The sequence below is a fragment of the Aotus nancymaae genome, unplaced genomic scaffold (genome assembly GCF_030222135.1).
Source record: "Aotus nancymaae isolate 86718 unplaced genomic scaffold, 86718_ANA_hifiasm-v0.15.2.pri h1tg000003l, whole genome shotgun sequence".
NCBI lineage: Eukaryota > Metazoa > Chordata > Mammalia > Primates > Aotidae > Aotus > Aotus nancymaae.
In genome coordinates this window covers 50,459,543-50,603,721 of record NW_026988414.1, presented here as the reverse complement: position 1 = coordinate 50,603,721, position 144,179 = coordinate 50,459,543, and the positions used below count along the sequence as shown (strand labels likewise).

General features: G+C 37.2%; 6 protein-coding genes, 1 non-coding gene and 1 pseudogene across 7 annotated transcripts; 2 read left to right on the top strand and 6 right to left on the bottom strand.

Moving 5' to 3' along the window:
* Window positions 1-2,150: 2,150 nt before the first annotated feature.
* Window positions 2,151-3,071, bottom strand: LOC105715625 (interferon alpha-5-like). The gene has a single exon (XM_012450032.2). It carries the CDS (start codon window positions 3,069-3,071, stop codon window positions 2,502-2,504), a length of 570 nt encoding a protein of 189 aa, XP_012305455.2. The 3' UTR covers window positions 2,151-2,501.
* A 13,033-nt stretch (window positions 3,072-16,104) lies between these two features.
* LOC105715626 (interferon alpha-8-like) lies at window positions 16,105-16,683 on the bottom strand. Its single transcript, XM_012450033.2, has one exon. It carries the CDS (start codon window positions 16,681-16,683, stop codon window positions 16,120-16,122), a length of 564 nt encoding a protein of 187 aa, XP_012305456.2. The 3' UTR covers window positions 16,105-16,119.
* Window positions 16,684-44,858: 28,175 nt separating this feature from the next.
* On the bottom strand, window positions 44,859-45,022 carry LOC135277464 (U1 spliceosomal RNA). The gene has a single exon (XR_010345068.1). It is a non-coding gene; the product is annotated as a U1 spliceosomal RNA (small nuclear RNA).
* A 5,189-nt stretch (window positions 45,023-50,211) lies between these two features.
* On the bottom strand, window positions 50,212-54,430 carry KLHL9 (kelch like family member 9). The gene has a single exon (XM_012450004.3). The coding sequence runs from the start codon at window positions 53,899-53,901 to the stop codon at window positions 52,048-52,050; it is 1,854 nt and encodes a 617-aa protein (XP_012305427.1). The 5' UTR covers window positions 53,902-54,430; the 3' UTR covers window positions 50,212-52,047.
* A 128-nt stretch (window positions 54,431-54,558) lies between these two features.
* Window positions 54,559-103,900, top strand: LOC105715585 (interferon omega-1-like; annotated as a pseudogene).
* On the bottom strand, window positions 81,089-81,966 carry LOC105715584 (interferon alpha-1/13). Its single transcript, XM_012450006.2, has one exon. It carries the CDS (start codon window positions 81,895-81,897, stop codon window positions 81,328-81,330), a length of 570 nt encoding a protein of 189 aa, XP_012305429.1. The 5' UTR covers window positions 81,898-81,966; the 3' UTR covers window positions 81,089-81,327.
* LOC105715583 (interferon alpha-2-like) lies at window positions 96,546-97,693 on the bottom strand. Its single transcript, XM_012450005.2, has one exon. It carries the CDS (start codon window positions 97,622-97,624, stop codon window positions 97,055-97,057), a length of 570 nt encoding a protein of 189 aa, XP_012305428.2. The 5' UTR covers window positions 97,625-97,693; the 3' UTR covers window positions 96,546-97,054.
* A 21,293-nt stretch (window positions 103,901-125,193) lies between the features above and the next one.
* Window positions 125,194-125,757, top strand: LOC105715629 (interferon alpha-8-like). Its single transcript, XM_012450034.2, has one exon. It carries the CDS (start codon window positions 125,194-125,196, stop codon window positions 125,755-125,757), a length of 564 nt encoding a protein of 187 aa, XP_012305457.2.
* The last annotated feature ends 18,422 nt before the right edge of the window (window positions 125,758-144,179 follow it).

Genomic DNA, 144,179 nt, shown 5'->3' with positions numbered 1-144,179 from the left:
AAGGAATGTGCCAGGTGCTGGAATCAGTTAACCATCATCACGTGTATTCTGCACTTCAATCTAGACGCTGTTTCTCTGGCTGAATACAGGACTTTGAAAAGAGGTAAGACAAATTTTCAGCCTCTCTAGAATTCATGACAGAATTCTGTTTTTTCTTTAGGCTGTCTCTCTTGCAGGTCAGTTACTGAACAGTAGGACACAGTTCTTGTGAACTTTGTAGAAAGATAATATTCTCATTTATAACTGTGTGAAGAAAAAAAGGAAAATACTTGCCATATGTTAAATCCTTACTCTATAGAGGATACTATGCAAACTGCTTTAAACTGCATGTGTTCATTTAAGAATCACAACAACTGTATAAATATTTTAATGCTTTCTATTTTTAAGAAAACTGAGGTTCCAAGATATTAAGTGGATTTTTTCAACATCACACATACATGCAGAGTGGAATTTCAATGTAAAATTTTTTATTGTTATTTACAACTAATGTGTACGCTTTGAATTGGGGATTTTTGTAATAATTTTACCTCACTTTTGACTTCTGGATTATACACAACTCTCTCCTGCTCTCTGGATATCCTTGCTTCATGTTGTATTTTCAGCTGGTTTTGACCAATCTTTTTTTGTTACCTTAAAGCATTGAGAAGGAGAGTTGTTTATCCAGTTTTGTATTTTATTTTATGAAGGAAGTTTCTCAGGTTTTACTGACATTTAACATAGTATTAATCAAAATAATAATTATTGTCACTTTATATGTTATAATTTAATATTGTAAAATATTAAGCATATTAACACAGCTTGTCAGTGCATGAAGTCAATCTGCAGACATATATATTTTCAAATGGATAAACTATGCAGGTAAAAGATAATCCACTTTTTTTTTCAGGTCTAACCTTATTTCTTCCCTTTATTTTAAAGGCAAACCTCTCACAACTATTTCTTATCTACCTTGTCACAGGTTTCTCTTCTTTGATTCGCTCTTCCACCTACTGCGATACAGTTTGTACTGATTAATTCTAATCCAGCTCTCACTAAGATCTCCACTGCCACCTAATTTCCTGATGTAGTGGACAATGCTAATCAATATTTCTGCTAAGTCCGTTGATTGTTCTTCTAAACACATTTATTTTCAAAACACACGTGTATCACCATTCTATCTTTTCCTTCACTAATGTTAAGTTTTTCACCTTTGCTTCCTTTGTGTCTCTTATATCCCCTCCCTTTAAAGGTGGAAGGTCTGCAGAATCAAGTTTAAGCTCTTTTTCCCTCTACACTCTGTCCCCATATGATTGCCTCTAATTTTGGGATTTTCATTGCCAGTTATGAACTTCCAGGCATTGTAGTTCTTGAAAATCATAAACTCAGACTGGAAATCAACATTTGCAATTACATGTTTAAAAGTCAATTTATAGAAAATATCACTGCTTTTATTTTTATTTCTGGACCTGCCTAAATCTACCCTCTGCTGGGAAGAATTCATTGTTATTTTTTCTATCTCACATTATAGCATTTAACATAACTGATATGAATTGAGCATGATTATTGTTGTTAAGTTTCTTTCCTGACAAAAATCAAAAATACAAGAGAGAGCAGGAAGCGTATTTGTTTTGTTCACTTATTACTATTATTTTTTTTGTGATGAAGTTTTGCTCTTGTGACCCAGGCTGGAGTGCAATGAGTGATCTTGGCTCACTGCAACCTCCGCCTCCCGGGTTCAAGCGATTCTCCTGCCTCAGCCTCCCAAGTAGCTGGGATTACAGGCATGTGCCATCACGCATGGCTAATTTTGTATTTTTAGTAAATATAGGGTTTCTCCATGTTGTCAGGCTGGTCTTGAACTCCCACCCTCAGGTGGGAGAAAAAAGAATGAAAAGAGTTACAGTTACAGTCTGTGGTGAGCAGGCTGTTCAATCTGCCTGCCTCGGACTTCCAAAGTGCTGGGATTATAGGCATGAAACACCACACCCAGACTGTTTTGTTCACTTTTATATCCTGAGGACAACATACAACATACAACCTGGTATAAAAAGATCTATTTTGACTTATAACTAATAATAGGTAACTGAATTGTATCATCTATTTTTTAATCAGGTTAAATAATCAGGCTTGGAGTTTCATTTTAAAGAATAAACAAATACAAGGAGTTTTCGATAGTAAAAATTTAATGAAAAAAGCAAAATAATATATTGACTAAATACAAAGAACATATATGGTTATATTAACCACAAAGTAAAAATACATAATATATGAAAAGAAAATTTTAAATATTATAAATAGTTAAATAAATATTTAGATAAATAGATCCATCTGTGTGGTCATGTGTAAGAGACTGGTGCCTGCAGAGCTGAACATGATATTGCTTAACACTCCTGAAAACATTTGAAAATTTTGATCAACTCATGTCATGGATGTAGTAAACATGAGAAATGGCAGAATTCATGAAAGTGTGAGATGATGTATTAGTCATGGAAATGATAATCATTTCTATGTTGAATCAGTTTTCATTCCTTCCTTCTTAATCTTTCTTGCAAGTTGGTCAATAAAGAGAAGGATCTCATGATTTCTGCTCTGACAACCTCCCAGGCACAAGGGCTGTGTGTCTTCTCTGTCAGATAGAGAGTGATTCTTTGGAAGTATTTCCTCACAGCCAGGATGGAGTCCGCATTCATCAGGGGAGTCTCTTCCACTCCAATCCTCTGCATCACACAGGCTTCCAAGTCATTCAGCTGCTCATAAAGTTCAGTGTAAAATTTATCTAAATGGGTTGCATCCCAAGTAGCGGATGAGTCCTTTGTGTTAAAGAGGTTGAAGGTCTGCTGGATCATCTCATGGAGGACGAAGATAGCTTGAGCCTTCTGGAAATGGTCACCATCAAACACCTCTTGAGGGAAAACAAAGTCCTGTCTGTCCTTCAGGCAAGAGAAAGGAGAGATTCTCCTCATTCGTGCCAGGAGTATCAAGGCCCTCCTGTTACTCAGGCTGTGGGCCTGAGGCAGATCACAGCACAGAGAGCAGATGGACTTGCAGCTGAGCACCACTAGGGTCATCAGTAAAGTAAAGGGCAAGGCCATTGAGGATGTTTCAGAGGCTACTGGACTGGTTGAGATGAGCGACTCTGAACCTTGGACTTTAGAGTCTCTGAAGACCTTACTTTGTGTATAGCCTTAAATAGGGACACACGAATTTCCATTCTCTGAACACGAATTTCCACTCTCTTACTTTCTATTTCTGTTTTTGCTTTCCTCAACCACTTTCTTTTTTCATTATTACCTCCTTGTCCCCTTCCTCATGTCTTTTTAGAAATTTCTCTGTAATTCAAAGCCCCACTAATATTTAATAACATGGATATATTATATATCTGCTGATGTTCTATATACACATGTTTATATATAAGCAGTATAAAGTTTAATGTTTTTATTCAATGGAGGGTTAAGAATGACCAAACTAACATTTTAAGCTAAGTTAGTCAAATTTAAAATCCATGGATATTTAACTTAACTTCATAGCTAAATTTTTTAAAGTGAATTTTATGTAATCAACTTAAATAAATTGTAATGTGTCAAATTACACAACCAAATTAACAAGTTATAAAAATACATAATAATACCTAATAAAATACTTAAAAGTCATTCAAAACTGCTAAAGACTGTTTAAATTATTTTTTAATATTAACTGTTAATGCACTTAACTTTTTGCTTCATAGGGGGAAAATTTTCACTAGCTGCTAGATATTCATCCAGATATTATCAAAATTGTTCTCTTTTCAGTGCTGAAACAATTAATGATATTTTGAACAACATTAGTATAATTAAATAATATAATATGAAGTATTCTTATTTGATTCTCAAAGCCCACAACACATTCAGAAGTGCTAAGGATCAAACATAAGCAACATCCACGATACGGCAAATGACAACACATATTGTATGTAGTGGACACCTCTCATGATACGGCTTTAACATCTAGCAAACCTTGGAAAGTTCTCCAATCACAGCTCCTATTTGCCATACGTTTGCAGTGCTGACCTTTTTTTTTTTTTTTTTTTTTAATTGTACTTTAAGTCCTGGGTTACATGTGCAGATCTTGCAGGATCATTGCATAGGTACACACATGCCATGGTGGTTTTCTGTCTCCATACCCCCGTCACCTACATCAGGCATTTCTCCCAATGTTATCCCTCCCCAACCTCCCCAGCCCCTGCTATCCCTCCCCTAGATCCCCACCCCCCAACAGAACCCAGTGTGTGATGTTCTCCTCCCTGGTTTTTATTATTCACACTATTTTTACCTTTTTACTCAAGTCTAATAATACACATAATGTTTCAGAACTATTAACCAGAACTTCTGTGAGAAACAGTTCTACTAACTAGCATACAGTGTTTGTATGCTATCTAAGGCTAAACAGAGTATTTCTCACTTTCAGAGTGGTTATGTCATACATCAATTACATTAATTTGTCATAATCTATATTCAATTTTGATTCCTACTGCCAATGTGGTTGAGTTTTTTAAATTTACATACAGGAAAATTCACACCTTTTGGTCCATAGTGCCATGGGTTTTAACAAATGGACAGAATTATAGTTCATTTATTTTTGCGTCAAGTTTTCTCGTAACTTTAAAGTTGAACAAAAAATTTTTACCAATATATACTGTGAAAATTGCCTTGATATATAGAATCTGTTGTTGCAAATAACAGGATCTCATTCTTTTTTACGGCTTAATAGTACTCCATTGTATATATGTACTACTCTGTATATTTGAGATAGCAGCCATTTATTAGACATGTCCTTGAAAATATATTTCTCCTAATATGTGGCTTTTCATAGTCACTTGACAGAGTCTTTTGAAAAGTAGTTTTTAATTTTAATGAAATCCAGTTTATTTTTTTCTCTAATAAATCACGGATTATGTCTTTGTTGTTTTATCTAAAGTCATTGCGAAACACAAGGTCATCTAGATTTTGGCTTTTCTTAACATATTTATGATAAAGATAACTGGCTCCTGTATTTTACTCTGACAACAACTTAGGCACATTCATTGTATTCTTTTCTTTTTATTTTCTTTCCTTTTCCTTTTCCTTTTCCTTTTCTGATGGAGGCTTGCTCTGTCACCCAGGCTGGAGTGCAGTGGTGGGATCTCAGCTCACTGAAACTTCTACCTCCCAGGTTCAAGCTGTTCTCCTGCCTCAGCCTCCCAAGTAGCTAGGACCTCAGGTGTGCACCACTACACATGGCTTTTTTTTTTTTTTTTTTTTTTTTGTATCTTTTTTGGAGACAGGATTTCACTGTTTGTCAGGCTGGTCTTGAACTCCTGATCTCAAATGATCTGTCTGCCTCAGCCCCACAAAGTGCTGGGATTACAGACACTCAGTGTGGCTGAGCAATGGCACCCAGCCTTATTGTATTCCTTTTCTTTTAGATAGAGACTGATTCCTTGAAGTACCTCTTCACAGCCATTAGGAAATATTCACTTAACTCAGAGATTTCTTCTACTTTTTTCTTCAGATGTCAACAGGTCTTCAGGTCTTTCTGCTACTGCTGATGTGCAAGGAGGAATTTCAACCAAATGTCTCATTCAGAGCAGCCAAGGGGTCCTCTGTGTTGAAGTGATTAAACATTTGCTACAGCACCTCAAGGAGGAAAGCAATGGCCTTAGCCTTCTGGAACTGGCTCCATCCAGCTGCTCCCAGTAAGTACAAAGTCATTTCTGTTCATTAGACAGGAGGAAAGAAAGTCTCCTCATTGTCTCTGAAGCATTAAGATTCCCCTACTGATCAGACCTTGGCTCTTTGGTGGTTCACAGCCATTAATGCTGTAGGGAGGCCTAAGAACATCACTAGAACCATTGTTATAAAGATGGAGGAGGCCACTGAAAATCTTGTAGATGCTACTGGCCTGGCTACATGTGTAGTTGCGTGAATCTTGGTCCTCAAGCTCTCTGAAGATCTTTCACCATGTTTCCCTTTTACATCAGGAACACAATAGTTTTCACTTCTGGAAGCCCTGCACCTAGGAGTGTCCAGGATTGTAGTAGAGGTGACGCTCTCTTTTCACTCTTTTTTTACTAGGTATAATGACTCTTTCAGTTGGTGCCAATATTTGTACGGCGAATACTAGTTACTTGCAGGTATAATGGGTGTGGGAATTTAAATTCCAAAACCAACATTATTTTCATCTTTTCATGGCACCATCTCACTCAAAAGTAAGTGTCATGCCTCTAGTGACACCCTATGTTCTCAAGTGACAAAGTATAACTTGATCAATATGCACACAGCCATGTGTTCTGACCTCCAACTCTCCCTAACTCAACCCCCTTTGGCAGGGCATGTGCTACTTCTGGCAGTAAGATATTCCTGTATTGGGTGGTTTCAAGTGCCCTCAAAATATGCCGCTAGGTTTCTTCCCACTACCTAAGCACTACCTCAGTCTACTAAGTACAAGTATAATTGAGCAAGTACTGAGATATAACCTTATATCTTCCTGATACGGGTATCAAATAGTTTGCAGATGACTATCAAACAAATATTTTCTTCATTCTTATGCTCTCATTACCAGATATGCAATACAAATCACAATTTATACAAATCACAAATGATTTATACAAATCACCCATGGCATTTTTCATTAAATCTAGACTCATATACTCAATTGTTAGTGAGATTTCTACACTTACATTGTTTTCCAGTCACCTTAGAAAGAATATCTACTATTTTTTTTCAACATGATTCATAGCTGAAAGTTTTGTTATGTACACATTATTGCCATTTAGTTCTTTTTGTAGTATTTATTTTAAAAATTTTCATTTTTAACCTTTATTTTAGGTTTGGGAATACATGTGAAGGTTTGCTACGTAGGTAAACACATGTCACGGGTGTTTGTTGTATATATTATTTCATCACTCAGTTATTAAGTCCAGCACCCAATAGTTATATTTTCTGCTCCTCTCCCTCTTCCCAACCTGAAGTAGGACCCAAGTGTCTATTGTTTCCTTCTTTGTGTTCATAAGTTCTAGTCTTTTATCTTCCACTTACAAGTGAGAACATGCAGTATTTGGTTTACTGTTCCTCTATTAGTTGGCTAAGGATAACACTCACCAGCTCCATCCATGTTCCCACAAAAGACATAATCTAATTCTTTTCTATGACTGCATAGTATTCCATGGTGCATATGTACCACATTTTCTTTATCCAGTTTGTCACTGATGGACATTTAGGTTGATTCCATGTCTCTGCTATTGTAAATAGTGCTGCAATGAGCATTCACATGTTATGTCTCTATGGTAGAATGATTTATATTCCTTTGGGTATATTCCCAGGAATGGAATTCCTCAGTTGAATGGTAGTTCTGCTTTTAGCTCTTTAAGGAATTGCCACACTGCTTTCCACAATGGTTGAACTAATTTACATTCCCACCAACAGTGTATAATTGTTCCCTTTTCTCCTCAACCTCACTGGCATTTATTTTTGACTTTTTATTAATAGCCATTCTGATTGGTATCAGATGGTATCTCATTGTGTTTTAATTTGAATTTCTCTAATGATCGGTGATATTGAGCTTTTTTTGTCATGAAAATGAAAGAAGAGAAGTGATTTTCCACTTACACAATCACAAAGTGTAAGTTCGCAAAATTTAATGCATTGGAGTTGGGAACTAGGGGCTCTGGCAGAGGGGATGAATGAAGGCCAATGTTAAGACACACAAAGGCAAGAAAATGGCTCATCTTCAGGGTACTCAGGGGAGAGCAACTCCTGAATCCACGAACTTCCCTCAGCTTTGCAAGACCTGCCATCTGACTATTCTGTCAATTAATCCACATTTTTTTTGTATTTAACTATTGTATATATTTTAAAATTTTTAATTGACACATAATATTTGTACATATTCATAGGGTACATATGTGATTTTGGTACATGCATAAGATATTTAATGATCAATTAAGAATGTTTGTGATGTATGTCACCTTTAGTATTTATCATTAACTTTGTTGGGACCATTTCGTATCTTCTCTTCTAGTTATTTAAATAAACATAATACATTATGTTAATGTTAACAACTCTGCTATTGAACATTGGAACTTATTCCTTCCATCCAATTGTGTGTCCACATGTGGCCAACTCTGAGGAGAAAAGGGAGGAATGACACCAACCACCTCCCAAGGGACAGGCAACCAGACTCCATTTGGTGTAACACCAACCCTCTTTGGCAGGATGTTGGATATTAGCCTTGCCCAAGTATTCTACCTAGTTAATAAATCCACTCAGACAATGAAATGATTGCTTTTAGATACCTAGAATTAAAAAACAGGGCATTAGATAAGCCAAGAAAAAAATAGTCATGGGGGTTTATTGTATATATTATTTCATCACTCAGGTTTAATTAAGCCCAGCACCCAATAGTTATATTTTCTGCTCCTCTCTCTTCTCCCACCTCCCAACCTGAAGTATACCCAAGTATCTATTGTTTCCTTCTTTGTGTTCATAAATTCTAGTCATTTATCTCCCACTTATAAGCAAGAACATGCAGTTAATACATTATATAATACATTATAAGATATTTAATGATCAAGTCAGAGTATTTGTGACCTACATCACCTTTGATATTTATCATTAATTTTGTTGCTCTTAATGTAACATTGAGTTTTACAGCAAGCATAGTAGGGACCATCCAATGTTCTAAGGTCTGGGACACTACAGTCCTAGCACTAGGTACTAAGCTGCTCCGCCAGCCTGTTGGTGAATCTGATGTAGGCTACTTGGATAGCATCTCTGGACCTACCCTGGGAAAGGGGAGCTCATTTCCCTGAAGTGAGTTCCAGATCGAGCAGCATTCATCAGAAGCTGACTAAAGAACCTTGACTCTTAAGGGAACATTGGTGGTAGTCTGGCAGTACTCCACATGAGTCTGTGGTGGTAGTGGCCACAAGGTGAGGCTCCTCAATCATTGGAAAGGGAAGAGAATATATGGAAGGACTGTGTCTTGTGATTTGAGTGCCAGCTCAGCCGCAGTAGAAAACCAGGTAGACTACTCAGGTTTCTGACTCTAGTCCCTTGCTTCCAGATGGCATCCCTGGACCCATTCAGGGCTGGGGGAAACTTGCCACCCTGATGGGCAGGACATAGACCTGGCTTTGCAACCTGCTAACTGTGGATTCCTGGGGCAGTAGCCAGTGAGTGGTTACAACAGGCCTTGGGTGAGACCCAGTGCTGTGTTGGCTTTAGGTCTGGCAGAGCACAGTCATAGTGGTATTGGCCACAGAGGTTCTTGTGTCACACTACTTCAGCTTCAGGTGGCTTAGAAAAGAGAGAGAGAGAGAGAGAAAGAGAGAGAGAGACTCCATTTTTTTGGGAGAAAGTAAAGAAAAAACACAAGAGTCTGTGCCTGGTAATCCAGAATTTCTGGATCTTACCCAAGACCACCAAGATATCACAGTACCCCCATGAGTCATCAAGAACTACAGTGTAACTGGGCTTGGAGGGCCCTTAAAGCAGATACAGCTTAGATCACAACACTCACGTTTTCTTAATGTTCCAAAAGCCTTCCCAGGAAGGAGGGGTACAAACAAGCCCCACTATGAAGACTACAATAAATACCTAATTCTTCAATGCCCACAGTTGAACATCTACAAGTAGCAAAATAATCCTGGAAAACACGACCTCACCAAATGAACTAAATACTGCATCAGGGGCCAATCCTGGAGAAACAGAGATACACGAATTTTCAGACAGAGAATTCAAAATACCTGTCTTGAGAAAACTCAAAGAAATTCAAGATAAACCAGAGAAGAAAATCAGAATTCTATCAGAATAATTTAATGAAGATATTGAAATAATTAAAAACAATCAAGCAGAAGTTCTGGAGCTGAAAAATGCAATTGGAATGCTAAAGTATGCATCAGAGTCTTTTAATAGCAGAACAGATCAAACAGAAGAAGGAAAGTGAACTTGAAGACAAGATATTTGAAAATACACAGAGAAGAGAAAAGAAAAAGAATAAAAACAATGAAGCAAACCTACAGCATCTAGAAAATAGCCTCAAAAGGGCAAAGCTGTGAGTTACTGGCCTTCAAGAGGAGGTAGAGAAAGGGATGGGGTAGAAAGTATATTCAAAGGGATACTAACAGAGGACTTCTGAAAACTAGAGAAGCATATCAATATCCAAATACAAGCAGATTTAACTCAAAGAAGACTATGTCAAGGCATTTAGAATCAAACTCGCAAAGAGCAAGAGTAAAGAAAAGATTCTAAAGGCAGCCACTGAAAAGAAACAAATAACATGCACTGGAGCTCCAATACATCTGGCAGTGGACTTTTCAGGGGAAGCCTTACAGGACAGGAGATAAATATGACATAAAAAAAAATCTTTCACCCTAGAATATTTTTTTCTGGTGAAAATACCCTCCAACATGAAGGAGAAATGAAAACTTTCCCAGATAAACAAAAGCTGGGGAATTTAAAGAACTCCTGGGCTGTCCTACAAGAATTGCTAAAGAAGTATTTCAATCAGAAGGAAAACAACATTAATGAGCAATAAGTAATCACCTGAAGATACAAAACTTACTGGTAATAGTAAGTACACAAAATGTTGCAAAGCAGGAGGATGGAGCTAAAGTGTAGTATTTTTATTAGTTTTCTTTTTGCTTGAGTGTTTGTTTATGCAACCAGTGTTAAGGTGTTATCAGCTTAAAATTATGGGTTATAATATAGTATTTGCAAGTCTCATAGTAATCTCAAACAAAAAAATGTACAATGAATACCAAAAAAAAAAAAAAGAAACAATAATATCACTAGAAAAAAATCATCTTCACTAAAGTCAGGAAGGAAAGAAAAAAAGAAAGAGAAGATCACAAAACAACCAGAAAACAACAAAACAGCTGGAATAAATCCTTACTTATCAATGGTAGCACTAAATGTAAATGTATTCAGCTCTCCAATCAAAATATTATACACAGAGTAGCTGAATGAATTTTAAAAATCTAGACCAATTGATCTGTTTCCTAGAAGAAACACAACTCACCTATAATATCCCCAATAAGAACACACAATTGAAAACATCAATTCGATTTTTGTTTTCTTTCTTTTTTCTTTTTTCTAAGATGGGGTTTTGCATTTGTCGCCCAGGCTGGAGTGCAATGGTGTGATCTCAGCTGACTGCAACCACCACCTCCCAGGTTCAAGTGATTCTCCTGCCTCAACCTCCCAAATAGCTGGAATTACATGCATGTGCCACCATGCCCGGCTAATTTTTGTATTTTTAGTGCAGACGGGGTTTCACCATGCTGGTCAGGTGGTGTTGAACTCCTGACCTCCAGTTATCCGTCCGCCTCGGCCTCCCAAAGTGCTAGGATTACAGGCGTGAGCCACTGCTCCCAGCCAATTTGATTTTTCAAAACAATTTTTGCATTAACGTTCAGATTTCCCAGAGAACCTGGGGACATCCCAATTCTAGTTCATTCTTATAAAATTTTTTTAAAAAACCGTCTGTTTCCTAAGATCAATAATGATACCTAAATATGATAAAGTAAATGAGCTGTACAGTTGTTCTACACAGCATGCAAGACACCAGATCTCTTTCTCATTTCCTTTTTCATAGAAAGCAAAAGTTTTGCTTTGTATATCACAATATATGAGGACCAAAAAAATGTATATCTAAATGTGATAAAAATGTAAGAATTGAAGTTAATATCCCACTGGATGAAAAAAACTAACAAAATATAACAGATATTCAGCCCAGGTTAGATGGACATTAAGAGGCGGAGAAAAACAAGCAAAATGGTGGAAGAGATAGATGTAGATCAAAGGTAACAAATGGGCATGAGTGCAAAGAGAAGTAATCATTACCGGTCTAGGGAGCCACTTTCAGCTTTGGTGAATTTAGGCTTAATAGAGAGTTGAGGGAGACAAAGCAAACTCAAGACGTTGTACACTAGAAAATTATTTAACATATTAAATAGGGCCCTCTAAGAGAGAAGCAATCTAAATGTTGGGTCTCTAACCTGAGGCAGAGATTTCAGAGGTTTTTGCCAAATTGAAACCCCACTCTGCTACCTAAGTAATGAACACCTGGACAAGTCACACACAATTTCTGATAAACTACCTGAATTACAATTCTGAGCAGATTACCTCAATATGTGTCAATTCTAGCCATATAAAAAGTCCACAGGTGAAAGTTGGCAATTATTCATTGAGGCCTCTGAAATTTCTTGTGCCAGTGTTCCCTTTAACTACCAAGTCAGGTGGGATTGATGCCAGCTTCATTGTCATTCAGTGTAAGAGTGAGAATTTTCTCCTGATACAAAGTCAAGGGATAGAATCTTAGAATAGGAAGTAATTTGTAAAACTAAGAACTTACTCTTAAGAAAGAGCTCATATACCTTCAAACAGGAGATGTTTTTCCTGAATTTCCTTGCAGTTCAACACCCAGATTGGCAGGCACTCCTGCCTTCTAGCTGGACACAGAACATGGAGGGAGGGAGGAGTCAGGAGGCCTTGAGAGGCTGAGCAGGCTGGAGGCAAGGGACACATTCTGACCCTTTCTCTCTCCACATAGCTGCCCATTGCCCAAAGGACATGTCCTGCCTGACCTAGGAGTATTTTCCCTCTCTATGATGCAAAAGCTAAGGAAATGGGTTTCTTCCAATATCAAGAACAGTTCTTTCTGAGAAAGAGCCCTTTTTACCTAGGAAGAAAAATCTCCTGCAAGGGACACACTTCTGCATAAACAGAACAGCCTGCTCCCAACAAACCTGGCTGCTGTCTTGGGCCATCATGGCCAGTAGGTGGCTGCCTGCCCCGTTAATGTTGTAGTAGGCCCCAAGTAAAATCTTCCATTTTTCCCTCTTTTCCTACAGCTAGTTATATCACTGTAACAGGGGCATTCCTTTGTTTTCAGAAGTATTCAACAAAAGAAAAGAAAAAGAGCTTTTTATATAAGAGTTTCCAGAAAAACTAAAACTTACACTCACCTTTTACCTTTAATTGCTGGCTTTGTACTCTTAAAGGGAAACTGATGAACAAAACCTGCAAGGGAACAGAAACCAGCTGTATGAAGAGGCAGAGAAGGTTGAGGAGTGAGGAAGAGTGCACAGTAGAGATTTCTAAAGGAAGACAAAGGAAACTAAATGATATGGGAGTGAAAAATGGGATCCAGAAAAACGGGGGCTGGTGGGGAGGAGGGAAGTATGTCAGATAACAGAACTGAAAAATTAGTGCTACGTACAGGTCTATTTCACTTCAGTTTAGGAGACTAACTTTTCTTCCAGATATTTCTACAAGCTGCATTTTCCTGACTGAATATATAAACCAGATTTTTCTCCCATCTTAAGGGTGACTATTTTTCAGCATTCTCTGGAACACTTTCCAGAATGGCATGTTTTAGACTCATATTTTTGTAGGTAGTTACTGAGGGGTGGGGGCAGAGTTAGTTCTCTACTCTGATATTTATATGTGTGCAAAGATAATAAAATGATTAACTGTATTTTAAACCTCCAGTGAGAAATGCTTTTAAGTGTTTTTAAATGTCTAACATTCACAACTATAAATATTTTCTGCCCTATATTTACCTACAAAGACTGAGGCTCAGAGAAATTAAGTGAATTTCCTTAGATCACACAGAATTACTGTCAGAATCTAATGTGTAATTCTATATTACATATTATGGGCAGTGTTAAAAGTTTCATATATTAGATTGCTGTTGAGATTTTTAAAAAGCTTGGATTCCAAAATTAAACAGATGTCTTGCTCCTTGGTCTTCTTTTAGTTGTTGCATGCTATTGTATTTTGGGGGGACAGCTTTACTATTTTTTGCCTTAGATAGTGGAGAAAACTTCATTGATCCAGTTTTACTCTTCTGTCTTATAAGGAAACTTTCCCTAAATATTCCATTTATGCAATTTGGTTATTTGTGCATCCTGAAGAACCTTTGATTTTCATGAAATTAATGTTCTACATAGCAGATGAAATATAAATTTAATTAGGAAGAATACATTAATAATGCAAAACAATAGAAGAAGAAGATTTCTTGGCCTAACTTTCCCTATTAGAAAATGAAATTAATTTATAATAGTAATACTAAAAACAATGTGATATAGGGGAAAATAAGATTAGCAAACTTTTAAAGCATATTATCTTTGAAATTATATTATCTTCAGTAATTATATTTAGGATAAAAGATATAGCTGATGTACATGGTAGAAAGAAGTTTTCAATAAATGATTTTAAAACAATAAAGGCAGAAATCCAATGAAAAATGTCATATTAGAAACACGAATAAAATCTTGATGGAATGAAGAACTGACAGTAATATTAAATTTTAAATAAGTAAGAGAATTCTTGGTGTATAATTATATGCTCATAAGAAATAGTTCAATTTTTAAAATGGTGGTTATTTTTAAATGTACACAAATTTCTAACTTTGTCCTATGAAACAGGATATAGCTACAGAGACTTTGATGGCAAGTTAATGAAATAAAGCATGGTGTCAGGATTTTCTCACTTAAAGAATTCTTGTCATATCTAGCACTAAGAAATTAAGATGGATTATAAAGCTGCAGCAAAACTGCAGTAAACCAGTGTGACAACAATGCAAGTTAAGTAACAACTTATAAGGCCAGTACTTCCAGGTGTCATTATGTTATCATCATTAATTAATTTGGTGAAGGATTGAATTAGTTATCTTTTATTCCCTAACAAATTAACATAAGCTAGGCAGCTTACTGATATTCAAAGTAGTATTAATTAAAGCAATAATAAATTATAATTGTATATATTATGATCAAAAATATATTACATATATTAATATGGTTTGCTAGTACATCAGTTACATGAAATGTATCCAGAAAAATATATTGAGAAAAGGAAATACTATGGACAGAAAATATAACTCACATTCTTTTCTTTCTTACATTCTATTTTTTTTGCCCCCTTCAGAGTCACTAACTTCTCTTATTTATACTTCTACCTGCTACAATATGGTTTGTTCTGACTTATTTGACCATAACAACTCTCATAAGTTTGCCAATGCCATCTATTTTCCCAAGGGAGTCGACAGTTACAACTTACACCTACTGTGAATCTACTAATTCCTCTTTTCAGAACATTAATTTTCTTAAATCAACTTTTTTCCCTAGTATTTTCACCTGTTGTCCTAATGTGTGGCCTTTCCATCTGTTTCCTTTGTGGCTCTTCTCTTTCCTTTCTTAACTGTGGGATGTCCTTAGAATCATATTTAAGTCATTTTCTCCCTCTACACTCTCTCCACACATGAGCTCCTTCATTTCTGGGCTTTCAGTTACCACATATGAACTTCCAGCAATTGCATCCCTTATAAATCACAAACTCTTATATCCAAATGGCAGTGCACATTTGTGCTTAGATGTCTACCAGTCAGCATATAGAGGATATTTCTGGGTTTATTTTTACTTCCTCACATGCCTTGGTCTACCTTGTGGGGAGAGAAATTCATTGGTTATTCCTTCTCATTATAGCATTTGACATAACTGATATTAAGTATCATTAATGTTTTTAGGTTTCTTTCCCTACAAAAAACAGATATACGAGAGAGCAGGAATTGTATTTGTTATGTTCACCTAGCTATCTTGAGGGCAATATACAACCTAATTTAGACAAATTTAATTTTTACTTATACTTTGAATGTAATAAGGATGGATAAAGGAATTGTACCATCCATTCTTTAATCAGTTTTTACAACCAGGGTTGGAGTTCAATTTTAAAGCATAAATAAGAATATTTAATAGTAAAAATTTAATAAACAAGGCAAAATAATAAATATAAAGAACATAATTTGGTTACACAATTCACAATGTAAAAGTTCACATGATATAATATGAACAAAACAAATTTAACTCATATAAATAGTGAAATAAATAAATATTTAAATAAATAGATGAATAGATCCATCAGTATGGCCATCTGTAAGGGACTAGTTCCCATACAGCTCAACAGGATGTCGCTTAACACTCCTGAACACACTTGACACATTTGATTCAACTCATGGCATGGTTATAGCAGAAACAAGAGTCTTTGAAGTGGCACAACTTGTGGAAGTGTCAGCTCCTGTATTAGTCTATAAGAATCATTTCCACGTTGCACCAAGTCTCATACCTTACTCTTCAATCTTTTTTGCAAGTTGATTGATAAAGAGGAAGGATCTCATGATTTCTGCTCTGACAACCTCCCAGGCACAAGGGCTGTGTGTCTTCTCTGTCAGATATAGAGCGATTCTTTGGAAGTATTTCCTCACAGCCAGAATGGAGTCCTCGTACATCAGGGGAGTCTCTGTCACCCCTACCTTCTGCATCACACAGGCTTCCAGATCATTCAGCTGCTGGTAAAGTTCAGTGTAGAGTTTTTCTAGGAGGCTCTCATCCCAAGCAGCAGATGAGTCCTTTGTGCTGAAGAGGTTGAAGGTCTGCTGGATCATCTCATGGAGGACAAAAATGGCTTGAGCCTTCTGGAGCTGGCTGCCATCAAACTCCTTCTGGGGGAATCCAAAATCATGTCTGTCCTTCAGGCAGGAGAAAGGAGAGATTCTTCTCATTTGTGCCAGGAACACCAAGGCCCTCCTGTTACCCAAGCTGTGGTTCTGAGGCACATCACAGCCCAGAGAGCTGAATGACTTGTAGCTGAGCACCACAAGGGCCACCAGTAAATATGAGGGCAAGACCATGATAGATGTTGCAGATGCTGCTGAGCTGGTTCAGATGGATGACCCTTAACTCTGGCTCTAGGATCTCTGAAGACTTTGGTTTGTACACAGCCTTATATATAGGGAACATACTAATTTCCATTTTCTGAACGCAACTGCATTTTTTTTCTACTTCTTTTTTTTTTTTTTTTTGCTTCCCTTTATGTACTCTCTATATGGGCTTAGGGAAGTGTTTCTCAGTTTCTCAACCAGTTTTCTTTTCAATACTGCATTCCCTTTCTCAACCTCGAGAGGCCTGTTTGATTTCTTTTTCTAACTAAATCCCTCCTGATAATTTATAACACAGATATATTATGTGTATATATGGATGTGCTATATTTCTATCCATGCTTCATGTACAAAATGAAGTGGACAGTTTATGCAATGCAGCATTAAGAATGAGTAAGAAAAATTTTATGCTAAAAGTTAAATTTAATATTGACATTTAACTTTATAAAAATTATTTGCTGAGTGACTTCACTTAATATAAATATTAATTATATTTATATTAATATAATGAATCAAGTGAAAGATATAAAGTTATAATATATAAAAATATATATGCCAATATAGTAAAGATACTTATGTAAACTATGTAATATCAATATAATAAAAATACTTAAAAATCTTGAAAAACTGTTCAGGGGCTATTTAAAATTAAATTATTCCTATAATATTTAATTTGTTTACTTAACTTTTAGTTTTGCTTCATGTAGAAAATAATTTTTACCTTCACTAACTGCTAGATTTTCATCCAGGTATAGTCAACATGTTTTTTTCAGCAGTTGCTATAAGTACTGATGTTTGGAATACTTTTATACAATTTAATAGTAAAATACAAAGCATTTGTATAAAAGCATATAATACATTTGAAAGCAGTGAGGATCAAACATAAGTTACATACCCAGGACAGTCAGTGGCAGCCTATTCATATGCCAATGGAGACCACATCACAGAGTATGACTCTGAGATTGAGCACATAGTGGAGAGAAAGTCCACCAATGACAACCATCTATTTCACATTGGTTTGTAGAACTGATCTCACATACACTTTTCGTATCTTCTATGAACTCTGTCAATGATTTTCATGTGATACAAAAGAAAACCAAGTGAAAGAAAATAAATACTAAAGGATAAGGTTTTGTTAGAGTTCGGTATTCAGGGGCCATAAATGAATGTACTGTCTACAGTTTGTTCACATCACAAGAACTAAGGTTTGTACCCTTAGGAGCAATATGATCCCCAATAAAAATACACAATTGAGAAAACATCAATTTGATTTTTCAAAACAATTTTTGCATTAATGTTCATGTTTCCCAAAGAAGCTGGGGACATCCCAACTCTAGTTCATTCTTATATAATAAAAAAAGCCATCTGCTTCCTAAGGTCAATAATAATATCTAAATATGATAAAGTAAATTAGGTGTACCATTGTTTACATAGCATGCAAGACAGCAAATGTCTTTCCCATTTCCTTTTTCACTGAAAGCAAAAATTATTGCTTTTTGTCTCCCAATAAATGAGGACAAAAAGAAAACAACAAAACAACTGTGTATCTAAATTTGATTAAAGGTAGGAATGGAAGTAATATCCCACTGGAGAAAAAAACAAGAAAATATAGTTTAGATATTCAGCACAGGTTAGATGAACATTAATGAGTTGGGGAGAGCAGAAGCAAAATGGTGGAAGAGATGTAGATCAAAGGTAGCAAATGGACATGAGCTCAATGAAAAGTAATCATTACTGGTCCAGGGGGGTGTTTGCAGCTTTAATGAATTCAGCCTTACTAGACAGTTGAGGGTGATGAACTAAATATAAGACTAGGAAGGCAAATTTGTGAGAGCACAATATCCTTGCTGTAGAATGGAAAGTATAATTGTCTCAAGTTCTCTACTAGTAGTTAGATAAACTCCAAAGATCAATATTTTTCATGTTATTTGTTGTGATGGTTAAGACTGAGTGTCAACTTGATTGAATTGAAGGATGCAAAGTATTGTTCCTAGGTGTGTCTGTGAAAGTATTGCCAAAGGAGATTAAAATTTGTGCCACTGGACTGTGAGAGGCAGACCCACTGTCAATCATGGTGGGCACCATTTAATCAGCTGCCAGCATGGCTAGAATGAAGCAGACAGGAGGATGGCAGAGGAGACTTGCTGGGTCTTCTGGCCTTCATCTTTCTCCCGTGATGGATGCTATCTGCTCTCGAAATCATACTCCAAGTTCTTCAGCTTTTGAACTCTTGGACTTAGACCAGTGATTTGGGGCTCTCAGGCCTTTGGCCACAGACTGAAGGCTGCACTGTTGACTTCCCTACTTTTGAGGTTCTAGGACTCAGGCTGATCTACCACTGGTTTCCTTGCCCTCCAACTTGCAGACGGCCTATGGTAGGACTTTACCTTGTGGTCACTTCAGTCAATTCTCCTTATTAAACTCCCTCTCACGTACAAACATATTCTCCTGTTAACTCTGTCCCTCTAGAGAGCCTTGACAAATACATCTCTCTAACAAGAAGCCAGAGAATAGATGCTTTCAAAGGAAACTTCTCTCAACTTAATAAAAAGGATAATAATGATAACATTAATAAGGAAAATAAAAAGTTGCTAAATTGTATCATGTTTCTTGTCTATCAGATATTGTTCTTAGCACTTACAAAAACAATTTTCACTTCGTCCAATGAGAAATACCCTCATTTTTCATGTTTATTGAACACCTACTATGTACCCACCCCTATTTAGTGGCTAGAGACATCAGTGACCAAAGCAGTGATAGGTTGTACTACTGTCCTCTTTTACAAAAGAAAAACACAGCAGCACAGGGAGCTATTGAGTTGTGGAGCCACAATAGGAACCCAAAACATCTGACTCTAAATCTTCAGTTCTTTTTTTTTTTTTTGAGACGGAGTTTCGCTCTTGTTACCCAGGCTGGAGTGCAATGGCGCGATCTCAGCTCACTACAACCTCCGCCTCCTGGGTTCAAGCAATTCTCCTGCCTCAGCCTCCTGAGTAACTGGGACTAGAGGCATGCACCACCAAACTCGGCTAATTTTTTATATGTTTAGTAGAGACAGGGTTTCACCATGTTGACCAGGATGGTCTCAATCTTTTGACCTCGTGATCCACCCGCCTCGGCCTCCCAAAGTGCTGGGATTATAGGAATCTTCAGTTCTTACATGCTTTCTGGGAATATTTCTGACCATGAGAACCAAAACTGTTTTCTAGACTCTGAACAATGTTTTCTTAGTACAGTCCTACATAAAGAATGGCATGGTCTTTTTTTCAGTTCCTTCACTCTCTCTTTCCTTGAAAAGTCCTATTTGTTCACACCTGATTTGTTACATTATGATAAAGATGAGCCCCAAGTTAATTACATGTTATATATTAGTGTTGTTTTCTTGAGAACATATACTCATAAACAACTTGAATGTAATTACAAAACTCTTTGTTCACTCTATAGTATATTCAAAGGCAACTCTGTGAAACCCTACATATTCCTGTCGTTTTATTCAAATATCTATAAAATTTTACGTTTCTATGTGTTTACCTCAAGTCTAAGCCTAAGACATGACATGCTAGAGACATGAGCTAAACCAGAACTAAACCAATACAATAATTCTCAGAGCTCAGAGACCACATCTAGAAGGACACACTAAAGGGATTAAAGGTGGGAATGGAAGCACTTCTGGAGAAATGAGGAGAGTCCAGTGCATTAGAGGAGGAGAACTGAGATGCCAAAATTTCTGAGTCACCTGACTTACCAGCTGGTTGATGTATTTTATGTTTCAGGCCAGCAGAATTTGCTGCTGAGTTAATTTTACCCACTTGCTTTGAGAAACTGGGCAAACGTGATGGGCGATATGTGGAGAGAACTAAAGAAAAGTGGTTGGAAAAAAGAATGTGCTTGCATAGGTGGAAAGAAATTTGGCAAAAATGGGCATAGAATTGGAGCAAACTATACCTTTGGCCTTCTATTTTTTTAGATGTGTCTTAAATAATGTGATAATTATGTAGCCTTATCTAGTGATCTTTTTTTTAGATTCTCCTCACACACAAGAATATAGGCGAATAATCATTTGCTTCTTGTTATCTCCATTCATTTTCCAAGCGAGAATGGGATCCATTTCTGTTTGATTTCCAAAATTTGGCATTTAATATTCAAAGGGCTACTTTAGTTGGAAAACCAAGACTTTGGATTTTGAGTCCTTGGTCAGATGTTTTTGCCTGATTGTATTCTTTATGTATCGTTAGAATTGTCTCTTTTAGCTATCAGAGATGTTGCATTTAGTGAACTGACCTATTTTCTCCTTAGAGTATCTTACCAGGGGTCCATGAGGTACTTATGGGCAGAGACATCATCTTATCCTACCTCATTCCTTGGCATCTTAGCCCAGTCCTTATAGTTTTAGGAGGTCAGTCAATATTTGTAAAAAAGAGTAATCATTATAATACTAGTGGAAATAATAATAGCAGTACATACTAGATTTGTGATTTGAAAGAAAAATAAATCAAAAGATAATTTGTGAATTTTTCAAGGTTCTTCATAAAAAGTTATCATTGAAAATTATGTGGAGTATTCAAAAAAGACCAACTATGATTGTAGGATCACTTTCAATTATGCATTTTTAATAATTAGAACATCTCAATGAGAAATAAGAACCTGGTTAAACTGGAAGACTCACTGTCTGCTTTTCTTTCAGTGGTCTTCAAGTACCTGCAGAGATATCTATCATAGTTTCTTTTTCTCCTCAGACAATAAGAAAACAATTTCAATTTTACAATGTGTTCCATGGCATTATTCCCATACTCTTAGCCTTTTTTCAACTTCATTCAGTGCCTTTGGGAATCAACCAAAATACTTCTTTCAAAAAATCAGTGATGCCGTGAACTAATGGATGACATCTGTGTCATCTCTCCTGAGTTTGAATTGTGGAATCAGACTTTGGAACAAATTTTTTAATAAAGTATGTGAGCAAAAACATTGTTTTTTTTTTGCTCTGAAAATATAAAAATGAAGATTCATCTTATTCAAAGAACTCACCTTCTCTTCCCTCTAGTTACCTGTTTGGACACCCTTTCACAACTTCTTTGCATTGTGGTATTCTATGAGAATAAATCCAGGCCAAGTTAATTTGGTTGGAAGGGATTTTTGCCCTGTAATGTCTTGGCCTGTGAAAATATCCCCGTGTGATGTACCACACAGTTTAACCTTTCCAATTGACTAAAACAGACTCGAGCACCACAGTCACATTTGGGATTATACGATGGAGATGGCAAAGCCACAGAATAGAAGGTAATTAGGTCCCTGAGTTATGGTTTGGAGAATGGCCAACCAAAGTCATCTGAGCAGGAAGTCCTGGATTGAGCTCTTATGGAAAGGAAAGGTGAATTTGCATATTGTTCTAACTACTAATAGTTTTCTATTTATCTGTTACAGCAGCTAGCATCAACTTAACTGACAAATGTCTTTTAAAATACTATCCTGAAGGAGCCTTTCCATAAAAAAATTAAATGTTAAACTTCGGAAACAGCAAATACCCCTCAAAGATTTAAGGAGTAGCTAGGATAGACACAGAACACTGGTCCTGGCTGACTTCTTCTCTTTAAATGGTAGATATGGAACTATCTTCAGCAAATCAGTTTCTTAATAACTGAACTCTGTCTTATTCACTATATTATCATCAGCACCAAGCTTAGTATAATCATGTAAGAAATAATTTTCACTGAAACAATTTCTCTGATTTTCTCTTTCTACTAGATGGCACTCATGAGTGACCATGCTATTTTGCTTCATCATGACCGTATTTGCTAGAATTACAATAGACAGTGGCTAATATTTCCATTCTACTCTTACTCAGCATCAATAATACCTACTGAGTTTATTGCTAAAACTCCTGGATATCTATTTCTTTACAGCTTATATGGCTCTGGGGAGGAAGTTGCAAGAGCAGTATAACTTTCAGCTTTTGCCTGGCACGCTATTAGACTCACAAGTATGATTTAATCTCTAAATTGCCCTCTACTTTGTCATAATAGGAAAACCTACCCTGGTGTCATACACAGAGCTATTTATCTAAACCCATATTCTCCCTGATTCATACAGCTCACAGCAATCAGACAAGACATACCATACTATCTTTTTAGGGTTATTGGCCCTTTGTCCCCCATATCATCAATCCTTCATTTTTTTTTTTTTTTTGGCCCTTGGTAAATAAAGACCAAGTTCCAAGAATATGTGTGTAAACTGTAAAGAGTTGTGATGTCATTTTTCTACTACTCAGAAAACTAGGCTTAAAATCATTTAATGAAATTTAGGTGACAATAGTATAAAATCAGCATGTCTATATAAGGGATTTATAGAGATCAGAAAGGAATAAGGATAAGGATAGAGATCAGAAAGAATCAGTTTTTTGTAGATCAAATAAATTTTATTATCCCTTATTTCGATCATTAAAATAAGCTCTTTATATAATTAAACAACTAAACTGTTCAAAGTTCTGAAATTGGCAGAAAGATTTCATTAATAGATGAGTCTTCTGTTCAGAAATACATTTTGCAAAAATTGATAACTCTTACTAGTTTATCTAATCAACACATTTTTATTAGATTTAAGAGTTCATTTTAATCATCACATCCTGAGAATATACATTATTTCTGAGCCAGCTATTTTTCTTAGTCTATCCAACACTGGAAAAGGAGCAGTTTTTCCTTTGTTCACTTGAGATTCTATTAAGAAATTATCTATAACTTCTCTTCATATGATATTTTACTGTACAAATTTGTTTTTCTACCTCTAGATTTTCCTTTTTATATTCAATTTTATATTAATGAAGGGATGTGAACATGATAAAACAAATGAAATGTATAATGTTTTCATATAGCATTCAGAAGACCAGATTTTTCTTTCTCATTTCAATTTCCTAGAAGGTAAAAGTGGTCTGATTTTGCATCACAATGCACAGGAACAGAAAGAAAACACATGCATATCTAAGTGTGATAAAAACATAAGAAGGATTACAAACTTAAAAAGGAAATTAAAATGTAAGATAAATGAAAATGAGAAACAAAACATTCCAAAATATACATGATGCAGTGAAAGCAGTACTGAGAAATTTACAGCTGTAAAAGCATACACTTTTACAGCTTTTAGTATAAATAGAAGAAATTAAATCAACAACCTAACTTTAAACTCTAACTACATAGAAAATGAAGAACAGACTAAACCCAAAGCTAAGAGAAGGAAGTAAGTAATAAAGACATCAGCAAAGTTAATGCAATAGAACATGGAAAAACAATAGAAAAAATTAACAAAATTGAGTTCAATTTTTTAAAAAATTTACAACTCTTAACTAGATTAATGAAGAAAAAAGATAACGCAAATAACAAAAATCAGAAATTAAAGAGAAGAGATTACAACTTATGATACTAAACACTAAGGCTTGTAAGAGAGTTCTATAAACAAATTAAACAACAAATTATATAACCTAGAAGAAATTAATCAATTCCTAGGAACATACAACCTACCAAGACTAAATCATGAAGAAATAAAACATATGAACCAATGTATTACTTGTGAGGAGATTGAATTAATATTCAAAAACCTACCCAACCCTACCAGAAAAAAAAAGCCCATGATCATATGGTTTCACTGGAGAACTCTACCAGCCATTTTAAAAAGTGTCATCAATTCCTCTCAATTTCTTCCAAAACACTGAAGAGATTTCCAATATCATTTCAGAGATTTACAGTCATTCACAGATTCCCAATATCATTTCATAAGACTGTCATTACTCTGAAATCAAAACCAGACAAGGACACTACAAGAAATGAAAACTATAGACTGAAATCCCTGTTGATTATTTATGCAAAATTCCACAACAGAACACAAGCAAACCAAATTCAATAGCACATTAAAATGATAATACTCTATGACCAATGGGACTTAGTTTTGGAATGCAAAGACAGAGCAATGTATAAAAAAATCAATCTACATAACATACCACATTAACAAATGAAGGAGAAAATTGCATGATCATCTCAACATATGCAGAAAAAGCATTTGGCAAAATGCAATCCCCTTTCATGATAAAAACACTCAATGAAGTCGAAATGGAAGGAAATGGCGCCAAAGTGATAAAGGCCGTATGTAAAAAGCCCACAGCTAACATTGTACTCAATGGTGAAAAATGGAAATCTTTTCCTTTAAGATCAGGAACAAGTCAAGTTTGCCACTCTGACTGCTTCTATTCAATATAATACTTGAAGTTCTAGCTAGAGGAATTAGGCAAGGAAAAAAAATTAAAAGGCATCCATTAACAAACCTCTCACCTTTTCCCCTTGCCTCCCCTTCTACAGCCTCTGGTGGTAACTATTCTTCTCACTACTTTTATGAGATTAACATATTTAGGTCCACATATCAGAGACATTATTCAGAATTTGTTATCTGTGCTTAGCTTATTTCACGTAATATAAAGTTTGCTAATTTTATCCAGGTTGTCATGAATGACAGGATTTCAATTCTCTTATGGATGAATAGCATTCCATTGTGTATATATATGCCTTTTAAAAAATCAATTTATCTGTTGATAGGCACAGCACATAGGTTGCTTTTATATCTTGGCTATTATAACTAGTGCTGCAATACACATTGGAGTGCAGATATCTCTTTTACATTCTGATTTTATTTCCTTTGCATAATTTATCAATCTCAGTAATGGAATTGTTAGATCGTATGGTAGTACTGTTTCTGATTATTTGAGGACTATTCCTACTATTCTACATAGGAGAAATAAGTTCTGGTGTTCTCTTGCACAGTAGGGTGACTATAGTTAGTAATAACATATTGTAGATCTTAAAATAGCTAGAAGAAAGGATTTTGAATGTTATTATTACAAAAAAATGACAAGTGTTTAAAGTGTTGGATATGCTAACTACACTTGTTTGATTACTATGCAATGTATACTTGCATCAAAATATCATACTCTACCACAAGTATGTTCAATTAATATGTGACAATTAAAAATAAAATAAAACTTTAAAAAGGAAACTATATGTAATTGGTAAATTATAGGACATGAGCATACATATTAATTTTTTTAAGTTTAATAAAAAGTCTATCTGATGCTATATTTATTGAACACATATCAGTGCCTAGTTACTAGAGATACTGCTGAGCCCTATGGAGGAAGCAGAAGTTTGCAGCTAGCACTGGAGTCACCTTTGCCCCTTCCAATTCTCTCAAGCTGAGACAGCATCAAGGTCACCCATGCTGGGGACACTGATGTTGGCTACATCTCCGTTAGAGAACACAGTGCTGTCAGCATTCACTTCAATCTTCTCTCCTTCTCATCACAGTGATTTGAACAATTGACTTAGGGCTCCTGTTGGAATTATTCCATCTCCTGAGAACTGTCTTTAAGTTCATGATGTGCATTTTGGGTTATTAAACAAATGAGAGCCCTGTGCCTTCTGCAGTGTCTTCTAGTGGAATTAGAACTTGAAACCTTCTGAATAGAGGCACAGATGAGATTCTGCACCCAAAGAGCTGTTAAGAATGAGGAAACTCATCTGTGCCTCTATTCAGAAGGACAGGGACTGTCTCCTTTTACCATGGTTGTGCTGGATTGGACTTCAATGGGTATTGACCCCTGCAGCTCATTAATCACCTGGCAGGAAGGCTGGAAACGAAGCCAAGTTCCTACCATTGCTTCTGAGGCTTGAAAAAAATTGCTGTCTCCAGCTGTTGCTGCATGGTAATCCATCACTGTGTCTCCCTAGGCATAGGGGCACTGATCCCTACTCTCTACACCCCTTCTAGATCTGCTAGATGTACCTTGGCTGGGTTGAGGGCAGGGGAAGTAAAATCAAGTCCACAGTGGGATGTGGGTGGGGCAGGCAGCAGTCATGCCACCTACCACACCCCTGCACAGGTCAGTCCAGATCTGCTGCTCAGTTCCCCAACATGCTAGAATATATAACAAACTAATAACGCCAAGATATAAAACAAGATATGGCTATAGAGATTTCTAGGACAAGGTGACAGTACAGAGCCAAGTCATAAAAACTTTGCACACTGAAAAGATAATGGGAAAAAACCGCACATCAAAAAAATCAACAAAAGAATAAAAAAGGTCATAATATTTGAAATCTTTATGCTATTACAAAGACAGAGCTAGGTTTATGAAAGAAGGAGAAAAGTTTAAAGAAGGAAGTAAAGAAGAAGAAAAGAAAGAAAGAAAAAGAAAAGAAAGAAGGGAGGGAGGGAAGGAAGGAAAGGAAGGAAGGAAGGAAGGAAGGAAGTCTGTGCTCAGTAATTGAATTTTGTCCTCCTTGTTCAACACCCAGCTATGAGTGAGAACATATGGTGCTTGGCTTTCTGTTCTTGGGTCAGTTTGCTGAGAATGATGGTTTCCAGATTCGTCCAAGTCCCTACAAAGAACACGAACTCATCATTTTTTATGGCTGCATAGTATTCCATGGTGTATATGTACCACATATTCTTTGTCTAGTCTATCATTGATGGTTATTTGGGTTGGTTCCAGATCTTTGCTATTGTACACAGAGCTGTGATGAACATATGTATGCATGTGTCTTTATAGTAGAATGATTCATAGTTCTTTGGATATATACCCAATAGTGGGATTGCTGGGTCAAATGGAATTTCTATTTCTAGATCCTCGAGAAATCGCCACCCTGTCTTCCACAATGGTTGAAACAATTTACACTCCTACCAACTATGTAAGAGTGTTCCTATTTCTCCACATCCTCTCTAGCATCTGTTGTCTCCCGATTTTTTAATGATCACCATTCTAACTGGCGTGAGATGATATCTCAGTGTGGTTTTGATTTGCATTTCTCTAATGACCAGTGATGATGAGCATTTTTACATGTTTGTTGGCCTCATATATGTCCTCTTTTGAGAAGTGTCTGTTCATATCCTTCACCCACTTTTAAATGGGGTTGTTTGTTTTTTTCTTGTATATCTGTTTTAGTTCTTTGTAGATTCTGGATATTAGCCCTTTGTCTGATGGGTAGATTGCAAAATTTTTTTCCCATTCTGTTGGTTGCTGATTCACTCTAATGATGGTTTCTTTTGCTGTACAGAAACACTGGAGTTTAATTAGATCCCATTTGTCAATCCTGGCTTTTATTGCCATTGCTTTTGGTGTTTTAGTCATGAAGTCCTTGCCTATACCTATGTCCTGGATGGTTTTGCCTACATTTTTTTTCTAGGGTTTTTATGGTGTTAGGTTTTATGTTTAAATCTTTGATCCATCTGGAGTTAATTTTAGTGTAAGGTGACAGGTAGGGGTCCAGTTTCTGCTTTCTGCACATTGCTAGCCAGTTTTCCCAACACCATTTATTAAAGATGGAGTCCTTTCCCCATTGCTTGTTTTTGCTGGGTTTGTCAAAGATCAGATGGTTGTAGATGTGTGGTGTTTCTTCTGGGGTCTCCGTTCTGTTCCATTGGTCTATGTCTCTGTTTTGGTACCAGTACCATGCTGTTTTGATTACTGTAGCCTTGTAGTATAGTTCGGAGTCTGGCAGTGTGATGCCTCTGGCTTTGTTCTTTTTGCTTAGGATTATTTTGGCTATGCAGGGTCTTTTGTGATTCCATATGAAGTTTAAGGTGATTTTTTCCAGTTCTGTGAACAAGGTCATTGGTAGCTTGATGGGAATATCACTGAATCTATAGATTACTTTGGGCAGTATGGCCATTTTCACAATATTGATTCTTCCTAACCATGAGCATGGAATTTTTTTCCATCTGTTTGTGTCTTCTCTTATTTCATTGAGCAGTGGTTTGTAGTTCTCCTCGAAGAGGTCCTTCACGTCCCTTGTTAGTATTCCTGGTATTTTATTCTCTTTGTAGCAATTGTGAAAGGGAATTCTCTCTTGATTAGGCTCTCTGTTTTTCTATTATTGGTATATAGGAATGCTTGTGATTTCTGCACATTGATTTTGTATCCTGAGACTTTGCTGAAGTTGCTTATAAGTTTGAGAAGATTTTGGGCTGAGATGATGGGGTCTTGTAGATACACAGTCATGTCATCTGCAAATAGAGAGTTTGACTTCCTCCTTTCCTAATCAAATACCCTTTATTTCTTTTTCTTGCCTGATTGCTCTGGCTAGAACTTCCAATACTATGTTGAATAGGAGTGGTGAAAGAGGGCATCCTTGTCTAATGCCTGATTTCAAAGGGAATTCTTCCAGCTTTTGCCTGTTCAGTATGATATTGGCTGTAGGTTTGTCATATATAGCTTTTATCATTTTATGATACTTTCCATCAATACCTAGTTTATTGAGAGTTTTTAGAATGAAGGGCTACTGAATTTTATCAAAGGCCTTCTCTGCATCTATTGAGATAATCATGTGGTTTTTGTTTTTGGTTCCGTTTATGTGATGGATTACATTTATGGATTTGTGTATGTTGAACCAGCCTTGCATCACTTGGATGAACTCATTTCCTTTTTTAGACAAAGCAAAAATTGTTGCTTTTTGCATCCCAATCAATGGGGACAAAAAGAAAACAAATATATAAGTAAATATAATCAAAATGTAAGAATGGTAGCAATATCCCACTGGAGAAACAAAATGACAAAGTCTAACTTAGCTACATTCAGCCCAGGCAAAATAGTCATTAAAGGATGGGAAGGAGCAGAAGCAAAATTATAGAAAGGATGTAGATCAAAGGTAGCAATTGGGAATGGGCTTGAAGAGAAGTAATCATTCTTGGTCCAGTAGGTATTTTGGTGAATTCAGCCTTAATTGACAGTTGTGGTAGATACACCACACACAAGATGTTGTATGCAAGACAGACAAATTTGTGACAGCACAATATTCTCTCTGGAGAATGGACAAGTATAATTGTATCAAGTTCTCCCCTAGTGTCAATGACTTTCATGTGATACACAAGAAAACCCAATGAAAGAACATAAATATTAAGAGATAAGGTTTTGTTAGAGGTGAGCTTTGAAGGATCACAAACCACTTTAATATCTACTATTTGTTCACACTCCTAATAATTTTTGCACTGATAAATAAACTCAAAAGATCAACATTTTTCTTGTCAAGGCTTTAATAAGAAGAAAAGGAATTGATGATTTCAAAGGAAATTTCCCTAAACTTAATAAAGAAAGATAATAGTAACATTAATAAAAACAGTAGTAAGTAGCTAAATTGTATAATGTTTCTTGTCAATCAGGTGTTGTTCTTAGCACTGACAAAATCTACTCTAACTTTATCTAATGAGCAATACCTCACTTTTCATATTTATTGAATATTTACTATGTGCCCAGTCCTATTTAGTTGCTAGAGGTATTGGTGACCAAAGCAGATAGTGACAGGTTGCACTATTTTCCCCATTTACAAAAGAGAAACCCAGAAGCACTGGGAGCTATTGAGTTGTGGAGCCATAACTGGAACCCAGAAAATTAGACTTTGAATCCTCAGCTCTTACATGCTTTCTGGAATATTTCTGGCCATAAAAACTAAAGCTGATTTCTAGACTGTGATCAATGTTTTCTAAGTAGAGTCCCACCTAAAGCATGACATGTTCTTTCTTTTCAGCTCCCTTTCTTCTCTTTCATTTTCTTATGCCTGATATGTTATATTATGATTAAGAAGGGCCTCAGTTTACTTGCATATGTTATATAGTAGTTTTATCTTCTTGGGAACGTATCTTCATAAGCTTGAATGCACTTGTAAAACTCTGTTCACCTGAGTATTACATTAATAAGTAGTGCCTTGAAAAACTCAGCATGTGTTTACCCTTTATTCAAATATCCATAAAGCTTTAGATTTCTGTTTGGCACAACCTTAGTAAGACTAAGTCATGACAAGGCTGGAGACATGATTTAAATAAGAACTAAGCCAATAAGCTAAGGCTCAGAGCTCAGGGAAACCACATTTAGAAGGGTTCGCTAGAGGGATTAAAGGAAGGAAGGGAAGCACTTTTGGAGAAATGAAGAGAGTCCAGCCCATGAGAGGAAGAGGACTGAGATGCAAAAAGGCTCTGAGTCATTTGGCTTGCCAGATAATTGATGCCTTTTATGTTGCAGGCCAGCAGAGTTTGCTGCTGTGTTAACTTTATCCCCTTGCTTTGAGGAACTGGGCTGACTCGATGGGCAATATCTGGATAGAACTAAAGAAAAGGGTTGGAAAAAAAATGTGTTTGCATAGGTGGGAAGTAATTTGGCAAAAATGAGCATAGAATTGGAGCAAAGTTTGACTTCAGGCTTCCATTTTTTGGTGTGTCTTAGATATGATAGTTACCTATCCTTATCCTGTAATTATTTCTATGTTCTTGTCACACACAGAAAATATGAATGACCTTGTTATCACCAGCCATTTTGCATGTGATAGTAGTGTCCATTTCAGTTTGATTTCCAATATTTGGAATGTAGAATTCAGAATGCCCCTTCAGGTAGATAAACCAAGATTTTGGAATTTGAGTTCTTAGTCAGATTTTTTTCCTGGTAATGTTTTCATTCTTTATACATGACTATATTCTCTTTTTCTTTTTCAACTTATTATTGTGATTTTCCAAGGCTGAAAGTCAAGATCGTCCCATTTCCAATTCCCCTCCCTCCAGAAATTATATATGTATATATATGGCTATATATACTTAAATTATATGTAACATAAAGTTTTATATACTTATTATATTAAACATATAATACATTTTTAGATTATGTATTGAATACATGTTGATATAATTATATATACTTAAGGATAGTTTTAAGTATTATATATACTTTGACAATATATAATTTAATATATGCTTATTAAATTAAATTATACTTAAGTATTAAAAACATTAAATTTGTATATTCTTAAATATATAAGTATACATAATTTAAGTATATGTATTTAAATATACATAAAGAATATATAGGTGTGGTGTGGTGGCTCAAGTCTATAATCCCAGCACTTTAGAAGGCCAAGGCAGGAGGATTGCTTGAGGCAAGAATTTACCAGCCTGGTCAACATAAAGAGACACCAGTTTGACTTCTGCCAAGATGGCCGAATAGGAATAGCTCTGGAACGCAGTACCCAATGAAAGCAATGCCCAAGGCAAGTGATCTCTGCATTTCCAACTGAGGTACCAGGTTCATCTCAATGGGACTGGTTGAACACTGGGTGTACCTCAAGGAGGGCAAACCGAGGCAAGGTGGGGCACTGCCTTACCTGGGAAGGGCAGTGGGCCAGAGGATCCCCCCTCTTACCCAACAGAGGCCACTGGGGACTTTACTGGATGCTCCAGCACTCCAGCTCAGATACTGCCTTTACCCACAGTCTTTACAGCCCACAGACCAGGATATTCCCACCAGGGCTGACAAGCACTGTGGGTTTCTAGCACAAAACTGGGTGGCTGTTTTAGCTGGTGCCTGAATGCCTGTGAGACAGAACTGCCTATTTCCCTGAAAAAAAAAAAAGGGGGGACTGAAGGCAGGGAGCCAAGAGATATGGCTTGGTAGGTTCCAACCCCATAAAGACCAGCAAACTGAGACCCACTGGCTTGAGATTTTCACAGCCAGCACAGAAGCTTGAGCTCAACCTGGGAAGGTTGAGCTCAGTGGTGGGAGGGATGTCTGCCATTACTTAGGCACTTCTAACCTTCCTTGTGTAAAAAAAATGGCAAGGAAGTTTACACAGCAGCTTGGTGGAGCCCATGGCAGCTCAGCACGGCCTCTGCAGGCAGACAGTGACTAGCCTCCCTCCTTGCCGGGCAGGGCATCTCTGAAAAAAGGGAGCGTCCCATCAAGGACTTACAAATAAAGCCCCACCTTCCCAGGACAGAGCACCTGGGAAAAGAGGCAGTTGTGAATTCCACTTTAGCAGACTTAAATGTCCCTGCCCAGCAGCTCTGAAGGGAGAAATGGAGCTCTGAGCACAGCACTTGAACTCTGATAAGGGACATACTGCTTCCTCAAGTGGCTCCCAGACCCCTGTATATCCAAAGAGATACCTCATACAGGAAAGCTCTGGTTGACATCTAGTGGATACCCTTCTGGGATGAAGCTGGAAGAGAAGGAACAGGCAGCAATTCTTGCTGTTCTGCAGCCCCTGCAGGTGACTCCCAGGGAAGCAGCGTTTGGAGTGGACCTCCAGCAGTCCTGCAGCAGAGGGACCTGTTAGAAGGAAAACTAAAAAACAGAAATAAATAGCTTCAACATCTACAGAAAGGACATCCACTGAGAGACCCCATCCAAAAGTCACCAACTTCAAAGACCAAAGGTAGGTAAATCCATGAAGATGGGAAGAAACCAGCACAAAAAGGCTGAAATCACCGAAAACCAGAACGCCTCTTCTCCTGCAAGGTATCACAACTCCTCACCACAAGGGAACAAAACTGGATGGAGAAGAGATTTGACAGAAGCAGGCTTCAGAAGGTTGGTAATAGCAAACTTCTCTGAGCTAACGGAGCATGTTCTAACCCAATGCAAAGAATCTAAGAACTTTGAAAAAAGGTTTGATGAAATGCTAACTAAAATAACCAGCTTAGAGAAGAACATCAACAATTGATGGAGCTGAAAAACACAGCACGAGAACTTTGTGAAGCATACACAAGTTTCAATAGCCGAATCAATCAAGCAGAATAAAAAATATCAGAGATTGAAAATTAACTCAATGAAATAAAATGAGAAGTCAAAATTAGACAAAAAAGAGTGAAAAGAAATAAACAAAGTCTCCAAGGAATATGGGATTATGTGAAAAGATCTAATCTACATTTAATTGGTGTACCTGAATGTGACAGGAGAATGAAACCAAGGTGGAAAACACTATTCACGATATTATCCGGGAGAACTTCCCCAATCTAGCAAGGCAGGCCAATATTCAAATCCAGGAAATACAGAAAACACCACAAAGATATTCCTTAAGAAGAGCAACCCCAAGGCACATAATCGTCAGATTCACCAGGGTTGAAATGAAGGAAAAAATGCTAAGGGCAGCCAGAGAGAAAGGTCGGGTCACCTACAAAGGGAAGCCCATCAGACTCACAGCAGATCTCTCAGCAGAAACCCTACAAGCCAGAAGAGAGTGGGGGCTGATATTCAACATCCTTAAAGAAAATAACTTTCAACCCAGAATTTCATATCCAGCCAAACTAAACTTCATAAGTGCAGGAGAAATAAATTCCTTCACAAACAAGCAATTGCTCACTAGCAGGCCTGTCTTACAAGAGCTCCTGGAGGAAGCACTAAACATGGAAAGAAACAACCAGTACCAGTCACCTCAAAAACATACCAAATGGTAAACACCATCAACACAATGAAGAAACAGCATCAACCAATGGGCAAAACAACCAGCTAGTATCAAAATGGCAGAATTAAATTCACACATAACAATATTAACCTTAAATGTAAATGGGCGAAATGCCCCAATCAAAAGACACAGACTGGCAAACTGGATAACATGTCAAGACCCATCAGTGTGCTGTATTCAGGAGACCCATCTCATGTGCAAAGACACACATACACTCAAAATAAAGAGATGGAGGAAGATTTAGCAAGAAAATGGAGAGCAAAAAAAAAGCAGGGAGTGCAATCATAGTCTCTGATAAAACAGACTTTAAACCAACAAAGATCAAAAGAGACAAAGAAGGGCATTACATAATGGTAAAGGGATCAATGCAATAAGAAGGGCTAACTATCCTAAATATATATGCACCCAATACAGGAGCATCCAGATACATAAAGCAAGTTCTTAATGACCTACAAAAAGACTTAGACTCCCACACAATAATAATGGGAGCTTAAACACTCCAGAGTCAATATTAGACAGATCACAGAGACAGAAAATTAACAAGGATATCTAGGACTTGAACTCAGATCTGGACCAAACAGACCTAATAAACATCTACAGAACTCTCCACTCCAAATCCACAGAATATACGTTCTTCTCAGCACCATATCACACTTACTCTAAAATTGGCCACATAATTGGAAGTAACTCACTCCTCAGCAAATGCAAAAGAATGGAAATCATAAGAACCAATCTCTCAGACCACAATGCAATCATATTAGAACTCAGGATTAAGAAAATTACTCAAAACCACACAACTACATGGAAACTGAACAACGTACTCCGGAATTACTACTGGATAAATAGTGAAATGAAGGCAGAAATAAAGATGTTCTTTGAAACCAATGAGAATGAAGACACAACATACAAGAATCTCTAGGACACATTTAAAGCAGTGTCTAGAGGGAAATTTATAGCACAAAATGCCCGAATGAGAAGTGAGGAAAGATAGAAAATTGACACCCTATTGTCACAATTAAAAAACCAGAAGAGCAAGATCAAACAAATTGAAAAGCTAGCAGAAAAGAAATAACTAAGATCAGAGCAGAACTGAAGAAGACAGAGACACAAAAAAACCTTCAAAAAAAATCAATGAATCCAGGAGCTGTTTTTTTTTTTTTTTAAAGATCAACAAAATAGATAGACCATTAGCCATACTAATAAAAAAGAAAAAAGAGAAGAAGTGAATAGATGCAATAAAAAATCATAAAGCAGTTATCACCACTGATCCCACAGAAATACAAACTACCATCAGAGATTACTACAAATACCTCTATGCAGATAAACCAGTAAATCTAGAAGAAATGGATAAATTCCTAGACACTTACACCCTCCCAAGACTAAACAGGAAGAAGTTGAATCCCTGAATAGAGCAATAACAAGGGCTGAAGTAGAGGCAGCAATCAATAGCCTACTAACCAAGAAAAGTCCAGGTCCAGACAGCTTCACAGCGGAATTCTACCAGATGTACAAAGAGGAGCTGGTAACATTCCTTCTGAAACTATTCCAAACAATACAAAAAGAGGGAATCCTCGCTAACTCATTTTATGAGACCAACATCATCTTGATAACAAAACCTGGCAGAGACACACCTAAAAAAAGAAAATTTCAGGCCAATATCCATGATGAACATTGATGTAAAAATCTTCAATAAAATACTGGCAAACCAAATCCAACAGCACACCAAAAAGCTTATCCATCACAATCAAGTTGGCTCCATCCTGGGGATGCAAGGCTGGTTCAACATATGCAAATCTATAAATGTAATCCATCACATAAACAGAAGGAAAGACAAAAAACACATGATTATCTCAATAGATGCAGAGATGGCCTTTGACAAAATTCAATAGCACTTTGTGCTAAAACTCTCAATAAACTAGGTGTCAATGGAAAAGATCTAAAAATAATAAAACCTATTTATGGCAAACCTACAGCCAATATTATACTTAATGGGCAAAACCTGGAAGCATTCCCTTTGAAAACTGGCACTAGACAAGTGTGCCTTGTGTCACCTCTCCTATTCAACATAGTATTGAACATTCTGGCCAGAGCAATCAGGCAAGAAAAAGAAATAAAGGGTATTCAATTAGGAAAGGAGAAAGTCAAATTGTCTCTATTTGCAGATGACATGATTGTACATTTAGTAGACCCCATCGTCTCAGCACAAAATCTCCTTAAACTGAAAAGCAACTTCAGCAAAGTCTCAGGATACAAAATCAATGTGCAGAAATCACAAGCATTCCTATATACCAATAACAGAAAAACAGAGAGCCAAATCAAGAGAGAATTCCCTTTCACAATTGCTACAAAGAGAATGAAATACCAGGAATACTAACAAGGGATGTGAAGGACCTCTTTGAGGAGAACTACAAACCACTGCTCAATGAAATAAGAGAGGACACAAACAGATGGAAAAAAATTCCATGTTCATGGTTAGGAAGAATCAATATTGTGAAAATGGCCATACTGCCCAAAGTAATTTATAGATTCAGTGCTATCCTCATCAAGCTATCAATGACCTTGTTCACAGAACTGGAAAAAACCACCTTAAACTTCATATGGAATCACAAAAGACCCTGCATAGCCAAGATAATCCTAAGCAAAAAGAACAAAGCTGGAGGCATTACACTACCTGACTTCAAACTATACTACAAGGCTACAGTAATCAAAACAGCATGGTACTGGTACCAAAACAGAGACATAGACCAATGGAACAGAACAGAGGCCTTGAAAGTAACGCCACGCATCTACAACCATCTGATCTTTGACAAATCTGACAAAAACAAGCAATGGGGAAAGGATTCCCTGTTTCATAAATGGTGTTGGGAAACTGCTTACCCATGTGCAGAAAGCTGAAACTGGACCCCTTCCTTACACCTTATAGAAAAATTAACTCCAGATGGATTAAAGATTTAAACATAAGACCGAACACCATAAAAACCCTAGAAGAAAACCTAGGCAATTCATTCAGGACATAGGCATAGGCAAGGACTTCATGACTAAAACACCAAAAGCAATGACAACAAAAGCCAAAATAGAAAAATGGGATCTAATTAAACTTAAGAGCTTCTGCACAGCAAAAGAAACTCATTAGAGTGAACCAGCAGCCAAAAGAATGGGAAAAAATTTTTGTAATCTACCCATCTGACAAAGGGCTAATATCCAGAATCTATAAAGAACTTAAACAAATTTACAAGAAAATAAAACCCCATCAAAAAGTGGGCAAAGGATATGAACAGACAATTTTCAAAAGAATTCATTTATGCAGTCCACAAACATAGGAAAACATGCTCATCATTACTGGTCATTAGAGAAATGCAAATCAAAACCACATTGAGATACCATCTCACACCAGTTAGAATGGTGATCATTAACAAATCAAGAGGCAATCAATCCTGGAGAGGATTTGGAGAAATAGGAATGCTTTTACACTGTTGGTGGAAGTGTAAATTAGTTCATCCATTGTGGAAGACAGTGTGGTGATTCCTCACGGATCTAGAAATTGAAATACCATTTGACCCAGCCATCCCATTACTGGGTATATACCCAAAGGATTATAAATCGTTCTATTATAAAGACACATGAACACTCATGTTCACTGTAGCATTGTTTACAATAGCAAAGACTTGGAACCAACCCAAATGCCCATCAATGATAGACTGGATAAAGAAAATGTGGCACATATATATACCATCAAATACTATGCAGCCATAAAAAAGGATGAGATCATGCTCTTTGCAGGGACATGGATGAAGCTGGAAACCATCATTCTCAGGAAACTGACACAAGAACAGAAAACCAAACACTGCATGTTCTCACTCATAAGTGGATGTTGAACAATAACACATTGACACAGGGAGTGGAACATTATACACGGGGGCCTGTTGGTTGCTGCGGGGGCTAGGGGAGAGATAGCAAGGGGTGGGGGGATTGGGGAGGGATAACATTAGGAGAAATACCTACTGTAGGTTACGGGGAGATGAATGCAGTTAACCACCATGGCATGTGTATACCTATGTGACAATCCTGCATGATCTGCATATGTACCCCAGAACTTAAAGTATAATAACAATAATAAAAATAAAAAGAGACACCAGCTGTACTGAAAAATAAAAAATTAGCCAGGCATGGTGGTGCACACCTGTAGTCTCAGCTATTTGGGAGGCCAAGGTGGGAGGATCACTTGGGCCCAGGAGTTTGAGGATGTAGTGAGGTATGATAGCACCACCACATTCCAGCCTGAATGAAAGAGTGAGACTTTGTCTCAAAGAAAAAAGAACATATATGTATATATCATATAATATACATATCTTTTTGTACATTTAAAATATCATATGTAAATATAATATATAAAAATTTGTATATATTTTAATACATAATTATATACTTCAACATATACTTTATATAGAATTATAATGTACTTTTTACAATATTTATTTATATGTATTTAAAAATGTATATATAAAACCATATGTATATTCTCTATATAAGTATATCCATAGATAAATATATAATACTATATTGTTAGTTTCAAATCACCTTTGATTTTTTTTTTAGGGTTGAGTTAAAGAGTTGTAAAGACTAGGAAAGTGGTTTAAAAAATATTTTTTACTTGGGACTAAAAATAATAATCAATGGTGATTTGAAACTAACTGATTATGACTAAAGGGATTATTTTATTTATACTATTCACAGAGCAGCCATTTTCTGTCACAACTTGCTGAGACACTGGTTCCCTGGAACGAGCTTCACGGGGGCTGTCCAGTTTTTCTTCCGTGTCAGGCACTACTCTGAAAATGGGAACCTGGGCTCTGCTCCTTCACAGTCTTACAGACAGTCCCCTTTCTTAGAGTTTCCATTTGGGAGACATCAATGTGCTAGACCTCAGGAATGTCAGGGGAGCTGCAATCAAAGCTTCTCTTGTCTGGACTTGGTTGAACATGGACTACACACAGGATTATGTTATTTATTATATTGAAATTAAAGGTAACTGTCATTTACCGTGTTCAGATTCTCAGCCAGTAATTTTCAAACTTTATTTTATTTAATCTTTACAATTTCCTATGTGACAACTATTAAACTTATCTCTGTTTTGAAGAAGAGGAAAGGAAAACCTGATGCTGTTTAAGCTAGTGGCAATTTCTACTGTCTCTCAATTTCCCTCTTCATTGGCTTTGAGTGCTTCCTCTTGGCTACACTGAGCTTGTTAGTGTTTAATTAATCACAATCATATCTTAAATGTCATTCTTTGAATTCATGGAGGGTGGTCATCATCCTGTTTTACTTATCTCTTAATCCACATTGGTAAGCCTATTGACAGTCACATATACGCAGTGAAGACATTTTTAGTGGCAGAATAAAGACTACTGGATCACTTAACCCTGGATTTTTGAGTTTTATGCCACTATTATCTACAGATTATGAGCTGTGGCTCTGGTAAAGAAAGGTAGAAGTAAATCTTGTGTATTAGTCCCTTAAAAGGGAAATGCATAGAGGTGAGGAAACATGTATTTCAGTACAGTTTAACAGGTTAAAAATGATGTCTATGAGCAAACTTCTATGCACCATAATTAGAATTTTAAAAGAGACATAGATTGAGATTGAGACAGGTTTTTATTTCAACATTGAGTCTCATTTGGATGGGTATATCCTATTAGATTGGGAGTTCTGCCATTTTTTTAGTGTGTTTACTTTCCATTGTCATAATACAAAAGAATTGTTGCAGTCATGAAATTATCTGAGACCCATAAATAGAACAAAGTGAACAAAGTGGAAAAAAATTGAGATACGTACAAAAACTGAAAATCCTAATCTGGTTATGTAAGAATCTCACAACAAGAAAGTGCTGAGACAGGTGGGTAAAGACTCACATGGCCCAGCCAGCTGCATCCCACCAATGACCCTCCCAACTCTTCACTAGTGACACTGAAGATGATATTCTGCAGTTCTCTCTGCACCCTTAGCTGTGGATTAGCCTAGAACCATGGGCTACCATAAATAAAAGACTTTCAAAGTTCTGCACCAAATTGGGAAAATCTTCTTTTTCTTCCTGTCTGAAGAACAAGAATGTTTTGAAGTTTCCCCTGGAGCAGCTGCATGGCACCAAATTCTAAAAGACTCAACCACCAATGTTCTCCAGGAGATGGTCCAGCAGATCTGCAACATTTTCAGCACAAAGACCTGAAATTCCTCACTGGGCTTGATCAGTAGCTAGAATTTCTGGAGGCCTGTTTGGCACAAGGAATTAGTCTTTATCTGAGAAAGAAAGTACACATCTGTTGTGCCTGGGACATTGACAGATTGCAAATTAAGAAATGAAAATCAATAAATGCCTTCTCTGTGTTAATAGGCTTATTGGAAATCCCAGGCAGTTGGAAAGGAAACTTAGATTTGGACCCAATTTCAGTCAGTTGGGTCACATGTACTAATATGTTGCTTCAAGCTTATAAATATTCATTCAATTCAAAAATTTTCCTTTCTGCTTCATTTATCAATGTATTGAGTCATTTTTGTTAGATTGTGTTTCAATAATAAGAAGAAATTGTACTTTTTGGTTTATTTGTTTGTTTTTGACAGAGTCTCACTCTGTCACCCAGGCTGGAGTGCAGTGGCAGGATCTCGGCTCACTGCAACCTCTGCCTCCTGGGTTCAAGTGATTCACATGCCTCAGCCTCTGAGTAGCTGGGATTACAGGCATGCACCACAATGCCCAGTTTATTTTTGTATTTTTCCCATGTTGGCCAGGCTGGTCTTGAACATCTGACCTCAGGTGAACCTCCAACCTTAGCCTCCCAAATGCTGGGATTACAGGCATGAGCCACCTCACCTAGAGAACTTGTACTTTTGAATAGGGAGAAATTGCATTTTTACCTTGTAATAATTAAAATTTGTCCAATGATAATTGCTACATTTTCAAAATTTGTTGTTTATAAATACAATCAGCGCGCCTTCTGGTTTCTTTTGTTTGGTGAGGACAGAGGGGTACTTAAATATTTACAGTAAAAGTCAGGTCTTACTCAAACTCTACAAAGTGCCCTTAAACCTTTAATCTGCCTTCAAATACAAAAGGAACATTAATTCTATTTATTAATACATCATTTTAAATATCTCTCCTCCAGGCAATTTACTTGTCCTTGTGAATATATTGATAAGTTAAATAAAGACTTTACTTTTTTTTAGTGGAGCACTCTTCCTGAGAAGACAGCTCTAAACAATAAGGAGGTAGATAGGAACTCTTCTAGGGTTCCATGAAGGAGATGAACAGTTCACTATAATAGATTATATCAGCTGAAGTGAATTCAGTTTTTACTTATGCTTTCTTAGAGAAATCATATATGATGACTGTTGATTCAGTTTAAGCAGTTGCATGAACTAGAAACTGAAGTAAAATATAGAATCATCCACCTTGAAACTTCAAGTAAGGAGCAAATACCTTTTATTTGCTGGCTCTGTGGAGGGTGCCACTTACAATGAAAAAAGTAGACACATTCTCTGCTTCCAGGGAATGACAGAGCTTCCAGTCTGGTGGGATGTGGGCAAGTGAGCACTTAATTAAAGTAATGCTAATGACTGCGACAGGGAAAGTACTGGATTCCGGAAGCATGTAGGACTTGTTTCTGTCAGGTAATACATCCAGAGGAAGTAACTGCTAAGGTGGCATCTCAAGGATCTGTGGGAGTTAACCAAGTAAATGTGTGATGCTCAAAGGATCCGAAACAGGGAGCAGCAGATGTGAATGCGTGGTGGCCAGAGGGAGCATGCAGGAGCAAACAGTGAGGAGGATTTAGAAATAGGTAGAGATGGAAGGTAGGGAGGAGAAAGAAGTTAGAGTAGGAAGCAGGTTGCATTGTAAAAGGCTTTGCAAGCAATTATGGGATTATGATTCACAGAAATTATCACTAGAAATATTGGTATGTTTTAAGCAGTGCATTGATGTAACCAGATACATATTAGAAAAAACTCTTACAGCTGCTTTTTGAAAACTAGATTGGAGTTTGCTTGCACATACTAGTTAGAAAGGTGGGAAGTGGACCCATTAGGACATAGTTACTGTACCCAAGGAGATAGATAGGGTTTGGAAGGTATTTATTAGGTTGTAGTAAAGAGTAAAGCTGAATGTAAGACTGATGACTAAACAGAGGTATTAAGATGTGGTGCTTGCTGAATTTTGGGGATGCCATAGAAACAAGCTCTAGACTAAGCTTCCAGTAAAGTATCAAAAATCAAACCAGAGAACTGTCCAGATAAAAAAACCCACTGTTGATGATGCTGTTCTAGTAAGAACTAGAAGCAACTTCTATTCTCTGATGCTATTTCTTTGCCTAAAACCTGAACTTCCCACCATAGAAAGGCACCAACTCAGCCAACAAATATAGAAACACCATGCAGAGTCTGTATCTTCTTGTGGACATGTTGGGATCAAAGTTCATGCAGATGCTCTAGATTGGCAAGTCTTTCTTAGTGCCAATGTCCTATCTATAAGGGAGGCTTGCAATTTACATTATGTTGCCAGCATTGGTGAATTAGTTTTCCATTGATGCATAATTAATTAATTAAAAACTCAGCAGTTTAAAACAACACATATTTATTACCTAACAGTTTTTGTGAATCAGTAATTCAAAAGCAGCTTCTGTGGGTTTAGAATCTCTCATGAATTGCAGTCAAGATGCCAGCTGTGGCTGCAGTTGTCTGAAGGTTCTATTTGTGCTGGTGGATCTGTTTCTAACATGGGTCGCTCACATGGCCACTGACAGGAAGCCTCAGCTCCTCATCACAGTCATGTGGGCCTCTCCATGGAGCTATGTGGTATGTGCTCACAACATGGCAGTTGGCTTCCACTACAGGAAGTGATAGAAGAGAGATAAACATGGAGGAAGTGCACAATTTTTTATGATTTAGTCTATTATTTAAACACCATTGTTTCATTGTATTCATTAGATGGGAATCACTAAATCCAACACATAGTCAAAAGGAGGAAAGTAAAGAATATGAGAAAATCTGTGAATATATTCTAAAACAACCACAACTAGAATAATAGAATTCATAATGTGAGAGTATCCCTTAATGTAGAAAGGCTGTTTTATAGATGATGAGTAGCCATGGTTATGATAGATGATGAAATGATGATAACTACAGATATCAAAAGGAAAGTGACATTGGATTTAGGGGCTGAGTTGCAATGGATCTCCTTGATCTCGTAGAGGCTTTCCCAAATGGTAGCCATGAACCTGTTGTAAGTGGCTAGACTATCTACTAGTTAAGTGGTAAGGGTGAATGGGAAGTGTAGATATCGAAGCACAAGAAGTGAACAAAATAGACATACCAGTGGAATCCATAACTTATTCCCCTTGCACGATAAAGTACAGCTAGTCCAGGGTATGGGAGGGATTATTAATGGAGAGCCAGCCTCGAAGATCAGAAACTCTTTTCCTGGCTGGGCACAGTGGCTCGCACCTGTAACCCCAGCACTTTGGGAGGCCGAGGTGGATGGATCACCTGAGGTCAGGAGTTCGAGACCAGCCTGACCAACATGGTGAAATCCTGTCTCTACTAAAAATACAAAAATTAGCCAGATGTGTTGGTTAGCCTGTAATACCAGCTACTCCAGAGGCTGAGGCAAGAGAATCACTTGAACCAGGGAGGTGGAGTTTTCAGTGAGCCGAGATCATGCCTCTGCACTCCAGCCTGGGCCCAAGAGAAACTCTGTCTCAAAAAAAAAAAAAAAAAAAACAAAAAAGAAAAAGGGAAGAAAACTCTTTTTCCTCAATCTTTAAGTGATGTCATATCTGTGTGTGTGTGTATGTATGTATGTATATGTGTGCATGTGTGTGTGTATATATATATATATGAATGAAAGGTGAAAGATTTTATCTGGAGAAGGGTGGAGAGAGTAATAAAAAATTGAAGTAAACACTGCTTAGTATAAAGAAATAAACATTACACTGACTCAAATTAGGTTTTTATATTGAGTATGTTTTGGTTCATGATTTAACATGAATTAGAAATAAGTTTTAATGGATCACTAATTCTTAGCTGGAAGAATTTGACTTCCAAGTGATAGAAGTCTACTCCCTAAGTAAGATAAAGTTGTTTGAATCAGTAGAAGTTAGACCTGCCCCCCATCCCCATCACACACAAACATGTACTCTGCTGACTGGCACTTGGGTAAAATGAGGCAAAGAATGATAAATTTCCATTATAAGGGATTGTAAGGCTACATTGTAACAGCCTTCTGGCAGATGGACCAGTAAAGAATTAGACATACTCTTTGGACTTACAATTAGAGAAGGACCTCTAGACAATGAAACATCTGAAGTTTGGGTTATTTGGTTGCTGTCAACAGCTTTATACACATCTTGTTCTACAATTGCATGAAATCTAATCTTGTTCCTTCAGTTCTACGTAGAAAATATGGACTCTTGATATCCTTAAGGAGGCACTTTCTTGCTTCTTCAGTTCTATGAAGAAAAGGTATGTGCACTCTTGATATCCTTCAGGAGGCACTATTAAGAGATCACCTATTGTTATACACATACATCTCGAGGAAAAAAATGCTGTGTATGAAAATATTTTGTTCTGAGACAGTATCTTGGAGAATGAGAAAATGGATAGTTAATGCCATTCTTACTGTTCACATAGTCAATAAATAGGCTTTCTTTGAGCCTGTGGATGGCACTAAGAAAAATTCGGATCATCTGGTCCAGAAACTATTTTGTATCAAACACATATTAATGCTTATTTGTCTCTGGCTGGGTGGGTGAAAATTATGTGGCTATAGCAGTCATGATTTGATCCTCATATCCATATGAGCAAACCAACATAAAAAATCCTTTTTTTTTTTTTTTTTTTTTAAGAGACCAGGGGAGAGTGTGAACGCAGTCCCCCACTACAACAAATTATGCACTTGAGTTTCTCACATTTGGGGAAATCGCAGGGGTCAGCACATCCGGAGTGCAATGGATAAGCCTTGCCCTGGGAAAACCACCTTCGTGATCATGGTATCTCCCCTGTCAGGTAAGTATATGAAAAATTCTTAAATATTATGAGGTCATCATATTTACTTATAACTGGATATAATGCATATTACATCCTTTCTGCTGTTGAAAAGATTTATTCTATACATGTCTTTGTGATGTGGCTCTCTGCTAAAAACTAAAAATAAAAAGTGTAGGGGGAATCCACTCAAAGGAAAAAGCAAGTAGTGGGTACGAATGCTTAGAATCCACATGAAATATTGCAGATTTTAAAATTCAATGTTTATTAACTTATAAAGGTGGCAGCTATTTAAATTTGTATTTTATGTAGTATATGTTCTTCTCTTTATTTGATCTACCATACACCAAGAATTACCAAAGGTTTTTAATATTCACTTATTAATTGATATAAGCTGCCAACTTTGAACTTTCACGTGTTATCAAAATCTCTGGGTTTTGCTATTACTGTTGTTTTGATAAAGGAGATATATTTTCTGTAACCCAGCTAAACAAAGACTTAGATGGCAGAATATCAGTAGCCCTGGAAAGCAATTGCTCTGAGAGTGTTACAGAGGAACTACCTATTCTGTGTAGTAGTGCATTTGGCTAATGTACACAATTCAACAGTTTTGTTATGTGTCCTTAATGAATACCTAAGTCTTTTATTATAATAATCATCCAGCCATTCAAATATATTTTCAACAATGGAATATTAGAGAATGCAGATAAAGTATCAAAATTACGGTGGGAAGAATCTTTAAAAATTCATTTAAAAATATTTTAATGGAAGGTCTAATGTGGTCATATTAGGAAGCAAATAATAGTATGCTGAGATACTACTTTTGGCTTACTTATTTTCTGTCACTTATTAATTCTAGAAATATACTTACTATCCATAAGGTATGAAACTTGAATCATTTAATACTCTTGCCAAATTGCATTCTAAACTGTATACTAATTGACAATGCACTCAGCAATATATGAATGCTTTCTAACCCAACAGTGGAAAATAAGAAAAAGACTTTTTTTAAAAAAAAAGATGTGAGAAAAATTAAAATGTCATCTCAAGAAATTTTACTAAATAAATGAAGAAATGGGTAGTTAATAACACATTGTACAAATAGACAAGAAATAGCCTTTCTTTCAGCCCATGGTTGGTACTAAAAAATTGGATCAGCTGGTACAGAAATCATTTTGTAATGAAGATATACATCCCTAATTTTTTAAGACTCCTAATTAATAAGGAACTTCATGACCAAGATCAAGGATATTTCCCTTTAACAAAGGAATTCTAAAACTAGAATTACCCCTATTAAAATTACGCATAAGACACAATTCCTTGGTCACTACTATAATTTTGCTGGAAGTATGAACCAATGCTTTAATGTTTCATATAAACAAATAATATGAAATTGGCTTTTATAATATGCAGATAATGGTTACTTAAGGTGAAAATATGAGAATTGACCCAAAAAACTGAAGAATCAATGAGAGTTGGTAGACAGAAAACCAATATGCTAAAACCATATATTTCCTACTTCTATCAAGAGTTCAGAATATAACATAACAAAATCCCATTCAAATCAGAAAGACACACACACACACGTATATATCAAAGACAATTCAACTTGAAAAAAGATTATTGGAACTGAAGAAAAAGACTCTAAATTGATTGCCCATATGATTTTATGTTTTTTATTTTATTTTCATACATAATTTATTGACTTTCCATTATTGTAGGTAAAGATTAAAACTTTTTTTCTCCCCACCCCCTGCTGTCCCTTCCCTAGCACCCCAACCAACCTGCCCAGTGTGTGATGCTCCTCTCCCTGAGTCCACGTGTTCTCATTGTTCAACACCCACCTATGAGTGAGAACATGCGGTGTTTGGTTTTCTGTTCTTGGGTCAGTTTGCTGAGAATGATGGTTTCCAGATTCATCCATATCCCTACAAAGGTCATGAACTCATCCTTTTTTATGGCTGTGTAGTATTCCATGGTGTATATATGTGAACCAAAGGATTATAAATCATTCCATTTATAAAGACACATGCACATGTATGTTCACTGTGACACTGTTTACAATAGCAAAGATCTGGAACCATCCCAAATATGTTTTTTAAAACCATAAAAATTCATCAAGGAAATAAAGATATTTAAAAAGCAGTTATGGAAAAATTGGATAATTTGAAAAAATACATTAGATTTTATGCCAAAAGTTTTGTAGAAAGTTGTATCATTAACAACAGCATAAAATACTGGGATAATTATACCACCTAATGATAAAAAAAAAAGTTCAAAAAAGCATTAAAAAATGACAAAAAAAACTAATTCTGCTACGTTGCAAAGAATAAAACAAACTGATTTTTTTGCTCACAGAAAAAAACAAGTAGGCAAATACTTACCATAAATAAAGAATAAAGATTAATCTTCATATAGCCAGGTGCAGTGGCTCACACCTGTAATTTTAGCTCTTTGAGAGGCCAAAATGGGAGGATCGCTGGAGGCCAGGAATTTGAGACCAGCCTGGTCAACATAGCTAGAGCCCATCTCAAAAAAAAAAAAAAAGAATGATTAATCTTAATATAAAAAGGAAATTTTATTAATTTTTAGGAAAAACTCATTCACACTGTAACTAGAATGAAAAGCTACTTGAACAGGAGACAAGCAGTAAATGCCACTTTTAACAAGTCAAGAACTAGTACTCACAAAGCTACAGAGCTATAGAATCAAGAACAAGTAATACCACATCAGTACAATGTAATAAACACCACCACCACACATAACCTTTCAATTTAAAAAGCAACAGTCACCAAAAGTTCAAAATACAAAAAAAGATGAACATATTTGATCACATTGAGTAAAAAAAAAATAGAGTATATAAAAGTGTTTATAGCAAATAGGAAAATTAAAGCAAAAGACAGGAGCAAATGATTCACATATGAAAAATACACATGCTCAATAAACAAGAAATTGTAACTAATAAAGATATGTAAAGCCATACAGTAAAATAACAAGAACTGCTAAGATTTCCTTTGAAATAGTTACTGAACACAGTTCTGCTAGAAATGTCTATTGGTACAATCCTAGAAATATGTTTTAAGACCCTAAAAAAGCTAACACTATATGATACAGATTTTACTTAGCATTTATCGTAGAGTAGTAGATATGAGCAAAGGTTTATGTAAGAATATTAAATAGTGCTTTATTATGGTGAAAATTTATGGTAGACATTTAAATATCTACACATAAAGAAATGGAATAGTTTGGCCTGTTCATAGAATGAAATATTGTATAGACAGTAAATGAACACTTTCAAAAACAATAACCTGAAAATCATTAAGATGAAGCAAAAGTCAAATTATAAAATCCCAACTTTACTAGTAACAACTATCATTTATTGATTGCTTCTGGGTATATCTTATGCTAATCCCTTTATATCATCTGCTTACAACTCTGATATACACAGAATTATTAATGACCACACCCAACCTGATAAATGACAAAACTGAAGTTTTAGGGAGTTAAACTTACCCCACGATCTTTCAGCAGTTGTTTATAATTGGTTGTGCTGGTGATGGGACATTGCTTTTAATTCTCTTTATGGTATGTTTATGTAGTTTAGAAATGTCCCGTAGGAGCTTACTGTCTTTATAGTGAAAACAAAATAACTTTAATTACAAAAATTTAAACATGAGTGAAATGTGTTTGCTTTGTAGGTCAACTACATAAATATTACTGTTAGCAAACGGGAAAGAAATTTAAGTCTGGATTTATCTGAGTAAAAATGGAATCTGTTTTTCTAAATACATGTGTATTTGATAATTAGAAAAAAAAACTCACAAATTATTTTTTAATATATATAGCTTTTAAAAAAGAAAAAGTCATGATAATAGGAGTCTGTGTCTTTGGAAAGTTGATTGTTTTCATCATCCAACTTTTAGCTTAAGGTCTGGCATATTTGAAAAACATTTGACAAATGCCTGCGTGTGCGTGTGTGTGTGTGTGTGTGAGTGTATAAATAATATACTCAGTATTAACGGAAGTTATCTTCAGCATGTGGAATCACTGATAATTTTTATTTTCCTGTACCTTCTATAATAGACATATCAAAAAAGCTAACAAATGTTAACTTTTGAATACTTATCAGAAAACTAAAATAAGAAATGTGAACAGAACGCTTTGTGTGCTTTTAGTTTTTATCCTATTTTCCCAGTATGACTTTTCTTTAAAAAATTACCAGCTTATGAAAATAAATCTCTTTCCAGTTAATCATTTCAAGCACCTACAATTTCAATCTCTATAAGGAACACCAGGTTTAATGAGCAGTACAGGTCAAATACCCCTTATCTGAAATGGTTGGGACCAGAAATGTTTTGGATTTTGGAATATTTGCATGAGGAGGTATCCTGGTGGAGGGACCCAAGTCTAAACAAAATTACTTCAAACTTCATTTACATTATATATATATTTTATACGCATAGCCTGAAAGTAATTATATGTAATAGTCTAAATAATGTTGTGCATGAAACTAAGAAGGCTTCACTGTATTTGGACTGTAACCTGTCACATGAGGTCAGGTGTGGAATTTTCTACTTGTGCCATACTGTTGGTTCTCAAAAAGTTTTGAATTTTGGAGCATTTTGGATTAGGGGTGCTCAACCTGTATTTCATTAGTCAGCAACCTGTATGATTGCCAAGAGAACTGTCAACTGCAGAATGTGGGAAAGTAAAAGGATGAGAGGTAGGGTGTGTGAAGCTGGAGGTGGGGATCTAGATAGAGCAGTTTACCTGGTAAAGCAATACTTATTTCATTAGGAAGCACCAGGGTCAGACATAAGACATAATAAAAGGCACATTTTTTCAATAAAAGGAAAAGCTTGTACAAAATAGCAGCAGGGCAGTACCACCTTGGCGTGTCAGAATTAGCACTGAAATACTACATAATATATAAACCACACCAAACTTATCCCCTAACCCTATCTCTACTAAAAATACAAAATTAGCTGGGTGTGGTGGTGTACACCTGTAATCCCAGCTACTCGGGAGCCAGAGGCAGGAGAATCACTTGAACCTGGGAGGCAGAGTTTGCAGTGAGCATTGCACTCCAGACTAGACAGAGTGACACCCTGTCTCAAAAAAAAAAAGACAAAAGACAAATTTGATCACAAAAATTAACTGAACAGGCTTACCTTTGTAAAACTATAATAGATTGAGGAAAGAAAGAAATGCAAGCAAATGCAAGTTAAATACCATTTATTATATAAAGAGAGCCTATAACTTGACACGAAAAACAAAGCAACTCCGATAGGTAACACAAGGGCAAAAAGACAGGAACATTTGGTCAAAGAAACATAGTTACCCATAATACACAGATATTCCAGCTCATTAATAAGAAAGGATTGGGATGTACTTCTTGCTTATTCAATAAAGTTAACAATAATTTCTATTTTCTATTTTTTAAATGTATTCAAATTTGCTATTTTTAGTAATAAACTGTTATTAAAAAACATAGAAAGTATGAACATTTCTGCAAATGCAAAAATCATAAAAAGCATTAAAATGAATCAACACTTGTATGGGCAGTAAGTTTCATATATATATATATATATATGTATACACACACAGACACATGTGTATATATAAAATTTTTTTCTTCAGGTAGACAATTATTCCAGGAAAGTACCTCTTCAGAATCACTCATTACAAAGAATTCCTGTAACTCCATTTGCTGATAAAGTACCATTAAAAAATTACGTGGTTCTCAACCAGTAGGGATACCCTTGGTATTGAAGAGGCTGAAGGTCGACTTTAGCACTGCTTCTAAGACCGTGTTCTAGACGCTCCGTAGCTGGCTTCTTAGGGAATCTGAAGTTGGTCCTGTCTTTCAGACATGGCCAAAACAATATTTTTCCTCATTGATGCAGAAGAAAATGTATCTCCTGCTTGCGCAGATCATAGCATCGAGGCAGATCACACAGCTCAGGATACGCTGGACTGGAACAGCACCAGGGCATTCACCCCAAATCGCAAAATAATCACATTACGATGACTAATTTGTGAGGCTGAACTTAAAACCCTATAGCTTTCTTCAGAATATTTTTTTTCTTTGCTTTCTTCATAAGTTTTACTGACCAAAAATGTGGAAAAAAGCAGAGCCTACATTTTCTGTGCAAAAGCAATTCTCTGAAACCTGAACTTTACCAATCTGTATAAAAGTACTCTACAGAAAATCTACAAGCAGAAGAAAAGTAATGTAAGCTTCATCTAAAATAACAATTTAGTCACGTAACAAATTTGGTTGTTGATTTAGCATGCTGTAGTCCTGATCTACCTAAATTCAGTGTGACTATTTAGATATTTATTCTCTGGTATTGAGTTCCCATTTGAATAGAAACAGCTGCTTTGTGGAAGAAAACTTTTTAAAGACAATTTCAGCACAGTTGAAATGCCAAACAATTTTTAAATTATGCATGTATATTTGTATTATGTATGTGTATTTTCTCCTCCTTTCTCCCTTTCTTGCTCTCTCTAGAGAGAGATACCAAATACTGGCTTGGTGCTACACTGTTTTCTTCTAGTTAATATTTTTTATTATTTCTGTAAGAAACTTCAAATATTCCGAATGTAACCACACAATAGAGTAAACTGACAGACATGTCAAAAATTATGAAAAGAGGGTGGTAGCTATTAATACTCAGCAACCTTTTGTTATTTTTAGGTTAGAGTGGCCTCCCTCTGACATTTTGGAGTCAAAGATGAAAACTCAACTTTGAGGCATAACGGACATAATTATACGTTTACCACAGTCATCTACAATTTTATATAACATCACAAGAAGACATCTAAACATTTTTCTGTATCTATTTTTTTCATTTGTTAAAACAGCTAGCTATGTTAAATACATTTTCAGAATGCATTTGTTAGCCATTTTATAAACACACTAAGCCAAACAAGACAAATAACATCAGTTATCTTTATATCTAATAACTGTACCAATCACTGTAAGAAGATACAACTGCAGGGGAAGTATCAGATCACCCACGATGTACTGCAAAGTTATTACACCTTAGACCTAAGAATGATCTGAAGGTGCTGAAAGAGGTGATTCTCTAGAAGGTGACCCAGGGTTTTCTTCGGGTGGAAAAACTGTGAGTGTACAAGCTCGAATGCCACCAAGTGACTCTGGAAGATCAAAAACTTTATGCCACTCATCTTTTTCTGGGTCATATTTCTGGACAATTTCTACCATACAACGATTATTCCAAGAATATCCACCAACAACGTAGATTTTATTTTCAAAGACGGCAACTCCAACATCACTTTGACCTCTTAACATGGCGGCAATTGGGGTCCACTGGTCAAGGGTTGGTGAATAGTATTCACAGCTTAGAACATCATCATAATCACTTGTTCCTCTGAAGTGATTGCCACCAATGACATAGAGCTTATCTCCAACTGTACACATGCAATGCAGACCTCTGACTGTAGTCATTGGAGCCTTTTGCATCCATTTGTCTGTATCTGGGTCAAAACACATGAGCTCATTTTGGAAAGTATCATGGGTAATGCCTCCTGAAATATACATTAAGCCTCCATATACTGTTCCAGCATGTCCATAGTGGGGTTCACTCATTTTTGCAACATAGCTCCACTCATTCATTCTTGGGTTGTAACATTCTACTGTGGCTAGTTCACCAGCTGCACTGCGCCCACCGACTGCATACAAATGTCCTTTGAGGGCACTCAAGTGAAAGAAGGTGCGCTTTTCATTTAATGATGCAACTTGCATCCATTTATTATACCGAGGATCAAATCTGAAAACTGTATCAACAGCAGTTTTTCCTTTTGTATCATAATTACTTTGACCACCAACTACATAAAGAAAGTTTCCAATGACAGCAATGCCATGCTGGTAACGGGGAGCATCCATCGGGGCTAAAGATCTCCATTCTTGTGCCCTTTCATCATACATCCGTAATTCTTTACTGACAACCAGCTGCTGCCTCAAAACTCCCCCTAATGTAACCAAGTGAGTGGAGTCCGATCGAATGGCAGTTCTATCAGACTGCATCACTGGCTGCATATATGGCATCATTTGGTAATTGCTAGCTTCCAAAAGCAGATTCACACAGGTATTGTCTGTTCTCATGAAGTCTACTGTCTGCACGTAATTGATGAGGTCCTGTGGTGTCATCAGTGGAAATCGAATATTCTTCATTAATTTTGCAGCATAATCCATCCGAGGGTCTTCCAACCTTAGCCAGCGACAGGCAGCCTTAAAGAGTTCAAGTTCGGTACAGTGCTTAAGACTATTACTGGAAAGCACAAAGGCAAGCCGTTCAAAAGGGAGTTTTAGAAACTCTCCAGTACTCAATAAAGCAGGAAAGTTCTTCAGGATGAAATTATTAACATATTTATCCACTTCTATAAGATTGTAGGTGTTAGCAATTCGTCCAACCTCAACACAGTTATCTAAAGAGACTCCTGATATAAGAAATACTTTACAGAAGTCCAAAACAGGTAGTATTTGTAAAAAGCTGGCAGCTTCAAGTGTGTCCTGAAGACTGTCCATATTAAGAGAAAGTTTTGCAGTATAAATAAAATCAATGATTTTCTTCAGACCAACCTTGTTCACCCCATGAAGCTTAATGCACATCAAATCCTGTTCTTTCATTCCACCTGTGAACATAGCCTTGAAATAATCACTAGCAGACGCCATCATAGCTCTGTGAACAGGGAAGATTTCGTCTCCATCACCTGGTACGAGGGTCACATCACAAAGCAATCCTTCTATTCTAAGCTGATCAAAGCCTTGCAGTACCACCGAACTGTGAGTATTGCTGGTAAAAAAGCGTGTGGTTCCTGCCTTACAAGGCTGCAAATGGGCAGAGACACCCATTTCGCCGTTACCAAGGGACACTTTCATGTGAAAGCTTTCCCCCTGTACAGAGATGCAAGCAGGAGAAAGAAGTTATAACCGGAATGTTTTACAGGCAACGAGGTGTCCACAAAGAATAGAGAGCTCGTTTCCTTATCAAAGGAAGGCAGTCACTGCGGCACCCCTCAGGTCACGCCAGTCAGTCATCCATTGAAAATCGCCCTGTAGCAAGACCACAAAGGGCTGTGGACCTCAAATCTGATTATAAGACAGATGATTCATGACCTGAAGGCGGATAAATGACCCGGTTTACCTCGTCCGGCCTGCGCTGCCGCTCCTTCAGCAGTTCCGCTTCGGGCAAAGGGGAGGCGCCGCCACGTACTGCGGCTCCAGTGCCCGCTCGGCGGCGAGTCCGGACTCCTCAGCGAGCTGCCTGCTGCGCCCTCCGCTGTATCTAGAGTGTCACAGCGGCCACCGGCCAGTCTTTGAGCAAGGGCCTGGAATACAGGCCTATGCCTGGGCCTGGGCTTGGGCCTGCAACACCGGCCTAGACCCGGACGCCGAGCGGCTCCTTCCGGGAAAGTCTAGTCCCAGGATCCCCCGGGGTGGGAGCGGCCGTTGCGGCTACTGCGGCTGCGCGGCCTCCAGATCTCGTCTGTGGGCGGACGTGTGGGGGTGGTGAAGAGGGAGGAGGAGCGTGGCAGCCGGGACGGCGGGGTTGGGGAAGCGGAGCTGTGTGAGGTGGACTCCAGCCCGGCGTCTTAGAGTTGCCTTGCACTTGGGACTAAATAGCAAAGAATGTGTGCACGTATGTTATACTGCATGTTTGATGTAAGGTTTTCGCAAATCTGAGCTCTTACGTTCCCCAAATGCATATTTTTTTAAAGCTTTACACTTCCTAGCTTCTGTTTTTTTGAATAGCAGTGAAATGCAGCTTTTTTATAAATTGAGAGAAAATCTGGTAGAAGAGTAGGGGAGATTGCTTAGTTTTTTACAAAACAATAATTATCCCACACTATTTAATAAATACCTCAGTTACAATTTTGGTTCATATTTTCGAATTTGTTGTAATTTCAAGCACAAAGTATTTGTCTCTTTGCTAGATTGTGACTTTATTATGTAAATGATATATTCTAAATTTTTGGCTTGAAATGCCTTTGTTTTCCACAATTTTAAAAATGCCTACATAATTTTCCAATAACTATACATAATATAGTTTCCTTTGCCCATTGTTCTTTCCTGAATATGTACCTTCTTATCCTCCATTGTTATATAGAATCTGTAGTGATCTTATAGAATCTGGTAGCAAAATTTTAGCCCTGTTACGGATATTTAGTAAAATGCTGATCCAAGACAATATTTCCAAAATATTATCACCCCTTCTGCTGACTTTTCCCTTTATGAGTATTTTGTTAACTTGCGTTTATTTAATTAGTGGTAAATTTAAATTCTGACATACAAATCAATGTATACTTTGACACAATTTCTTCCATTTTCCAAATTTTGAAGTTTATGTCTTTTAAATCCTTCTAGTTTTTTATGCATATGCAAAGTAAAAATATAGTCATATTTTTATTACACTCTCATTTTTATATAAAAAACAGCACACCATGTACACTGTTCTGCATCTTTTTTCACTTCAAGCTCTTCCTGAATTAGTATTTAGAGGGCTTATCTATATTTTAAAATAATTCTATTGTTGCCCTCTGAGTTGTTGTCATAAATTATTTAACCAGTGCCCTTTTGATGGACATTTCATCTGTTTTGAATGTTTTCTATTGTTTCTGATAGATGGCAGCAAGATTCAGAAGGCTTAGACCACCTCTGTCCTTCACAAGGTACTACAGCAGATTGTCAGCCTATTCAGCACAAGAGGTTGGTTGGAATGAAACTCACCTGGATAAATTATTCACTGAATTTTTATCAGCATTGGGAAGTCCTGGAATCCTTTCATAGTTTTCTCTTATGATCTTTTATTTCTGTGGCATCAGTTGTAGTGTCTCCTCTTGTATTCCTGATTCTGTTACATGAGTATTCTCTTTTTAAAAAAGTAATATAGTAAGAGTTTTTGATTTTGCTGAACTTTTCAAAAAAACCAACTCTTAGTTTTAGTGATTTTTTTTAATTGCTCTTCTATTCTCTATTTTATTTATCTTTGTTCCAATTTTATTATTTCCTTCCTTTTACTAGATTTGAGTGGGGTTTTTTTTGTGTGTGCGTGCTTCTTAAGTTACTTAAGGTGTACAATAAGGTTGTTGTATTAGTACATTTTCTTGCTGCTGATAAAGACATACCTGAGACTGGGAAATTTACAAAACAAAGAAGTTTATTTGACTTACAGTTCCATGTGACTGGGAAGGCCTTACAATCATGGCAGAAGGCAAGGAGGGGCAAGTCATGTCTTACATGGATGACAGCAGGCAAAGAGAGAGATTCTGCAAGGAAACTCCCGTGTTTAAAACTGTCAGATCTTGTGAGACCCATTTACTATCATGAGAACAGCATGGGAAAGACCCGCCCCCATAATTCAATTATTTCCCACGAGGTCCCTCTCACAATATGTGAGAATTATGGGAGCTACAAGATGGTATTTGGGTGGGGACACAGAGCCAAACTGTATCAGTTGTTGATTTGAACTCTCTTCTTCTTTATATGCTTTTATGACTGTAAATTTCACACTTAGCACTGCTTTCACTTCATTGCATAAGCTTTGGTATATTTTCTTTTTTTAGGTTCATTTATCATTTTCTAATTTATATTGTGTTCCTTCTTAAATTTTTCTCATTTAGATATACATATGTTTTGTTTTTGTCTCTGTGCATTGGGATGTAAAATTTGACCACTTTTACTTTCTGAAAAAGTGAAATGAGAAAGACACCTGGTGTTGTGAGGCTATATAGAAACATTGTACATTTCAGTTGTTTTTGTCATATTTACATACTTTTATTGATATAAAGTGAAGATAAAAATGAAACACCTCCAGGTAGAGAAAAACAAATTTTCACAGCTAAATATCACATGAAAAGGGAATATATGTAGGTACCTAACACAATCCAACTAAATAAACAAAAATGATCTAGCAGGGCACTGTGGCTCATGCCTGTAATCCCAGCACTTTGGGAGGCCGAGGCAGGTGGATCACTTGAGATCAGGACTTCGAGACCAGCCTGGCTAACATAGCGAAATCCTGTCTCTACAAAAATTAGCCAGGTGTGGTGGCACAGGCTGGTAATTCCAGCTACTTGAGAGGCTGAGGCATGAGAACTGCTTGAACCCAGGAGGCAGAGATTGTGTTGAGCCAAAATCTTGCCGCTGCACTCCAGCCTGGGTGACAGAGCAAGACTCCATCTCAAAAAAAAAAAAAAAAAAAAAAAGGGGTTCTTTTTACAGTGCTTGATAGACTAAGAATAATACCTTAAGCAGGATTATCCTGCATTCAAAAGCTATGATGATTAGGTTAAACTCTGACATCCCATAAAAATGCATTGACTGGATTACCTTATAAAAGTTATTAATTTTTGCAAAATACATTTTTGGAAAGAAAGTTCATTTACTATGGAAACCCCTGTGCCCATTTCAGAACTCTGATCATTTTGTTTAATAATATAAAGAGTTTAAGTTAATTAATAATATAAAGAGTTTAAGTAAATCATTAAAAATAAAAAATACTAAAATGTATTTAGTTTATTAAAAAAAAAAACAGATCCTATCTGATCTCTGCCCTTTAATAAACATGTTGATTTTATACTGTTGTCATCTAAATATCATCTAATGATTTGAAGCCTAGCTTTCTTGATGATAGAAAAATAAAGTCCCAACAATTCACAGTTCACACACACATTTTGGGAAGTTGGCCTAATTTAATAAGGGCAGGAAAGGTAGAAGATTGATGACTTGGGGAACACAGAGGTACTACTCACAAAATATAGTGTGATTTGCTGTAAGCTGTGTGAATCAGGGAGAGTTTCAGTTTGGACATGTGACTTGATAAATGACACCAGGCTAGTTAATTTCTATTATAAAAAAGTAGAGGATAATTAAGAGATGAGGTTATAATATGGTTTAATATAGTGCTATGCAAAGGCTGAAAAATATGTTGCTCCTGCATTTGAATTCCTAGTGCCATATATACCTTAAAGAAACTATATATCAAATGGGTTTGACAATACATTCTATAATCATTATTGACATTCAGTAAGAGTAGAGTGGAAATGTTAGCCATTGTCTATTATAATCCTAACAAATATGACCATGATGAAACAAAATAGCTTGGTCACCCATGAATGACTTCTAGTATGCAGAGAAAGTCTGAGAAATTGCTTCAGTAAAATTATTTCTTGAATGAGTACATTAGGCCTGGTACTGAGGATAATGCGACCAATAGGACAGAGTCCAGTTACTAAACAGTTGATTTGCCAAAGATGGTCTCATTCTTACCATTTTAAGAGAGGGAATCTAGAGGACTGAGGCAACTTAACTTCCTATGCAAAAAAAAAAGAAAAAAGAAAAAAGAAAAAAAAATCCCAGCTCTCAAGATTGGAGTTGTAAGCTAATGCTTAACGTGATAATACTTATATTTATCCAGTTATGAATTTAGGCCAAAGATGGTTTCTTTTTGTTTAATAGAATCGACTTGGTTTAAAACCTATAAATGTATGTTGAGGAATTTGAACTTTAATGCAAAAGTAGGAAAAGAAAAGAAATTGTTATTTTCAAAGTTGTGTATTTCAATTGGAGATGTTATTGCTACCAAGATTGTAGAAATTAGTTCTTGGGGGTGTGAACAACCCTCAGATATTACAATAGTTTGTGGTTCTCCAAAGCTCAATTCTTATATGATCTTATTTCCTGTGTACATTTTCCTTATTAAATTTTCTTGTGTATCACACAAGACGTACTGACATTGAATTCAGTAGAAACAGACAAAATATGTGAACATCAGTGCTATAAATCTATAGCGAAAAGATGCCTTATTGGAGGACTTTCTTATCATCATTTGCTGTGATTGCTTTTCTTCCAGATGTTGCTTATATTTGAGCTTCAAGGATTCTCAGCATTAGGTAGACTTTGAGAATTAAAAACAAATAATATATATGTTATTATTTAATTCTACTAAATATTTTCAACACATCGACAGCTAATGTCAAATGCTGAAAAGAATAAAATATTGACAATCTCTGGATGAATATGTAACAGCTGGCAAAGTTAAAAATTAATTTCTTTTTGTAAAGCAAAATTAAAAGTTAGGTACACTAAAAATCAAATGTAAGAAAATAATTTCATTTTATACCTTTAAGAAATTGATGAAAGTATATTATCATGTTGGTATTATTATGTCTATTACTAATAAATTCATGTTATTTTGCTGAGGATAATGGCTTTGGCTCCATCCATGTCCCTGCAAAGGACATGATCTTGTTCTTTTGCATGGCTGCATAACATTCCACGGTATGACCATTCCATATATGCACATACCATGGTATGCACATTCCATTCCATGGTACCACATTTTCTTTATCCAGTCTATCACTGTTGGGCATTTGGGTTGATTCCATGTATTTGCTATTGTGAATAGTGCTGCAATAAGCATACACATGCATATATCTTTATAATAGAAAAATTTATATTCTCTTGGGTATATGCCCAGTAATGGGATTGCTGGGTCAAACAGTATTTCTGGTTCTAGATCCTTGAGGAATCACTACACTGTTTTCCACAATGGTTGAACTAATTTGTATTTCCACCATCTATGTAAAAGCATTTCTATTTCTCCACAGCTTCTCCAGCAACTGTTGTTTCCTGACTTTTTAATAGTCGCCATTCTGACTGGAGTGAGGAAAAAAACCATTCTGACTGCAGTGGGAAAAAAATGAGTATCTCATTGTAGTTTTTATTTGTATTTTTCTAATGATCAGTGATGTTGAGCTTTTTTTCATATGTCTGTTGGCCACATAAATGGCTTCTTTGAGAAGGGTCTGTGTCCTTTGCCCACTTTGTGATGGATTTTTTTGTTAATTAGTTAAGTTCCTTGTAGATTCTGGATATTAGACCTTTGTCAGATGGATAGATTGCAAAAAAGTTTATCCCATTAGATAGGTTGTCTGTTCACTCGGATGATAGTTTCTTTTGCTGTGCAGTTTCTTTAGTTTAATTAGATCCCATTTGTCAATTTTTGCTTTCGTTACAATCGCTTTTGATGTTTTTGTCATGAAATCTTTTCCTATGCCTATGTCTTGAGTGGTATTGCCTAGATTTTCTTCTAGGGTTTTTTTAAAAATTATTTTACTATAAGTTCTGAGATACATGTACAGAATGTGCAGGTTTGTTACGTAAGTATACATGTGCCATGGTGATTTGCTGCATCTATCAACCTGTCATCTAGGTTTTAAGCCCCACATATATTAGATATTTGTTGTAATGCTCTCCCTCCCCTTACCCCCACCACCCAACAAGTCCAGTGTGTGATGTTCCCCTCCCTGTGTCCGTATGTTCTCATTGTTCAGCTCCCACTTATGAGTCAGAACATGCAATGTTTGGTTTTCTGTTCCTGTGTTAGTTTGCTGAGAATGATGGTTTCCAGCTTTATCCATGTCCCTGCAAAGGACATAAACTCATTCCTTTTTTGACTGCAAAGTATTCCGTGGTGTATATGTGCCACATTTTCTTTATGCAGTCTATCATTGATGGGCATTTGAGTTGGCTCCAAGTTTTCACTACTGTAAATAGTGCTGCAATTAACATATGTGTGCATGTGTCTTTATAATGAAATGATTTATAATCCTTTGGGTATATAACCAGTAATGGGATTGCGGATCAAATGGTATTTCTGGTTCTAGATCTTTGAGGAATCACCACACTGTCTTCCACAGTGGCTGAACTAATTTATACTCCCACCAACAGTGTTAAAGTGTTCTTATTTCTCCACAACTCACCAGCATCTAGGGTTTTTATAGTTTGGGGCTTCACATTTAAGTCTTTAATCCATCTTCAGTTAATTTTTGGATAAGGTGTAAGGTGTCCAGTTTTTAATTTTCTGTATTTGGTTAGCCAGTTTTCTCATTTATTGAATATGAAATCTTTTCCCATTTTTTTTTTGTCAGGTTTGTCAAAGATCAAATGGTTGCAGATGTCTGGTCTTATTTCTGAGATCTCTATTCTGTTCTATTGGTCTATGTGTCTTTTTTGGTACAAGTACCATGCTTTGTTAGTTACTGTAGCCTTGCAGTATAGTTTGAAGTCAGATAGCATGATGCCTCTAGCTTTGTTCTTTTTGCTTATGATTGTTTTGCCTATACTGGCTCTTTTTGGTTCCATATAAATTTTAAAGTAGTCTTTTTCTAATTCTGTGATGAATGTCAATGGTAGTTCAATGAGAACAGCATTGAATCTATAAATTTCTTTGAGTGATATGGCCGTTTTCACGATATTGATTCTTCCTATCCATGAGCATGCAAGTTTTTCCATTTGTATCCTCTCTTAATTCCTTGATCAGTAGTTTGTAGTTCTCCTTGAAGAGGTCCTTCACGTTCCTTGTTAGCTGTATTCCTAGGTATTTTGTTCTCTTTGCAGCAGTTGTGAATGTGAGCTAATTTGTAATTTGGCTCTCTGCTTGTCTACTTTTGGTGTTATGAATATTTGTAATTTTTGCACATCAATTTTGTATCCTGAGACTTTGCTGAAGTTGTTTACCAGCTTAAAGAGCTTTTGGGCTGAGACAATGGGGTTTTCCAGATAGAGGATCATGTCATCTGCAAACAGAGACAATTTGACTTCTTATCTTCCTATTTGAATGACATTTATTTATTTATCTTGCCTGCTTGCCCTGGCCAGAATTTCCAATACTATGCTGAACAGGAGTGGTGACAGAGGGCATCCTTGTCTTATGCTGGTTTTCAAAGAGAATCCTTTCAGCTTTTGCACATTCAGTGTAATATTAGCTTTGGGTTTGTTGGAAATGGCTCTCACTATTTTGAGATATGTTCCATCAGTACATAGTTTATTGAGCATTTTTAACATGAAGGGATGTTGAATTTTATCAAAGGCCTTTCCTGCATCTATTGAGATAATCATATGGTTTTGTCATTATTTCTGTTTATGTAATGGACTATATTTATTGATTTGCATATGTTGAACCAAGCTTGCATTCAAGGATGAAGCCGACTTGATCGTAGTGGATGAGCTTTTAGATATGCTGCTGGATTTGGTTTGCCAGTATTTTATTGAGGATTTTCTCATCAATATTCATCAGGGATATTTATCTGAAAATTTTTTGTTTGTTTGTTTTGGTATTGGGATAATGCTGGTCTCATTAAATTGAAATAGTTTGAGAAGGAATGATACTTCGGAATAGTTTCAGAAGGAATGGTACAAGCTCCTCTTTGTACCTCTGGAAGAATTTAGCTGTAAATCCATCTGGTAATAGGCTTTATTTTTGGTTGGTAGACTATTTATTACTGCCTCAATTTCAGAGCATATTATTGGTCTATTCAGGGATTCGATTTCTTTTTGGTTTAGTCTTGGGAGGGTGTTGGGATCCAGCCCAACCTTCTGCAGGGATGCCCTGAGTCCCAGTGGTGATGAGGGAGTGAGAAAAGAAATAAGACAAAGACAAGAGTAGAATTTAACAGCATGGGTCCAGGGGGGCAACACACACTCACGTACAGGGTGAACCACCTTGGTGCTGAGCTCTGAGCTCCACATGCTTTTATTAGGTGCATTATCTTGTTTATCTTGAGGGTTGTGTGGAGGGGAGGTGAGACAGAAGATGGCCAGGGGAAGACCTTTGTTACTTATAGTTAAATGATTACAAGCTTGCTTTGCTTTTTATACACTGAGATTTGTGCTACGGTGCATTGGACCCATGCTGCTGAATTTTACTCTTGTCTTTATCTTATTTCTTTTCTCACTCCCTCGTCACCACTGGGACTCAGGTAACCCATGCACAGGGTTGGGCTGTATCCCAACAGAGGGTGTATGTGTCCAGAAATTTACCTATTTCTTCTCGACTTTTTAGTTTATTTGCATAGAGGTGTTTATAGTATTATCCGATAGTTTTTATTTCTGTAGCGTCAGTGGTGATATCCCTTTTTCATTTTTATTGTGTCTATTTGATTCTTCTGTTATTAGTCTAACTAGCAGTCCACCTTATTAATTTTTTCAAAAACCCAGCTCCTGGATTCATTGATTTTTGAAGGTTTTTTGTGTCTCTGTCTCTGTCAGTTTCTTCTGATTTTAGTTATTTCGTGTCTTCTGCTAGCTTTTGGATTTGTTTGCTCTTGCTTCTCTAGATCTTTTAGTTGTGATGTTAGGATGTCAATTTGGGATCTTACCAGCTTTTTGATCTGGGCATTTAGTATATAAATTTCCCTCTTAACACTGCTTTAGCTGCATCCCAGAGATTCTGGTATGTTGTCTCTTTGTTCTCATTGGTTTCAAAGACACATAATCATCAGATTCTCCAAGGTTGAAATGAAAGAAAACATGTTAAAGGCAGCCACTGAGAAAGGCCAGGTGACCTACAGAGGGAAGCTCATCAGATTAATAGTGAACCTTTCAGCAGAAACCCTATAAGCCAGAGGAGTGGGACCAATATTCAATATTCCTAAAGAAAAGAATTTCCAACCCAGAACTACCTGGCCAAACTAAGCTTTGTAAGTGAAGAAGTAAAATCCTTTTCAGACAAATGCTGAGGGAATTCACAACCACTGGACCTGTGTTACAAGAGCTTGTGAAGGAAACACTAGCTATGGAAAGGAAAAACCAGTACCAGCCACTACAAAAACATACTGAAGTAAAAAGACCAAGGACACTATGAAGAAACTGCATCAAATAGTCTGCAGAATAACCAGCTAGCATCATGATGATAGGATCAAATTCATACATAAAAATATCCTTAAATGTAAATGGGCTAGATGCCCCAATTAAAAGACACAGAGGGGCAAATTGGATGGAATCAAGACCTATCAATGTGCTATATTCCAGAGACCCATCTCACCTGCAAAGACACACATAGGCTCAAAATAAAGGGATGGAGGAAAATTTACCAAGCAAATGGAAAGCAGAAGAATGCAAAGGCTGCAATCCTAGTTTCTGACAAAACAGACTTTAAACCAACAAAGTTAAAAAAAAAAAAAAAAAGACAAAGAAGGACATTACATAATGGTAAAGGGATCAACTCAACAAGACCGAGGTGGCTCATGCCTGTAATTCCAGTACTTTGGGAGGCTGAAGCAGGTGGATCATGAGGTCAGGAGTTCAAGACCAGCTTGACTAACATGGTAAAACCTCATCACTACTAAAAATATAAAAATTAGCCAGGTGTGGTGGTGTGCAGCTGTAATCCCAGCTACTCAGGAGGCTGAGGCAGGAGAATTACCTGAACCTGGGAGATGGAGGTTGCAGTGAGCCGAGATCGCACCACTGCACTCAGCCTGAGGAACAGAGCAAGATGCCATAAAAAAATTATAAATATATATGCATCCAATACATGAACACCAAGATTCATAAAACTAGTTTTTAGAGACCTACAAGGAGACTTAGAATCCCACACAGTAACAGTGAGAGATTTTAACAGCCCACTGTCAATATTAGATAGATCATTGAGATAGACAATTAACAAGGATATGCAGGACTTGAACTCAGTTGTGGATCAACTTGAACCTGATAGATATCTACATAATTCTCCACACAAAACAACAGAATACACATTCTTCTCAGTACCACATAGCACTGCCTCTAAAATTGACCACATAATTGGAAGGAAAACACTCCTCAGCAAATGCAAAAGAACTGAAATTGGAATAGTCTCTCAGGCTACAGTGCACTCACATTAGAACTCAAGATTAAGAAACTAACTCAAAACCACACAATTACATGGAAATTGAACAACCTCCTCCTGAAAGACTCCTGGTTAAATAAATAATTAAAGGCAGGGGTCAAGAAGTTCTTTGAAACCAATGCAAACAGTGTAATCTTCTGATAGAAGCAAAATTATTGTAAAATCCCCTGTAGCCAGCTTAGAAGTTTAAAGCATAAAAAGTATTCAACAATTTAATAAGTTGAATTCAACATAGATATAATCACATTTGTCAAAATAAAATTTGTTTTGCTATTCAATGTAAAAATTTTGAAAAGAATAATTTACCTGACCTCTGCCCACACTCACACACACTGAACATAAATTTTTGCTGTTATCATCTGGAAGCTATGAAAATATTGACATATTTTCATAGTTAGTACCAGATTAAAAAAAGAGGAAGAGGAGGTCACTGCTGACAACATAGTTCAATTACAGCAACACTCTGTGGTCTTGGGCAATTGATTGCTTGAAGGACAAAAGCAATAACCTTCCAATAAAGATGTGCCAAAATTTCTAAAACATGATGAGCTGACTCCTGACAGCACATTTAGAGTGAGTCAGGGAAGGTTAAATTGGAAGATGGGTGGCTGTGTGCAAATTAAGCCAGAGGGTCAGATTAAAGATGTCGTCTCTGACTTAAGATGTGAGGAAGTGCTGGGGAGAGGATAAAAATGTTGTGGTTCTAGGAATTAGGATTGCTATACCCACATGTGACTTTAAAACATCAGATTTTTAAGCCAATTGTTTTGGCAACAGTCTGAAGACTCAATAACAAAATGTTGGCTAGACAGGAAGATTCATGTCTGTAATACCAACACTTTGGGAAACCAAAGAAGAAGGAACATTTGAGATCAAGATTTCAAAACCAGCCTGGGCAACATAGCAAGAGCCTATCTCTACAATAAAATAAAATAATAGCTGGACATGGTGGCTGTACCTGTAGTCCTAGCTGCTTGTGAGGCTGAGGCAAGAGGAACCCTTGAGCCCAGGAGTTGGAGTCTACAATGAGCTATGATCAATCCAATGCACTCCAGCCTCGGTGACAGAGACTGCTTCTCTAAAAAATAAAGAAACTGTGTATAGAGACCATATGGAGACTTTTAAACCCCAAGTATCCTTCCCACATGGCAAAAACTACCTTTTAAGGAATATGACCCAAACCAATTTTTTTCTGTAAATGTTTCTGGTGCTCATGTCAAGTGGTTGAATGAAATCAAAGCTGCTGTAACAACAGTTGGGGGCAAAAATGAATGCTGCATATACAAAGAAATCTAGACTGTAAAATGCAGAGGATTCTAAGCTAAATGACAAGATGATCCAGTAACATTCTTTTTGAGAAGTAGAAATGCTTGGTAAATACAAAGATTTAGGGGTCATTCTAGCTAGAGGTCATTATAAACTACACTTAGCTAATGCTCTAGTTGTTCATGGAATCTGCTATACTTCCCAGTGGTGTATGCTCTGAAGCTCAGAGGAATTCTTCAAATGCAGAAGCACTCATGTAGAGTTGGCTGTGATATGAACAGGATAAGGGTGGAGAGGACAGCACTTTTACACAAGTCTAGTACTCAATAATTCATTTAATAATGTTTTTTTTTTTTGTCTGTGATATCTTGGGACCTAGATTATGTACCTACAAAAGGTAAAGCTTTTTGAAATACTTGACATTCATGGGTTTTAAGTAAAATATAAACAAACCTGAAATCACTATGTGAACCCCTTGTGAGAATCATAATGGATTTTAAAACTTCAAGAAACATACTTTTTACCCAATGAATCATCATGTCCCAAATTAGAGAGTTAACGACAGACCCAGAACAGCCAAAGCCATATTTAGCAAACAGAACAAAACAGAGAATCACATTACCTGACTTCAAATTATACTACAGAGCTATGGCAACCAAAACAGCATAGTACTAGAATAAAAACAGAAACATAGAACGATAGAACACGAGAGAACCAAGAAATAAGTCCATATGTCTACAGTGAACTCATTTTCAACAAAGGTGCCAAGAATATACATTGGAGAAAAGACAGTCTCTTCAATAAATGGTGCTGGGAAAACTGGATATCCATATGCAGAAGAATGAACCTGTACCCCTCTCACCATATCCAAAATCAAAACAGACTTAAATGTAAGACCTCAAACTATGAAACTACTGAAAGAAAACACTGGGGAACTCTCTAGGAAAAGGAGTCCCCAACCCCCAGGAGGCCACACAGCAGGAGATGAATGGTGGGTGAGCAAGCATTACTCCTTGAGCTCTGCAGTGGCATGCGATTCTCATAGGGGTGCAAACCCTATTGTGAACTGTGCATGCAAGAGATCTAGGTTGTGCATGCCTATGGAACAGTTTCATCCCAAAACCATCCCCCACCACCTGGTCCATGGGAAAATTTTCCTAGGTAAGAACTGAGTGATCTACTGCCCATGAAGGTGGTGCAGAATCTGAGAAGGAAGAGGCCATGGGCTCACCTTCCTCTTTTTGTCCTATCCACCCTCCACCATGATCAATAACCCTTGTGACTGCTCCATAGCTCTGAAATGCTGGACTGGGGCTCCAGACAAAAGTGTATTCTCTGTGCCCAGTTGCTGATACAGCAGCATGCTTGAGATGATGAAGAAGTGTAGTTGTTTTCTTCTGTAAGTGAGGCCTGGAGCATTAGTTCTCTTTTCTTTTTTACATGGAATTGCTATCTTCTTTCTCTCACATTCCTAAATTCAGTGGAATCCATAACTACCACTGTTTGTAGAAAGCAGAGACATCAATTAGGCATGGCAAAGAAAAGGGCCCTATTATCACTTTCCATTATTCTGAATTAATTATTGGAACAGAGATATATCAGGAATGAGAGTACTGGGAAAATAGGAGAATATCATTATTAGTCTTAGAGAACAGGCAAGGCAGGCCAGGGGACAGAGTGGGGCCTAGGGCTTCTAACCAAAGGTCACAAATAATTTATCTGAGTGTGAGAGAGGTCTTCAGAGTAAAATCCCAGACACTGTGATTCAGGGTCGTGAATTGGCTGATGAAGGGAGTTCAGCACACTTGAACAGGACAGGCCTTCAATATCTTTTCATCAGCCACCTTCCCATCCCATCTTAGGTGACCCTGGGGACAAGCTTCTCTCTTGTGTAGCACCAACATGGAAAGCAATGATTAGCCCCTGAAAAACTTTGATCTGATATATACACATACATAGATAAATATAGATATAGTTAGGTAAATATAGATATCAGGTTAATGATAGCTATTTAGATAGATTATATATGTGTATATATATACATATACACATATATATAGGCTTGGATCCCACCAGTATTTGGAAATCTTAAGATATCCCAGGAATTTTTTTCGAGCACAATTGTTTTTTAAAAAGAAACTCATTTTTTGAAAGCATAACACACAGAATGAAAGCATACATGTCTTACACACACAGTGACATGGTTCCTCACACACTGAATATATTGTGAAAGTAGCAGCATGTCAAAAACAGTCTGCACAGGACTTAGAAACCTTTCTAGTGCTCTATGCCAGTCAGTACCTAAGACCAACTCTTCTGCTTCTTCCCTAATGGTAGACACTCTCGCTTCTAACAGCAGTGATTATTTTCGCTAGGTACAGTTTCATCCATTTTGTGTGTATTTATTAATTTGATTGTTACAATAATCCTATGAGATCAATACTATTATTGTTTCCATATTGCAGATGAGGAAACTAGGAAGCATAATGTTTATGGTACTTGACATGGTCATATTGCTATTAAATAGCAGAGCTGAAATCCAACCCAGGAACTCTGGCTCTAGAGTTACACCTTTTAGGCACTAAATTGTGCTGTGTAAAATATCATTGCAAGCTTGAACAACAGTCTGAATCAATACAATTAGATGTGTTTAGAGAAATAACCACTAACCACCACATAGCACTTTGTAGATTGTTCACACTTACCCTTCGACTTCCTCTTACATGCAGCTCAGACCCTGTGAGCTGGCATGAATCTTTGAGCAAAAAAGACTTGCCCAAAAGCCACAACTAAAAAGGAGAAGATTTGAGCTGAGGACAAATTGGGCTGTACTATTTTCTTCACCATTTCACAAAGGACAGGAGAAAACAGACCAAGAGGATTTCATAAGTAATCCTGTTCTCCAGTGAAGCCAGCTAGGCACTCTGTACAAGGTTGGTGCTAAACTTCTAAGAAGTCATATTCAGGCCCTGTTCTTGACTGAAGATACATCTGTTACTCAACCTCTCAGAATCTTTGGGTTACCTGAGTTCTTGACTGTACTCATGCAAGTGACAGGTCTATCTGTGACCCAGACAGATGCTGTAGGAAGATAAGAGGATGATTAAGGAAATGAGTCAAGCATAGAGTGAGTAGGGCAGAGGCTGTGAGTTTGGGTCTCTAATAGGGTGATTTGTGGGCACCTGACCTATCCTCATAGCCCACAATCTTGGGGAAGAGAAACATGATATCCACTGAGTGCTGTAGGATATGAAGTTTTCCATCAGTACACCTAGACTCAAATCCTAGCTCTGCCAATCACTTGTGCACTCTACATGGGTCATCTCTCCTCTCAGCATCCTGCTTTCTTCACTGATAAAGTAAGTTTGATAGTATTACTGTTCACACTGTAACTGGTGAATTAAATCATGTAACATATTTATTTTATAGATGACACATATGTATTTTATAGATGACACATAATCAATAGTTTTTTTCTTTATTTCCCTGTTCCTTCTTGACACTCATCATAGAAATGAAAAACAATGTTTTCTTTTAAATGCCTTCTTAGTATTGAGTTCTCTCATCAATTCTGAATTCATGACAAACAACAAAGTTTAATTTAGATACATTAAACACAGAAGAGAACACTAGACATACAGGCAGAACCAGCTATTAATCCTATCTCTGTCCTTCACCATTCACTAAATAGATGTCCTAAAGACATCACTTATGAATTCTCATTCACAGATCACTCCTCATATCACCTCTGCTAAGAGAGAAATTTGTAAAACGCTACCAAAGTATGAGTGGGTTTTATGACTAGGTAGTAGGGAATAGAAAACCAGTGAATCAATAAACTCACAATGTGGTGGTTTGCAAACATTCTCTGCGTGGCAGCTGAAGATAATTCCTAGGAGTATCCCCATCTGGTCAGAGACAGCTTTTACTGCAATGGCCATCCTTGTCTAGCATTACTTAGGTAGTACTTTTGCAGAACTAGCATCCCTAGTGTACAAAGAATGTGATGAATGAGCTCTCTAAGCAGTCATCTACACTCTCTCTGAAGCGCATTTGGATTTTATTTATCCACATTAATAAAGACAACCCATTTGCTTGACAGAAACAAGTAGGATTTCAAACTTGTTTTCCTTAAATTTTGCATGTTCTCCATTGTCTGGCAATAGGAGAAATATAAAGGAAAATAACAGTTATGTGTAAACAAAATTGACAGTCGCATCATAGGGAATATAGCTAACATCTGCATAAAAGGTTTATATATACTTTTAAGAGGGAGGTATAAAAGCATAATTCATAAGAACAAAAAAAAAACTATAATTAATGCCATAAAATAAAACCTAAATAGAATTATGAACAGCATGCAAAGAAAATGGAAAAAGTCCACTAGTGCTCAAAAACTATTAAAAAATTATTCTTGAAATTTTAGCTTAATAAGTAAGCAGTTAGACAATTTAGCCTATTAAATAAAAGGAAATTAATTTTATATGCTTTTATATTTCTGACTGAATATACATATCACACTTATCTTCAATATGAAGGGTGACTATTTTTTAGTTTTCTCCGGAGAACTCCAAGAATTCTGCTTTTCAGATTATGATTTGTTAGAGATAGAGAAGAGGGTATTCCCTTTTCTGTTTTCTCTTTTTCTTTCTGTCTTTTGTTCCTTTTCTTTTTCCCTTTTTTTTTTTTTTTTTTTTTTTAAGGTGAAGTCTTGCTCTGTCACCCAGGCTGGAGTGCAGTGGTACCATGTCAGCTCATTGTGACCTCTACCTCCAGGGTTCAAGCTGTTTGCCTGTCTCAGCCTCCCAAATACCTGGCATTATAGGGAACCAACACTATGCCTGGCAAATTTTTATATTTTTATTAGAAATGGGGTTTCACCATGTTGGCCAGGTTGCTCTTGAACTCCTGAGCTCAAGTGATGCACCCACCTTGGCTTCCAAAGTGGTGAGATTACAGGCATGAGCCACTGCACTCAGTTCCTTTTCTGACATATATGTATTAACTAAGAAAATAATAACCATATATTTATAAAATAAGAAAATAAGCATGTATGTACATATGTATGTACACATATACATATAAATACACATATACACATATAGGTACATATGTGCATGTTTGTGTGTGCGTGTATATATTTCTATATATCTATATCACAGTGTGTAGTCTGAGGGATACTTTAAGAGACTTCTCTGCAATTTCAGGCTCTTCCTTGCTGTTACCTCATGAATTCACACAGACTTCCTGTTAAAACATCTTAATGAAAATATGGTGCTGATTACAAAAATACATCTCAAAATAGAGCAAAATTGTTACACTTGAATGATTAAACCTCACTAGCCCTCAGGTAACAATAATATTCTTTCACACTCTTTAGCTCTTTCACTCTTGTTTGATACCAAGGCACAGTTTTTACTATGAAGTGGAAGAACTGTCAAAATCATAATTCAGAATGACAATGATAATATTCTTTTATTTGTTAGTGTCTGAAGTCTAATTATAAGAATAATCTGTGAAATAAGATTGTACAGTTAATAGTTGTTTAATGGACTATTAAACAGGAACTTCTTCTGAATTCTATTAAGTTCCAATTGAGATTGGTTGGTCTGCCTGTCCCCTGGAGTCCCATATATAGTATGTAAAGAGGGTAATCCTAGAGGCTGGTCTGAATGGTAGGCTATAGGCAGGGAGTACATCTCTCTCTCCCTATAACTGTCAATCCCAAGGAGTTCATGCCCTGACTGAAGCCAGAAACTGATTCTCTTTGTAATAGACCAAGGATAAGGAACGGGCTTATGACAGCATTTGCATTTCTTCTTGCCAAGAAGTATGTATTTTGCAGCATAAAGAGAAATACCCAGAAGTGACAGGTTTCTGCATATACCAGAAATTGGCCCTTAATTTTGCTGGCTGTCCTTGTCATCTTTGACTACCAGGACTATCTTCCCCTGAGAGGTTTTCAGGAGACTACACATAAAGTAGATTCTGTGTTCTCTTTCTTTTTCACTAAGCTACTATTACACCATACTCAACAGAAATTCAGGGGGAGAGGATCCAAGATGGCTGGTTAGGAGGAGCTCGAGATTGCCGGTCCGAGTGAAAGCACAGAGGGTGAGTGGACGCCGCATTTCCAGATGGACATTTACTGCCCACAGACCAGGAGATTCACAGGTGGAGGAGTCCCATGGGTCACCAGCGTGGCGTTTTGGCCGGCGCGGCTGTTTGGCCAGCGCCCTGGCGCAGTGGTTCCCAGTGCAGAGTGAGCGAGACTGTGTCCCCTCTTAGCCAGCAAGGGGAGCTGAAACGGGAGCCAGGCCAGGAGATTCCCAGGCAAAAAAGCACCACGAATCTCAGAGCCACGGTTTCAGCTGGCACAGCGGCTCCCAGTGCAGAGTAAATGAGACGGTGTCCCCTCTTAGCCAGCAAGGGGAGCTGAACCAGGGAGCCAGGCCAGGAGATTCCCAGGCAAAAAAGCACCACGAATCCCAGAGCCACAGTTTCAGCCAGCGCAGTGGGCACCGCACGGGAAATCACACAGATCCCAGCGCCTATTCAACAGGCGACCAGGTCACCTGGTAGAGAGCCAATGGTTCAACTAAAAAACAAAAGGCTCTGAGGCAGGGAGCCAGGTGACCAGGCCCGGCTAGTCCCACCCCCACTAAAACAAAAACAAAAAAACAGCAATTGGAAACGCTCTGGGTTGAGACTTTCACGGCAAGCACAACTGAACCCGGGACAGTCCAGCTCTGTGGACGAGGGGCGTCTGCCATTACACAGGTAGCCTGCAGTGCCCGAGGCAACCTGCCATCACCAAGGCAACCCGCCATTACAGAGAGAGTCCATCACCACAGAGGCGGGCCAACATAGCGGAAGCAGTTCTAACTACACCCATATAAACAGGACTGCAGGGAAGTTCACATGGCAGCTAGGTGGAGCCCACGGAAGCTCAGCGAAGCCTCTGCAGGCTGAGAGTGACTAGGCTGCCTCCTTGTGGGCAGGGAAAATGGCAGCAGCACAGCAGAAACTCATAAAGCCCTAACTACCTGGGACAGAACACCTGGGGGAAAAAAAGGGGGTTTATGAGTTCTGCTGCTGCAGACTTAAACTTAGCAAAATCAGAAAGTCAGCAACTACAAAGTCGACAGGTGGATAAATCCACAAAGATGGGAAGGAATCAGCACAAAAAGGATGAAAACACCCGAAACCAGAACACCTCTCCTCCTACAAGGGATCACAACTCCTCACCAGCAAGGGAACAAGACTGGATGGAGAATGAGTGTGATGAAATGACAGAATCAGCCTTTAGAAAGTGGATAATAAGAAACTTCCGTGAGCTAAAAGAACATGTTCTAACCCAATGCAAAGAAACTAAGAACCTTGAAAAAAGACTTGACGAAATGCTAACGAGAATGGACAACTTAGAGAGGAATATGAGTGAATTGATGGAGCTGAAAAACACAACACGAGAACTTCATGAAGCATGCACAAGTTTCAACAGCCAAATTGACCAAGCAGAAGAAGATCAACTCAATGAAATCAAACGAGAAGGCAAGATTAGAGAAAACAGGGTAAAAAGGAATGAACAAAGTCAACAAGAAATACGGGACTATGTGAAAAGACCTAATCTATGTTTGATAGGTGTACCTGAATGTGACGAAGAGAATGCATCCAAGCTGGAAAATACTCTTCAGGATATTATCCAGGAAAACTTCCCCAACCTAGCAAGGCAGGCCAATATTCAAGTCTAGGAAATACAGAGAACACCACAAAGATATTCCTCTAGAAGAGCAACCCCAAGGCACATAATCGTCAGATTCAACAGGGTTGAAATGAAGGAGAAAATACTAAGGGCAGCCAGAGAGAAAGGTCGGGTTACCCACAAAGGGAAGCCCATCAGACTCACAGCAGATCTCTCAGCAGAAACCCTACAAGCCAGAAGAGAGTGGGGCCGATATTCAACATCCTTAAAGAAAAGAACTTTCAACCCAGAATTTCATATCCAGCCAAACTAAGCTTCATAAGTGAAGGAAAATAAAATCCTTTGTGAACAAGCAAGTACTCAGAGATTCCATCACCACCAGACCTGCTTTACAAGAACTCCTGAAAGAGGCACTACACATAGAAAAGAACAACCAGTACCAGCCACTCCAAAAACACACGAAATGGTAAAGAGCATCAACACGATGAAGAATCTGCAGCAACCAATGGGAAAAACAGCTGGCTAGAATCAAAATGACAGGATCAAATTCACACATAACAATATTAGCCCTAAACGTAAATGGACTAAATGCCCCAATCAAAAGACACAGACTGGCAAATTGGATAAAAAGCCAAAACCCATCAATGTGCTGTATCCAGGAAACTCATCTCACCTGCAAGGATACACAAAGGCTCAAAATAAAGGGATGGAGGAAGATTTACCAAGCAAATGGAGAGCAAAAAAAAGCAGGAGTTGCAATTCTCATCTCTGATAAAATAGACTTTAAACCAACAAAGATTAAAAGAGACAAAGAAGGACATTACATAATGGTAAAAGGATCAATGCAACAAGTAGAGCTAACGATCCTAAATATATATGCACCTAATACAGGAGCACCCAGATAAATAAGACAAGTTCTTAATGACTTGCAAAGAGACTTAGACTCCCACACAATAATAGTGGGTGAATTCAACACACCATTGTCAATATTAGACAGATCAACGAGACAGAAAATTAACAAGGATATCCAGGACTTGAACTCAGACCTGGACCAAGCAAACCTCATAGACATTTACAGAACTCTCCAGCCCAAATCCACAGAATATACATTCTTCTCAGCACCACATCACACCTACTCTAAAATTGACCACATAATTGGAAGTAAATCACTCCTCAGCAAATGCAAAAGAATGGAAACCATAACAAACAGTGTCTCAGACCACAGTGCAATCAAGTTAGAACTCAGAATTCAGAAACCAACTCAGAACTGCACAGCTTCGTAGAAAATGAACAACTTTCTCCTGAATGTTGACTGGATAAACCCTGAAATGAAAGCAGAAATAAAGATGTTCTTTGAAACCAACGAGAACAAAGACACCACATACCAGAATCTCTGAGACACATTTAAAGCAGTCTCTAGAGGAAAATATATAGCAATAAGTGCTCACATGAGAAGAAAGGAGATATCTAAAATTGACACCCTATCGTCAAAATTGAAAAAGCTAGAGGAGCAAGATCAAAAAAACTCAAAACCTAGCAGAAGACAAGAAATAACTAAGATCAAAGCAGAATTGAAGGAGATAGAGACACGAAAAACCTTTCAAAAAATCAATAAATCCAGGAGCTGGTTTTTTGAAAAGATCAACAAAATAGACCACTAGCCAGATTAATAAAAAAGAAAAAAGAGAATAACCAAATAGATGCAATAAAAAATGATAAAGGGGATATCACCACAGATGCCACAGAAATTCAAACCATCATCAGAGATTATTACAAACAACTCTATGCACATAAACTAGAAAACCTGGAAGAAATGTATAAATTCCTGGACAGTTGCCTCCTCCCAAGCCTAAACCAGGAAGAAGTCGAAACCCTGAATAGACCAATAACAAGGACTGAAGTTGAGACAGCAATTAAGAGCCTACCACCCAAAAAAAGCACAAGTCCACATGGGTTCAAAGCCGAATTCTACCAGACATACAAAGAGGAACTGGTAGCATTACTTCTGAAACTATTCCAAGTAATCCAAAAAGAGGGACTCCTTCCCAAATCATTTTAAGAGACCATCATCATCCTGATACCAAAACCCGGCAGAGACTCAACAAGAAAAGAAAACTACAGGCCAATATCCATGATGAACGTAGATGCAAAAATCTTCAATAAAATACTGGCAAGCCGATTACAACAGCACATCAAAAAGCTTATCCACCATGATCAAGTAGGATTCATCCCAGGGATGCAAGGCTGGTTCAATATACGCAAGTCTATAAATGTAATTCACCACATAAACCCACATAAACAGAACCAAAGGCAAAAACCACATGATTATCTCCATTGATGCAGAGAAGGCCTTCGACAAAATTCAACAGCCCTTTATGCTAAAAACTCTCAATAAACTAGGTATCGACGGAACATATCTCAAAATAATAAAAGCTATTTATGACAAACCAACAGCCAATATCTTACTGAATGGGCAAAATCTGGAAGCATTCCCTTTGAAATTTGGCACTAGACAAGGATGCCCTCTCTCACCACTCCTATTCAATATAGTACTGGAAGTTCTAGCCAGAGCAATCAGGCAAGAAAAAGAAATAAAGGGTATTCAATTAGGAAAGGAGGAAGTCAAATTGTCTCTATTTGCAGACGACATGATTGTATATCTAGAAGACCCCATCATCTCAGCCCAAAATCTCCTGAAACTGATAAGCAACTTCAGCAAAGTCTCAGGATACAAAATCAATGTGCAAAAATCACAAGCATTCCTATAGACCAATAATAGACTTAAAGAGAGCCAAATCAAGAACGAACTGCCATTCACAATTGCTACAAAGAGAATAAAATACCTAGGAATACAATTAACAAGGAACATAAAGGACCTCTTCAAGGAGAACTACAAACTACTGCTCAATGAAATAAGAGAGGACACAAACAGATGGAGAAACATTCCATGTTCATGGTTAGGAAGAATCAACATCATGAAAATGGCCATACTACCCAAAGTAATTTACAGATTCAACGCTATCCCCATCACGCTACCAATGACCTTCTTCACAGAACTGGAAAAAACCACCTTAAACTTCATATGGAACCAAAAGAGAGCCCGCATAGCCAAGTCAATTCTAAGCAAAAAGAACAAAGCGGGAGGCATCACACTACTGGACATCAAACTATACTACAAGCCTACAGTAATCAAAACAGCATGGTACTGGTACCAAAACGGAGATATACACCAATGGAACAGAACAGAGGCGTCGGAGGCAACACAACATATCTACAACCATCCGATCTTTGACAAACCTGATAAAAACAAGCAATGGGGAAAGGATTCCCTGTTTAATAAGTGGTGTTGGGAAAACTGGCTAGCCATATGCAGAAAAGAGAAACTGGACCCCTTCCTGACACCTTACACTAAAATTAACTCCAGATGGATTAAACACTTCAACATAAGACCTAACACCATAAAAACCCTAGAAGAAAACCTAGACAAAACCATTCAGGACATAGGTGTAGCCAAGGACTTCATGACCAAAACACCAAAAGCATTGGCAACAAAAGCCAAAATAGACAAATGGGACCTAATCAAACTCCACAGTTTGTGCATGGTGAAAGAAACAGTCAATAGAGTGAATCGGCAACCAACAGAATGGGAAAAAATTTTTGCAGCCTACCCATCTGACAAAGGGCTGATATCCAGAATTTAGAACGAACTAAAACAGATATACAAGAAAAAAAACAAGCCCATTCAAAAGTGGGCAAAGGATATGAACAGATACTTTACAAAAGAAGACATACATGAGGCCAACAAGCATATGAAAAAATGCTCATCATCATTGGTCATTAGAGAAATGCAAATCAAAACTACATTGAGATACCATCTCACGCCAGTTAGAACGGCAATCATTAAAAAATCTGGAGACAACAGATGCTGGAGAGGATGTGGAGAAATAGGAACACTTTTACACTGTTGGTGGGAGTGTAAATTAGTTCAACCATTGTGAAAGACAGTGTGGCGATTCCTCAAGGACCTAGAAATAGAAATTCCATTTGACCCAGCAATCCCATTACTGGGTATATATCCAAAGGATTATAAATCGTTTTGCTATAAGAACACATGCACACTAATGTTCACTGCAGCACAGTTTACAATAGCAAAGACCTGGAACCAACCCAAATGCCCATCGATGATAGACTGGACAGGGAAAATGTGACACATATACACCTTGGAATATTATGCAGCCATCAAAAACGATGAGTTCACGTCCTTTGTAGGGACATGGATGAACCTGGAAACCATCATTCTCAGCAAACTGACACAAGAACACAAAATCAAACATTGCATGTTCTCACTCATAGACGGGTGTTGAACAATGGGAACACATGGACACAGGGAGGGGAGCACTATACACTGGGGTCTGTTGGTGGGGAGTGAGGGGGGACAGCGGGGGGTGGGGAGTTGGGGAGAGATAGCATGGGGAGAAATGCCACATATAGGTGAAGGGGAGGAAGGCAGCAAATCACACTGCCACATATGCACCTATGCAGCAGTCTTGCATGTTTTTCACATGTACCCCAAAACCTAAAATTCAATAAAAAAAAAAAAAGAAAGAAATTCAGGAAAGCCTCTCTTGCAGATGCTTCTGCAAAACCTAGAAATTTTATTTCACTTCTGTTTAGCACTTGTGGCATTCTGATTTTAAGGGAAAGCATCAAGGTGAAACCACAACAGAACAGAAAACAGCTCTGTGTGAATGGGCAGGAAAGTGAAGGGAGTAAAGCTAGGGAGAGAATGTGTCAGGTGCCATAATCAGTCAAGAAACACTACATGTTTTCTGCACCTCAATGAACATGGTTATTCTCCTGTCTCAGATATTTATACAAGCCACCATTTCCTGACTGAATATAAATAGGACACTTTGAATTGAGAAGTGACATTTTTCAAGCTCTCTACAGTTGATGACAGAATCTGTTTTTGTTTTTGTTTTTTATGGTTTCTTTTAGAGTGCTTCCTTTGGAGGTCAGTTCCTGAAAGGTATGACACCACAGATTGTAAAAATTTTATAGAAAGATGAATACTATTCTCATATACAGCTGTATGAAGAAAGGGAAGAAAATACTTATCATCTTTTAACTCCTTGAGTTAGGCGCAATCTCAGCTTTCAGCAACTTCAACCTCCTGGGTTCGAGCAATTTTCCTGCTTCGGCTTCCCAAGTAGCTGGAATTACGGGTGCCCATCATCACACCCAGCTAATATTTGTATTTTGAATAGAGACAGGGTTTCACCATGTTGGCCGGGCAACATGGTGGAAGATACTGTGGTAGGTGTTTTAAACTGCATGTTTACTATCACAACTATATACATTTTTTGAATTCATTTTATTTATGAGAAAACTGAGGCTCAAAGAGATTAAATGAGTTTCTTAATACCACACATACATGCAAGCCGAATGAAATTACAATGTCATATTCTTTGTAATATAATGCAAATTATGGGTGATTTTGTCAGTTTTGTATTCTGGATTTCAGTTATAATAGTTAAATCTTTTTTTTACTTGTGTTATGCTGTATTTTCAGCTGGTTTTAACCAATTTTTTCCTTAAGTATTTAGGCAGAGAATCTCTGATCCAATTTTCACTACTAATCTGTGAAGGAAGTTTGTCATTCTTTATGTCAATGATAATTTAGTTAATCTGGATTGACATAAGATTGTAAAATTCATAACATCAGGAAATGTTACTAAGAATGAATATAAAAGGTTTCTTACCATAACCAGCTCTGTCAGAAAATGAAATGTGTTAAAAGTTGCAGTAAAATTGTAGTAAACCAGTGTGACAATTATGCAAGTTAAGTAACTTAATTAATAAAGCCAGTAGGTCCAGTAATCATTATATTATCAGTATTAATTAAATATTGTGATGAAGAATTTAATTAGTTATCTATTCTCACCTAGAGAATTATGGCAGCTTACTGATATTCAAAGTAGTATTTTATTTAAAAATGATAAATTATTATTGTAATTAAATGTTATAATTTAAAATAAATATACTAAACCTATTAACATGGTTTGCCAGTACATCAGTTATATGAAATCTATCCAGAAAAAATATACTGCAAAAAAGAAAAAACTTTGTACAAAAACAGTAATCCACATTCTTTTCTAATTCCATTCTACTTCCATCTTCACTTCAGAGTCACTAACTTCTCTTATTTGGCTCCTACTTCAGTTTGACTTCTACTTATCATTTCCACAAAACCAGTTCTCTCACTAAGATCACCAATGCTGTTTATTTCCTAATTATTGGGCAATTTTAATCCCTACCTTTAGTAAATCCACTGATTCTTCTTCCCAGCACATTTATCTTCTTAAATACACTTTTATCACATTATCAGTCCATTCTTGCACTGCTACAAAGAAATACCTGAGACTGGGTAATGTATAAGAAAAGAGGTTTAATTGCCAAATACTTCTGCAGGCTGTACGAGAAGCATGGCAGCATCTGCTTCTGGGGAGGCTTCAGGGAGCTTTTACTCTTGGTGGAAAGCAAAGCCAGAGCAAAAGGAATGGTAGGGGGAGGTGCCACACACTTTTAAACAACTAGATCTCATGAGAGCTCAGGATCCCCATGACAGCACCAAGGGGGATGGTGTTAAACCATGAGAAACAGCTATGACCTTATCACCTCCCACCAGGCCCTACCTCCAACATTGGGGATTGCAATTCCACATGAGATTTGGGCAGGGACACAGATCCAAACCATATTAATCAGCATTCTTTCTTTTTGTCCATCTAATGTAAAGGACCCCACCTCTGTTTCCTTTGTGGTTCTTCTCTTCCCTTCATTTAAAGGTGGAAGGTCCTCAGAATCATGCTTAAGTTCTTTTTTCTCTACACTCTCTCTATGCTTGAGCACTTCCATTTCTGAGATTTTGCTTGCCACATATGAACCCCCAGCAATTGCATTCCTTGTAAGTTGCAAACTCATGTATCCAACTGGCAATAGACTTTTCTACTAGATGTTTACCAGTCAACTTATAGAGGATATCTGTGTTTATTTTTATTTCCTCACATGTCTCAGACTATCTGCTGCTGAAAGAAATCATTGGTTGTTTCTTTTTCTCTTTATAGTATTTAGGATAACTGTTATTAAGTATGATTAGTATTTTTAGTTTTATTTTATACAAAAATCAAATATGCAAGAGAATAGGAAGTGGATTATTATGTTCATCTTTATATCTTGAATACAACATACAATCTAGTTTAGTGAAAAGTCATTTGTACTTACATCTTGTATATAATAATGATGAATAAATAAATTATACCCTTTATTCTCTAATCAGGTTGCACAGTAAGGCAGGAATTTCATATTAAAGAATCAACACATACAAGAAATTCCTATAGTAAAAGTTTAATGAGCAATACAAATAATGAATTGAGTAAATATAAGGAACATGTTTCATTACACTAACCACAGTGTAAAGGTGCACATGACATTATATGAACAAAAATAATTTAAATCTTATAAATAGTTAAATAGATATTTAAATAGATAAATCAGTTTATCAGCATGGTCATAGTTATAGCAGAAGTGAGAGTCTTTGAAATGGCAGAATTCATGAAAGTGTGAGGTGGTGTATGAGTCAATTAGAGTTGTTTTCATGTTGGACCAGGTGTTAATCCTTCCTCCTTAATCTTTCTTGTAAGTTTGTTGATAAAGAGAAGGATCTCATGATTTCTACTCTGACAACCTCCCAGGCACAAGGGCTGTATTTCTTCTCTGTCAGATAGAGAGTGATTCTTCGGAAGTATTTCTTCACAGCCAAGATGGAGTCCACATTCATCAGGGGAGTTTCTCCCACCCTCTTCTCCTCCATCACACAGGCTTCCAAGTCATTTAGCTGCTGGTAGAGTTCAGTGCAGAATTCGTCTAGGAGGTCCTTATCCCAAGCAGCAGATGAGTCTTCTGTGGTAAAGAGGTTGAAGGTCTGCTGGATCATCTCATGGAGGACAAAGATGGCTGGTGCCTTCTGAAACTGGTTCCCATCAAACTCCTCCTGGGGAAATCCAAAGTCATGTCTGTCCTTCCAACAGGAAAAAGGAAAGATTCTCATCATTTGTGCCAGGAGCATCATGGTCCTCCTGTTATCCAGGCTGTGGGTCTGAGGCAGATCACAGGTCACATAGCAGCTTAACTTGCAGCTGAGCACCACCAGGGCCATCAGTGAAGGAAAGGGCAAGGCCATCGTAGATATTGCAGATGCTTCTGGGCTTGCTGAGACGGATGAATCTGAACCTTGGGCTCTATGTTCTCTGAAGGTCTTGCTTTGTCCAAATGCCTTAAATAGGGAACATGCCATTTTCCATTTTCAGTTGCCTCTGGGCCACTTTCCACTTCTGTTTTTTTTTTCATTTTTGCTCTTTACATGAGTTTAGAGCAGTGTTTCTCAACTGTTTTGTTTTTCAATATTGTCTCTCCCATCTTGTTCCCATGGACTTTTTAGATTTTTTTTCTTAATTGAACCCACCATGAAAATTTAATAACACAGATATAATATGAATCTATTTGTGTACTATATGTATATATCTATACTCAGAAAGTACAACATTTAATATTTTTATTCAATAAAGTGTTAAAAATAACCAAGTGAAAATTTTAAGCTAAAAGTTAAATTTCAAATCTATTCAAATTCAACAACGTTATAACTAAATTTGCTTATGGACTTCAATGTAATTTACTGATATAAATTGTATGAAATTACATAAGCAAATTAAAAAATTATAAACATTATCTAATGTTTATAAACATTATATCTCTAAGTAGTGAATACTTAAAAATTATTTGAAACCAATAAAGACTTAAAATTTTAAAATATTTTAAAATATTTTTATCATTTATTTGTATTATACTTAACTTTTAATTTTGTTGCATGTGAGGCATTTTTAACTTCACTAGCTGCTAGATATTCACCTAGATATTGTCAAGATGTTTTCTTTAATTCTTGACCTAATTATTTATGTGTTGAATAATCTTAGTCTCAAAAAAAAAAACAGAAACAAAATATCTAAATTGTAGAAAGGATTTCCAGTCAGACACTGTTTTTATTGCATAACTAATGCTCCTTGAACTAATAGAGAATATTCTCATTTTTCATATTTACTGAACAGCTACCATGTCCCTAGCCCCATTTATTCACTGGAGATATCACTGACCAAAGCATACAGCACCAGGTTTTACTGTTGTCCCATTTACAAAAGAAAAAATGAAAGCACAGGGAGCTATTAAGTTGTAGAGCTACAGTTTGGAGTCAGAAAATTCAACTCTGAAGCATTAGCTCTTACATGCTCTCTGAGAATATTTCTGGCCATAAGAACCAGAACTGATTTCTAGACCAATCAATGTTTTCCTAGTAGAATCCTGTCTATGTAATGACAGGGTCTCTTTCTTCAGTTTCCATTTGTCTTCTTCACTGTAACTCCCCATTTGCTCATGCCAACATTACAATGAAATTGGCCCCTCTTTACTTACATATTATATTCTAGTTTTGTCTTCTTGAGGATACACCATCATACACACGAATGTATTTGTAAAACACTGTTTACCACAGTAAATACTTTCATATATCCCATATATATCCATTTAAAAATCTACATAGTACTATTATTTTAATCAAATATCACAATACTTCAGATTTCCACCTATGTGGCACAAATTTAAGAAAGAATAAGTCATTGTCAGGCTAAAGACATGAACTAAATCAGAACTAGACCAATGAGCTATGGCTTAGAGCTCAGGGAGAGCATATCTAGAAGGGTTAAATAAAGGGATTATTAAAGGTGTGGAAATGGAAACACTTCTGGAGAAATGAGGAGATTCCTGGGCATTGGAGGAGGAGGACTGAGATGATAAAAGACCTTAAGCCACCTTACTCGACAGCTGGTTGATCCCTTTTATGTTATAGACTAGCAGAGTGTGCTGCTGAGTTGATTGTGCTGCCTTAATTAAAGGAACTGGTAAAGAAAAAATTATGCTGACACTTGGTATAACAGTTAAGAATATTTGGAAGTACTGCAACAGGTGTCAGATCTATCACAATAGATACATTAGCTCTTGCACTACTATACAGGAAAACTTAAGACTGGGTAGTTTATAAAGAAAAGAGGTTTAATTGGCTTATGATAATGCAGGCTGTACAGGAAGCATGGCTGATGATGCCTCCGTAAACTTACAACCATGGCAGAAGGCTAAGGGAAAGCAGGCATGTCCTACATTACCAGAGCAGGAGGAGAGAAGCAGGGGAGATGCTGAACAAGTTTAAACAACCAGATCTCACAATAACTCACTCTTTTTTTTTTTTTTTTTTAAGTTTTCATTCACTAAGAAATAAGAGTTTTTGTTTTTTTAAGCTCTGATAAGCCTTTCTAATGTGTTTATGGAGCATATTCTTTTTCTTTGATGTCATGGTGATTAAGACAGGTTTAAGGTTTAAGATTCTCTAAAATACTTTCAGATTTTTTTTCCTATATTTCTGAGTAAGCATTTAAATATTTGGTCAGGCTTTGAAGAAACCAAGTAGGTTCAAACCTATTCACTGATTCAGTGAGCATTTATTAAGTACCTACGATACCACTAAGGGAGATGGTGTTAAACCATGAGAAACCACCCCATGATCCAATCACCTTCCACCATGCCCCATCTTCAATATTGGGGATTACAATTCTACATGAGATTTGGATGGGGATGCTGATCCAAACCATATCAATAAGGGAGAGGGATCAATAGGTAGGTGCTTGGCTCAGAAAACAGCAAATACAGCCTGGGATTTATACCCAACAAGCAGAATGAGCAGGTCAGTGGATACAAAATTACTAAAAGGAAACATCAAAGGTTTACATCAAATTATGTCTAGCTAAGCTATGTCATGCTAAGCTAAACATAATTCTTTCTAAAGTCAAGCCATGGTAATTATATATTGAGTGTGTGGGATGAGGAATTTGATCAGTTATCAAGGGTAATCAGCTATCAGCTCATAAACCTGACTTAGTAACAACTGGACTTGGCAGACCTAAGAATGGGCCCAAAGGCAGGACCTGGTCAAAAAGAGAGTTCAGAGGAACCTGACTAAAGTTTGGTGAAGGAAAGTGTCTTTGTCAGAATCTTAAGGGGTAGGAGACAGAACTATCTGCCAGTTACATGAGAGATATAGGTCTTTTGAAATAAAATACCATTTAATGAAAGATTTTAATCAATGCAATATATATTTAAAAAATTTTAATCAGTAATGTTAAGAATTTTTGAAGCCTCTTCATTTTTAACTTGTATTTCTAAACTGCTAGATCTATAGAGAGTTGCAAAGACAGTACAGGGAGTTCTCTTCCCTTCACTCAGCTTCTCCTAATGTTAACAACTTACATAGCCATGAAACAATTATCAAAACTAAGAAATTAAAACTGATGGATTAATGTTTGCTAAACTTCAGAGTTCACTATGATTTCCTTAACTTTTTCACTGATGTCCTTTTTCTGATCCAAGATTCAATCCAGAATCCCATATTACACTTTGTTGTCACATCTCTTTTTTCTCCTCTAATGTGTAACATGTGTTCAGTCTTTCATGACTTTCATAACCTGGATGTTTCTAAAGAATATTGGTCAGTTACTTTGTAGGATGTTCATGAATTTGAATGTGTGGAATTTTCTCATGATTACATTATAGATTTAAGGGATGAGTACAATAGAGTATGTGCTCATTTAATCAAATAGTATAGGAAATATATAATATCATTATCTTATTACTGCTGATATTAAATTAATTACTTGGTTAAGTTGGTGTCTGGGAAGTTTCTCCTATGTAAAATTATTATTTTTCCCCTTCCATATTGTATGTGTCAAAAACATCTCACTAATATCAGCCCACATTCAAAGGTAGGAAAATTAAGTTCCACCACATAGAGAATGGTGTATCCAAGACTTTTTTGACATATATTAAAGCATCACAGTAATTAAAAAATCTTTTGAAGGGAGATACATTGGAGATATGCAGTCATCCTCATTCCCTTCAAAATTTTTCTCACTCAATTTATGATTTACCTGTGGACCTTGCCTATTGCAATTATTTTTTGGTAATATTCCATTTTCCTCATTATTTCTATATTTATTATTTGAAATATTTCTGAAAGTGTTGGTCCCCTCTCTAATTTATAATTATCCACCCACTCATTTACTTATATCAATATGAATTCATGGATATTTATTCATGGGTTATAATCAAATACTATCACTTTTGTTGCTAGTGATAGTATTTGACTATAACCCAAATAATAGAATAAATGTCCATATGGTTTTTGAAAGCTCTTTCAGATTGCCTCCTGTGTGTTTTTGATGTGCACCTACACTTTTTGTTTCTGAGCCCTTCCCTATCTTCTGGCACCACAGATATTCTAGGGTATTCTGGTACTTCCAGGCTCCATACCTGGAATCAATTATTTCCTCAAGAAGTCCTCCTGCTTTTTATTGGGCATTGATTAATGCCAATTTAGCTGAATAAATAATAAATGCTAAAAAATGAGAATACATAGATTTAAAAAAAAATTCTAATCCAGCACAGTAAGGATTATTCTCACCTTACCATGTTGAGTATTTGAAACTTCTTTTCCCAACTCTGAGATATCTGGGTTTTATTATCCAAAGAGATTTTTACTTATTTGTTTAACCCTAGTAATTCATGTAAAGTAGTTTGAAAACCACTAATCAGAATCCCTGTGAGAAAACAATCTACCACCTAAAGTGTAGTACCTATGTACAACTCTTTTGTCTTCAGCCTCACGCTCAGTAGTCACCAAATGGTTGGACAGAGTATTTGCCATTTTCAAAAGAATTATGTCATATATTCATCACATTAATTTTTCATACTCGTCATTCAACCTTGATTTCTGTTACTAATGTGGTTGACTTTTTAAAAATATATGTATAGGCTGGGTGCAGTGGCTCATGCCTGTAATCCCAGCACTTTGGGAGACAGGGAGGGCAGAGCACAAGGTCTAGAGATCAAGACCATCCTGCCCAACAAGGTGAAACCCCATCTCTACTAAAAATACAAAATCTAGCTGGGCATGGTGGCATGTGTCTGTAGTCCCAGCTACTCGGGGGCTGAGGCAGGAGAATCGCTTGAACCTGGGAGGCGGAGGTTGCAATGAGCTGCGATCACACCACTGCACTCCAGCCTGGGCAACAGAGTGAGACTCTGTCTAAAAATAAAAAATTACATATATATATAATTTTATACAATATGTATATATAGTAAAATTTACATCTTTTGTTGAATAATTTCCCAGGTTTTAACAAATGAATAGAGTCACAGCTTACCTATCTTTACTTGAAGTTTCCTTGTAAGTTTAAAGCTGAAATTAACTTTCTACCAATTTATACTATGGCAGTGCCTAAGCATGCAGGATCTGACTTTTCTCCTTTAGGCGGTTGTTAGTCGCATTGAGGACCCTCTTGAGATCAGTCTACTGTTTTAATTCCCAACAAATATACATCTGAATCTCACATATTTCCCAATTAGGAATTCTTGTTGTTCTTTCAGATGATAGAGCCCTCTGAAGAGTCTTATAGAGGATTCTGGGAAGAAGGTGGATTAGAAAACACCAGAATTCAGTCTCCTCATCTAGATAAGAGTTGCAATGGCAAAAGAAACCATCATTAGAGTGAATCAGCAACCAACAGAATGGGAAAAAATTTTTGCAGTCTACCCATCTGACAAAGGGCTGATACCCAGAATTTACAAAGAACTAAAACAGATTTATAAGAAAAAAACAAGCCCATTCAAAAGTAGGCGAAGGATATGAACAGACACTTTACAAAAGAAGACATACATGAGGCCAACGAACATATGAAAAAATGCTCATCATCACTGGTCATTAGGGAAATGCAAATCAAAACTACACTGAGATACCACCTCACGCCAGTTAGAATGGCGATCATTAAAAAATCTGGAGACAACAGATGCTGGAGAGGATGTGGAGAAATAGGAACACTTTTACACTGTTGGTGGGAGTGTAAATTAGTTCAACCATTGTGAAAGACAGTGTGGCGATTCCTCAAGGACCTAGAAATAGAAATTCCATTTGACCCAGCAATCCCATTACTGGGCATATATCCAAAGGATTATAAATCGTTCTACGATAAGGACACATGCACACAAATGTTCATTGCAGCACTATTTACAACAGCAAAGACCTGGAGCCAGCCCAAATGCCCATCGATGATAGACTGGACAGGGAAGATGTGGCACATATACACCATGGAATATTAGGCAGTCATCAAAAACGATGAGTTCATGTCCTTTGTAGGGACATGGATGAACCTGGAAACCATCATTCTCAGCAAACTGACACAAGAACAGAAAATCAAACACCACATGTTCTCACTCATAGGTGGGTGTTGAACAATGAGAACACATGGACACAGGGAGGGGAGCATCACACACTGGGGTCTGTTGGGGAGAAATAGGAGAGGGACAGTGAGGGGTGGGGAGTTGGGGAGAGATAGCATGGGGAGAAATGCCACATATAGGTGAAGGGGAGGAAGGCAGCAAATCACACTGCCATATGTGTACCTATGCAACAATCTTGCATGTTCTTCACGTGTACCCCAAAACCTAAAATGCAATTAAAAAAAAGAGTTGCAATGGCAAAATCTACATGATATAAGTATTTTGGAACTCTGGAATATATTTCAGGCTTGGAACTTCCAGGAGAAGGCTTGGATGGTAAATTGTGATTAATTTCAGTCAATTTTAGCTTTTATTGCAGTAGTATCAACAGATCCACTACAGTTTTCCACCCCTAGTCTCCATAGCAGGCAACTGTGCCCATGTTCCAAGGGCAGCTTGCACTGAGCTGATGGGAGCCAATGTTGGCAAAAAGCACACTTTCCCCCAAACATCAGGGATTTGTGCCCTGTTTTCTGGTTGCTATTTTTGATCCCCCTATGGCAAGGCCATCCCTCTCCATCTGAAGTGACTTCCAAGGTATGAAACAGCCAGCACCCTCCCCATCTTCACCTGTATTTTTTTCCCTTTTTGGCAACCAGACATTAAAAACTAAGACGTTCAAAGTGAAAGTTAGAAAGTGACTGCACATGCCTAGGGAAAGGTGCAAACTCAGAAACACCCTGAGAAGAACTTAAGATTATATCTCAAGACAATCTTTGCACAGAGTTAGCCTGCAGCAATCAGCACAAAAACAAAAACAAAATACTTACCCTTACTGGGTGAGAGGTTAATCTTATTTCCAGAATTACTACATTATTAGTTTAGAATGTCCAATTTTCAACAACAGTAAAAATAATCACAAGGCATACATTAACAGAAAAGTATAGCCCATAAAAAAAGTCTCAGAAATCATACCTAAAAAAGATCAGATAGCAAATCTACTAGATAAAGACTTTGAACTAACTTTGTTAAAGAAGCTGAAAGAATTAAAGGAAGAGATGGAGAAACTCTCAACAATGATGAATGGTAGGGCTGTAGGACCCCACAGGGTCATGGGGTGTCGCTTATGCTGTGCTGAGATGCAGGATCTGTGAAGTAAAGAGACAGGACACTGAAGAACTGGTGAAGAGCATCTAGACTCGGCAGGCCACACAACCTGTGAACGGAGATCAACGAGAGCCCTAAATGCCCAGGAGGATCTGTATTTATTAGGTACAAGCAGGGGGCAGGGTCGTGAGTGAGGTCATCATCTATAGGCTTAGTAATAGGGCATACATAATCACGTGAGTCACAAGCGAGGGGGCCACCCCATTATGTCACGTGGGCAAAGAGGTGGCCACGCGCAATAGGGGGCCGTGCCATGCGCAGTAGTAGAGGGTCGTATACAGAAAAGGAGTCCACCCCCATTAGGTGGGCTGTGTGCAACAGGTGTCATGAACACCACTTCTTATCTGGGGGCTGGAAACTTCAAAGGATTTCTGATAGAAGAATACTGTAATCCAATGCAGTGGGAGCTGATAGACTTGTACTTTTCTCTTAAAATATTTATGGGAGGATGATTTGAGCTAGCACAGAAGTGAGAAAAGACTGACAGGGTGTACAGCCACAGTGACTGGTCACACCAGAGGGGTTCTTCTCCCTCGATTATTTCCAGGATCTCAGGCCTGAGGCCTACTTTCCACAGGAACTGGAGGCAAAGTACTACAACTCCTTTATCAGGAGGAGAGGCTCTTGCTCCAAGCCTGCCATATAGCATATGACCTTTCAGGCAGGGATGCCACCGTCTGGGTCTTTGGTTCTTGTCCTGGTCTGGCTGTTTTCCCATGTACTGCTTCTGTTCTGTGACTGCTCTCGGCATTCCTCCTGCTACAAACTACTATATGGTTATATAGAAGGATTCTATAAATCAGCAGTGTCAGTACAGCTCTGACTACAATACCTATATGATTATATAGAAAGATTATTTAGAACTAAGTATGCTAGATATAAGTATTAAGTATGATTATATAAGCTACATATATGTAAGTAGTAAGTTATACTTCAGGCACTAATTCTATAAACTAATATATGATTATATATGAAGGATTATATAAAGGAAATAGCTGAGTAATAACACTATAAACTAAGATATTCTTCAGACACTAATTGTGCCTGGGGTCTGGACAGTTCTCCTTCCTCGGTGCCCTTGGAGGGGTGTTACCCACAATGAACAAACAAAATGAGACTATCAGTAAAGAGGTAGACAACCTGTAAATAAAACAAAAAAATTCTGAAGCAAAAAATGAAATAACTGAAATGAGCACTAAATATTTTATTAGAGGGATTTAGAGGCACATTGGAGTAGACAGAAGAAAGAAATGGAGAACTTGAAGATAGGACCATGAAATTATCAAGTCTTAGAAACAAAAGAAAAATGATTAAATAAAAGTGGATCGAGTCTAAAGGAACCATCGCCACCATCCACTGAACTTTAATGGAGAGAATCATCAATGACCTGTGTCCCCAAATAATTCTAGTTTTTTCTTCATCGTTTAATCAAATCATGGCTTTTGAATATGTGTTTTAATCACAAAGTTTTCATTGGTCATTTCCTCTTACTTTCATCCAGATTACCAGGTAACAAATAGCTTGATATCCTCCAAATGACATGGCCCTGCAGTCCTCTCAGTCTGTGAAAATTCATGAACATATGCTTTAGAATCTGTTCTTGTTGTTATTTTTCTGTAGCTGCCCATTAGGCTACCAATACATTAGCAAAAAATACTAAATCTATGTTAGAAACATTGTTAATGATGTAGTAAAAATTACTGAAGTAAGCATTGCTTCTTAATAAGACAAGAAAATCCATAATAGTCATCCAAATAGAAAAGAAAAAAGTAAAATTTGTTTATGAAAAATGACTTGATCTTCTACAAAATTCTTCAGAATCTTTAAAAAATATGCTAGAATTTACTAGTCAGTTTATCTGAGTGAATATATAAAAATCAAAAATATTTTTAAAGGAGCAATGAACAATCAGAAATTTAATCTTTAGAATATCATTTCTAACATGAAGCATTTAAAATTCTTAGGAATAAATTTATAGAAAGGCATGTACATTGAAAACTAAAATATTGCTAATAGAAAATAGATAAGACCTAAACTAATGAAGAGATGTACTGAGCTAATGGATTTAAAGACTCAATAATGTTAAGGTATCAATTATAATCACACTGATCTATAGATTCAAATTGAGGAGGCAGAGGCTTGAAGGGTAACATATTGATTATAAAAGAGAACTAGATAGAAAATTGAAGGTCACAGAAGGAAAGAAGTGCAGAAATAAATGGAAGAACACGTCTTAGAGGAGCCACATTGGGAAGATCTTAAGCTTCCCAAAAAGGCCAATGAAGTTTTACATTTTTTTTTTTTTCAGCAAAACTTATGCCAACAAGAAAGGAGGCAAACAGAGGGATCAAACATCATTAAAAAGAGGTTTAGGTCTACTGAAAAAACGTCCTATGGGAGAAACAGGATCTCATTTTAAATCTCTTATCAGATCTCAGCAAGAAAAAACAGCCAATATTTCTAGCTTTTGAAACTTTCTTTTTTCTCTTTTCTTTTAAAACAAAGGTATCTACCAAGTGACTCCAAACCGAAACCAATTCAGTCTTTTATGACTTAACGAAGGATACATGACATCTTCAAAGAAATGCAAAGATAGAACCCTCTCAGAAATCAGAGCCATTCCTAAAGATAGCCAAAAGAAGGATTTAGACACTTTGAGAGCTAGCAACAATTGATATGTAAGCTTGTCATGGGAGTCCCCAACATTTTTATTTATTTTTTTGGCCACCTGCACATCCGAAGTGTGTTGCACAGGCAGCAAGCCAAGCCAGGTTCTCAGGACACAATATGAGACACAGTAGCTGTCTATGGAAGGGAAAGGATTAATAACAAATGTATACTTTAAATCAAAATTACACAAGAAGCACAATCCAAGCAAATAGTTTTCTCTTGCTATCCTGAATTTGGAAAGAAGAAAACAAGAAATTTTTACCTTTCATCCTTGACGAGGCACTACAGGCAGAGATCCAGGAAAATAGACCTTGATACAAATTCTTACTTTTCTTTCCCAACTTGTGGCCAATTGTCCCAGGACCTCATCAGTAGGTGAGTCAGGTGCTTCAGCCATCCCATCCTCATCACCAGGACTATAGGAGCAGAAATGGTGTAATCTCTTTCCTTCCAATTATAAGGATCATACCTGACTTCCCTTTAGCAAAAGAAAGACAACAAAGCAGATTTATTTAATCATAGTTTTATGTGACATGGGAGCCTTCAGAATGAGGACGCACAGTTACATAAAAAAAGATTCATTTTAATATTTAAGTTCAATGAAGAATGGGCAGCTATGTAAAAATGTGATTAGGCAAAAAGGGCATGATCTAATGCTAATAGACTGAGTAAGGAAACCCAACATGGCCTTTCTGGTCAGATTCTTCTTGACCTTTCTGTGCAGCCTTCCTTCCCCCCAGGCATGGGGCAGAGCTCTTTTTGGAATGGGGGTCTTATAACCTACAATTGAATAAGATAGTTCAAAGAATTTCTTTAGGGCCAGTTCTTACACAGAAATGTAAGAGTAATATTTTTAGGTTTCACGGCTTACTTTGGAGAACAGGAGCCTTGGGAAAGGGGATTTCTAGTTTTTATGGCTGCCCTCTAGAATTGAAGAGTGAGAAACAGGAGGGGGAAAACAATCAAGAGAGAAAATTTGCTTCTGAGGCTGCTTCTGAGACCATCACTTTTGAGTATTGTTTTTTTCTGAGCCCCAACAAACGTGAAGAATGAGATTCAGAAAACAGGGGAAGAGGAAGGGAATTGTGCTAGGTATGGGAATCAGCCAGTATATGTTATGCATATTGTACTTCAGTTTAGGGAAATAACTTTTCTTCCATATATTTCATAAGCTACCATTTCCTGACAAATGTAAAAATTAGTATTTCGATGTGAAGGGTGACTATTTTTCAGTTTTCTCCAGAATACTTCCAAGAATTCTGTTTTTTAGAGTGTCATGTTCTCGAAGGTAGTAGTTACTGAATTTGAGGAGAGTGTTCATGATTTTGATATATATGTATAAAATAAGAAGATAACCACATGTATATAAAATAAGAAAATGATAGTCATATATGTTTATGTATATGTCAATTTCTAGATATTTATGTATCTAGATATTTCTAGGTATTTATGTATATGATGTTGACAGTGTAGTTTAAGGAAAATATTCAAGAGACACCTGTGCTCTTCATCCCTGCTACCTTAGCAATTCACACACACTTCCTGGGAAATACCTCCATGAAAACATGGTGCCAATTATAGGAACGCCTCTCAAATTCTACCAAAATTGATACATTTGAATAAACAGACCTCACTAGCTCTTAGAGAATAATAATAATATTCTTTTATATTCCTTAGCTTCTATGGGTTTTTTCCCTTTTGCTAACTAGGCACAGTTTTTATTGCTGAGTTGAACTGTCAAGATTACTATCTAAAGTGACAACGAGAAAATGTTTCGATTTGTTAAAGTTTGAACTCTGATATTAGGAATGAATCTGTGAAACTAAGATTGCACTGTCAAGAGTTTAATGCACTAATAAACATGATATTTTTGTGAATAGTATTAAGTTTCAATCCAAAGTGGCAGCTCTGTGTGTCCCCAGGAGTCCTAATGTATGTGGAAGGGCTGATCCTAGGGAGCATAGATTGGTCTGCAAAGTAGGCCATAGGCAAGGAATACATGTCTCTCTATCCCTGTAACTGGAAATCCCAAGGAGTCTATCCCCTGACTGCAGCCAGAAACTCATTCTCTTTGTAATAGACCAAGGGTAAGGAAACATGCTTATGTCAGCATGAGTATCTCTTCTGGCTAAGAAGTAGCCTTTTTGCAGCATGTGGAGAAATCCCCTGAACTGGAAGGATTTCTTCATAGATGAGAAACCTGCTCTCCAGTCTTGGTTGCTGCCCTGTCATACTTGGCCCCAGGGGACTCTCTTCCCCTGAGAGGTTTGCAGGAGCCTACACATGAACTGAATTCTGCTTTCTCTTTCTTTTTGCTAAGCTACTGTTATGTCATATTCAATGGAGATTCTAGAAAACCCCTCTTGCAGGTGTTTCTGTAAACCTAGAAATTTTATCTCACTTCTGCTTTCTCATTGTGGCATTCTACTCTTTAGGGAAGCTATCTGAAGCCAGAACCACAATGTAACAGAAAGCTTCTCTGTGAATGGGCAGGAAAGTCAAGGGAATGAATGACCAGGGTCCCATGGGGAATCCACCTTGGAAAGGAAGGAAACCCTGGTGATATGGAAGTGTCTCCTGGAATACTGAGAGCCAGGGAGGGAATGTGCCAGGTGCCTGAATCAGTAAATAAACATCACATGTCTTCTGCACTTCAATCTATATGTTTATTCTCCTGTCTCAGGCATTTATACAAGCAAGCATTCCCTGACCACATATAAATAGGTCATTTCTTTGAAATGAGAAGTGACCATTTTTCAACCTCTCTATAGATGATGACAGAATCTAGTTTTTTTAGGCTGCCTCCATTGGCAGTCACTTACTGAAAAGTAGGACACAGATCCTAAGAATTTCATAGAAAGATAAATAATGTCCTCATCTACAGCTGTCTGAAGAAAAACGGGGAAATATCTATTATATTTTAACTTCTTACTTGATGGAAGATACTGTGGTAGGTGCTTTAAAATTCATGTTTTTTTTAAAATATTCACAACTATATAAATATTTTGAACCCAATTTTTATGAGAAGAGTGAAGCTCAGAGAGATTAAATGGGTTGACCAACATCACACATACATCCAAGAAAAATGAAATTTCAATATCAAAGTCTTTAATGTAAATTATGGGTGATTTTGTCAGTTTTGTATTCTGGATTTCTATTACAATTGTTAAGTCTCCTTGTACTCCTGAATTATACACTACTGTTTGGTACTTTCTGGTTCAGGTTGTATTTTTAGCTGGTTTGACTAGTTATTTTTTCCCTTAAGTATTGGGGAAGAGATTCTCTGATCCAGTTTCCCAATTTAATTTGTGAAGAAAGTTTGTCAGTTTATATGCTTATGGTAATTTATTTTTGGATTCATGTAAGATTGTAATATTCATAAAATCAGGAAAAATTACCAAGGAGTAGTATAAAAGAGTTCTTATCATATCTGGCTATACCAGAGAATTGCAGTCAAATTGTAGTAAACCAACATGACAATGGCACAAGCTAAATAACTTAATAAAGCCAGCAATTGCAGTAACCATTTTATTGTCAATATTAATTGAATATTTTAATGAAAGATTGAAGTAGTTACCTATTCCTGCCAAAATAATTAACAAAAGTAGGCGTCTTACTGATATTCACAGTAGTATTAATTAAAACTGATAAAGTACTGTTGTAATTAAATATTCCATAATTTAAAATAAATATATGAAATATATTAATGTCATTTTCCAGTATCTCAATTATATGAAATCTATTCAGAAAAATATATGTTGTAAAAAAGGAAAAACTGTGCACAGAAAAAATAACCCACATTCTTTTCTAATCCCATTCTATTTCTTTCTCCACTTCAGGTCACTAACTTATCTTATTTACACTTACACTTCTGTCTTCTGTGTATTAATTTTACCCAACCAATCCTCACTAAGGGTGCCGATGCCATCTATTTCCCAATTAGTCAGCAGTTTCAAGCCACACATTGGGCAAATCCACTAAGGCCTCTTCTCAGCATGTTTATTTCCTTTTGTTTGTTATTTTGAAATGCCGTCCCTCCTCCTCTGTCTTCCAGGCTGGAGTGCAGTGTTGTGATCATGGCTTACTGCAGCCTTGAACTCCTAGGCTCAAGCATTTATCTTTCTAAATACATTTTCATTATCTTGTCCTCTAGTTGCCTTCTAGTGTGCAGCCATTCCACCTGTTTTCCTTTGTGGCTCTTCTCTCCCCTCTCTTTAAAAGTGAAAGGACCTCATAATCATGTTTAAACCCTTTTCTCTCTCTACATTCTCTCCAGACACCATGACCTTCAATCATTGGCTTCCCCTTATTACAAATGAAACCCCAGCAATCACATTCCTTATAAATTACAAACTTATGTAAATAACTGGCAATGGACATTATCTACTAGATGTATACTAGTCAATTTAATGAGGATATCTCTGTTATTTTTATTTCCTCACATACCTCAATCTACCTTCTGCAGAGTAGAAGTTGTTCCTTCATCTCTTCATACCATTTTCCATAACTGATATTAAGTATGATTACTGTTTTTAGTTTTTTATACAAAAATAAAATAAACAAGAGAGCAGAATTGTATTTGTTAGGTTCACCTTGCTATCTTGAGTACAACATACAACCTGGTTTACAGAAAGTTTATTTTTACTTTTATTTGAATATAATACTGATAAATAAATGAAGTGTACCATTTATTCTTTAATCAGGTTGCACAGTCAGGCTTCGAATTTCATTTTAAAGAATAAACAAGTACAAAAAGTTTCCATAGTAAAAGTTCAATGAAAAAACAAAATAAATTTACTAAATACAAAAAACATATTTTATTACATTAACCACAGTGCAAAGATGCACATGATGTAATACGAACAAAAGTAAGTTAAGTCTTATAAATAGTTAAATAAACAATATTTAAATAATATTTAAATAGATAATAGATCAGTCAGCATAGTCATCTGTAAGGTACTAGTGCCTTAAGAGCTGAATACAATGTTGCTTAATACTCCTAAAAACATTTGAAAAGATTTACATCGTGTCATGGTCAAAGGAGAAACATGAGTCTTTGAAATGGAAGACCATAGAAAGGTGAGCTGGTGTATTAGTCAATGAAAATCATTTCCATGTTGAACCAGGTTTCATTTCTTACTTGTTAAACCTTTTTGCGAGTTTGTTGATGAAGAAAAAGATCTCATGATTTCTGCTCTGACAACCTCCCAGGCACAAGCGCTGTATTTCTTCTCTTTCAGATAGAGAGTGATTCTTTGGAAATATTTCCTCACAGTCAGGATGGAGTCTTCATTCATCAGGGGAGTATCTGTCACCCCCACCTCCTGCATCACACAGGCTTCCATTTCATTCAGCTGCTGGTAAAGTTCAGTGTAGAATTTGTCTAGGAGGGTCTCATCCCAAGCAGCAGATGAGTCTTTTGTGCTGAAGAGGTTGAAGGTCTGCTGGATCATCTCATGGAGGACAAAAATGGCTCGAGCCTTCTGGAACTGGTTGCCATCAAACTCCTCCTGGGGAAATTCAAAGTCATGTCTGTCCTTCAGGCAGGAGAAAGGAGAGATTCTCCTCATTTGTGCCAGAAGCATCAAAGTTCTCCTGTTACCCAGGCTGTGGGTTTGAAGCAGATCACAGCCCAGAGAGCAGCTTGACTTGTAGCTGAGCACCACAAGGGCCACCAGTAAAGGAAAGGTCAAGGCCATTGTAGTTGTTGCAGATGCTGCTATTTTGGTTGAAATGGGTGAACCTAAACCTTAGGCTGAAGGCTCTCTGAAGACCTTGCTTTGTGCATAGCCTTAAATAGGGAACTATTTTCTACTTTCCAAATGCCCCATGTTAGTTTCTATTTCTTTTTTCCTTTCTTTACGCATTCTTTACCTGGGTTTTAAGCCTTTTTTCTCACCACATTTTTTTTCATTATTGCTTCCTTCCTCTCTTACCCCAGAGCCTTTTTAGAGACTTTTTTTTCTGATTAAGTCTCTCATTATATTTTAATCACATTTATACTGTGTATGTATTTATGTATCTTGTGTATATCTCTATTCTATACATTAAATAAAAAAGTATAAAGTTAATATTTTTTATCATTATAAAGAATGGTAAAACAATTAAAATTAAATTAAAAGGCTATTGACATTTTACTTAACTTGATAACTATATTTTTAGAGCAACTTTTTTGAAAATAGATTTTTGTGGGTACGTAATAGGCATCTGTGTTTATGGGATATGTGAGATATTTTGATATAGGCAGACAATGCATAATAATCACATTGGGGTGAATGGAGTATACAATGCCTCAAGCATTTATTTATTTCTCTCTGTTACATATATCCCATTTCTACTATTTTGGTTATTCAAAAATGTATAATAAATATCATTAACTGTAGTCATTCTATTGTGCTATCAAATACTGAATCATATTCATTTTTTCTAACTATATTTTTGTGCCCATTAACCATCCCTGTTTAACCCTCTTATGATCCAGCAATCCCACTACTGGGTATTTATCCAAAGGAAATGAAATCAGTATGTCAATGAGACATCTACACTGCCATGTTTATTGCAGCACTATTCACAACAGCTACTATTTGGAAGCAATTTAGTTGTCTAATAGATAACTAGATAAAGCAAATATGGCACTTATCCACATTGGAGTACTACTTAGCCATAAAAAAGAATGAGATCCTATAATTTGCAACAACATGGATGGAGCTGGAGGACATTATGTTCATTGAACAACATTAAATCCATTGATTTGCACATACTTAACCACATTTGCATCTCTAGGATAAATTCCACTTGGTCATGATGAATGATCTTTTAATGTGTTCTTGCATTCAGTTTGCTAACTTGTTGAGAATTTCTGCATCAATGTTCATCAGAGATAATGGCCTATAGTTTTCTCTCTTTTTTATAAATGTGTCTTTTTTTGGTTTTGGTATCAGAGTAATATTGGCCTCATAGAATGAATTTGGAAGGATCCTGTCCACTATTTTTTAAAATAATTTGAGTTGGATTGCTATTAGTTCTTTAAATATTTGGCAAAATTCAGCAGTGAAGCCATCAGATCCTGGGTTCTTTGCTAGGAGACTTTTTATTATGGCTTCTGCCTCATTACTGATTATCGTTCTGTTCACACTTCAGTGAAGAAATACAAAAACCATGAAGAAATATAAGAAACAATTCTTGTATGTCTTCTAGAACCATTCTTGTATTTCTTCATGGTTTTTGTATTTCTTCATGGAACTGTGAAGAAATAAAAAACCTGAACAGACCAATATGTTGTTTTTTTTTTTTAGGAATTTATCTATTTTGTTTAGGCTTTCCAATTTATTAGCATATAGTTCCTCATAGTATCCTCTAATGATCCTTTGATTTTCTATGGTGTTAGTTGTGATGTCTCCTCTTTCATCTGTGATTGTATTTATCTGGGACTTCCTTTTCTGTTAGTCTGTGGTAAGAGAAGACATTTAATGCTATTTTACTTTTTTTCTATATTTTAAGATTTGTTTTGTGACCTAGCATTTGATATATCCTTGAGAATTATCCATGTGCCAAAGAGAAGAATGTGTATCTGTAGCTGTTGGATGAAATGTTCTGTAAATATCTATTAGGTAGTTTGGTCTATAGTGTAGATGAAATTCAATGTTTGTTAATTTTCTGTCTGGGTGATCTGTCCAGTGCTGAAAGTGTGGTGTTGAAGTCTCCAGTTACTATTGTATTGGAGTCTGTCTCTCTTTTTAGCTCTAATAATATTTGCTTTGTATACCTGAGTGCTCTAGTGTTGGTAAATATATATTTACAATTGTTATATGCTTTTGCTGAATGGACCCCTTTATCATTATATAATGACCTTCTTTCTCTCCTTTCATAGTTTTTTTTTTTTTTTTTTAAGTTGGAGTTCCGCTCTTGTTACCCAGGCTGGAGTGCAATGGCGTGATCTCGGCTCACTGCAACCTTCGTCTCCTGTGTTCAGGCAATTCTCCTGCCTCAGCCTCCTGAGTAGCTGGGATTACAGGCACGCACTACCGTGCCCAGCTAATTTTTTGTATTTTTAGTAGAGACGGGGTTTCACCGTGTTGACCAGGATGGTCTCGATCTTTTGACCTCATGATCCACCCGCCTTGGCCTCCCAAAGTGCTGGGATTACAGGCGTGAGCCACCGCGCCCGGCCCCATAGTTTTTGTCTTGCAATCCATTTTGTCTGATATAAGTGTAACTTCTGTTTTTTTTTTGGTTCCCATAGGCATAGAATGTTTTTTCATCCCTTTATTTTCAGTCTATTTGTGTTTTTATAGGTGAAGTATATTTCTTGTAGGCAATGGATCATTGCATCTAGGGGTTTTTGTTTTGTTTTGCTTTGTTTTTTTGAGTTAGAGTCTTGCTCTGTCACCCAGGCTGGAGTGCAGTGGCTCAGTCTAGCTCAGCTCACTACAATCTCCACCTCTCAGGTTCAAACTGTTTTTATGACTCAGCCTATCAAGTTGCTGGGACCACAGGTATGTGCCACCACGTTCAGCTAATTTTTTGTATTTTTAGTAGAGATGGAGTTGCGCCATGTTGGCCAGGCTGGTCTCAAACTCCTGGGCTCGAGTGATCCACCTGCCTTGGTCTCCCAAAGTGCTGGAATCATAGACATGAGCCACCACACACAGCTGGGTGTATTTTTTTGTTTGTTTGTTTTTTAAAATACATTAAGCCACTCCATGTCTTTTGATTGGAGACTTTAGCACATTTACATTCAATATTATTCTTTATGAGGACTTATTCCTGTCATTTTGTTATTTGTTTTCTGATTATTTGATGGTCTTCTCTTCCTTCCTTTCTTAATTTTCGTCTTCCTTTTACTGTAGGTGATTTTCTCTGGTGTGTGTTTTAATTTCTCCTTTTTATTTTGTGTGCATTTGTTGTATGTTTTAGATTTGAGATTATATTGAGGCTTGCAGATAGTCTTTTAACCCATTATTTTAAACTGATAACACTGATTGCATAAACAAACAAGCAAAAGAAAACAAAATCTCAAACTTCATCTCCCCACTTTTTAACTTTTTGTTTCTGTTTATATCTTATTGTATTGTAGATATCTTGAAAAGTCATTATAGTTATTATTTTTGATTGATTAATCTTTACCTCTTTCTACATAAGACATGAGTTGTTTACACAGCACAGTTGCAGTGCTATAATATTTTGTGTTTTTCTTTGTAATTATTATAACCACTGGCCACGTGCTGCTTTATTGATTTTTTTTTTTTTACAGTAATTCACTGATGGTAATTCTCCATTTCCTGGTCTCTCTGCTGAGGGCACTGGTGATGCTTTGCTGTTGCCACTCCTGTTCCTGTGGTTGGAATATGCCTTGGAACCATAACCTAGAAAATAAGGAAATTATGTGTTTAAGGCATCTGAAAAGGAACTCCTCTAAGTTATGCTAGAATGCCAGGACCCACTTCCAGTTTCCTGAGGAAAATGGAGATAACATCAACATCCCAAAGACACAAACCACCTGTTTCTGCTATCAGATTTTCTAACATATCTTAACCAGTTTAGCACAGAAGCCTACAGAGCTGCTTGGAGTAAGATCTTCCTGGTTAAGTTCCCCTCTAACTTTGACCACAAAATCAGAAACAACTGGAGCAAAAGGTGAAAACAGAAATTCTTCGGGCTTGCTCTATTTCTATATTGTTGTCCAAAAATTCTTTCAAAGTATCATTCTCTATATGAAGGACTGGGAAGCTGTCAGAAAGAAAATTGAAGTGTTCTTTTCCTTTCATTTAATAATGCCCATAGAAAAAGAAAACAGGAAATGAACAGACTAATAATGAGTAATGAAACTGAATCTGTAATAAAAACCTGCCAACCAAAAAAAGCCCTGGACCAGATGGATTCACAGCTCAATTCTATGAGACATACAAAGAGCTGGTAGCAATTCTACTGAAACTATTCCAGAAAATTGAAGAAGGACTCCTCCGTAACTCATTCTATGAAACCGATATCATCCTGATACCAAAATCTGACAAAGACAAAACAAAACAAAACATTATCTGGCTATTAAAGTAGAAATTATTATCATTGAATAATTCTTCTACCTACTTAGACAAAACAAACCTTTGCCATCAGCATCTGAGGGCCATTGACACTTTTGATACTTGGAAACAGGGGTCAGGAGATAAGGGGGTCACCACTGAGAGTTAGGGTCCTTTACACAATCATTTGGGGGCAGAGGCAAGGACCCTGGAAGATTGATTATTTTGGCAACAAAGAAACCTCTCTCTAGTAAACAGAGTTCCAAAGTCATCAGGATGTGTTGAGCCTCCCCTTAGGGAATGAGTCTAAGAGAGTTTCTGTTGAAGACATTTTGTCACACTATAGGGGAAGGTGTTACTGGATGTGATAACTATCTTGGGAGTGAGGTGGTGCTAGGAAAATAAAATTATCTTGGAATTAGAATCTCCACACCCTTATGCACCTAAAAAGAAAGAGGATTTCTCCTGGTGTTATTGGCACAACCTAAGGAGTACTTAGACGTTCAGTAAGAAAATGGTGAAAAATAGGGCAATGTCTATATTAATCCTGACCTTATAACCACAGTGAAGCATAGCCACATGGACACGAATGAAGTATTTTAGAAGAAAGGGAGAAGTTCAAGAAGGTTGTTAACTAATAGCCATCAACTTCTGCTGTGAATAAAACAGCAAACAAACCCAGTCCTAAAGAGCTTAATTGCCAGAGATGGTCAGGTAAATCCCTAAACAAATACATAAACTCTTAGGGATGAAGGAGCCTGACTTCCTATAGAAAGTATAGAGGGTAAAAATGGAGCCTAGGATCAGGGTAAATATATTTTTCTAAAATAGAGAAAAGTAATATTGCTTCATATATATGGAAAAAAATACGCTTGTATGTGAATGTGTATATGAACATTTATATACACACTTCTGACTTTAGGACAAAGATGTTTCTCATTTGATTTTTAAAATATTTATTTGGATTGGCACATCTGAAGTTTACTAGAAAAATTAAACTTCTATTGAAAAATTAATAGTTTAGATTGATGACATCTCCTTAGGCCATGGAAAATATATGGATGGAAACAAAAAAGGGAAGTTAAAGTAAAGAAGAATGCTCAGAAAATGCAAATAACATTCTCTGTTTAAAAGCCATGTGTAGAAAGAACATCTTCAGAGAACCTAGGATCCAAGGTTTATCCAGACTCCCAACAGCTCAGCCTGGCTTCCAGCATACTCATTTCCCAATGGTCCTCCTCCTTCTACTGGCAGCACTGGTTCTGTGCAGCTGTAGCCCTGTTGGTTTTGTGGGCTGTGATCTGCTTCAGAAGCATGGCCAGCTGCGCAGGAAGACCGTGGTGCTTCTGGGCCAAATGAGGAGAATCTCCCCTTTCTTGTGTCTAAAGAACAGAAGTGACTTCATATCCCCCCAGGAGATGGTGAAGGGCAACCAGTTGCAGAAGACCCAGGCCATGTCTGTCCTCCATGAGATGCTTCAGCAGATCTTCAACCTCTTCCACACACAGCACTCCTCTGCTGTCTGGAACATGACCCTTTTGGATTAGCACCACACTGGACTTCATCAGCAGCTGGAAAACCTGAAGAGCTGCTTAATGCAGGCGATAGAAGAGGGAGACTCAGCGGGAATGATTGAGGGCTCTACACTTGCCTTGAGTAAGTACTTCTGGGAATCCATCTCTACCTGAAAGAGAAGAAATACAGCAATTGCCCCTGGGAAGTTGTCAGTGTGGAATCATGAGATCCTTCTCTTCATCAACAGACTTCCAGGAAAGATTGAGAAGTAAAGATGGGGATCATGTTCAACCTGAAATGATTTTCATTGACTAAGATTGCACTAATTTTCATTGACTGATATGCAAATGCCGTACTGCACTTCCCCATGTATCATGGTCATTTAAAAAGGCTTTTCCTTCAACTTTAGTCACTGAAATTATTGAATTAATTCAGCAAACACTTTGGTACCATGTTAAGCAAATGTAAGTTAAAAACTTTCAGTTCCAGGGACATCATTTCCTAAGAGATGACTGCCCTGATGTTACTTATTGTTTGTTGATTTATTTATTCATTTATGTTTATTTATTCATTCTTCTATCATATTTGTAATGGTTAGATGTTTTACATGTAACATGTTCACCTGGTTGTTGTGTTAATATTTGAAAAAAAATAAATTTTTTTCATTTTATCAAATTTTGTTTTATTATATTCTTACTTAAAATTTTAAGTTTATTTAAAAAACTAAATCAAATCCCTGGTTTTCTAAAAAACTGAAAAATGGATGGTAAGATTTACCTACTCATTCATTCCTTCTATTCATGTCATATGTACAAATTGAATATTACAGAGGCAAATTGTGGAATTTCAAGAAATACAGATGAATAAAGTTAACACAGTTCATTGTGTGTTAAAGGTTCCCTTCTCATAGGGAAATAGACATAAAAGTAGTTTAAATATTTACCAACTTTCGATTATATTAAATGTTACAAAGAGAAGTGAAAGAAAATGAGGTTCTCCTACCAGAAGCTTTAGGTACAAATGATGGTAGAAGAAAATAAAATATTAGATGTCCTTCCTAATAAAATATTAGATGTCCTTCCTAAGGAGGCCGGGAGACATGAAAGTGCAGAAGTTTTATTGGCAGTTGGGAATATGGGTCTAGAATGAACAACAAAGGCCATGGGCATTCTTTAGGTATTAATTTGGGAATTTCATCACATATCCCAGAGCATGGAAATGGATGTGGTCACTTATAAGTAATGGGAACAATTAGAAAATGACCTAATCTTTGTTCTGCAGACCCTCAATAGTCAAAAGTAGGGCAGAAAAGGAGATTTTTGCAAATGGCACTGAGGTGTAGTGGCTAGTGCTGTTAGAAGGAGAAATAGAGAAGAATGAGGGAAAATGCCCATCATTTTCTCTTGTCAGAAAATGCCTGTCAAAAGCTGGAATTCTGAGAGGAGATGTGGAACATATGGAAAACGTTCAGTTCTTGTTAGAGTAATTGATTTATATTGAATTGGCAAGCAGTGCCGGATGTAAACATCTGAGAGAGGAAATCCTCTCCTAGAGAGAAGAGGGAAAGGCACATGATATGTATTGGCTGGTCCCGCCTGGAACTCTTCCTCCCATCCCTCTTGAGTCCTGCTTCACTGAATCCATTCACTCCCTTATCACGGGCTCTTCCCTTCTTCTGCCTTACTGCACAGTCACACAGATGCTTCTGGTCTGTTTGATTTCTGGCTTGGAGGTTTCTATTAAGAGTGGAAAGCCACAGGAAGAAGACAGCAAAGTTAAATGGAGGTCTAAAGTTTTCAAAACAGCCGTAAGCAAGTTTGTGCTTGTGTGTTTCCTGATGAATATTTTGATGACCTCGGGGAATTCCCCTGTTACAATGATGTAACAGGAGCTGAAAGCAAAAGGAAACAGCTGCATTCCGCATTCCGCGTTCCGTTTCCTATGTGGGCTAGTGAAACACTGCTGCGGGACGGGAGCCCCTTCTGGCCATATATGGAAGCGCAGATACCACATCTGTAGAGGAAAGGCTTTTCTCCTCTATGCACAAGTCCTATCCCTTCCTGGGGATTCACCTCCAAAAGATACAGGCCCTTTCTTGGCAAGAATTGAACTAATACTGGAATAATATTGGCTTATATCTTTACAAAATGCACAAGTCTCCAGCTTCAGATAGGGCCTGGCCTCTTTGGGCAGTCGGCTTTTATGGAGAAGAAAGGGATTAAAATGCGCTTCCTGCTTCCAACCTGTTGTGCAGGTCACAACCTCCTAGCTAACATTTCTTCCCACCCTATGAAGTGGAGATGGAAAAACTCAGTATGGAAGTGCAGTGGTAGGTTAAGTCAGCCGGAAATCTCATAGCTGATAGTGTGTGAAATGCCTTTGTCAACAGTAAATTTCCAGTTTCACAGGTTCATTAAGAATGTCAGATAATAATATATGACTATATAATTTGAAAATATATTCATCAACACATTAGTCAAATAGAGAGCTCAGATGTATTTTAAGAAATGTTAGAGAATTCTATATTGCCAACTGACAGTCAGAGGCTTTTTCATGGAAGCATACGGATGTTGGTAGAATTTGGGAGATGTTACTCTAACCTGCATAATTTTGTATTTGAGATCATTAACAAGGATGTTTGTGTGCATGTGTGTGTGTACATGTGTGTGTGCATTAACAAGAAGGTTTGTGTGTATGTGGTGTGTGTGTGGATGTACATTGAGGCATTGAGAAGGGACATCAATTTGGGAGGGTTTCTTGAATCATTGTTTCAGATTTCCTAGCTAATGCTTTAGTGTGCTTCCCTACAAAGTGGGGGAAAGGGGCTTAGTAATATTTTAATAGATTTTTGTCCTTTCTCCTTTCTCCATTACTACTTCTGGGTGGACTAGGTTAGGAGCAAGGGAAAGGCTTGGCAATTATTGAATCTCTCTTTGTTTCTTTCTTTAATTGGCTAACATTTCAATTATTATAATCCTGTCTATTCATGGGATGCTGTAGAAGATTAGGTATTGTATTATATATATACACACAGACTTACATATAGACACAAGCATGCATATAACTTATACATAATGTATAGTTTTACTTATTTTTGTTCATTTTATTACATTGTTATTTTTAGTGTGTAAAGATTATCCTAGATAACTCTGTGCTGTCACTTTGCCCTGAAAATAGCCATCTCAAGAGTTATTGACTTTATGCATAGTTAACTCTAGAACAATGCAAAAGTTAGAGGTTGACCCCCCTCAAAGTCAAAAATCTGCATATAACTTTTAACTTTCTGAAAACTTAACTACTAATAGCCTACTGTCAACTGAAAACCTTATCAATAATATAGTCAATTAACACATATTTTGTATGTTATATGTATTGTATATTCTCACAATAAAGCAAGCTAGAAAAAAGAAAATGTTATTAAGGAGATCATAAGAAAGAGAAAATGTATTTATTTTTCATTAAGTGGAAATGGATCATTGTCAAGGTCATCATTACACTAAGCTGAGAAGGAGGAGGAAGAAAGAGAGGGGTGGGTCTTGCTGTCTCAAGAGGTGGAAAAAGTGAAAGAAAATCCACTTATAAGTGGGCCTTAGTAGTTTAAACCTGTTGTTCAAGGGTCAACTCTATATTCAAAATAATTGGAGAACCAAGGAGGTACTGGTAGCAGCAGAGCTGGGGATAAAAGTTGATCCGCTGCAGCACTGAGCCACTCACCCACTCTGCCTAAGTCTCTCTCAGGCTCTGACTGTTAGCTGCTGAAGGTGCATTCTCACTTGGGAAGAGGATTAGGAGAGACTCAGGTTGCAACTATGTTGGTCACAAATGTCTTTGGGGAATCATAATGTAGTGTCAGCAGGAAGCAGCTGAATTTGAAGGCAGATACACATTGATCCTTCCTGCCTGCCAATGCCTGCTTTGAAGCCAGAAGTCTCCATAGACGACCAGCCAAGCACAGAAATGCGGTAATAGAGGGATCTGCAGTACCAACACTGCCCACACATCTATACTTCACAAGCCAGTAAAGAAACCCAGTAGCTCATTGTGGATTTGTTTAGGTGTGTTGACGGTCTGATTCCTCTAGGAGGAGATTGCACCAGTCATATAATGCTCATTTGCTTAATAAACGAAAGTGAGCATCAAGAACTGTGAAGAAGTTCCTAGAGCCAGCAGCAGCTTAAAAACATGGAATGTAAGAAACTCAGCAGAATCTGGTATTCTGGGCTCTTGAATGCACAAATAGAATTTGTCAAATTTGTTGAAAATTACAACTGCATTGTTTAGCATACAATTATTTTGACAGTTAAGTTCACCCAAATATCGATATTGTATAAAATTGTGTGCCCACAATAGATGCCATGATCCCCTCCTCCAAAATTATGTGGGCTGTTAGGACAGATCAAGTACCCACAGGTCACCCTAGTGGAACCCCCCATTTACAGAGAACCTCTGCTCTGCTCACCCAGTGCCTCACTTCCCCCGCTAATTCTCCTCTAATCATCCTGGAAATTACATTATAAACAAATTTTCTGTCACCAGCACTAGTGCAGTCCAGCCTCCCTCAAGGAGTCTGGGAGTTTGGAGTGCATCTTAACATTACATCCAGAAACAAATAGTGATTTTCACACTAGTTTAGCATCCCCACCTGCAGAGTGTTGAGATGGGCCAACTGGAGAGAGGAGACTACAACTCCTAGCCCTCCTGGCCTCAGGTTCTGCTTGTTTTGTGGAAAGGAGAAAAAAATAATGGTCTGCCCCTGCTCAAATTTGACTCTGTCCCTTGCCAGCTGTGACCTTCAGGCAAATTTCTTCTCTTCTGTGAACTTCATGCTCCCCACAACCTTCTGAGACACAATTTAGAAGGTATGAATGCTAATAGTAAGTGTAAAACCGCTGCAAAGTGCTATATGGACATTAGGGGTTATTCTTCAACACATCTAATTGTATTGAACTGGACTACTTTTTCATCTTGCTTTTATTTGTCATAGGATTGTCTGTGTGATTCTGCAGCCACAGTTTATAGGCTGAATCCCAGCTCTGACCTTGTAAAATAGTCTAAATGTGTGCTCCCTAGTTTTCTCATCTTTAATATGGGGACAATTATAGTATTTTTTCCATAGAATTATTGTAAGGATTCAATGAGTGGATACACAAAAAAGGCATCAAAGTATGCCTACCAAGAATAATTACAACTGTTAGAAGTCAGAGTAGCTACCCTCAGAGAAGGAATAGGAAAGCTGGTTTTAAGTAGTGATAAGAAGGCAACACTCAGAAGGCTTCTAGGTCCTGAGCAAAATCTTTTATTTATTTTTACCACAGGTGTTAGTTTCCTAGTGCATTCAGTGTATGAACATTCATTGTGCTATATGCCTAAGACACTTGCAATTTCTGTGTGTTGTACTTTTTTCTTTTTTTAGATGGCATCTCACTCTGTTGTCCTGGTGGGAGTGCAGTGGCATGATCATAATTCATTGCAGTCTCAAACTCCTGGCCTCAAGCAATCCTCCTGCCTCTTGCCTCAGCCTGCTGATTAGCTGGGGTTACAGGTACACGATAGCGCATCTGGCTCTGTTATTTTCATGTTAAAAAATGCCACCATATATGTAATTATATATATATATTTGTCTGCTATAGCTGTGTCCCATTTGGCCCTCTAAAAAGTTGTTCATGCTTGACCAAGGACAACATTCATTTTTTAAAATCTATTCCATTATGGCTAAATGTTATTTAAAAAACTGGTTTTGTAAAAATGTTCTAATGAAGAGTTGATTCATTGTGACATCCTCTTTTATTCCAAAGGATAAAATTGTTTCCATGCATACATTTTAGCCGTAATACAACATAATCAAATATTAGCAGCTCAAAAATATATTCAAAGATTTGTAAAACTAAAACAAAACTTGTGATCATGAAGATTTGATGTTTCATCATGTTTCCTAAAATAGAAAATTTATAAAATTTGTCTCATAATTTACTAGATGATGTTTGACAGAAGCAATGAAATCAGAGAAACAAAAATATTAGAAAATTTTTGCAAGTTATTTTCAATATTGTTTTATTTCATACAAAAAATAATTCACCTCTTAGAAGGTCTCAGAACATTAGAAGCCCAAACTCTGGAATATTCTCAATCTTAGTTGAGCTTTTTAGTTATTATAATATTGGTATAGCTACTCAGATAATTAATAATACAAAAGATTCTGAGTCTTTTTTGTGAATACAGTCCAAAATGAGTCATAATGTTATAGGTTATCATGTTAGATATGAACCACTATTGAGAAAGAATACACAAACAAAATATTTTTTGATTATACAATATATAGAGTCAATTATGTTCACATCAAGAATGATGTTAACAATTGCTTTATTGGCCTTTTTAAAATAAAAGAAAAATTTCGATATATCTAGTTCATGAAATTGTTAAACTAGAAAATGATCTGAACATAAAAATGACACTAGCCAAGTATATGATAATGGGGCAGTGGTGGCAGGCATAAAGCCATTATTTCCCAACCAAATGATTATGTCACATTTGTGCCTTACTCAGCTCAAAATCTTATGTAAAATTCTGCATTTGTGAATTAAGATAACCTTTTAAAAGTATTGTACAAAGGGTATATATACATTTTTGAATTCAACTAGCAGATCAGAAATTATTATGTCTGAATTAAGCACTACATTTTAAACATTTAAGGATATCTAGGAACATAAAAATCAAAATCAATTTATTGGCACATAAGATATATATTAAGTAGTAAATGATATCAAATGCAAACCTACATTATGCTGAAATGAAAAGCATCTTAATGCAAACAGATTACACATTTTTATGCAATTTATCTACGTGAGATGACATTTTGCACCAAGTGGAAAACGTTAAATTCTCCAATGAAAACCATGATTATACAGCATGTAAAGCTGAGTGCTTCATAGAAAGCCCTTGCTTAAAACAAATGAGATTAAGAAAGTTCCTATAAGGTGAAATTAATGAAGATAGTTATTGGTTCATGAGATATTGCCAAACATGGTAATGCTCTTAATTAAAAATGAGATAAGTGGAAAAGTAACTCTGAAAGTATCCTGATGTTTGCCTACATTAAAAGCAGAAGCTTACCGAAAAAGTCTGGTTTTGGCCCAATATTTAAACTTAAAATAATGTATTTTAATAGTTTTTAGTTTTCACGTGTTTTCAACTATTTTGTTGTAGGAAAAAATAACCATTAAAACTTAATAAAATCACCTACATAAGGGCACACATTTTCCTTTTCCCCGGGGTGCCCCTGTCCACTGAAAGGGGGACAGCACTTTGCAGACTCATGTCCGGATTGTTCATGGCTTGCCCCTTCCTCCGAATTCGGGTTTTTCTCTGCTGGAACGGCCCCGAATCTGTAACAGACTATACCGCACGATCTGATTTTGAGCGGTCAGTTCGTTCCCTCAATACACCGGCACATTGGTAAAACGGTCTCGCTAAAATGTTCCATAAGAAAAATATCTCGGAGGAGGCGGCGGTAGAGCTCCCTCTCTGTAGTCAGAGCGGTGAAAGGCGGCGTTTACTCGCTGCTGACGCGGCCCGCGGACCCTACGCCCAACGCCTCCCGGCCTCGACTCTGCGGACCCTGAGCGCTGGTCTCCTTGCGGAAGCGGCGCCCGCGAGTCAGGGTCACTGGTGGGTCCCTTGCCCCTGGTCTGGCGTCCTCTGCCGGCTGTGTGGAGCAGCGAAGGGAGCTTTGTGCGCTGTTGGCAGTGGTCGTGCGCTGTGTCCCTGCTGTCCTGGTGATTGAAATTCTCCACGTCCTGATCTCTGCTGACAGCAATCATCACCTGCTCTGCTCTATCCTTCATGTTTCACTCATCAGTATATGTCATTTTCTAGTTTCCCAATCATACTCTATAGTCATGTAAATTGGAAGCATAAGTATCCTTCTCTTTTCAACCCACAAGACCCACTAGCTCTGTTTTCTACAGGAATCACTGAAATAATTGTAAGAAACTCACTCTCTGGTCCAGAAGCTGTAAGTCTCACAGATCGTGTTTCCCACGAACCTTGTGAACTTATGGTGAGAATTAACTGAGCAATGTATATGAGCCACTTGGGTAGTTATTTTATACCTGTAATTATTAGAATTATCTATTTTGTTGATCACATTTCAGACTCTCAAAATAACTACCAAATGTTAATTTTATTTTGCCAACTATATAAAATAGTCAAGATATTTTCTTGTCATTTTGTGAACACAACTACACATTTGTAGGTGAGGCACAAATTGGTGAAAATATTGGATAATTTGTAATCAATTTGAGAATTATAGGAGACCATAAAGAAACATCAGTGTATTATAAGTAAAGTGTACAGCTTTCTAGAAAATATGTGATGGTTCAGTACATGCAATTTCCACAGGCATGTAACGCTGTGGGTGAGGAGGTGGAGTTTGAAGTCTGACAAAGGTTTTGAAACCTAGATTTGCCTTTTATTTACTAGATTGTTTTATTTACATGCACTCCATTAACATGTGGTTTTTTTGGTAAATGAGATTATGGTGAGGGGATTAAATGAATCCCTCAGAAAGGGGAAAATAATTTGTAGTTGCTATCACCATCATCATCATCATCATCATCATCATTTTTGATAAAGACTGAAAGAAGCCTGTGTGATTTGTCTGTCAGGCCCTTGGTGGTCATGATCAGAGTAACACTGAAATATTTAATTAGTAATCAATTCAGGATTAATGTGCCATAAGAAAATAAAGGCAGCATCAAGGAATGTGTTCTCTAGCCTCAAACAAATGTAAAGAATAAACACTATTTTAATGAAACCTTGCCATATAACCATGATAACCTGAGATCTCTTCATCATTACATGATTCATGTAGCACCTATGATACATTAGATTGTGACCCAATATTTCAAGTATAAATCATATATGACAGAGATAAAATTATCAAGTATAATTATTAACCTTTTCTCTAAAACAGGATCTAATATCTGTACTCACAGGTAAAATCAAAGACATTGAATCAAGGAGAGGAGGAAAATGACGGCCTCATTTTGGCCCCATTTAAGAAAGGCACAAGGGTATAAATGAGAGAAAGAAATTCACAAGAAGTAGGAGGAGACTACAAGAATGAATATGCAGGTGTTTGGGGGAAAAAAAAAGGCATTTGCTTAGAAGGAGCTACCATGATAAGAATGATTCATGGAGTGAATGGTTAAAGAGCATTTAATTTTTATGTCTGTTTGCTTTAGAGACAAGTCTTGCTATGTTGCCCAGGCTGGAATGCAGTGGTGTGATCACAGTGCATTGCAGTCTTGAACTCCTGGGCTCCTCCTCCTGCCTCAGCCTCTCCAGTAGCTGGCACAGGTCTATGCCACTGTGCCCAGCTCAAAAGAGCATTTAAAAATGTTTTTATAATTACATAAGTTTTATATAAATTTGACATTGATATATTTAAATATATGAAAATTGTTCACATTTCAATCACTTCAAAAAATGTAAAACATCCTTGGTCATTAAGGAATTCTTCCCCAATTCCAGTGCCCTCACAAGAGGTAACTGCTATAAAGAATTTGGTGACACTTGAGAATTTTCATTTATACAGCCTGGGTTGTTAACTAGCAAAAAGGGCCTCAACATATGAGTGGGTCTTAGAGCAAAGCCGTAAAGAGTCACTCACTTTGTTATCAGAAGCCTGGATGAGTTTGGAGGGAACATTTTGAATCTCTCTTATAAAATGAGTTCTTCATAAGGACTGGGTAGAAAAGAACAGTTCTAAGGTTGTAAACATTCTGTTAGACAAAGAGAGAATGAGAGAGGGAGAGAAAGAGAGAAGAAAGCCCCCTCCTTTTGCCCAGAAACATTTAACTCTCTCAGATGTTTTTTTTCCCTTCAGGATCTACTTGAAAAAATAAATGTTTGAAGCAAGTAAAACACCAAGATGACTAAACATTAATGTCTCTGGACATATTAATTAGATTAGAAATGCACACGTTTGGGACTTTTGAAGATGTGTGTGTAAGCGTGCGCACACAATATGCACCTCTACGTCTGATTAACGTGCCCAGGGACATTAATGCCTAGTCATCTTGGTGTTGATAACCTACTATTACAGTGTCTCATCATGTTTAGGTAAGCTTAAGTAGAGAGAAACAAAGGGAAGATAACGAATATATAATTTTTCTCCAAATATATACATGAAATCTTTTTCTAAAATCAGTTTCAGTCTCCTTTCCAGATAGGACACAGGCATTTGAACAAGACTGCTAATCTGAAGCACTCATATAATGAGAGGAAGTAGCTTCTGTATGGGGGCTCTGTTTTCTGGCTGAGTTGTTGGTTCCCCAGAGTGGCAAGTTCAAGTGTTTAGCAAAAAAATGGCATGACAGAATGGCCGGTCTTTCCAGGTCTTATCAGGTCAAGATTAGCAAGATTTGTTTGGTTGTTTGTTTTTATCATCATTCCAGTTCACTGGTTTGATTTTGTGGTATTTTTCCTGGAGGCTTAGTGTAGAGCTTGTTTCTAAAGCATCCCAATGGTTCAATGAACATCAACTTCTTTCTAATATCTCTGTTTACTCAACTAGTTTTACTTTCAACTAGAGTCTACTAATGCAACCAAATAAATATCTTCCAAACCTATGGTCTCTCTCCTTTTGTATAAATAACTTTGTCCTCATGGGTTTACTTGACTCATTCCTACTATAAGGTACACATTCAAACTTCTACCCAGTATCTGCTGCTCCCTGTTTCTGACACTTTGACCACCATGCCTTTACTTACCATGCCTTACTACCATGCCTTACTCCCACAGATCCTTGAGATGCCAGCTTAGCAGTCACTAATTCTGGAAGCTTTCCCAGTCCCACACAAGTCCTACATGCTCCTAGAATCCTATACTTACCCTACCACAACCATTAGCATTACTTTCGTTGAATGTTCACTTGCCCATATCCCACTAGACTAGAAGCTCTGTCATTTTCTGGAAGCAGGAAATATGTCTACTTTTTTCATTGTGCCTGGCACATTTCATAGTGTCAGCAAATAGAAAGTATATTCACTACTTGTTGAAGTTTCAAGATAAATTATTCCATATTTTAGTTTCTAGTTCATGCAACTGCTAAAATTGAATCAACAAACATTGGACATAACTTTTGCAAGAAACAAGTAAAACTGAATTAGTTCCAGCTATAAAATCTGCCAAAGTGTTTTGTGCATCTTTTTCATAGCCCTAGAAAGGGTTCCTACTGATTACTTACCCTATAAGATGTGTCATCTTTGCCAGGGTGCTCCACTACAGAAATAATACAGTTGTTTTATTTACCAATATATTCACTAAATAAGTACATTACTTGATATAGATATACTCAAAATATTTTATGAAGCAATAAAATAAATAAAACCAATTATGTTCTTTTTGAAATTGAAGGCAGATTCAAGGTTTAAGAACACTTTGTATCTTTTCAAGAGGGTGAGTTAAGACCCAACATTTATAGTTAAGATTTAACTTCCTCCTATCCTCCACAAGCAGAAGAAACCAAAAGGCAAAACTGACCATATTTATAAAGAATAAAATTCGGCTGGGTGCGGTGGCTCACACCTGTAATCCCAGCACTTTGGGAGGCCGAGGCAGGTGGATCACGAGGTCAAGAGATCGAGACCATCCTGGTCAACATGGTGAAATCCCATCTCTATTAAAAATACAAAAAATTAGCTGGGCATGGTGGCGCATGCCTGTAATCTCAGCTACTCAGGAGGCTGAGGCAGGAGAATTGCCTGAACCCAGGAGGCAGAGATTGCGATGAGCCGAGATCGCACCATTGCACTCCAGCCTGGGTAACAAGAGCGAAACTCCGTCTCAAAAAAAAATAATAATAATAATAATAATAAAGTTCGAAGACAAGTATCATGAGATACATTGTAATTGTTATAAACTAAAAATGTAATTTCCTTATATTCAAAAGTACTGTACAATTTCTTATTGAAAAAGTCTAACAAAAATGACTCAATGCATTTTACTACAGAAGCAGAAGAAAAGTATTTGAATTGAACTTGAAGTGACATATTAATAGAGACCCAATTGACCAAAATGAGGTTGATGTCTAAGTCTCTTTTTCAATCTTCTGAGTTTTCTGATAAGCCTACTAACACAGAGAAATAACTTACTGATTTTTACTTCTTAATTTCTGGTAGGACAATGTCCAATGTACCAATGGGCACAGCAGCTATGTACTTTCTTTTTCAGATAGAGACTGGTCCCTCAGGAATAACCCTTCACAGACAGGTTGGAGTTTTCCTACTGAAGGTCTCTTCCATTTTCTGTTCCAAAACAATTTTCCAGAGGTCCTAGCTACTGATCAAGCTCAGTGAGTAATTTCAGCCCTTTGTGCTGAAAACACTGGAGATCTGCTGGGTCATCTCATGGAGAATATCAATGGCCTGAGCCTTTTGGAATTTGGTGTCATCCATCTGCTACAGGAGAACCTGAAAACATTCTTGTCCTTCAGACAGGAAGAAAAGGAAGATTCTGTCAATTTGGTGCAGAACTGTGAAGGTCTCTGCTTCTGGCAAGCCAAGGTACTGGGCCAGCTCATAACTAAGGGTACAGAGATAGCTGAAGAACATCATCCTCAGTGTCACTAGTGAATAGGCTGGCAGGGCCAGTGGTGTGATACAGCTGGCTGTGCCTTGTGAGCCTTCATCCAGCTGTCTCAGCACTTTCTTGTTGTGAGATTATTACATAACAAGGCTAGGATTTTCAGTTTTTGTATTTATCTCAATTTTGTTTCCATTTTGTTCACTTTCTATTCTATTTATGGATCTCACATAGTCATGACTTCAACAATTCTTTTGTATTATAATGGAAATTAAACACTCAGAAAATGGCAGAAATCTCATCTAATAGGAGGTATTCATCTAAATGAGAACCAATTTTTGTTGTTGTTGTCGTTGTTGTTGTTGTTGTTGTTTGAGACAAAGTCTCACTCTGTTGCCCAGGCTGGAGTGCAGTGGCACGATCTTGGCTCACTGCAACCTCTGCCTCCCAGGTTCAGGCAATTTTCCTGCCTCAGCCTCCCGAGTAGCTGGGATTACAAGCCTGTGCCACCACACCCAGCTAATTTTTGTATTTTTAGTAGAGATGAGGTTTCACCACGTTGGTCAGGCTAGTCTCGAACTCCTGACCTCGTGATCCACCCGCCGCGGCCTCCCAAAGTGCTGGGATTACAGGCATGAGCCACCACCCCCAGCCAAGAACCAATGTTTAAATAAAAACCTGTCTGAGTCTCAGTCTATTTCTCTTAAAATTCTAATAATGGTACTTAGAGGTTTTATCTTAGATGTAATTTTTACTTTCTTTTTTCTTTTCTTTCTTCTTTCCCTTCTTTCCTTCTTTTCTTTTCTTTTCTTTTTCTTGATAGAGTCTTGTTCTGCCATCCAGGCTGGAGTGCAATGGCGTGATCTCTGTTCACTGCAACCTCTGCCTCCCAGGTTCAAGCAATTCTCTTGCCTCAGCCTCCCAAGTAGCTGAGATTACAGGCACCTGCCACCATGCCAGGCTAATTTTTTTTTTTGTATTTTATTAGAGATGGGGTTTCACCAAGTGGCAAGGCTGGTTTCGATCTCCTGACCTCAAGTTGTCCACCCACCTCGCCTCCTAAAGTGCTAGGATTACAGGCATGAGCCACTGTGCCCAGCCCATTTTTACTTATTAAATTGCACTGAATACACATTTCCTCACCTCTCTCCATCTGCCTTTTAAGGGCTAATGCACTAGATTTGATTTCTTCCACGTTTCCTTACAGGAGACACAATTTACAATCTACAGATAACAGGGCATAAAACTGGCATACCAAGGGTTAAGTCATCCAGTTGTCTTCATTCTGTCACTAAAAATGTGTTCACTGCATATATGTGACAAACAATGTGCTTGGCAATGTGGATTCAAGGATAATAAGACAGGATGATGACTGCCCTCGAGGGAGCAAAAGCTAGACATTAAAGACACGATTATGATTAATTAGCTCTAGCATTCTCAGTGCAGCCAAGAGGAAGTACTGAGAGCAAATAAAGAGGGAAATTGGGAAGCAGTAGAAAGCTCTACTTTCTGACAAAATCTGTGACTCTTAGCAAGCTAAACATCAGCTTTTCCTTTCCTCGTTGGAAAAATTGAGATTATTTTAGTAGTTGTCATTTTAGAAACTGTAAAGATTAAATGAAATAAAGTTTGGAAATTACTGGCTGAGAATCTGAACATAGTAAATTATAGTGATATGGGTTGGCTGTGTCCCCACCCAAAACTCACCTTGAATTGTAGTACTCGCCACATGGCAAGAGCAGAGCCAGGTGGAGATAATTGAATCATGGAGGCAGTTTCTCAAATACTGTTCTCGCGGTAGTGAATAAGTCTCACAAGAACTGATGGTTTTATAAATGGGAGTTCCCCTCCCTGCACAAGCTTTCTCTTGCCTGCCATCATGTAAGACCTAACTTTGCTCCTCATTCGCCGTCTGCCATGATTGTGAGGCCTCCCCAGCCATGTGGAACTGTGAGTCAATTAAACCTCTTTTCTTTCTTTCTTTCTTTCTTTCTTTATTTATTATTGCATTTTAGGTTTTGGGGTACATGTGAAAAACATGCAAAGTTGTTGCACAGGTGCATTCATGGCAGTGTGATTTGCTGCCTCCCTCCCCCTCACTCATATCTGGCATTTCTCCCCATGCTATCCCTCCCCAACTCCCCACCCCCCCGCTGTCCCCCCTCCCCCCCAACAGACCCCCGTGTATAGTGCTCCCCTCCCTGTGTCCATGTGTTCTCCTTGTTCAACACCCTCCTATGAGTGAGAACATGTGGTGTTTGGTTTTGTGTTCTTGTGTCAGTTTGCTGAGAATGATGGTTTCCAGGTTCATCCGGTATCGTAGCCAATGAGGTTTATCCGAGGCGCGATTATTGTTAATTGAAAACCTCTTTTCTTTATAAATTATTCAGTCTTGGGTATGTCTTTATTAGCAGCTTGAGAACCAAGTAATACAGATAGCAACCTTTAGTATAAATATAATCTATATAGTTTGCATTTGTAAACTTAAGTTTACAGATGTTTAAGTTTACAGGAGGGCGCCTCCCTCCTCCTGGCCCGGTGAGCAGCGTCCCCAGCCCCGGGTGCTCCCAGGACCCGCCCTCTTGCCCTAGAGTCCAGTGTGTCCCCTTCCCCAAGCCTTCCCCGCCCCGCACCCCCACACAAACGGAATCCTGAAGACTAAACCCGTGTGATCTCGAGTCCTCAAGCCCTAGAATCAACTGGTCCTTCTGTAAAAATAAGCCTCGCTGAAGTCTGTGTGGGGAATAAAGCCCCAAAGCCAGGGGAAAATTCCGAAAATGAAAGGTGCCCTGCTGGCTACCTGAGGAGGATGTCTCCGTGGAGACCACGGCGGAGCTGCCTCCTCAGCAGCAAAGGAGATTTTTTTACTCAGGTTGAAGCTGCACAAAGTTGACGCGATAAGCCTCAAAGACGTTTCCCTGGGGCTGCGCGACGCCAAGAACGCGGTTCCCAAATCCTGGGCGTCAGGAAAGGCCATTGCGGCCCCTTGCTGCGGCCTTGGTGTGCAGCGAGGGGAGCAGCGCTCTTTGCGTAGCGGGCCCGCGTCCCCTCGCGGCAGGCTAGTGAATTTCTGAAATCGCAGTGGCCCGCATCTCCCTGCTAATGGCGGGAGTCATCATGCTCACCTTCGGCGCCGCCTGCTGGCTTAGCAAGACAAGCTTGGAGCCATGGCTAGAAAACAAGGTAGGCGGGAGGAAACCTCAGTGATATTCACACAGCTGAAAATATCCCCTTTCAGTTATGCCTAATGATAGAACCTAAGGTTTCTAGGAAAAAAAGGAAATATTACCCAAATCCAGAAGACAGGAGCCATCCGTTTCCACCATCAGCAGCTCCTGCAGATCTTTAGCCTCTTCCCCAGGGAGGACACTTCGGCTGCTTGACATAAAATCCTCTTCGATAAACAACTCTACAGCCATGATCACAACCTGGAACAACTGCAGCTGACAAAAGTAAATTTCTACAAAAGTAGAAAATCTATCTTGTTCCTATTTGGGAATTGCTGTCAGGAAATATTTCCAAAGAATCATTACCTACGTGAAGTAAAGAGAATAAGGCACCTATGCCTGGGAGGTTGTCAGAGAGAAGACTGAAGTGTGTTTTTCCCTTGTTAACAGTCCTCAAAGAAAAGACAGCAAATAAACAGGAAAGTTATTATATATTCATGAATCTCTCTAATCAATTACATTATTGTTTCCTGAGCCAAAAAAGCAATGTCATCTCAGATTTTTTAACCAGCTCAAAAAATCTGAAACCAGTCATTAGATTATATCAAAATTATATTGTGTATCACAATTTTGCAAAAAATGTTTGCAGAAAAGAACATGTATTATTTTCTTAAGGTGATCACTTATAATTTTATTTATCTGCTTAAATCTTTAAGGGGTACTTACTGTTTCCTAAGTCGGAAATTCCATTTTTTATGGAAAAGTTTCTTCAGGATAGTATTTTAAAAGAATTCTGTCAGTTAAGTTGATGCTATCTGCTGTAACAGATAAATAGAAAATAATTAGTAATTAGATCAATATGCAAATTAATCTTTCCTTCCTATAAAAGCTCAATGCAGGACTTCCTGCTCAGATGACTCTGGTTGGCTGTTTTCTGAAGATGATTCAGGGATCTGAGTACCTTTTATTTTGTGGCTTTGCTATCTTCAACATATAACTCCAAATGTGGCTGTGGTGCTTGAGTCTATTTTAGTCAATTGCAAAGATTAAACTATGGTACCTCACATGGAGATGTTTTCATAGGCCCAGATGTTACAGGACAAAAATCTCTTTCAACCAAATTAACTTGGCCTGGATTTATTCTCATAGGATACCAAGATGAAAAGAAGTTGTGAAAGGGAGTCCAGTTGGGTGATTAGTGGGAAAAGGAGGCAAGTTCTTTGAATAAGATTAATCTTCATTTTTATAATATTTGTACAAATGCGATTTTTAGGGAAAAAAAAACAATGTTTTTGCTATCATACTCTATTAAAACATCTGTTCCAAAATCTGATTCCGCAATTCAAACTCAGGGAAGTGGACACAGATGTCCTTCATTAGAGTTTATGGCATCATTGACTGTTTGAAAGAAGTATTTAAATTGGTTCCCAAAGGCATTGGCTAAAGTTTAAAAAAGGCCAAGAGTATCGGGATAAGGCCTTGGATCACTTGTAAAATTGAAATTCTTTCTTTATTGTCTGAGGAGACAAGGAAACTATGCCAGGTATCTTTGCAGGTACTTGAAGACCACTGAAAGAAAAGTGGAGAGTGAGTCTTCCATTTGTCCAAGTCATTATTTCTCATTCAGATATTCTAATTATTAAAAACTGAAGCTTGAAAATGATTCTACAATCAAGTGGCTGTTCTTTCTTTGAATATTCCACATAATTTTCAGTGAAAACTCCCCATGAAGAACCTTGAAGAATTTACAAAATATCTTTTATTTTCCTTTCAAATTATGTATCTAATATGTATTGGTATTATTCTTTCCTCTAGTATTATAGTGATTACTCTTTTTCATGAATATTGACTGAGCACCTGAAATGATAGCGACTGGGCAAAGGTGCCAGGGAACAAGTTTGGATAAGATGATGTCTCTGCCCATAAATATCTTGTGGACCCCTGATAAGCTAGTCTAAAGAGAAAATGGGACAGATAACTGAAGGCGACATCTCTGACAGCTAAAAGAGAGAATTATAACCATGCATAAAGAAGAATAACACTGCCAGGCAAAAACATCTGACCAAAGAGTCAAAATCCAAAATCTTGGTTTTTCTACCTGAAGTGTCACTTTGAATATTACATGCCAAATTTTGGAAATCAAACAGAAATGGACCCCATTATCACATGGAAAATGGATGGAGCTAATAAGAAGCAAATAATCATTCATTTATTTTTTGTGTGAGGAGAATCTTTTTTGAAAATCACTGAATAAGGCTACATAATTATCACATTATTTAAGACACACCAAAAAAAAAATGAAAGGCCAAATGGAAGGAGCAAAGGCATAGTTTTCTCCAATTCTATGCCCATTTTTACCAGACATCCCTCCACCTAGGCAAACACATTCTTTTTTTCCAACACCTTTTCTTTAGTTCACTACATATATTGCCTATCATGTTTGCCCAGTTTCTCAAAACAAGTGGTAAAATTAACTCAGTAGCAAACTCTGCTGGCCTGCAACATAAATGGCATCAACCAGCTGGCAAGTCAGGTGACTCAGAGACTTTGGCATCACAGTCCTCCTCCTGTAATGCACTTGACTCTCCTCATTTCTCCAGAAGTACTTCCATTCCCACCTTCAATCCCTTTAGCGAGCCCTTCTAGATGTGGTCTCCCTGAGCTCTGAGCATTAGCTCATTGGTTTAGTTCTGACTTAGCTCATGTCTCTAGCTCATCATGACTTAGTCTTAGACTTGTGCTAAGATAAAATCTAAAGCCTTAAGGATATTTGAATAAAAGGATAGAAATATACAGAGTTTTACAGAGATGTTTATGAATATATTACTAGGGTGAACAAAGAATTTTGCAACTACATTCAAGTTTATGAATATATGTTCTCAATAAAACAAAACTAGTATATAACATGTAAATAAATTGGGGACCATCTTCATTATAATGTAACATATCAGGCATAGACAAATAGGGCTTTTCAGTGAAAGAGAGGGTGAAGGAGCTGAAAAGAAAGACCATGGCTTTCTTTATATAGGACTCTACTAAGAAAACATTTATCGGGGTCTAGAAAACAGCTCTAGTTCTTATGGCCAGAAATAATTCCCAGGGAGCATGTAAGAACTGAGGATTTAGAGTCAGATATTTTGAGTTCCAACTGTGGCTCCACAACTCAATAGCTCCCTGTGCTTCTGTGTTTTCCTTTTGTAAAAGGGGACAATAGTACAACCTGTCAGTGTCTGCTTTGGTCACTGATGTCTCTAGCAACTAAACCGGGATGGGCGCATAGTAGATGCTCAATAATTATGAAAAATGAGTGTATTTCTCTTTGAATGAAGTGAAAGTAGTTTTTGTAAGTGCTAAGAACAATATCTGATTGATAAGAAATACGATAATTATTATTATTATTCTTATTAGTATTATCATTATTGTCCTTTTTATTAAGTCAAGAGAAGTTTCCTTTGAAATCATCTATTTCCTGGCTTCTTATTAGAGAGGTACATTAGAGTTCTCTAGAGGGACAGAATTATTTAATTGGATATATTTATATATATAAAGGAGTTTATTAGGGAGAATTGACTCACATGACCACAAGGCAAAGTCCTACCATAGGCCGTCTGCAGGTTGAGGAACAAGGAAGCCAGTGGTGGATCAGTCCAAGTCCCAAAACCTCAAAAATAGAGAAGTCAGCAGTGCAGCCTTTAGTGTGCGGCCAAAGGCCTGAGAGCCCCTAGAAAATCACTGGTGTAATTCCAAGAATCCAAAAGCTGAAGAACTTAGAGCTGATTTTGAGGGCAGGAAGCATCCATCATGGGAGAAAGATGAAGGCCAGAAGACCCAGCAAGTCTCCTCTTCCATCTTCTACTACCTGCTTCATTCTAGCCATACTGGCAGCTGCTTAGATGGTGCTCACCATGATTGACAGTGGGTCTCCCTCTCACAGTCCACTGACTGAAATATTAATCTCCTTTGGCAATACCCTCATAGACACACCTAGGAACAATACTTTGAATCCTTCAATTCAATCAAGGTGACACTGAATACTAAACATTACAACATACAACATGAAAAATACTGATCTTTGGAGTTTATCTATCTACTAGTAGAGAACTTGAGACAATTATACTTGTCCATTCTACAGTGAGAATATTGTGCTCTCACACATTTGCCTTCCTAGTGCACAACGTCTTATGTTTGGTTCATCACCCTCAACTGTCTAGTAAGGCTGAATTCACTAAAGCTGCAAACACCCCCCTGGACCAGTAATGATTACTTTTTATTGAGCTCAAGCCCATTTGCTACCTTTGATCTACATCTCTTCCACCATTTTGCTTCTGCTCTCCCCAACTCATTAATGTCCATCTAACCTGGGCTGAATGTCTAAGTTATATTTTGTTAGTTTTTTTCTCCAGTGGGATATTACTTCCATTCCTACATTTTTTATCACATTTAGATATATAGTTGTTGTCTTTTTATCCTCATTTATTGGGATACAAAAAGCAACAACTTTTGTTTTCAATGAAAAGGAAATGAGAAAGATATTTGGTGTCTTGCATGCTATGTAAACAATGGTACACCTAATTTACTTTATCATATTTAGATATTATTATTGACCTTAGGTAACAGATAGCTTTTTTAAATTTCATAAGAATGAACTAGAATTGGGATGTCCCCAGCTTCTTTGGGAAACCAGAACATTAATGCAAAAATTGTTTTGAAAAATCAAATTGATGTTTTCTCAATTGTGTATTTTTATTGGGGATGATATTGCTCCTAAGGGTACAAACCTTAGTTCTTGCAGTGTGAACAAATTGTAAATAGTACATTCATTTATGGCCCCTGAATGCCGAACTCTAACAAAACCTTATCCTTTAGTATTTATTTTCTTTCACTTGGTTTTCTTGTGTATCACATGAAAATCATTGAATTGAGTTCATGGAAGACAAAATGTATGTGAGATCAGTGCTACAAACCAATGTGATATAGATGATTGTCATTGGTGGACTTTCTCTCCACTATGTGTTTAAGCACATACCATGTGATATGGTCTCCATTGGCATATGAATAGGCTGCCACTGGCTGTCTGGGTATGTAGCTTATGTTTGATCCTCAGTACTTTCAAGTGTATTATATACTTTTATACAAATGCTTTGTATTTTATTATTATATTGTATAACAGTTTTTCAAACATCAGTGCTTATAGTAACTGCTGAAAAAAAAGTGTTGACTATACCTGGATGAAAATTTAGCAGTTACTGAAGGCAAAAATTATTTTCTATATGAAGCAAAACTAAATGTTAAGTAAAATAAATTAAATATTACAGAAATAATTTAATTTTAAATAGCCCCTTAACAGTTTTTTGAGATTTTTAAGTATTTTTATTATATTGATACTACATATTTAATATAAGTATTTTTACTAGATTGGTATATATATTTTTATGTATTATAACTTTACATGTTTCAGTTGATTCATTAATATTTATGTAAGTATACTAGAAGTCACTCAGCAAATAATTTTCAAAAAGTTTAATGTCAATAGCTTTTAAATTTAACTTTTAGCATAAAATTTTTCTTATTATTAATGCTACATTGCATAAAGAAGTAAACAGTCCACTTCGTTTTTTATGTATAAGGCATGGATAGAAATACGGTACATCCATATATACATATAATATATCTGTGTTATTAAATTATCAGAAGGGGTTTACTTGGAAAAAACAATTATCAAACAGGACTCTGGAGGTTGAAAAAGGGAACACAGTAATGAAAAGGAAACTGGTTGAGAAACGCTTCCCCAAGCCCGTATAGAAAGTGCATAAAGGGAAGCAAAAAAAAAAAGTAGAAAAAAAATGCAGTTGCGTTCTGAAAATGGAAATTAGTATGTTCCCTATATAAGGCTGTGTACAAACCAAAGTCTTCAGAGATCCTAGAGCCAGAGGTTAAGGGTCATCCATCTGAACCAGCTCAGCAGCATCTGCAACATCTATCATGGTCTTGCCCTTATATTTACTGGTGGCCCTTGTGGTGCTCAGCTACAAGTCATTCAGCTCTCTGGGCTGTGATGTGCCTCAGAACCACAGCTTGGGTAACAGGAGGGCCTTGGTGTTCCTGGCACAAATGAGAAGAATCTCTCCTTTCTCCTGCCTGAAGGACAGACATGACTTTGGATTCCCCCAGAAGGAGTTTGATGGCAGCCAGCTCCAGAAGGCTCAAGCCATTTTTGTCCTCCATGAGATGATCCAGCAGACCTTCAACCTCTTCAGCACAAAGGACTCATCTGCTGCTTGGGATGAGAGCCTCCTAGAAAAACTCTACACTGAACTTTACCAGCAGCTGAATGATCTGGAAGCCTGTGTGATGCAGAAGGTAGGGGTGACAGAGATTCCCCTGATGTACGAGGACTCCATTCTGGCTGTGAGGAAATACTTCCAAAGAATCGCTCTATATCTGACAGAGAAGACACACAGCCCTTGTGCCTGGGAGGTTGTCAGAGCAGAAATCATGAGATCCTTCCTCTTTATCAATCAACTTGCAAAAAACATTGAAGACTAAGGAATGAGACTTGGTGCAACGTGGAAATGATTCTTATAGACTAATACAGGAGCTGATACTTCCACAAGTTGTGCCACTTCAAAGACTCTTGTTTCTGCTATAACCATGCCATGAGTTGAATTAAATATGTCAAGTGTTTTCAGGAGTGTTAAGCGACATCCTGTTGAGCTGTATGGGCACTAGTCCCTTACAGATGGCCATACTGATGGATCTATTCATCTATTTATTTAAATACTTATTTATTTCACTATTTATGTAAGTTAAATTAGTTTTTCATCTATTTAAATATTTATTTCACTATTTATATAAGTTAAATTAGTTTTGTTCATATTATATCATGTGAACTTTTACATTGTGAATTGTGTAACAAATTATGTTCTTTATATTTATTATTTTACCTTATTAAATTTTTACTATGAAATATTCTTTATTCTTTAAAATTGAACTCCCACCCTGGTTGTAAAAACTGATTAAAGAATGGATGGCACAATTCCTTTATCCATACTTCTTACAATCAAAGTATAAGTAAAAATTAACTTTGTCTAAATTAGGTTGTATGTTGCCCTCAAGATAGCTAGGTGAACATAACAAATATAATTCCTGCTCTCTTGTATCTTTGGTTTTTGTAGGGAAAGAAACCTAAAAACATTAATGATACTTAGTATCAGCTATGTCAAATGCGATAATGAGAAGGAAGAACCAATGAATTTCTCTTCCCACAAGGTAGACCAAGGCATGTGAGGAAATAAAAATAAACCCAGAAATATCCTCTATATGCTGACTGGTAGACATCTAAGCGTAAATGTGCACTGCCAATTGGATATAATAGTTTGCGATTTATAAGGGATGCAATTGCTGGAAGTTCATATGTGGTAACTGAAAGCCCAGAAATGAAGGAGCTCATGTGTGGAGAGAGTGTAGAGGGAGAAAATGGTTTAAATATGATTCTGAGGACCTCCCACAGTTAAGAAAGGAAAGAGAAAAGCCACAAAGGAAACAGATGGAAAGGCCACACATTAGGACAACAGGTGAAAATACTAGGGAAAAAAGTTGATTTAAGAAAATTAATGTTCTGAAAAGAGGAATTAGTAGATTCACAGAAGGTGTAAGTTGTAACTGTCCACTCCCTTGGGAAAATAGATGGCATTGGCAAACTTATGAGAGTTGTCATGGTCAAATAAGTCAGAACAAACCATATTGTAGCAGGTAGAAGTATAAATAAGAGAAGTTAGTGACTGAAGGGGACAGAAAAATAGACTGTAATGGGGAAAAGAATGTGAGTTACATTTTCAGGGCATAGTATTTCCTTTTTTCAATATATTTTTCTGGATAGATTTCATGTAACTGATGTACAAGTAAACTATATTAATATATGTAATATATTTATTTTTAATCATGATATATGATATACATTAACAGTTTCTTATTGTTTTAATTAATACTACTTTGAATATCAGTAAGCTGCCTAGCTTATGTTAATTTGTTAGGGAGTAAAAGATAACTAATTCAATCCTTCACCAAGTTAATTAATGATGATAATATAATGACACCTGGAAGTACTGGCCTTATAAGTTGTTACTTAACTTGCATTGTTGTCACACTGGTTTACTGCAGTTTTGCTGCAGCTTTATAATCCATCTTAATTTCTTAGTGCTAGATATGACAAGAATTCTTTGTTTTAGGTGAGAAAATCCTGACACCATGCTTTATTTCATCAACTTGCCATCAGAGTCTCTGTAGCTATATCCTGTTTAATCTGAAAAAGTTAGAAATTTGTGTACATTAAAAAATAACCACTATTTTAAAAATTGAACTATTTCTTATGAGCATATAATTATACACGAAGAATTCTCTTACTTATTTAAAATGAAGAACTGTCAGTTCTTCATTCCATCAAGATTTTATTAGTGTTTGTAATATGACATTTTTCATTGGATTTCTGCCTTTATTATTTTAAAATTTATTGAAAACTTCTTTCTACCATGTACATCAGCTATATCTTTTATCCTAAATATAATTACTGCAGAAAATATAATTTCAAAGATTATTTGCTTTAAAAGTTTGCTAACCTTATTTTCCTCTATATCACATTGGTGGTTCTAATAGGGAAAGGTATGCCAAGAAATCTTCCATTATTTTACATTATTATTATTTTTGTACTTTAGGTTCTGGGGTACATGTGCAGGTCATGTAGGGTTGTTGCATAGGTGCATACATAACCAGGTGGTTTGCTGCCTCCATTCCCCCTTCATCTATATCTGGCATTTCTCCCCATGTTATCCCTCCCCACCCTCCCCACCCTCCCCACCCCCTGCTGTCCCTTCCCTAGCACCCCAACCAACCTGCCCAGTGTGTGATGCTCCTCTCCCTGAGTCCACGTATTCTCATTGTTCAACGCCCGCCTATGAGTGAGAACATGCAGTGTTTGGTTTTCTGTTCTTGGGTGAGTTTGCTGAGAATGATGATTTCCAGATTCATCCAAGTCCCTACAAAGGACACGAACTCATCGTTTTTTATGGCTGCATAGTATTCCATGGTGTGTATGTGCCACATTTTCTTTGTCCAGTCTATCATTGATGGGCGTTTGGGTTGGTTCCAGGTCTTTGTTACTGTATACAGTGCCACAGTAAACATACGTGTGCATGTGTCTTTATAATAGAACGATTTATAATCCTTTGGGTATATACCCAGTAATGGGATTGCTGGGTCAAATGGAATTTCTCTTTCTAGATCCTTGAGGAATTGCCACACTGTCTTCCACAATGGTTGAACTAATTTACACTCCCACCAACAGTATAAGAGTGTTCCTATTTCTCCACATCCTCTCCAGCATCTGTTGTCTCTAGATTTTTTTAATGATCCCCATTCTAACTGGCGTGAGGTGATACCTCAGTGTGATTTTGATTTGCATTTCTCTAATGACGAGTGATGATGAGCATTGTTTCATATGTTTGTTGGCCTTATATCTGTCTTCTTTTGAGAAGTGTCTGTTCATATCCTTCACCTACTTGTGAATAGGTTTGTTTGTTTTTTTATTGTAAATCTGTTTTAGTTCTTTGTAGATTCTGGATATTAGCCCTTTGTCAGATGGGTAGATTGCAAAACTTTTTTCAACACCAAAAGCAATGGCAACAAAAGCCAAGATAGACAAATGGGATCTAATTAAACTTTAGAGCTTCTGTACAGCAAAAGAAACAATCATTAGTGTGAACTGGCAACCAACAGAATGTTTTACATTATTAATGTATTCTTCCTAATTAAATTTGTATTTCATCTACTATGTAGAACATTAATTTCATGAAAACCACAGTTTCTTCAGGATGCACAAATAACCAAATTGCAATAAATGTAATATTTAGGGAAAGTTTTCTTGGAAGACAGAAGAGTAAAACTGGATCAATGAAGTTTTCTCCACTATCAAGTAAAAAATAGGTAAAAGCTGGTCCCTCAAAAAATACAATAGCATGCAACAATTAAAAGAAGACCATGGAGCAAGACATCTGTTTAATTTTGTAATCCAAGCTTTTTAAAAAACTCAATAGCAATCTAACATATGAAGCTTTTAACATTACCCATAATATGTAATATAGAATTCTACATTAGATTCTGACAGCAATTCTGTGTGATCTAAGGAAATTCACCTAATTTCTCTGAACCTTAGTCTTTTTAGGTAAATATAGGGTAGAAAATATTTATAGTTGTGAATGTTAAACAAACATTTAAAAACACTGAAATGTATTTCTCATTGGAAACTTAAAATACAGTTAATCATTTTATTATCTTTGCACACATATAAACATCAGAGTAGAGAACTAACTCTGCCCCCACCCCTCAGTAACTACCTACAAAAATATGAGTCTAAAAGATGCCATTCTGGGAAGTGTTCCAGAGAACAGTGAAAAATAATCACCCTTAAGATGGGAGAAAAATCTGGTTTATATATTGTCAGGAAAATTCAGCTTGTCAAAATATCTGGAAGAGAAGTTAGTCACCTAAACTGAAGGGAAATTGACCTGTACGTAGTATTAATTTTTCAGTTCTGATATCTGATGTGCTTCCATCCACCCCCTTGCCCCGTTTTTCTGGATCCCATTTTTCACTCCCATATCATTTAGTTTCCTTTGTCTTCCTTTAGAAATCTCTACTGTGCACTCTTCCTCACTCCTCGTTAACCTTCTCTGCCTCTTCATACAGCTGGTTTCTGTTCCCTTGCAGGTTTTGTTCATCAGTTTCCCTTTAAGAGTACAAAGCCAGTAATTAAAGGTAAAAGGTGAGTGTAAGTTTTAGTTTTTCCAGAAACCCTTATATAAGAAGCTCTTTTTCTTTTCTTTTGTTGACTACTTCTGAAAACCCACCTGCTGGCCATGATGACCCAAGACAACAGCCAGGTTTGTTGGGAGCAGGCTGTTCTGTTTATGCAGAAGTGTGTCCCTTGCAGGAGATTTTTCTTCCTAGGTAAAAAGGGCTCTTTCTCAGAAAGAACTGTTCTTGATATTGGAAGAAACCCATTTCCTTAGCTTTTGCATCATAGAGAGGGAAAATACTCCTAGGTCAGGCAGGACATGTCCTTTGGGCAATGGGCAGCTATGTGGAGAGAGAAAAGGTCAGAATGTGTCCCTTGCCTCCAGCCTGCTCAGCCTCTCAAGGCTTTCCTGACTCCTCCTTCCCTCCATGTTCTGTGCCCAGCTAGAAGGCAAGAGTGCCTGCCAACCTGGGTGTTGAACTGCAAGGAAATTCAGGAAAAACATCTTCTGTTTGAAGGTACATGAGCTCTTTCTTAAGAATAAGTTCTTTCTTTTACAAATTACTTATTCTATCCCTTGACTTTTTATCAGAATAAAGTAATCACTCTTACACAGAATGACAAATAGTCTGGCATCAGTCCCACCTGACTTGGTAGTTAAAGGGAACACTGGCACAAGTAAAGAAATTTCAGAGGCCTCAATGAATAATTGTCAACTTTCACCTGTGGACTTTTTACATGGCTAGAATTGACACATATTGAGGTAATCTGCTCAGAATTGCAGTGGAGGCAGTTTATCAGAAATTGTGTGTGACTTGCCCAGGTATTCATTGTTTAGGTAGCAGCGTGGGATTTCAATTTGGCAAAAAACTCTTAAATCTCTGCCTCAGGTTATAGATGCCACCTTTAGATTGCTTCTCTCTTAGAGGTCCCTATTTAATATGTTAAATAATTTTATTTTTCTTTAGTGTTCCACCATTTGTGAAGAAATCAGTACAGGAGCAGGGCCACATCATCTTTTTTTAAAAAAAATAAAACTGGTTTGTTTTTGTGATTCTATAATGCCTTTTTTTAAAAAATTCTTTTTTTCTTTTTGATTTTTGGGGTTACATAGTATGTGAATATATTGATGGTTTACATGAGCTACTTTGAAACAGGCATGCAATGCCTAGTAATCACATCAGGGTAAATGGTATATCCATACGCTCAAGCATTTGTTCTTTGTGTGACAAACCATCCAATTATACTCTTTCAGTTATTGTAAAATGTACAATTAAACTATTTTTGACTATAGTCACCCTGTTGTGCTACCAAAAATTAGGCTTTATTCATTCTTTCTAACCACTTTTTGGTACCCATTAACTGTCATTCCCCTGGCCCCACAACTACCCGTCCCAGCCTCTGGTAACCATCCTTCTATCTCCATGGATTCAATTGTTTTAATTTTTAGCTCCCACAAATAAGTGAGAACTTGCAAAGTTTGTCTTTCTGGACCTGGCTTGTTTCGCCTAACATGACAACTTCCAGTTCCATCTTTGTTGTGTGAAACAACAGGATCTCATTGTTTTGTACAGCTGAATAGTACTCCATTGTGTGTATATATTACATTTTCTTTATTCATCTGTTGCACACTTAGATTGCTTCCAAATCATGGCTATTGTGAATGGTGTTGCAATAAACATGGAAGTTCACATATACTGATTACCTTTATTTTGGGTATATACACAGCAGTGGGATTACTGGATCTTCTGATAGCTCTAATTTTAGTTGTCTGATGAACCTCCAAACTTTTCTCCACAGTGGTTGTACTAACTTTCATTTCCACCAACAGTTAATGAGAGTTCCCTTTTCTTCACATCCTTGCCAACATGTATTACTGGCTGACTTTTGGATAAGAGCCATTTTAACTGGGGTGAGATGATATCTCTTTGTAGTTTTATTTGCATTTCTCTGATAATGTTGATATTCCTGTTTGTTATTTGTATGTCTTCTTTTGAGAAATGTCCATTCAGATCTTTTGACCATTTTTAAATCATATTATTAGATGTTTTAACTATAGAGTTGTTTGAACTCATTATATATTTATTTGAAGTTATTTGAAGTTTTTCTTTTTTGTCAAGTTTATAATGATAAATTTCCCTCTTAGTACTGCTTTTGCTGGGTCCCATAAATTTCAATATGTCATGTTTTATTATTTGTTTCAAGATATTTTTCAATTCCCTTCTTTTTTATTGATACATGGAACATTCAGGAGCATATTGTTTAATTTTCATGTCTTTATGTAGTTTGCAAAATTCCTCCCGTTATTGATTTTTAGTTTTGTTCCATTGTGGTCAGAAAAGATGCTTTATAGCATTTCATTTTTTTGAATGTTTTAAGACTTGTTTTGTGACCTAGCATATGGTCTGTCTTTGAGAACGATCCATGATTTAGGAGGATAATGAGTATTCTGCAGCTGTATGATGAAATGTTTAATAAAATATCTCTTAGATTCATTTGCACTAGAGTGCAGATTAAGTCTGATGTTTCTTTGTTGATTTTCTGTCTGGAAAATCTGTCCACTGCTGAAAGTGGAGTGTTTAAGTCTCCAGCTATTATTGTATTTGGATCTATCTCTTGATTTAGCTCTAATAATATTTACTTTATATATATGGGTGTGCCGGTGTTTTAATATGTTTATGATTGTTATATTCTCCTGCTGAATTGACACTTTTATCATTATACAGTGACTTTGTCTCTTCTTACACTTTTTGTCTTAAAATCTATTTTGTTTGATATAAGTATAGTTACTCTGGAGTATCCTTTTTCATCCCTTTATTGTTAGTCTTTGCCTGTCTTCATAGGTATGTAGGTGAAGTGTGTTTCTCGTAGACAATGCATCATTGGGTCTTGTTTTTCTTATCCACTCAACCACTCTATGCCTTTTGATTGGAGAGTTTAGTCCATTTCCACTCAATGTTATGATTGCTAAATAAGGGCTTACTCCTGCAGTTTTGTTATTTGTTTTCTTTTCCCTTTGTTTTATTTTATTTTCTTTCTTTCTTTTTCTCTTCCTTCCTGTCTTCCTTTCATTTGAGATGTTTTTCTCTGGTGATATGATTTAGATTCTGGCTTTTTTTTTATCTGTTGTAAGTTATTAAATTTGAGGTTACCATGAGGATTGCAAATACTATCATATAACCATTTTAAGCAGATAACAACTTCTGTTTGTGTAAACCAATAAACAAGCAAAGAGAAAACTAGTATAAACTCTACACCTTAACTTCATCTCCCTGTTTTTAAACTTACTGTTGTTTCTATTTCTATCTTTTTGTATTGCTTATACCTTAAAAGTTGTTATAGGTATTATTTTCAATTGGTTCATTGTTTATCTTCCTACTTACCACAGTTACAGTGTTGTAATATTCTGTGTCATTCTGTGTACTTACTATTACCAGTGAGTTTTATAACTTCAGATTATTTCTTACTTCTCATCAATGTCCTTTTCTTTCTTACTGAAGTACTACCTTTAGCTTTTCTTGTAGCACAGGACTGGCGTTCATGAAATCCCTCAGATTTTGTCTGGCAACATGTTTTCTTCTCTTTCATTGAAAGATGTTCTCACCAGATATACTATAGTAGGGTAAATGTTATTTTCATTTAGCACTTTAATATATATTAAATAATATATTCAATATATATTGAATATATCAAATATATTCAATAAATATATATTTAAATATAAATTGAATATATTCTATATATTCAATATATTATATATTTTATATATTTAAATATTAAATATATTATTGTTTTATATATAAATATGTATAAATATATATCAAAATATACATATATAAATATACATATGTAATATAAATATAAATACAGTATGTAAATACATATATATATATTAAATATAATATATTATGCTATTCTCTCTTGGCCTATAAAGTTTCCAAGAAAAAGTCTTCTGCCAGGCATATTGGAGCTCTAATGTATGTTATTTGTTTCTCTTTTCTTGGTGCTTTTAGAATCCTTTCTTTATCCTTGACCTTTGGGAGTTTGATTCTTAAATGCTTTGAGGTAGTCTTCTTTGTGTTAAATTTGCTTGGTGTTCTTTGACTTTCTTGTACTTGGATATTGATATCTTTCTCTAGGTTTGGGAAGTTCTCTGTTACTATCTTTTTGTAAAAACTTTCTATGCCTGTCTCTTTCTCTACCTTCTCTTTAAGGCCAATAACTCTTAGTTTTGCTTTTTTGGTACTATTTTCTAGATCTTGTAGAGATATTTCATTGCTTTTTAATCTTTTTCTTTTGTCTCCTCCAACTCTGTATTTTCAAATACCTTGTCTTTCAGATCACTAATTCTTTCTTCAACTTGATCAATTCTCCCATTGCTATTAAAAGACTCTGATGCATTCTTCAGTATGTCAGATACATTTTTCAGCAAGAATTTTTGCTTGATTTTTAAAAATTATTTTAATCCCTGTTAAATTTATCTGATAGAATTATGAATTCCTTCTGTCTTACACTGAATTTCTCTGAGTTTCCTCAAAATTTTGATTTCTTTGTATGAAAGGTCACATATCTCTGCCTCTCCAGGATTGGTCCCTGGTGGCTTATTTAGTTCATTTGGTGAGGTGATGTGTTCCTGGATGGTGTTGATACCTGTGGACATTTATCTATATCTGGACATTGAAGAGTTTCCAGTTCATTCCATTCATTCTAGCTGTTTGTACCTGTCCTTCTGGGAAGGCTTTCCAGATATTTGAAAAAACTTGGGTGTTGTGGTCTATGCTGTTTCTGCTTTTGGGGGCACCCCAAACCCAGTAATGCTGTGGTTCTTGTGGAGTTGTAGAGTCACCACGTTGATGGTCTTAGACCAGATCTGGGAGAATTCTCTGAATTACAAGGCAGATACTCTTGTTCTCTTCCCTTACTTTCTCCCAAACAAGCACAGTCTCTCTCTCTGTTCTGAGCCACTTGGAGCTGGGAGTGGAGTGACAGAGCACCCCTGTGGCCACCACCACTGGGACTGCAGTGGGTCAGACCTGAAGCCAGCACTGCATTGGTTTTTACCCAAGGCCTGGTGTAGACACTCTCTAGCTACTACCTATGTTTGCTCAAGGCTCTGGAGCTCTACAATAATCAGGTGGAAAAACCAGCCAGACCTGTGTTCTTCCTTTCAGGACAGCAAGGATGTCTCTGCAGGTCCAGAGATGCCATCCTAGAGACAGGGACTAGAGTCAAAAACCTTAGAAATATACCTGTTGTTCCATTCTACTGGAGCTGAGCTAACTCTCAAACCACATGACACAGAGCTTCCCACTCTTCTCTCCCCTTTCCACAGTCACAGGAACCTCACCACATGGTTACCACCAACACCACAGGCTCATTGGAAGTACTGCTGGTCTACTGCCGATGTTCAGTTAAGGGCCCAGGGCTCCTCAGTCAGCTTGTGGTGAATGCTGTCAGGCCTGGGACACACTCTTCAGGGAAGCAGGCCACTTTTTGGTCCAGGACAGATCCATAAATGCTGTTCAAGAGCCAAGTCCTGAAATCAGAAGCCCCAAGAGCACAGTTGGTGTTCCATGCCCTGTTGCCAACCTGCTACCTAACGTGTAAGACAAAATCCCTTTACTTTTCTGTCTGCTTAAACTGGGAATGTGCTTGTTCTCATTTGAAGCCAGCATGTTTCAGAGTCTCACCAAAGGCCTGTGGTGTACTACCTGAATATTGCTGCTGCTTCCACAGAGCTCAAGGGCTTTTTAGTAAGTAGATAATGAATCTTCCCTGAACTGGGTCCTTCTGTTGAAGGCAGTAGGCTATCTTCTGGCCCACGGTGTGCCTAGAAATGTTATCTGGGAACTAGGGTCTGGAATGGGTGACTCATGACCCTGAATGGTACCCTATCCACTGTGGCTGAACTGGTGTTCAAGATGCAAGACAAAGTCCTCTTTACCCTTCTGATATGGTTTGACTGTGTACCCACCCAAATCTCAACTTGAAATATATCTCCCAGAACTCTCACATGTTGTAGGAGGGACCCAGGGGAAGGTCATTGAATCATGGGGTCTATCTTTCCCATGCTATTCTTGTGATAGTGAATAAGTGTCATGAGATCTGATGGGTTTATCAGGGGTTTACACTTTTGCTTCTTCCTTATTTTTCTCTTGCCACCACCACGTAAGAAGTGCCATTTTTCTCCCGCCACGATTCTGAGGCCTCCTCAGGCATCTGGAACTGTAAGTCCAATTAAACTTCTTTTTGTTCTCAGTTTTGGCTATGTCTTTATCAGCAACATGGAAACAAACTAATACAGTAAACTGATACCAGGAATGGAGCATTGCTGAAAGATTTCTGAACATGTGGAATCAACCTTGAAACTGGGTAACAAGCAGAGGTTGGAACAGTTTGAAGGGCTTAGAAGAAGACAGGAAAACATGGGAAAGTTTGGAACTTCCTAGAGACTTGCTGAATGGCTTTGCCCAAAATGCTGATAATGATATGGACAATAAGATTCAGGTTGAGGTGGTCTCAGGTGGAGATGAGGAACTTGTTGGAAACCGGAGCAAGGGTATGTTTTAGCAAAAAGGCTGGTAACATTTTGCCCCTGCCCTAGAGATTTATGAAACTTTGAACCTGGGAGTGATGATTTAGGGTATCTGGTGGAAGAAATTTCTACACACCAAAGCATTCAAGAGGTGACTTGGGTACTGTTAAAGGCATTCAATTAAAAAAAAAAAAAAAAAAGAAGCAGCATAAAAGTTAAGAAAATTTGCAGCCTGACAATGCAATAGAGAAGAAAAACCTGTTTTCTGGGGAGAAATTCAAGCTGGCTTCAGAAATCTGCATAAGTAGCAAGGAGGCTCTTGCTACTTAAGTAGCAGAGTCTCTATTGGGGCACTTCCTAGTGGAGCTTTGAGAAGAGGGCCACCATCCTCCAGACCCGAGAATGATAGATCTACTGACGACTTCCACCATGCACCTGGAAAAGCTGGAGACACTCAATGCCAGCCCAGGAAGGCAGCCAGGAGGTAGGCTGTACCCTTCAAAGCCACAGGAGCGGAGCTGCCCAAGAACATGGGAACCCACCTTTTGCATCAGCAAAAGACCTGAATGTAAGACCTGGAGTCAACGGAGACCATTTTGGAGCTTTAACATTTGACTGCCCCACTGGATTTTGGACATGTGTGGGCCCTGTAGCCCCTTTGTTTTGGCCAATTTCTCTCATTTGGAATGGCTGTACTTACCCATTACCGGTACCTCCATTGTATCTAGGAAGTAACTAGCTTGCTTTTGATTTTACAGGCTCATAGGTGGAAGACACTTGCCTTGTCTCAGTGAGACTTCAGACTGTGGACTTTTAGGTTAATGCTGAAATGAGTTAAGACTCTTGGGAAGGCATGATTGGTTCTGAAATGTAAGGACATGAGATTTGGAGGGCCCAGAGGCAAAATGATATGGTTTGGCTGTGTTCCCACCAAATCTCAACTTGAACTGTATCTCTCAGAATTCTCACCTGTTTTGGGAGGGACCCAGGGGGAGGTATTGAATCATGGGGGCCCATCTTTTCCATGTTATTCTTGTAATAGTAAATAAGTCTCATGAGATTTGATGGGTTTATCAAGCGTTTCTGCTTTTGCTTCTTGCTCATTTTTTCTCTTGCTGCTGTCATGTAAGAAGTGCCTTTCACCTCCTGCCATGATTCTGAGACCTCCTCAGCCATGTGGAACTGTAAGTCCAATTAAACCTCTTTTTGTTCGTAGTTTTGGGTATGTCTTTATCAGCAGCATGAAAACAAACTAATACATCTTCCTCTCCTTTCTTTAAGAAGAAGGAAGGGTCTCATTTGGAGTTGTGAACTATGCTGCCTGGGGTTATAGAAGAAATGTTGCAAGTACTCCTTTAACCTTTCTTGCTGGTGTCTCAGTAGATCACATGCCCCCTTCCTATTCACTGCCTCTGAGCCCAGCTCAGCACTAGGGCTTGCTTAGGAATTACAGTCCTTGTGGTCTAGACTGCCTTTCAAGTTTATTTATGGTCCTAGAGCCCTTTAGTCTATGGTGGGGAGGCTTGCTGGAACTCAATCTCCCATCACTGGGATAAGACATTTCCCTCCGGCTAGGGCTGGTCCAAATGCTCCCTCCATGGGCAGGCACAGCTGAGTACAGCTCTGTTCTGCTTTCTGCTGTCAGAGGGCAGCCAGGAATTTAATGCATTTAATCCATGAGAATACACTTACTGTACTCTCCCTCTCTCAAGTGCACAGATTCTCCATGCCCGTGTGGCTGCTGCCAGGGATGGAGGCAGAGTCTTGTTGGCAATTCAAGACTGTCTTTCCTACCCTCTCTAGTGTCTCTTTTAGTGATGTGGATCAAAAATCAGGAACTGTGAGTGCTCACCAGATTTTTGCTTCCTGTGAAGATGCTCCCTTTGTATAGACAGTTGTCAAACTTGGTGATCATATGGGGAGGGTGGGACCATTGATGGTTCCCTCCATTCAGCCACCTTGATCCACCCTCCATAATGCCTTTCAAATGTTATAACCTCTTTCATTTTTTCAGTGCCTTTTTTAGTGGTTTTTTTTTGTGATGTATCTTTTTTAAAAAAAATTATATTCAGGTTGCTGTGAAAATTTTATGACTTGGCTCCAAACTGTCACCTTGCCCTGGAAATCTCTATAGCCATATCTTGCATCATATCCTGGAGTTATTAACCAGTTTTGTGCTCTACAATATTGAGGAATCAAGCAGTGGGTCTGGAGGACCAGAACAGAGAGTGAAGTTGCGGGGGTAGTGAGTGCTGAGATGGCCCACTCATTCAGGTCCCTCTTTAGAGCCAAACATTACTTCCCTCTACACTCCCAACCCAGCTGAGGTGCATCTAGTCCACCTGAGAAGGGCCACAGGGAGCAGGAAGAAGCACTCCAGTTCCCATGGAGACTTGGCAAGGGCTAACCATGCAGCACTAGCTGGAGACAGTTAAGTTTTTAGAGCCTTGGAAGAAAGAGTGTGAACATGATCTTGCTTTCACCCCTCCTGCCAGGTGATTCATGAGCTGTGGGGGTCAAGACCCACTGATGTCCAGTCAGGCTGCAAAATGCAACAAATAGAAGGAGGCCTGCCCACATATTTACACCGAAAGAACTAGTAAAGAATTCAAGAGCTCATCTGTGCCTATGTTTAGAAGCTTCCATGTTCTGATTTCCCTAAGAGGAGACTGCACTAGACGAAGGACTCTCATTTGTTCAAAAAGCCACATATTGTGGACATGAAGAAGTTGAAAAAAAGAGCAGCAGCTTGATATCTTGGAAGGAGAATAGAGACGTTTAAAACATTGACTGCAACAGTGGCAGATCTTCAAGAGATGGAACAACACGAATGGGGAGATGGAGTCAACTGTTCAAATCATCTGATCATAGAGAGGGAGAGAAGACTGAAAGTGGATGAAGATTAAAGCACAGAGTCCTCTCACAGAGACGTGGCCAACATCAGTGTCTGCAGCATGGGAGACAATTATACCATGGTAGCCTGCAGAGTATTGGAAGGGACAAGACTTATTCTAGTGCCAGCTGCCAACTGCTGTTTTCTCTTTAGGATCTAGCAAGTTATCACTCTATGGGGAAAATTATTCCATGAGGCCAATGCAATCCAAGATATGTCTTAAATTTTGGTTATAATGCAGCCTCCTTTAAAACTAAAACAAAATGAAACAATACCTGAACAGAAGGGACACAGCACATATTTGACTACAATTAGAAGCAAGTAGGGCAGAACCTTCCAAGTAAAACAGATATTAGTAATGTGCATGTTTGAAGATCATAATAACTAATGACAGCAAATACCTTTGTCAAAATTATTTAATGAAGTTAATTGAAAGGAAAACATTGGCGGTTTCATTCCCTTTCTTTTCTTTCCACTTGGTACATTCTCCAATGAGTCAGCATACTTAGAATTTGGAAGTCTTCCTGAAGATTAGGGTCCATAAAACAAAACAAAACAAACGTCAAATTTAAAAAAGTAACAAATTACAACTATTAGCCATTAATGTGAGTAGCTAAAAGTCTATTATATAGCAGACTATGACAGCTAATCAATAAGCTGGTGATGGTGAAGTCTTTAAGAATCAGACAAAAACAACTACAAATAACTCATCTCTTGCCCTATAAAAGGAAACTCCAATAATGCCTGTTAAAGGAGTTATAATGGAGTTATAATGAGCTCCACTTGCTGTGATTTCACATGAAGCAAGCTACATCCTATACTGATGGCACTAGGGCACCATCCCAACTCCCCGGATAGCCACCAAGACACCTTGACAGGGATTATTGCCAAAGTATGTGGGTTATAGGGATAAGAGTTGAGTCTTTTAGATGCTAATCTGCCATGTGACTCCTGATTAACCCCAAGTCTGGGAATGCTTCCAAGATATCTAGTTAATGCATTACTCTTTACGTAGAAACACCTATTTACTGTAAGGCTTACTTTTCCTCCAAAACAAGCCTTGACGTTGCAGAAATCATAGACTGAGACACTCTCAGCATTCCTTCCCGAGCAGACATGCTTTTCTTCCAAAACATGACCCCTGGGTCTAGAGGGCTGCAGCGTTGAGAACTACTTGTCTTGCTGCTACACAACGACATGTTTCTGTCTGTAAGCTCCCCAGAAAATCACCCTTTACCGACAAACTAAATTTATCTGCCTTGTTCTTTGGTTTCTGGGCTCCTTTGGCATTTGGAGACCCCTTTGCATATAAAGCCTGTTCATGGAATGGGGTTTTGCACACGTTGGCTGAATATGCAGTCTGGGGACAGTGGGAAAAGCTCCATGTGACTGTGTGGGTCATACATGTTTGTGCACATAGGTAGGCAAGCCAACATCTTGGCAATGACAGGATTTTATTTTCTGATTTTGGTAAATGTTTTACAACTTTTAAATCCTAAGAAACATAAACACCATAGAAGCAAGGAGGTTGAAAATAGCATCCATTTTGATGCCAACAATCGACAATCCTAGATAGCCAAAGATAGCCTTACTAAGCAATGTGGCTGCTTTTGGTGTCAAAGGAAGACTCACTTTGGTAAGTAGCCTTTTAAAAGCATTCACTGTTTTAGTGTATGAAGTGCATAATGTTTTCCCATCTTGTTCATACGAAAGATTTTTTTTTTTGACACTTACAACTTAACCATTGGATAAAAAGATAAACAGAAGAAAAGGATCTTCACTGGGTTCTGTCAGTAGACAGCCCAAAGTCTAGTCTGACCAGGTGGTGAGAAACTGATTTGTCTTCCTTGGGAATGATGACAGCAAGTGGGCCTGAAGAGTCTACCTTGGAATTAGTGAGGACCCAAGGAGAAAGTAAAAGCCCACCAGGCTGAGCTATCTTTAGAATGGAAAATATGAGGTGCTTTTTGCTTATTCTTAAACTCACAAGAAAACTCAAGAGTCAAAAATAAATAGACCTCCTGGAGTATGCATTTAATAGGTTCTTAAAGTAATCTGAATGTATTTCATTTAAGAAATTGCTCATTAATTTTTAGACTTTTTTTTTATTGGCAGAAAAGTCTCCTTTACATCCATTTAAATGGTCTTCTCTTTACTTTTACTTAAAACTTAAAAGTCAGTCAGTTCAATTCACTCATACCACACCTACTCCTGCCTTATAAAACAATAGACAGCAACCCATGGGCATTTGAAGCAGAATTCAGAATCACCTGACAACATACCCTCCTGCTCTTCTTGTTTCATACTGTGGCCTCTCCTTGGTTCATAAATCTCATGTCCAGTTCTATTTTTTAATGGACTCTTCCAGACTCACTATTATTTGCTTGTCCTATGGTTTTGACCTTAGGTCTTTGTTCTGCTCCTCCAAATTTATATTTCTCTCCAAACAGTTATAAAAATGAATGTAATCCAAACAGGGTATTGGGTTAACATTTTTAATGATCTTAAAACAGTGGCAGGCCTATAGTTACAATGCAATAATTTTGGTATTATCTTTTAAAAATATCATTATTATGATTAACAATTAAGAGCAGAATCTTTGGGGATATCAAATTCCTTTTCTTTGTAGGTTTCTAAAAGCCATCTTTTCATTTCCTGGGTGGACTTATTAACTAGGTAGCGTGCTAAGGCAAGGCTAATATTCATAATCCTGCCAGAAAGGACTGGTGTTCTAGCAACTGGAGTCTTGTTGCCACTCTATTGTGAGTTGGTAGGTGCAACTCCTCTTTTCTCACCTCAGAGTTGATAACATCTGCATTCAATGAAAGAAGAGCAGGTGGCTAGTCTTGCAAAGCTGAGGACAGTGCATTGACCCAGGAGTTGCTCTTATATGAGGCTCTGGCAGAAGTAGCTGTTTCCCTTACTTTGTGTACCTCAACAATGACCTTGGGCCAGAGCCCCTAATCCCCAATTTTGCTGCACTGAATTTTGCTAACATACATTTTGCTATTTTGCCAGCAGAAAGTCACTTCTCTTCTTTTACTTTCATGATATTCAGGCTTATATTTGTTTTCTTTTTAATATACAAACAATTGTTGAGGTTTGCTTTCTAGGAAAGTTGAAACAAGAGACAAAAAATCTTAAATCTTGAAAATTATATAGAAGAACAATGTGGTTCCTTTGCCTTTCTTTGACTTCTCTTTGTTTCAATTCATCATGAATAAGAACATCATGTAGGAGAAGCAAGATATACCTTACCCAGTAAACCACTACATAAAAAGAAGTTACAAAATTTCAACATGAAAAATCACAAACAAGGAAAGAAGGCTATTTCTTTCTTACTGAATAGCCTGAGCCTCACTGTCCTGCATTGTCAGAGTGAGATAGACACAGAAAAAGACCCCATAAGAATCACACAGACTGGATAAAAGAACTTGAAATCACAGTTTCTGTAAATTAGATTGTAGTAAAAGAAAATATTGTTACTGTATCCCCTGTGCCCACCTCAGAAACTTCAAGCACAACAAGTTTTCAGTGGTTTAAGTAAAGGTCTTCATCAATAAAAATAGTACTTAGCAAAATAAAAATTACTTGACTAAGGGAGATAAACTGATTGCAGTTGCATAAGTCCTCCACCTCTTTAGACAAAACAAACCTTTGCTGTCAGCATTGGAGGGCTGTTGAAACTTTTGATACCTGGGAACATGGCTCAGGAGAGGAAGAAGCCATCACTGAGGGCTAGGGTCCTTCACACAAACACTCAGGGGCAAGGACAAGGGTCTTAGAAGATGGAGTATTGTGGCAGCAAAGAAACAAGACACTCTTCAGGAGCAGAATTCTGAAGTCATCAGGACATGGTGAGCCTGCTCTCAGGGAATAAGTGTGGAAGATTTTGGATTCAGGACACTTTGTTATTCTATAGGACAAAGTGTTACTGGATATGATAACTACCTTGTGAGTGAGGTAATGTTGGAAAAAACATCACCACAACTGTATGCACCTGAAAAGAGCCAGAATTCCTCCTGGGGGAATTGACACAGCCTAAAGTGTACTTAGACCACCAGTAAGAAATAGTGAAAAAAAGAGCAATGTCTCCATTAATCCTGACTTTGTGACCCCCATGAAGCATAGCCTCATGGACCTAAATAAATGTATTTTAGAAGGAAGAGAAATTTCACAGAATTTCATTCACCAATACCCGTTAATCTTGGCTGTGAATAAAATAGCAAACAAACCCAGTCCTAAGGAGTTTCAATGCCATAGATGGCCTGGTATATCCCTAACCACATACACCCAGAGAGGTGAGGGAGACTCAATTCCTATGCAGAGTATGGAAGGTAAAAATAGAGCCTAGAACAGAAAAAGCGATGTTTATATATAAAAAATTGTGTGTTTATGTGTGCGTGTGTGTGTTTACATATATGTGTGTGTGTATATATATATATACACTTAGGTCTTTAGAACAAAGATGTTTCTCATGTAATTGATAAATATCCATTTTGATTCACATCTCTAAAGTTTACTAGGAAAATTAAACTTTTATTGCATAATTAATAGTATGGAGCGATGTTAACGTCTTAGATCATATTGAGAATAAAAAAATAACAAAAAAGGGAAGTAAGTGTAAAGGAATGCAGAAAATGAAAACTATTTGCTTCCTATTAAAAGCCATGCACAGCGAATGTCTTCAGAGAACCTAGGTTCGAAGGTACACTCAGACCCCAGCTCTACCAGGCCAGCAGCACCCTCAT

Coding starts and splice junctions, on each gene's coding strand:
- LOC105715584 (XM_012450006.2), bottom strand. CDS start 81,897: ATGGCCTTGCCCTTTCCTTCACTGATGGCCCTGGTGGTGCTCAGCTGC.
- LOC105715626 (XM_012450033.2), bottom strand. CDS start 16,683: ATGGTCTTGCCCTCATATTTACTGGTGGCCCTTGTGGTGCTCAGCTAC.
- LOC105715629 (XM_012450034.2), top strand. CDS start 125,194: ATGGTCTTGCCCTTATATTTACTGGTGGCCCTTGTGGTGCTCAGCTAC.
- LOC105715625 (XM_012450032.2), bottom strand. CDS start 3,071: ATGGCCTTGCCCTTTACTTTACTGATGACCCTAGTGGTGCTCAGCTGC.
- KLHL9 (XM_012450004.3), bottom strand. CDS start 53,901: ATGAAAGTGTCCCTTGGTAACGGCGAAATGGGTGTCTCTGCCCATTTG.
- LOC105715583 (XM_012450005.2), bottom strand. CDS start 97,624: ATGGCCTTGACCTTTCCTTTACTGGTGGCCCTTGTGGTGCTCAGCTAC.